The sequence below is a fragment of the Maylandia zebra genome, linkage group LG17, assembly GCF_041146795.1.
Source record: "Maylandia zebra isolate NMK-2024a linkage group LG17, Mzebra_GT3a, whole genome shotgun sequence".
Classification (NCBI taxonomy): Eukaryota; Metazoa; Chordata; class Actinopteri; order Cichliformes; family Cichlidae; genus Maylandia; species Maylandia zebra.
The window spans coordinates 1,722,888-1,867,066 of record NC_135183.1 but is presented as its reverse complement, the minus strand read 5'-3'; the positions used below and the strand labels follow the sequence as shown (position 1 = coordinate 1,867,066).

Genomic DNA, 144,179 nt, shown 5'->3' with positions numbered 1-144,179 from the left:
TTAAAAAGCAGAATACAAGCAGAATACACTGTGTATAATGCTTTCAGTACTCGAGTAGAAAAGCCACTGAAGGAGTATGGGACCTGGCACATGTGCTTGGACTGTGGTAGATCATCTTTCTCTGAGGCACATGAGAGAGTCAGGCATCGTCTGTCACTGGGAAGGTTAGAAGACCAGATCAGTGTTTCCTCACGTTACTGCAAATATTCCTCTGTCTCAGCTGATTCCTCTTTCCTGCTTGATTCTTTGTCTTCATCATAATTGAAATGGATGATGTGTAGTCCTCTGACACATCTTCTATTTCAGTTTCACATTCTGAAAATTCAAGAAACTTCAAGAAGCCCAGTCACTTTCTCTCCAAGCTCCTCAGACTACCATGTCCTGGATGCCTGAGAACCTACTTGAACATAGTTCAGATTCTTCATCACTTTTCTTCACTTCATAGCCTTCTTCCACTTCTGCAGGTGGCTGATGTGCTTTTTCAGAGAAAGGGTAGCATGTGCTCTAAATATTGACAATATTTTCTATATCTTCTAACCCTGGATCTTCCTGAACATTGATTCTCCCTCCTCATTATACTAGAGGACAATATGTGCTTTGTCCTACTGGTCATTGCTTTGCACAACATGGTAAAAAAAAGTATGCTCATCAAAGTATGCAAATCTCCAGTGCAATGGAGGCTTTTGAGGATACTTTCTGTGTATGTATTATTGTAGAGTCTACCTTACAATACGAAACACTTTGATGCGGCTGTTGTTGTGATTTGGCGCTGTATAAATAAAATTTCATTGAATATAGAGCACCTGCCTCCTCATTGTGCTGCCTGTTGTGGTTGTTATGACCAGTGCTTGACCCCACACATCAGTGATCCAAGATCAAAGATGTTTGAAAACAGTATGGTGTGAAAATACGGCTCTTTGCAACACTTTGTACTTTGGGGTCATTTTTGTCCACGAGGGCCAACAACGTTATAAAATTCAATAAAAACCACATAAATAAATTACTTGAAACTTATTCCAATCATTCATAGTATAGTAATGAATAACTTCTGTTATTTTCAGCCCATTTGATGAATAACAAATACATTTTTGATAGCAAAAGATTTCTTTAGAGGACAAAAATGACCCGTGGACAACACAAGGGCTAAAGAAGTCCAGACGCTTTTCTTTGCAAGCTCCTTTGACAACTGTGAGCTTTACAGTCCTGACACCGTGTGAATCTTAAAGTCATGCAGCACGGAGTCTGCAACTCTGTATCCCTTTGAAGATTTCTGTGATGGAAATTTGTTTTACCTTAGCGTATCGATCCTGTGTTCTGATAACAGTAAATATAAATATATGAGTTACAGATAGAAAGGATAGCATCATATATGTCTTATGTGGTTAAATGGAGTGGTCCCTATACAGCACCTTTCTACCTGATCACTGTTTTCTGTGCTAATCTAACATTCACACTCTCGCACTCATACCCGATGGACGCGTCAGAGAGCAGCTTGGGGGTTAATCTTGCCCAGAGATATTTGGCATGCACCACGGGAGCAGATGGGATCAAATCAAACCTTATTAGCAGATGAACTGTTCTAGAATTACTGTATTATTTTTGTAAAGTAATGCAGTGTTATAAAATGAGAATATCTATTAGTTAATGAAGTTAACAATAGTAGTTAATAACAGCTAATCATGCATAATTCTGATGTGTGAATGTCATTGTGACTGGTTGTCTGTAACTCTGTGTTAGCCCTGCGACAGGCCAGCGACCTGTCCAGGGTGTAAGACTAGTTTATGGTCACTCTCATCACACTGCTCTTCTCGTTTCCTAATTAATTATCAAGTCTTCTACCCATCTTTCTTTGACCTCATCCACCACTGAGGTCAAGTGGAAGCGGTTTGGAAAGTGATACAGAAGGCCCTTTCTGAACACATACACATACATATACAGTGGGGCAAAAAAGTATTTAGTCAGCCACCGATTGTGCAAGTTCCCCCACTTAAAATGATGACAGAGGTCAGTAATTTGCACCAGAGGTACACTTCAACTGTGAGAGACAGAATGTGAAAAAAAAATCCATGAATCCACATGGTAGGATTTGTAAAGAATTTATTGGTAAATCAGGGTGGAAAATAAGTATTTGGTCACCTCAAACAAGGAAAATCTCTGGCTCTCACAGACCTGTAACGTCTTCTGTAAGAAGCTTTTCTGTCCCCCACTCGTTACCTGTATGAATGGCACCTGTTTGAACTCATCATCTGTATAAAAGACACCTGTCCACAGCCTCAAACAGTCAGACTCCAAACTCCGCCATGGCCGAGACCAAAGAGCTTTCGAAGGACACCAGGAAAAGTATTGTAGACCTGCACCAGACTGGGAAGAGTGAATCTACAATAGGCAAGCAGCTTGGTGTGAAAAAATCAACTGTGGGAGCAATCATCAGAAAATGGAAGACATACAAGACCACTGATAATCTCCCTCGATCCGTGATTCATGGATTTTTTTTTCACATTCTGTCTCTCACAGTTGAAGTGTACCTCTGGTGCAAATTACTGACCTCTGTCATCATTTTAGGTGGGGGAACTTGCACAATCGGTGGCTGACTAAATACTTTTTTGCCCCACTGTATAAGTTTATATAAGTGTCATTCTTGGTTTCTGTGCATGTGTGCCATCACCTTTGGTGTACTCTCTCGCTGCCTGATTATGTAATCCAGGTTGTTGGTTATGTGTGTGTCTAGTCCACGAGCTAAATTCCAAGGCTTACAGATCCAGTGGTTATCTTCTCCCCTGAAAAATATAAGGCAACTTTTAATTATCCAGTTAATAATGATAATAACAATAATAAATACATAAAAGGAAACTTCAATTATTTCTTCATTGTAACACTGCCTGTTTATGGTCCACACTTGCATTCGTGGGTTGTTCCCTTTAAAATCTCTGCTGATGCCAAACAGCTTAAGCTGCTATTGACTTTTGCTTGCTGCTGTTTATTAAATTAATGATTGAAGTCTGAAGAAAGAAGAAATATAAAGTGTATTATTTTACAATTCAATTCCATTTTATTTATATAGCACCAAATCACAACAGCAGTCGCCTCAAGGCGCTTTACATTGTAAAGACCTTAAAACATTAATAAACATGTGGAAGAACCATACCAAGCCACAGACTGGATCTCTCCTGTTCACCAGGACGGTCACACACTGTTGTGGGATCCCACCCTTCAATCTGCATTTGTCACAACATGCCCAAGCAGACCCTGTAAGTGTTTAATGGGACGGAGGTCGGGACTGCAGGCAGGCCCTTCCATCCTCTAATCTCTGATAAAGATGACAACACAGGGTGGGGTTTAAGTTCAGTCCCAGACTGTGGCAGTAGGTCGATATCTCACCATCACACTGCCTCTACCAGAAGCTGTTACAGTATAGCCTGGATTATACTTGGTTGCTGGTGACCCACATGTACAGCTTCCAGTTCCCTTCTTTCAGCACTTCTCAAGCTTCTCGTGCTCCTTTTTCCTGATATTGCTGCCATTTGATAACAACTACGACCGTCTTCCTCTGCTTGTCCAGCATCACTATGTTAGCCATCACCACTTTGTCTGTATCTGGAAGTCCCACAGGATCTTAGCTCGGTCATTCTCAAGCACCCTAGGGGAGCGTGTCCCTTTTTGACCTCAGGACTTCCAGGCCATACTCAGCACAGATGTTTCTGTATACTATTCAGGGTGTCTGTGTGAAACACTGCGGTTAAGTTCTTCCTTCCTTTTATTATTCGTCATAAAAACTAGAGATGACTAGAAACAAACAAAATCAGAATCCCAACCTTTGTTGCTGGTAATGCTTGATGAACTGTGGCAGCTCTGTCTGTAGGTTGAAGGTCTGCGGTAACCAGTCGGGTCCTGGGCTGCCTTTCACCCTGCGAGCCACAGCAGCCAGGCAGTCCTTCACCGTGATGATGCTCTCACAGGGAAACTGGTTCAGCAACACATGAGGCCGCTCCACACTGAGTTTGCTGCCAAATCAAAACATGATACTTAACCTTTCAGACAGTCCAACAGCAACCTCACCTAACGCTGGTTCATAGCTGCTTTATCAAGTGTCAACATAACTTTGCTGATAGACTTAGAATAATCCGATGTTTGAGTTTGAGATTAACTCATGAACTCTGACTTCTTTTAACTTTCTGGTATTTATGAACTTAAATACCTCCCCAGCATGAAAACAGGTCACTTTTTAAAATTGTGTTGGAATCAATTAAAGCTGAGATTAGGATGTTTATGCAACAATGTAGCGCAGCCTAGCAACAAACATACAGAGTTTATTATTAATTATTTACTTATTAAGTCACACAAAAAAACATGTTCTTGGCATTCACACACAATAAAGCCTGTTTTCATAATTCCTGCCTGACAGTTGGTCAAGATCAGTGTTAGCTTTGAAATAAAGTCTAATAAAGTCTTTCTATTAGTCACTCAACACACACACACACCAACAGAATACACAAACTGTGAGTTAACATATAATAATATTATAACACAGCCAGGATCATACCTTTTGGACAACTGATCTCTATTATTGTTGGATCTTTACATTACAATATTAAGCACCTTAGGGCGCTATATAAATAAATCTGTTCACCACAAACATGAATCAAACAATCAAAATGTGACTGATGTGCAGACTTTCAGTGTTATTTTGAAGAGTTTAACAAACGTTCAGGTGTTTAGCCGTTTTGACACACAGTCATATTCGTTTTCAGAAGCTCAAAAATAAGTTGGCAAACTAAAATAACTTCAAACTGAAAAATATCTAAAATGCTTGAATGAAAACCCTTTGCAACGTGACCCATGGACATCACCAGTGTTGGGAAGGTTATTTTTAAAATGTATCCCACTACAGATTACAGATTACATGGCCCAACATTTATTTTGTAAGGTATTCCATTACGTTACTCAATGAGAGTAACGTATTCTGAATACTTTGGATTACTTAATATATTGTCATGCTACATGAATGTACTATTGCTGTGTGATTTATTACTATTAAAGAAGGTTACTCGCCAACCAGTACCAACTGTGATGGTTTTGTGTTCACTGAATACAACCTACTGACACAATGATCAGAAAAGCACTATACTTAGTGCATAAGAATTATGCACAATTCACTGAATTCTGTAGCCTAGTGTATAAGGCCCCAAGGACCTGTGTGCTGTGACTCTGCAGAAATAGGTGTTTCCTGGTTTCCTTGAGCACATGTTTTTTTAATCCAACAGCTACCATGTATGAAACAGTCACTTATGAAGAAATCATGTCTGTCTAGCTCCATAATGTCACCGAGTTATGAATGCAGCTTCGCTTGCTCACCTGTAGTCTTTGATGTGATTATAGCGCCAAATGATATCTGCCTCGTCCTCATCCTCTATCAGCTGGAACCGAGGGTGGCTAAGGTTGTTTGTTACTTGTGACATTTCAGAGTAAACCCTGGAAACAAATGAACAAAACAATAACAAAAAACTCTTTTTGTTGAGCTTTTTAATTAGCACTTAAAGTGGACATGAAACTCTTTATCTATAAACTGAGCGCTGCTCTCAAAAACAGACTGTCTGTGACGCTGGATTTAAGAAATTAGGGCTTAAAGTTTGAAAACATGTTTAGCGCCATCTTGTGTCAGTATATTATGTGACATCATGGGTTGGTTGGTTGCGATCAGTAGACTTGCATTAGTTTATGTTAGGTAATTGGTAACAAACCCAATAACTCAGGGAAAGCGAAGGGACGTAAACTAAAAATCAGTCTCTGGTGGCTCCTCGTTGTTTGGTTAGCTATACTGAAACGGGAAAATACACCTGCTAGCTGTAATGTTTGGATTTGTAAAGCACTTTGTAAATGAAGACTGTATGAAGGAAAGCCTGTTTGAGTCAGATGTCTGCGGAGTCAAAAACAGATTTTTCCTTGTATGTAGCGAGTGGCACAATCAGCTAACACGATTATATGTATTTTATGCAATAAAGGAATGTCTGTTCTCATCCAGACAGTTTACAACCTAACAGCTTAATACAGAGCTTCCCAAAGTGTGGGGCCGCCGCCTAGGGGGGGCGCAGGGCCATTGCAGGGGGCGGGCGCCGTATGAAAAGGGAAAAAAAACGCTTGGACACTGCTAGCACGCACTGGGCTGTTCAAATCACGGATGAACAGGATCCCACATTCTTGATTTTTAGTTCACAAACACTTGTTGTAATGACTAACTGCTCCTGACATTTTGGAGATGTTTGCTCTTTATACAGTAAAGTTACAGCTGGATACAAATAACATCAGGCTGATCCTGCCACGATTTGTTCCCCTGTCTAAATCACGGACGAACAGGATCCTACAGCTGTTTATGTTTTTGAACCCATTTTGCACAGAGAGGCGATTTTGAAAAAAGTATTGACAGCAATGTTAAATATTATTACACAGGAAAAAACAACTACACGTAAAATAATGGCACCGTGACGCCTCTGCCTTTGTAAATAGACAGTAACTGTTTGTGTATGTAAGCGTGTAAAGCCTGCAGACAGTCAGATTAACAGGATTTTGTCTCTATCTGCCATTCTGCAGTTCATCTCATGTAAACAATAACGTGGCCACAGCGTGATGTGGAAAAAGGCAAATATTTTATCGTCCACACTAAATGCAAAAAAGGAGTTTTAAAAAATCTCCATTCATGGTTTGGGAACCACTGGGTTATTACATGTGCATCACAACACAAACACAAACTGTTCTTCTTACCGAAGCACGAACCCTGTCACTATGTCCGCAGCAAAAATAGACTGATGTGTTCGATGGAGAGACGAAAAACCAAGAAGCTGTTTTTGGTTAACAGTCTGGTTTAAAATATAACATCCAGTCAGTCTCATTGTATACTCTTGTATATGTTTAATCGGCTTCATCTGATATATACGATCTCAAAGAGATTGATCTCTTCCAGCTTATCTTTACCCACAAGTGGAGGAAAAGGATTAAACATCCAGCCTTTTTATGGGGACGGTGACACAGAGCGCTAAAGTAGAGTTTACTTAGCAGTGACTTTGCTAATAGTTCAACATATTTAATTCTAATTCAAAGTATAATCAAGACCAGATCTAATCACCAGGATGAGTAAGAAAATCATGTTTGAGTAATGAACGCCTGACTTTTTCACCCAGATTCCCGAAGCATTCTTTTGACTACAGTGTGTCCTCGGCTCCCTCTGTGAATGAGAGCACAGCAGACTCTGTGTGTGTGTGTGTGTGTGTGTGTGTGTGTGTGTGTGTGTGTGTGTGTGTGTGTGTGTGTGTGTGAGAAAGGCACCAGAGTCCAATGTGACTGTGATTTTGAATAACAGAAGTGATGCTGTGACTGACAAACACAGCGTCATAAAGGGAAAAAGCAGGTTCAGTTCACATGAGACTGAGCTAATGAGAACTCATGTTGATGTAAAGCAACATATAAACTGAATGAGACATGATGAAGAGCGACAGCAGATATGAAGCGATTTGCTGTATAAAACCCTGAGCAGAAGTTATTTTGAGTTTCTTTAAATTCAGAAAAGTTTTTCTAGCTGTAGACGTAGCATGAAACAATGAATCCTGTACATGCACCTTAGATTTCAGTTGAGCACCAACTATGTATTCAGATACATTCCACCACACACTGAAATCTGGCCTCTATGTTGGTAGAGATTAAAATATTATCTATAGTCAGACAAACACTACACGGAGATCATCTCGACCTGCAAATTCCCAACAAAGTAAATGTGTTATCTTTAGTGAGGGAGAGAGTGGAGGCAGGCAGCGACCTTCCTGACACACATGAACAGGCGTGAACAAGCAACGTCTGAAGCTGTGGACCAGCTCAGTATTTCTCCTTCATATTCAGATATCCACTTTCTCTGTGTCACATTATCATTATTATATTATCCAAATACAGAAGTCTGCAGCAAGTCAGTGCCCAACTCAGAAAGGCCCTACAGGTAAATATAATAAAAAAGATTTCTGTAACAGTGACAAACTTACTTATAGACTTTGTCCTTCGGAACAGTGTAAGGCTGTATTTCCACGGGAAGCTGCTCCTTGTTTTCCCGAGCAATGTTCTGCAGACACAGAGACGACCCAACAATTAGGCTTCAGTTCAGCTCAGATATTGACTGTGGATACATCACATACAGTGGTGGGAAAAAGTGTTCCTGACTTCATATGTTTGTCAAACTTAAACGTTTCAGATCATCAAACAAATTTAAATCCAGGACAAAGATTTCACCTCCTTTAAAAATGCAGTTTTAAATGTTTCTTATTAAGGGGAAACCAGCTGGGCCCACTCATCTTTGCAGGATTGTTGTAATTCAGCCACACTGGAGGGTTTTTCAGGTCATGCCACAGCATCTCAAGATTCACGATTCAAGAACTTTATTGTCAACACAACAATATACACAGTATACAGCGTTTCACCCCTGGTGCATTTATATGAGTATAAATAATATATCTCCAAGAGATATAAAACTAGGATTTACACATAAATAATAACTTGCTAAATTTGGGTCAAATTAAGTGATAAAAAGGTACTATTACTAACTTTATCTATGTAATAAACACAGACAGGACAGAGACAATATGGAGTGGATTGTGCAGCAGGTACTGAATACAAGGTTGAAGTTATGAGTCAGGATATTTTAGACGAGAACGGACGAAGACGTGCAAGAGACAAAATGTGCAAATATATTTGAGATGTGTTCAGTAACTATGTGACTGAGTGTGCAAATAAGCAGATTGTTCCCAGGTCCAGTTTGTAGTGCATTTGTGGAAGTTTGTGTTGTGTTTGAGTCTTTTGGTGAGTACTGTAAGGTGTTTGTGTTTATCAGTCTGGTGGTAGTGAGTTGAGGGCTCTGACTGCTTGGGGGAAAAGCTCTTGCAGTGTCTGGTCGTTACAGTTTTGATGCTGCGAAAACTTCTGCCAGATGGGAGGAGGGAGAACGGTGCATGTGAGGGGTGGAGAGTGTCCTTCACTATGCTGTTCGCCCGTCGGATTCAGGTCAGGACTTTGACCGCGCCTCTAAAGTCTATATGTTGTTTTTCTTCAGCCACTCAGAGGTGGACTTGCTGGTGTATTTTGGGTTGTTGTCCTGTTGTAGAACTCAAGTGCGCATCAGCTCGAGGTCACAAAGAGCTGGCCGGATATTCTCCCTCAGGGTGTTTTGGTAGACGGCAGAATTCATGGTTCCATTTACCACAGCAAGTGCTGCAGGTTCTCAGGCAGCCACACAGACCATCACACTACCACCACCATATTTTACTGTTAGGAAGATGTTCTGGTTCTACTTAAATGTCTTCTTAATTCAACAGGTCTGCCAGTAATCAGGCCTGGGTGTATTTAATCAAACTGAACTCACCTTTCAAAAACACGTGGTTAATCACAGTTGGATCATAATTTAGGAAATGAGGAAGGGGTGACTGGACTGTGCCTTAGGTACCGAATGAAAATACTTTGTCGTATTTAAATCTCCTATTAGTGAAACTTATTTAACATTATTTACTACTTTGTGAACTGTTTGACTTTTTTTTTTATCAAGAATCCAAAAGACTGAATCTGAGTTTGAGATGAGAATAAAGTTTAATAGAATTCTTGAGGCTGATAAATTTATGTGGTACTCCTCACCTCAAAGAATGAGTCCGGGGGCTCAGCTGTGACGCTGCTGACCTCTTCTAGATCACTAGGTATCCATGGTAACAGGCGGCACTGCCGCACCAGAGGGTCTGGCTCTCCATATGTATAGTCACGGGTAACTTCATCTGTGGATAATAATGTAATAAAACATTATGTCATCCAATCATGTTGCATGTTTTAACAGGGAAACTCTATTTCAGGTATCTTGTATCCAAAGACAACCAGATGTATTCATTTTCTGAATTGTGACATGGTGATCGCTCCGTGTATGCTGTGTGCGCTTTCACCTCCTTCGTGCAGGTCCTGCAGAGGCCAGAGCACGGTGTAGGCTAACTGGCCCTGCACGTAGAAGAAAGGAGCCATGCTGCAGGTCGGTTGATCAGAGTGCCGCACCTGAGAGCCAAACTCATCCATGACGTACCACACGGGAACCTTGTCCTCTGGGGACTGCACAGGAAAACACGGGAGGAAGTGAGGCAGAGGAGGGTCAGGTTCTGGCTTTCGGGTCATTATTATCACAAACTCCCTTTTGTTCAAAGTGTGCGCAGCCCTCGTAAGGACAAGCGTTCAGCAGGTTTGTGTTACACATTAGCTGCTTTATACTGAAATAAGTTTCACATCATGGTTCCTATAGTAGCTCCACAATCATCTAATATACAGTATTAGGAGAATCATGTGTAGTACATATCTAAGTGATAAGAGCAGTGTTTTCTCACACACCCCCTGAGAGAGCTGATAAGTCTGGTTGTACTTCCACATGCGCTCCATCACCAGCTCCACCGTGTCAGGGTCGGGGACCTCACCATGGAAGTCCAGCCCCATAAGGGCCGCCATTCTGGGCAACAGGCCTGGGATCTGTTCCAGCTGCTGCCGGGCATGATCCACGCGGTACGTCCACGCGTGATCCACCAGGAAAACGCTGCAGGAATATGGAGACAATCTCACGCTAGATGTTCGTTTGGAAAATTACCTTTAAAGAGCTTTAAAATGCTGACGATTAATAAAATCTTAAAAATCTCTTTATTCACATAAAGAAAGCGCTGATGGAAAGTAGCAGCAGGAAATTTGCCCAGAAACGATGCAGTTAAATATTTCTGTGGCGGTGTAATATGACTAAGCTGCAGCTGCTCTCCCCCTGGATTCCTTCAAGCTGACACCCTGACCTGCAGGGCACTTTTATTAATCATTTGTAGTCTATGAAATATTACTGGATGAACCTTTAACCTTGTCACTAAAGCAATAGTTCATTTTAGCTCGGAAAATGAAATGTAGTTACAACCAAGGGTTAAAGGGATTTCCATGGTTTTCTTAAGAATTCCAGTTGTTAACGATGTTCTCTTCTCACTATTTTGTTATAATGTTAATGAATTTAAGGTTTTCTGTGTCATTTTGTTTATATAAATACAAAACAGTAAAGGACAGGGTCAGGATTTCAATGTTCACAGCAATAACACAACAAACAACTATCCAGTTATTCTTGTTCACCATGAGGTAAGACAACTGAATAATTTCAGCTATTCTGAACATCACCCCATCCACTTCCTCTAACTACCTGTTCAAGGATTAACAGTTTGGAAATATGAAGCAAAACAGTACTCAGCTCATATAAATATACCAGATACCTGGACTTTGGCACAGCTTTGGAGGAGCAGAATCAAAGCATCTCAAAATATCAAATATGAAAAAGTATGATGTAACATCCAAGAGGAGAGGAAAAGCAATTTTCTGTTAAATAATTTATCTTTTACTTTGTTGATTTGTTAGTTGGAGGCTGGAGATCATCATAGCTATGTCCTTATCACGGGCACGGCTATTATAGTTAACAAAAACTGAGCTAAAAAGTGAAACAAAATGTAAAAAAGTTTTAGTTTGAAATCAAATAAAAAAAAAAATACTGTTTTTGTTTATACACCACATCATTAGTTAATCATTCGTTATTATTGTCTGGTCCTCTTGCTCAATTGTCCCCTCCCATCAGACCAATTGGTCGCAGCAGATGGCCCCGCCCCTCCTTGAGCCGGGTCCTGCTGGAGGCTTCTTCCGGTTAAAAAGGAGTTTTTCCTTCCCGCTATTCCCAAAGGGTTTCTCAGGTTTTCTCTGTACTATTGGAGGGTCTTTAACTTTTAATATAAAAGGCCTGTATTTAAACACATTATATAAATACAACTAAAGTGCAGCCCGCACCTTTGACGTGCAGTCTGCAGTCGTATATAGTGACATAAATAAGACATTTAAACACTTAAATGTTAAGGTCGTAGCATTCCTTTCCTCTCCAAGGAGCACAAAGACAAACATGCAATCAGTGGAAGAAGAGTTATCGTTTGGCGCCCTCACCTGGTCGGCTCCGAGGCTTGCAGACCACTCTCCCGGGTTACAACCACTTTACATCTGATCTCATCTCCAGGATTGTCCTTCTTCTTCTCCTCTCCGTTTTCTTCATCTCCCTCCCCCTCATCTTCATCTTCTTGTTGGAACTGCATTATTCCGAAAACTTCCCCGGCATCATAAATCTACGGAAACAGACATGGCATGAAGGGGCCTGCTGGGAGAATGTCTTTTAATGTGTGCACGCCAAGGTGCTGCATCTCAGCGTGTATGAAATGTCAGCAGCAGCTTTTTCTGCAACAGTAAACAAACAGTTATTAGGACTGAACATGTGTTTCAGTGCTTCGTGATGTCAGAGCACACCTCGCTGGTGATCTTGTGGTGCAGGCTCCTCCAGTAGACCGGAGGGATAGCTGAAGCCTGGAGCGCTGCGCTGTGGAGAGCCACGAACACTCGGAACTCCTCGTCCTCCGCGCCATTCGGAACCGTGGGGTTTGTTGACATTACTGCACTGGAAGTGTATCTCACGTGGAGACGGCGTTAGTAAACCCGGAAGAAGGAGGAGTTTAACAGCTACACAGCTATGCATTGTGGGAGAGTTTTTCGACTATCTGAACTAAAACATACTTCACAAATTAAAAACCCATTAGGTCACTTTTAGAAAAAAGTAACTGGGTTAAAACGCAAAGTCTCACATGTCAGAACAAAAATAAATATGGTCTTTAAATTAAGTAAATACAACCTGAGATGGACAACAACATAATACATGTTGGTGTGTCATGTTAGTCATTATTTATTTAACAAAATGCAGAAGCAGAGTGTGAAAGACCGAGTCCAGCCCCTGGTTGTTTCTGTCATTTCGCTTTTCAGACTGTCTCTGCATGTTGGCTTAGCTGCTGTTCTATGATAGTGACTGTGTAAAATGTCATGATTATCTGAGGCTATATTTGAATAAGACCTGCTGAGGACCAGATGACTTCATTTACATCCCGATATGTAAAACCTTAGGGAGGTGTTATATGTCCTTAGTACCATGACTGTAAATGCTTACTGACACGGACAAAAATCACAGTTCGTGCCCATTAACACAAACACACTGACTGTTTGTTTTGCCCTAAGGCCCGGCTGTTATACATCTGTCTGTAGCTTCTGTTTTTATCAGCAGCGCTAAGTGGCAGAAGCTCAGGCTGGTACAGATGCTTTATATCGAATTTGGTTCAGTTTAAGTTTAATCAAACTTTTGGATAGCTAACCCTAACTAACCTAGACAAACACAACTAGTATCTGCTGGCTGGCTGTCATGAGGGGACCTCGACAGCAGACCTAATCACTGAAGTTGTGGACACATATATGTGACAGACACAGAGGTATCAGAGTACCTGTAGCGTGTCTGAAATGATCTGAGATGTTTGTTTTTCATTTGGCAAATACAGAATTTCTGTGTCACATTAAAACTTCTGTGTTCTTCTCTCTTTGTTGTCAGGTACAGGATAGATGGACAGTTTTGTCTAGCTGCAAACATCCCGCTGCAGCGCGACACCAACACACTTCATGAAATCCTCAGAGAAAGAAGCTATGAAGAAAAAGTGAGGACAGTCATTGAGGAAAGAAACTCTGAGAACAGTAAAGTTTATGTAGGCAACAACCTGGTTATAGCCAGGGTTTTAAAACCTAAACACGCAGAATATCAAGTTCTTCAAAAACTAGAACAATTGAGCCAAAACAGCGCTGGAAACTTCCTGCTCCTCTACTCTTATCTCTCCCCGTGTAGCACGTGTACAGACATATATGATAGCAATAACATCCTTAAACAGACTGACATGTACATTCACAAATGGGCAGACAGTGCCTTTGTGTTTACAAAAGTTTATGACAAATCAAATTCTGAAACTCAGTCTGAAGTTGATGTCAGCACACACACAACCATAGACAGAGGGAGTTGACAGAGTCACTTCTCGAGCTCGCGTGGTCAATGGGCAGCCTCAGCCTCGCTGTGATAAAACGAGTAATTCTGAGTTAGTGTCACAGCTGCTATACAGATGGCAGCTATTCTGAGTTTTGTATTAATAATAATAACAGGCAGGAAACCATAGACGGGAAAGGAGACAGAGTGAGAGCAGCAGAGTAGAAAGAAGATGGGGAAACAGGAGCAGCAGTGGGAGCAGGCCCAACAGAAAAAACATGGGTGGAGGCAGCAGCAGCAAGCGGAACATGTACAGGAGTCAGAGTGAGAGCAGCAGCAGAAACAGTAAAAAACACAAAGGTGGAGGCAGGAGCAGCAGGAAGAGAAGCAAACATAGTAGCAAGAGAAGGAGCAGAGGAGGAAGTACATGAGGAAGCAGGGGGAGGAGCAGCAGTAAAAACAGAGGTGGAGGCTGCAGGAGGAGCAGTAGCAGTAAAGGTTAGAGGAGTTAAAAACAAACCATCATCCCTGGAGACAAACTTCCTTCACACTTTTAAATGATTTTTTCCCAAACAGCATTTAAATTCTACTTAAAACAAAATATAAAAAATGTTCTGCCCTGTTTTTTCTGAATAAAGTCTTCAGCTTCAAACCTGCTCTGTGTCTGTCTCTGTTACACCGAACATCTGCAGGTTAGACTCGATTTACTGATGTCAGTCCCACGTCGAGATATTTATTGAGGCACTTACCGTTATTCTGTTTATGATCCAACAGTGCACAGTTGAATGAAAATACATTGCCAGGCAGGTATGTTGAAGTCCATTCTTTTGACATGGAATAAATAGCCATATAAATATATATATAAGAGCGCATCACAGAGACTTTATTATTCCCAGAGGAAAGATTAGTTGTCATAGCAGCAAATACACAACAAACATCAAGCACACACCAATGAGTTAAACTGCAGGAATGTCTTAAAGACATAAAGACCTGATGACCTCTAACTTTCTGCTTCTTAATTCAGATAAAACTGAGGTTATTGTACTCGGCCCTGAAAAGCTTAGAAATATGGTATCTAACCAGATTCTTACTCTGGATGGCATTACCTTGGCCTCCAGTAACACTGTGAGGAACCTTGGAGTCATTTTTGACTTCCATGCACATATTAAACAAATATGTAAGACTGCTTTCTTCCATTTGCGCAACATCTCTAAAGTTAGAAACATCCTGTCTCAGAGTGACGCTGAAAAACTAGTTCATGCATTTATTACTTCCAGGCTGGACGACTGTAATTCATTATTATCAGGATGTCCTAAAAACTCCCTGAAAAGCCTTCAGCTGATCCAAAATGCTGCAGCAAGAGTCCTGACAGGGACTAGAAAGAGAGAGCAGATTTCTCCTGTTTTGGCTTCCTGTTAAATCCAGAATTCAAAATCCTGCTCCTCACATACAAGGTCTTAAATAATCAGGCCCCATCTTATCTTAATGACCTTGTAGTACCATATCACCCTATCAGAGCACTTCGCTCTCGCTCTGCAGGCCTACTTGTTGTTCCTAGGGAATGTTTCTTGCTTCATGTGTGAGCGGTCCCTGGTCCGAATCCCAGATGAGTCTGTGTGGTGCTATAACAACTCTAGGAAGACATTAGATTAATTCTCCTTTTTTTTAGATTGTATAACTTTGATTTTTTCTTTCATTTGTTTAGATACCAACTGAAACCACAAAGCTCCAGTTTCACACCCCAAACTAACCAACTGTAATGCTTCTTTTCATCAGCACAATAGTTTTCAGTCTTCAATTTCACATTGGTCTACACTCCCCACATTCTGTTATGTCCTTATCCTCATTGCAAATCAGAGATTTGAATATAATCAATTCATTAATTAACAATTGAATTCCACGCTTGTGTTCATCCACAGCAGCTGGACAATAAAGTTTATTGTGACCCTGATACTGCAGCAGATCCTTCTGATCCATTTCCTGTTATCACTTCAAATAGAAATGAGGCTGCAGAAAAGCAGCTGCAGGGCTGCTGAAAATACTTTTCTGCACCAACTTTCAGCCAGCAAACGCTCAACTTCTCCCAGCATGCTGAGCTAATGATTAGTTGGTGTTTTTCTCCAAACACTCTCTCACTCTTCTCTCAACGTGTTCACAATAAACTGTGAACAGACACCGAGCAGAGCAGCAGAAGACCTCATTCAGGAGCTAAACTCAACATGAACTGAACTCACAGTAACGTTAGCTCGGTGCTTACCTTTAGATGAGCGCACAAACTGAGAGACACTCTACTGTGGCAACACCACCAGTTTATAAAGAACAAGAGATGACAAAGAGAAGTTTTTTTCCGGAAAGAGCAGCAAAACAAACTTAGTGAGGAGGAGGGAAACCTCTCAGACAAACCCAGACCCCTGCATAAAGTGCTGTTCAGACAAACTCATTTATATTTCAGGTTTTGCAGTGTGGCACACCACTACCAGGTGAGCCATCACACTTCCTCTTTATGCCACAGTACAGGAAGTGTCAGCTCGAAGAATTTTATTTACTTTAATTTTTTTAGTTCATCTATTTATTTTAAATCCAACAGTTAAAAATAAAGGGCCGAAAATTCACCCCGTTCCTTTTATTTACTGGAAGAGATCAAATCTGAGACTCTGTTGTGTTGAGCTACATGAAGACAAGAAGATTCAAACTTAATACAAAAAATCTGATATACATTACAATATTTGTAATTAAAGGATCAGTAGCTGCTGGCAAGGCTCTCCACTTGCTCCTTCAAAAGTTGTGTTGTGAAAACCTGAGTTGTTGTTGTTCATATCGGCAACAGGGTTGAATTCATAATTGCCGTTGCCTGGTAGCATCGACCAGCCAAACAACTGGGGTGAGGTGGGGAAGATCCATTGAGGTCCAACCGCAAAATTGCCCACAGCCTGATAATTTGCACCACTTCTGATTAAATTGATCTCCAGGTGCTGGGTGTACTGCTGCTTGAGTGGGGGCTGTCCCTCTCCCTGAAACTGAATCACAGACAGCACAGTCAGTAAAAGTACAATACAAAGTTCTTGTTTCAAATTCAACACATTTCAAATGAAATTAATGAATGAATTACCCAGATGTCTGAATCAAAGTTTAATAATAGGAGATACTTACATGAAATGGGACACCCTGATTGAGATGCTGAGGATGTGACCTCCTCCTAAACTTTCTCCTTCTGTTTTGAAACCAGGTTTTTACCCAAAGATGGAAGAAAATAGAAAACATCTAATCAGTTCACTGGAGACAAGATTGAACACAAATTCAATTTCTTATGTTCAGTAAGCTGAAAAACACTCACCCGTTTGTAGGTCAGTCCTGTCATCTCTTCCAAATATTTAATCTCTCTTGGCTCATGGTAATGCTTCAAATGAAACGGGTGGACAAGAATATTTAACTGTCTCTCTGTGAACACCACCTTTAGGTTTCTCTGGAGCAGTGCTGGGATCGTGCAGAGTGGCAGTGATGGGACAGCAAAAACCTGTTTCTGCTCTGACACAGAGCTGGAAACAGCCTCAGAAGTATCACTGGTTTTGTTGCTCAGCTCCTTTTAAAGAGCACTCTCCACCCGTGAGGCGAGTTCTTCCAAGGGAAGACTCCCTTCAAGGGAGACAGGGACATTTCTCCCATTGAAACTAGACCAACAAGCCAAACAGTTAATTGTGTCATTTTCCCAAAGTCACACATCAGAGTAAAAAAATGAAGAAGAGTGTATGAAAGATTGTTTTGAAAGCTCAGAAAGTCATCGGTTTCTGTGTTTGATTCTAGTTTTTATTCTAGGATTAATTCCACAGAGATTGTGCACAGTGTGATGTAAAAAAGTAGAAGCTAAAAGTAAAAATAGTATTTTATATTAAATTCTAGATTTAACAGGAATCCAGTGGAGAAAAGTCAATATAGGAGAAAAATGCTGTCTTTCTGTTTCCTGCCAGTTTTGCTCTGAAGCTAAACGCTTTCCGTGGAGTTTTTAGGACATCCTGATAGTAACAAATTACAGAAATCAACAGGGAGGCGGCAAAGTCTTAAACAACAAATGGGCTCATCTGGGATTTGAACATAAGAAACTCAAACTGAGGATCATCCCCAAAAACCAAGTCACAGGAAACAGCTCCTTTTTAAAATCTCACATTTCAGTGCAACAGTTTCCAACAATGGCAGCCGCTACTAAGTTTTCATATTACTCTAATTGATCTTTCTGCGTCACAAAATAAACTTTTAACATATTTTCAGAAAGTAGCCGTATGAACTTCAAATATCTATTTGGTTTATCAAGACATCGCATATTTGCAAAAGTGCTGTGACGTTTTCGGAGACGTCTGTTACCCAGTGCTTATCGTGATGTGCTCGCGCCGAACGTGGGTCTATACTTTCTGTTCTTTTGTTCATATTTAACAAAACAAAAATGCAGACATAAGTGTGCACATTAGTTTTGACTGGTAATGAAAATAGTTTTCTTTACAAATAACTCTCTCGCTGAACTAACAGCCAGTCCCTCGCTGCTCATATTGCCTTCATATTAAATCATTTTGTGCTTTTTAAAGATCTTATTTTAACATTGCACTTAAAGGAATCCAGGCACTCATCTTTCCGATCTCCGTAGACTAACAGGCTGTGGATGACTGAGAACAGACAAAGCTTATATCTTTTAGGCACTGCTGGGAGTTGAACCCAGGATCTCCTGTTTTCTAGTTTAACACTTACTAGACAGGCACTTTAACCAACTAAGCCACAGCGCCACATACACGCCACACAGATGAGTGACTGATGAACACTGAGAAAACCTCCACACATCAAACCAATTTGAGCTTACACAGAAACACATGAAAGGTAATCTTGTTTTTTTTATATTAATCACCAGAGGTTGTCGCATCAAAAGAGACGATGTCTGTCAAAGTCAGGGGTTAAAAGTGCGACGGTGTTTTTGTTTTGCTAACTCTCCACGACACTCTAAACTCCAGGCTCATCTACAGTCAGCCTCCTCCATTGCCCCTTGATGCCCACTCACACTAGTCAGCTTCTGGGTGGGAATCCTGCAGAGTTACTCTAGTTTTGCATTTTCATTTTCTTCATTTGTTTTTAATTTAGTTTAGTTTCACTTACGTTCTATTGTGAGTTTATGTATTTCAGTTTAGTTTAGAGAGCAAGAGAGTAATAATAACTAACTGAGGAAATAAAAGTAAAACCCTTCAAAGTGCTGCAGAGAAAGAAAAGATTTCACTCTTGTCAGTCTCCTTAAATGATAAAAACTGGACTTCACCACAGGCTCTAACTTGGCTGTCCAGTTTAAAATCACTGTCCAACTGAAAACCAAGGTCAGTAAGAACATCCAGGAGTCCCAAATCAGCAAGGACCACTAGTTCAAAACACCAACACCTCTGTTTTCTTATCATTAGAATTTAAGAAGTTTAAAGCCAACCAAGCTTTAATGTCATCTAGAGATGCCAAGCGAGGTTTTATGGAGATGCCATCCTTCTGCTTTAACAGTCATCAGTGGAACAATGAAAAGAGATCCCATGCCTTTTAAGGATGAAACCCTAAGGCAATATATACAGTAAAAAGAGCAGTGGCCGTAAAATTGACCCCTGTGGGACGCCACATGACAGAGAAGCAGACGATGATTTGGAACCGAGAAGCTGACAGAGAAAGTTCTATTTACCAAATAAGACTAAACCAATTAAGTGCAGTGCCACCAATACCCACTAGATCATCTACCGTAATCGAGATATTAGAATTTTGTCTTCTACTGTGTCAAAGGCAGCAGTCAGGTCAAGCAAGACCAGAACAACGTGGTTACCAGAATAAAAACCTTTAAGAATGCAGATTCTGTGCTATAAAGGGTTTTAAATCCTGATTGAAAAACCTCAAGGATGCCATTACATCTATAAAATATTTCAGTTGACACAAAACAATTTTCTCTAACACTTGGAAAGAAAATGCAGCTTGGAAATCGGTCTATAATTAGCTAAAACTGTGATCAAGGCCAGGTTTCTTAAGCAGTGGCTGCACTACTGCATGTTTGAAAATTGCAGGAACCGCACCAGAAGACAGACTGCTGTTAATAATGTCAAGGACAGACTGCCCTATACTAGGAAAACCTTCTTTTAAAAATTGTGGAGGGAAAGGATCCTGGGGGAACCTGCGGGGTTAATATGACACCCCGCATCCTCTGAAATGGAGAGAATCACAAGCTCAGACTGAGTAAAATCAGCAGTGCAAGGGACAGGGAGAGAGGGGTCGGGAGCTGTGATAAGAGGCCTGGCGGTGCCGACCTTTTCAATAAAAGGTGATCATCATGTCTGGCGATTACACCTGAGCAGAGACTTTGTTTGGTGAATGACACAGGTCAGAAATAATAGAAACAGAAACAAACTTGGGCGTGACAGATGAGCAACCACACACACCAGCGCCATCTTGTTACCAGTCAGGTGTGAGGAACAGTTGGACCAAAGGTTCATTCAAGACTTTTTATGTGAAGGGAAGGAGTTTAAACTGGATTTATCAGAAAATCAGTTCTGTTAGATCTGTTTCAGGATGGCTGAGTGGTCTAAGGTGCTGTGCTCAGGTCGCAGTCTCCCCTAGAGGTGTAGGTTTGAATCCCACTTCGAGCAGTTTCTGCTTGGTATGAGGACTCTGATGGGTTTAGATTTTATTATTTGTATTGGGAAATATTTAACCATATATGCTTAGAGGTATATAATTGAGTGTGTAGTGATAGGATGTGTGATCTTTAGCAGTCTGCAAAGGCTTTGTGTGCATTCCAGAGTGCTCTGGCATTCACACCCACACCCTGGGAGCATGGGAGAGGTCGTACCTTGTTTTATTGTTTTATGGTAGGATAAACGTAGCTATGTCAGTTTTAGGCTAAGTGCCTTTTGTTTAGATGAACTGCTGGACTTCCAGGCCAGCAGGTTTAGGGAAGTCTTTATGGGGTCACACTCTGACCATTAGAGAAGAGCCTGAGTTATGACCTTGGCTCGCTGTTTTTTCTGCTTCTAACAAAGGTGGGAGTGAAGCTCCCGTGCAATGTGCTCTGTTGTCTCTACTATCAGGAAAAATAAATAAATAAAAAAGGCCCTGACTCTCTGAACACAATATTCTCTTTATAACTCGGCAGTATGAAATGTCATGAAACAGTGTAACTCACTCACAGTAAGTCAGCAGTATAGGATAATACAAACCTATCCAATAAATCTCATGATTTTCACACTCTTTTAACTCAGAAGAATGATGCAAACTAAAACTACATACTGATTACACAAGAAGTATGATGTGGCCTACAGCAGTATCATGATTCACTCATTTTGATTACAGGTATAATGTAATATATAACAGCACAATAATCTCACAACTGCTACAAGCACATTTGCCTTTCTTAACATATGCAAGAGAAAGGCAGCTGTTAAGAAAATGCCCTTTTGGGTGAGAGAGGCCCACAGGCCCTGCATGCAAGCGTACTAACACACATACATGCACTGAAGAACAGCTTACACTATAGCACACACTATACATGCACCTATATCTCTCATTGGTGTTAGGGCAGGGATAGCTCAGTAGGTAGAGTGGTGGCCCCATGATCGGAAGGTCGGGGGTTCGGTACCCCTGAGCAAGGTACCGTCCCTACACACTGCTCCCCGGGCGCCCAGTGGCTGCCCACTGCTTCACTGAGTGAATGGGTTAAATGCAGAGAGGGATTTTCCCCACGGGGACCAATAAAGTACACTTTCTTTCTTTCTTTCTTCTAAAGCAGGGAAAAACTTAACAGAGTTTTGTTATCAAATGCTGAATCTCCAGCTTGCAGGACAACAGGTGAAACGTTTGTGAAAACAGAGAAGGATAAAATAAAGACACAGAGAGTCTGGTATGACCAAGCAATAATCAGACAATAGATTTAGTTGGTAATACAATACATTGTGACATGTTTTCTGTTTGATTGATGCAACACAAGTCATTTACTGTATGAAGGAAATTCTCTTTTGTGATAATATTTTGAACGTGCATTTCTGTTGACCTGTCAACTTAGCGCATTATGAGCTGATTAGCATGAGCAAATTAGTTGATACTAGATTTGGAAAAATGACTGGATTATAAAATAAGTGAATAAGATGTAACAGAGGGTTGAAATTAGTTTCTTATTTCTAGTGTGTGGAGAAAGGTTTTATCATGGCACACATCTGTTTACATGGGAGGAAACTCCTCATGTGCAAGCACTAGGTGCGGCAGTGGATAGGAAAAACTCCCTTTAAAGGAAGAAACCTATGACAGAACCAGGCTCTAGAGGGGGCAGTCAACTGTCAGGACTGGTTGGGGGGTGAGGGTGAAAAGAGAGAGAGGGGGGGGAGGGAGATGGGGCAGGTATTAGGAGTTAAAGGGAGACAGGGGAGGGAGAGGTGTCAGGAGAGAAAGGGAGAGGAGAGGTGAAAATTAAGATGGAACAGAGGTGGAGGAAGACGAGGTGACATTAGCAGTAGAAAAAGTGGAAAAAGTAGAAAAAGCAGGAGTGTCCTTCCTCCAGAAGAAGTGTAAGCGTTTTTTCCTCTTTCCCATGAGCTTTTCCACGAGCACTTTTTTCTCTAGGATGAGGGTTCTCAACTGATCGATTGTTTCTGAGTTCTCCTTCTCAAGTTTCTTGCATGTTTTCTCCACTTCTTCTAATTTGGCTTGTTTGTCTTCGAGCCTTTCTTTCATTTCTTTAGATGTTGCCTCCTGCATTAGCTTTGCCTCGTGCAGCTCTGTATAACTCTGTTGTAATTTGTCATGCGTGTCTTCTAACTGCTGACTTCTGCTCTCGATTTCCTGAAGTGTACACTGCAGGTCTTCGTTTATTTTCTCTAGTTGTTGCTTTAGCACCTGCATCTCAGTGTTTTTGCACTTCAAGTTGACTGAAAGTTCCTCAAGTTCTGTGTTTTTTCTCAGCATGTCATTGAGCTCACTCTGCATCTCTGAGCATTGGTTTTGCAGTTTTTCCTTTTCCCTTTCCAGTTGAGTTGTTTTGTAGTTCAATTTGTTATAAAGTTCTTGCAGGTTTTGGTTTTTCCTCTCAAAGTCCTGGAGAATTTGTTTGTCTTCTTTCTGCTTTATTTCCTGTTGTTCTTGGTCTTGAAGCAGCTCTTGATATTTGTGCAGTGTTTCATCAAGCTTTACCTGCAGCGCTCCGTATTTTTCCTGCACACCTTGGAGTTGGCACTGCATGTCTCTCTGGTTAATGTCCAGTTTTTCCTTCTCTTCAAGGATTTCTTTATTTTGTTGCAGAGCTTCATCAAGCTTTACCTGCAAGCCTTCGTTGTGTTTCTCGATGTTCTGAAGCTTGCAATCCAGATCTTTCTGTTTCATGTCTTGCCGTTCTTTCTCTTGAAGGAAGTCTTTATTTCTTTGCAGTGCTTTATCAAGCTTTATTTTCAGCGCTGTGTATTTTTCCTCCACGTCTTCAAGCTTGGAGTCCATTTGTTTCTGTTTAATTTCTTGTTGCTTTTGTTCTTGAAGCAACTCCTTACTTTTGTTCAGTGTTTTATCAAGCTTTACCTGAAGCGCTTTGCATTTTTCCTCCATGCCTTGTTGCGCTGCTTTATGTCCTGTTGATGTTTTTCTTGGAGGAGTTCTTTATTTTTTTGCAGAGCTTCATTAAGCTTGATTTGCAAGCCTTTGTTGTGTTTCTCCATGTCCTGAAGCTTGAAATCCATTTCGTTCTTTTTTATCTCCTGTAGCCTTTTTTCTTGAAGAAACTCTTCCTTTGTGTGCGGTCTTTCATCGAGCTTTACCTGCAGCGCTCTGTATTTCTCCTCCATGTCTTGGAGTTGGCACTGCGTGTCTCTCTGGTTTATTTTCAGGTGTTCTTTCTCTTCAAGGATTTCTTCATTTTGTTGCAGAGCTTCATCAAGCTTTACTTGCAGCTCCTGATTCTTTTTGTCCTTCAGCACTGGTTTTTCGAGTGCTTTATCAAGCTTTGCTTGGAGCTCAAAGTTTCTTCCCTGCATGTCTAGGAGTTCCATTTCTTTCACCTTCAGAATACCTTCCTTTTCTAGAAGCTGGCTGAATGATTTGTTTTGATCAGGAAGTTGAATTTTGTCTTCCTGGGCCCTGTTTCAGGAAGCCGGTTTAGTGCAAACTCTGAGTAAGTATACCCTGAGTTAACGAAAACTCTGGGTTTTCGGTTTCACAAAGCGAGTTTAGATTCATTCTGAGTGAGTTACTATGACGACACACTCCGTGAAGCTAACCTGCCCCCTAGCAGGTTTACTTCAACTAACCCTGACGTTCTCCGCCTCTTTGTCGGAAACCTGACTGCAGGAAGTGTCAGACATGGCGTGCTCCTTCCTTGAAGAGCCAGTAGATGTTGAAGCCCAAATTCTCCGCAGAGCTCTCCGCCGGGAGAGAGTGATCAGAGCGCGTTTGGACATTTTATCATTTCCTGATGATTTTCTGTGCGAACGTTACCGTTTCTCAGCACAATCTATAATTTATTTGGATAACATCCTCAGGCCATATATTACGCATGTGACACATCGCGGACATCCTCTCAGTTCTGTACATATTATTTGTATTGCACTTCGGTTTTTTGCAAACGGGAGCTTTCTGTATAATATTGGTGACGCTGAGCACGTTTCCAAGGCTACCGTCTGTCGGGCAGTCAGGAATGTTACAGTTGCACTGAAACGTCTCCTGTACTCGTTTGTGGTGTTCCCCGGTCATAGACCCACAAGATTTATCAAAGAGGGATGCCACAAAATTGCAGGTATCAGGATGACCAAAACTTAATTCATGATGTGGTGATACTTGAACTACTACTTAAATATTACATTTATTCTCACGGTTCCCAGGCGTGATTGGGGCTCGCACACAAGAATTTCACTCGCATGTGCTGTGCCAGTGTGCCTGCACATGTGATGTGACAATAAAAAGTGATTTGATTTGATTTGATTTGAAGATGGCACTCACATTCCAATCATTGCTCCTTCAGTAAATGAAGGAGACTATGTGAACAGGAAGTCTTTCCACAGCATTAATGTGCAGGTACATAGTTCCCTGTAGCATTTCAAACTAACAAATTATTTCATTATAGTAATGGATGCTAATTTGTGTTCTCTGCACTGTGAAGATCATATGTGATGCTGCCAACATTATCACAAATGTGGAAGCCAACTGCTCAGCCTCTGTGAGTGGTGGTGGTGGAGGACCCCCACCTGTTTTTCGGGCCTCCGCTTTTTTTCTGTTGGCTATAACGGGTCACATTTGAGCATACAGAGTAAGCAAATATGTACTTGTAATGTGCTCAGATAATTTCAATAAGTGCTTACAGACAGAAAATTAATGTAGCCTCTAACTGCAATTGATTTACATCGGACAAACAGACCAAGCACTATGGCTCATAATACAATTACACCTTACCTGTTTGGACTATATTTTTATATTTCATTTTTACTTGCTGCCAGGAACGTTTGGGGCCTGTTGGGTTGCACCTGCGCTCACATCACATCACAAAATAAAATGTATAAAATAACAAATAAAATAACATATGATAAAATAACGTGTTAAATGGGTGGAAATCCCTCGATCAATGTTTAAATTAACACTCATGCATTGACTGTGTCGGCTATGTTTTGCCATGCATGCTCCCTTTCTTTTGCAGCTGAGGCTGTGTTACTTTTTTTCCGCAAGATTTGCATGTTATCGGCATATGCTGCCATCAGAATTTCGGCCTCAAGCGCTGTAAAATACATTGACCGCGCCTTCTTTCCCTCCGTCTCCATGGTGACTCACTTAATCTGTGCTCCACTAATCAGGGCTTTATGTATCCTCGTGCGCGCGCTTAATTTGGGGTTAAAGCAACTCCGCGTTGACTGAACTAATTGTTATCAGCCTTTCTGAAACCGAATATTCCGAGTTGGACAGTTCGGGGTTACTCAACCCTGAGTATCGTTTTTCACTCTGAGTTTTCTAAACCGGCTTCCTGAAATAGGGCCCAGGGGCCCGTTCTTCGTACGTCGCTTACTACATCCAGGATCAAATGACACATCCAAGATCAAATCATCGCGCTAACCGTGAGCTCGCTAATCCGGTTCTCCGAACACACCTTCCGTTGACGATTAGTACAGCTGGACGCAGTAATGTGAGATCACTGGGTGTCGTAAAAGGGGCTACGCATCGATAGTAGAAACATTGATCGGCAACCCTCTGATTGGTCGGCGAAAATGTCGAAGGAGTGCGCTCGGCTCGGTATTTTTCGGCAGCAGAGCAAGAACTCCTGAGTGAGGGATTTCAGGAGTTTCAGAGTTTAATCAGAACGCAAGAGAACACTGCAAAGGCTGCAAAAGCAAGGAGAGAGGGCTGGCAGAAAGTTGCTGACAAATTAAACTCGTAAGTAATTTAATAATAATAATAATAATATATTGGATTTATATAGCGCTTTTCAAGGCACCCAAAGCGCTTTACAATGCCACTATTCATTCACTCTCACATTCACACACTGGTGGAGGCAGCTACGGTTGTAGCCACAGCTGCCCTGGGGCAGACTGACAGAAGCCAGGCTGCCATATCGCGCCATCGGCCCCTCTGGCCAACACCAGTAGGTGGTAGGGTAGATTTATCATATCACACTATATTATCCAATATTATATTACATTATATTATATTGTTATATTATATCCCCTTTCACATTAGAGCCACAACAGGACCCACTAGAACATGGGAACAAGTAAAAGTGAAATATAAGAATATTCTACAGAATGGTAATATTTATCACTTATATTGCTTTTCGTCTCTTGGAAAGAGACCCTGAAATAATCTGTTTGTTTGTTTATAACAGCAACCAAGAAAAGGGCAGAGCAATAAAAGACAGGTGGTGGTCCTGCACCCCCTCGTCAACAAGTTGGTTAAGTAAATAATATCCTCACGGGAAAATCGATATCTCTCTATGAGCACACTGTCGCGCTGAGCTAAAGGATCCTGTCTGTCCCGCAATATGTGCTGAATTCTGAGGACTCTCCTTATCAATCTTGCACCTTCCGCAATGGGTTGGTCGCGTATACGGACAGGATATGACTGCGACAGACTTCCCAAATCCACCTTCACTTTTATAGCCGTGGTCTCTCATCTTGATTACACGAAGTAATTTACAATTACTACTCTGAAATATGAATTACATCTGTAATAATCACATACATGTAATAGAATGTTAATAGTACATTTCCCTTTTTTAGGGAATGACCTGTATGTATCTGTGTGACATCAATAAAAGGATCAAGTGCTGCATTATCTTTAGTTACATTGATGTTATTTATTTATCGCTGTTGCTTTCGTATAAATGAAGCGGAAATACCTGAGTGGCTGCGATCTAATCCTGTTTACATAAAGTAAGCCTGCTCCCGAGCAGGTTTACGCTTACGGCTCTGTTGCTATGACAGCAAGTCCCGGATGAGCTTCGGGGAACCGACTGATCCAGGATCACGCGAAATCGTCAACAATCTAATCCGGCTAACCTACTTAGCGAGGTACGAAGAACGGGCCCCTGGTCACAAAGAGGAGAGCTGGGCTTTACTTTTTCTCTTTTTGTGGGTTTTCTCTGAGACATGTTTGAATCTGTAAACTGTCACTCTGAAAAGGATCCAAATGTTTTAAAAGATTTCTCTGGCAAACGTTTGAATGCTGCTAACATAAATGCTGCAAATAACGGACTAAAAGTCATTGCGTCTCACCCCTATTTAAGGGTTTTTTAAGATCAAAGGATCAAAGCACAAAGTGGTCGTGAGATTGTAAACGTGTCATAGTTGCCAGCAGATGGCAGCAGTTTAGTTTAATCATTCTTTTTAAATCATAATCAGGTTACCACAAATTGTTTTTGAATTTAGTAGTGTCAGTGTCAGTCGGTCAATAATTCGTAATGCACAGTCAGAAACATCAAGTTATTCTTAGTACTGCATACTTGCAATGAATAAGTTGTCCTAACAGTCGTCTTCAGTAAACGTTACTCAATTTTTTGGAGGTAATGAGTTTGCATAGTTTTTTTTAGAAATGGCAAAAATGTGGAGCTGAAAAAGTTACTCATGTGATGTGATGTGATTATAATGGTCCAGCTGGTGTGCAGCCATCATATTAGAGTTCACTTTCTTCAACTGATTTAATCAACTTTTTCTGTGATGGTGTCACATTTACAGTGGTTGCAACAATTGCACCTAAAAGGACCCTGAAAAACTGGTGCACAGCCTACAGAGTCTAATAAGTGTCACCACTGTAACCACTGCAGAAATGCAATACACTTACTTTCTAACAGGAATCTGCAATCAGACGTTCCTTAAACTAAATCCTAACTCTGTCACCGGGAAGATTAAAAGAACAAAAACATGTTTGTAATGTTTATTCACCTGAACCTCTAAAACAATCAGAAAAGCATCAAGACTTTGACCTTTCCATACGATGGAGTGACCTATGTAAAAAATTTAATAACAACAATAATAGTAATAACAATAACATTTTAAATAATAATATAATATAACTAGTACTACTACTAATAATAATGACAATAACAACAAACTTATAATAATAATAAGGTCAAAAATACCAGTAATAATAATAATAATAAAAATATAACCATATCAACATAAACAACAACATTACTTCTACTAATAATAAAGATAAACAAATATATTTATAACAATAATAATGATAATAGTAATAATAAAACTGTTATTTATTTATTTCTGCAGTGTTAAACTCACCTTACAAAAAAGCCATCTGTGCCACCAGGAAGCTTTCTTTGCTTTGTTCCTCTGAGTCTCAGCTGGAGGTGAGACTGGTGCAGCAGAGGTGGCTGGAGTCCCGAGGACCACATGTTGATCCATGAGATCCTTTCGTGGACTCGCACTGGAAACACAACGATAACAGAGAAGATCAGTCTGCTGTAATGCACTCAAACTGCACTCAGTGCCTTAAGAAAGTCATCTGAACCTCTGGCGCCGGTGCCCACCTCTCAATTTTAAATCCATGTAGACATTGAGGGTTCTCGAGAGGGGCCGCGCTAACACATGCTGCTCTCTAGCAGCAGCACCATGCTCTCCCGTGTTTTAAATGCACCTTAGAACAACACGCAGCAACACTACACATGAGCGAGAGGAGGGAGGTTTGGGGTCTTCACAGATCCCTGTTCTCTGCTGGCCATCGGGGCGGGGGGGCTGGAAGGAGGTGTTGGCCATCCGATTGGGATCTGGGATGCGGGGCCTCCCTGCTGCTGCGGAGCCTGGGGCGGTCTGCTTGCCTCCACCCCGGGGGAAAGGGTAACATCTCCTGGGTCTAGGTGCCGTTTCCCCCTCCAGGGGTGAGGGTACCTGGACCTGGGGTATAGAGTGTGTTTGGGGAGTGTGATTGTGTGTACAGTGTCCATGTAGGTCTATCCCTACGTTGGGTGAGTGCTGAGTATTTGTATATGTGTGCATGAGGGTGGGAATGCATGTTTGTGTCTGTGTGTGCCTGTTTGTCTGTGTCTATATGTCAGGTCGGGTCTTAGACTCCACCTCTCTGGGGACTCCCAGGCCTTCCAAGGCCTGTCTCCCCTCACCACACTCCCTGTCGGTAACTGATGCCCTCAGGGGTCGGTGCGTTGGTTGTTCTTGGTGTCCGGGGCTGGGCGCTCAGGTATGTACCAGCTCACTCCCGGTGACTACTTTGCGGGGCCTGGTGCCTGTTGCTCGGTCAGGCCTCTTCCGGGGTGCGGGGGGCCCTCGGGCCTCCGGCCTCTGGGCCTGTGGCTCGGTTCACTCTGGTACAGCTGGCTGCCGGCAGAGCCGGCGGGCACATCACTGCAGCCCCTTCTGGCTTCTGCTCCGTGGCTACTGGGTGACCCCTCATCTGGGGCTCTCCTCAGCTCTTCCCAGGAGGGTGGCATGGATGCCCCTCCTGTGGTCCTCCTTGGGCTCTCGCACTCTGGGGCCTCTGGATGTCTGTCAATACGGCAAGGCCGTGATGATTCATTTGGCAAAGTAAATCCATTGGGTCTCCTTGTTGGTCTTCAGACAACAATTCTGACGGCTAAAGAATCAAATGGGACAGGCAAAAAAAAAAAAGAAAGTCATCTGAACCGACTACATGAAGCTGTGGACTCCACAAAGGGAAGAAATCTACAACTCACACAGTGTTACGAAATAAATATATATTCTTAGTGCTTATTTTCTATTTATATTGTTTTATAGGGGCCAGTGTAGGAAAACGCCACTTTGAGTTATAAAGTGTATAAAAGGTCACAAGGAAAACGACTTAGAGTGCAGCAAAGGTCGATGCAAACACGCTTACAGACACAGATAACACGTAGATTCATTTCTAGGTCAGAGGTAAGACACGTTTTGCTTGAAAGTGCATTTTGTACCTGCATAGCAACAGTCTTGGTACAGGACGTGCTCATGATGTTCCAGAGATAAGGGTGAAGAGAATGAGCAACAGGAAACGCCTGGAGTGAAGACGGTGAGAACGGCTCTTTAAGTGTGTTAAAGGCTGTCAACAGTGTCGCTTACACACATAAATAATATTGAGACTAATCATATATAAATAATAGAGCTCTGAACATGATAGTCTGAACTAACTTTGAATAACTAAAAGAACAATAGATGAACATATTAGATTGAGGTGTCGCAGAGAGGTGTTTTCATTTTCTGTCCTTTACAGAAGAAGGAGCAAATTCCAGAACCACAGCAAAACCACGAAGGGGTTGTCGAGAATCCAGGAAGCACCAGACCGAACGGATCTGGCCAAGAAAGGGGCCCCCAAAAGAAGCATAGAGCGCAGAGAATCGCCCGTTCCAGAAAATTAGCTGTTTCAATTGTAAAGAAGGTCAAAAGCTTGTTAGACAGAGGTTATAGTGTGAACACAAAGTAATGAAGAGTAATGGGAAGAGTAGCTTTAGTAATGGTTTGTATGATTTGTATGTTGTGTCAATTGCCCAAACACAGTGGTAAGGCCGGATATGGTCTACCCGTTAAAGGGGGCAAAGGGACAATGAAGAGCACTGTAAGTTGTGTGCTTAGAAACCAGGAGTAATTTTTAAAGAGGAAACGGGTTAACTCTATAGAGACTGTTTCCACAGATTGACCAAAGTAATCTAGGACCTTTTACTAGGAAAAGCTAATTATATCTGTTTGGATTTGAGCAGTGAGGAAAGTCAGAAGTGGGTTTAAACTGTGATTCTGGGTAAAAAGGGGGTGTAGGAAGTAAGGTAGGACAGCTCACAGCCCGGCGTAGACGCGAGGTGCTGTGTTAGAGCTTGACTTATTTGTTAGATTTATTTGTTGTGGATACAAGTAATTACGCCACAATAATAAGGGAACATTGAAAATACACAACCCATTGAGGGGATGGATGACATATATGGTTGGGCAACTGAAAGGTTTCATTTTGTTTAGCAGGATTTCTTTTATTATACTTTAGCTATTATTCTCACATGCAAATAAACTTAATGGGATAAATCAGGAATTATGCCGTCTTTCTTAGGAAAGATGAAAAGGGTGGGGGGGGGGGGGACTGTTACGAAATAAATATATATTCTTAGTGCTTATTTTCTATTTATATTGTTTTATAGGGGCCAGTGTAGGAAAACGCCACTTTGAGTTATAAAGTGTGTAAAAGGTCACAGAGTACTGACAGGAAACTCTGCACACTTTGTGCAGAGAACAGGAAGCGGTGCAGACAGAAAAGTGAAACTAGGCAGAGTGCACTGCAGAGTTGTTTTGATTGAAACTATGTGTGACGTATGACTGATTATGTTATGCTCGTTTTGGCTTGTGATGCTTCAGACCTGTGGATGCTTGCTAGCGTCTGCAGCTCTCCTTTTCTGGGAATGTAGAATAAAGATGATTTTGTGAGCTTTGACCACACTGAGTCGGTGAAAGAATTTAAAAGAAGCGGATTTGATAACAGTAAAAACTGATTCAGCTCAAATATTCAGACAAATATTTACTTTCAAATGAGAAAACTGTTGTTGGGTCTAAACTCAGACCCCGCTGTATCCAGGATTTATTCCCGTGAAAGAAAAACAAGACAACAGCGATCGATCGTTTACTTGCAAGAGAGGCCTCGTCTGTGTCTAACAATGACCCCGACGATGGCCTCCTCCTGCTGCCTTTTATTGAGAAACAGTTCACACAAAACACATCACAGCAAAGCAACGCCCACATGGTTCTAAGACAAGGCATTGTATGTATATGTGTGAACTTCTGTATAATAATAATGGATTGGATTTATATAGCGCTTTTCAAGGCACCCAAAGCGCTTTACAATGCCACTATTCATTCACTCTCACATTCACACACTGGTGGAGGCAGCTACAGTTGTAGCCACAGCTGCCCTGGGGCAGACTGACAGAAGCGAGGCTGCCATATTGCGCCATCTGGCCAACACCAGCAGGCGGTAGGGTAAAGTGTCTTGCCCAAGGACACAACGACCAGGACAGAGAGCCCAGGAATCAAACCGGCGACCTTCCAGTTACAGATGCGCTTCCCAACCCCCAGCGCCACGGTCGCCCCAAGTAAGTAGGTAATTAAGAATGTGTGTGTGTGTGTGTGTGACCTCCTGCTGACCAAAGGGTCGTAAACGCAGGAAGCAACATCACAAGAAACAGATCTTCCAGATAGGATGTATCTGCAATAAAAGACTACAGCCCCCCCCCCCCCCCCCCCCCCCCCCCCCCCCCCAGAACCTCGAGAGGCTGGGGAGGGGGACATTCCTTTCATCACAGTGTTAAAACAATGTAGAGATGGTAAGCATAAAAATGACAACATTTAACAATTCACTCTAACAACTGTGCATGCATGTTTATGTGTGTATTTATAAATGTACACATAAAAATAATTTTCATCATAGTAAAAATGTGACACAGAGCAAAGATCTTACTTTTTCAGTGGGGCCTTCTCCTCTCCAACACCCACAGTAACCTCATTTATTATCTGATTCAAATAAATCAAAAAGCATGTGATTAAATAAGAACTGAAGAAGAAAAAACATGACATATCAGGCTGTCCCTCCCAACAAGGTCCGCGTCAGGTGTTGAGGAACCAGGGCACCCTGACGACAAGTGGGCTACTGGAACAAGAAGGCATCGGTGGGCAAGAGATGAAAACAGGGCGTTGTTGGAATGCTACTATGCAAGTAACCCTGGCGGAAGGGGTTACATGAATAGGATGAGGGACCTATGGATTCTTCGATACCCAACATCCACAATGACGGCGAAACAACTAGTAACTCAGTGTTCCAACATTCAGAAGAAGGGACTGCTCTCACAGCTAGAGATTGACGAGGTACAACATAAATGCTACGGCAAGGGGGAGCCAGGACGCCAGGTCAGGGGGGAGATATCATCACCCCCACCCGAGATTAGGTACATAGCCCCAAGTGCGATAGGAGAAGGATCGTTGAGTGCAAGAGGAACTGACCTGAAAAATAGGATCATGGCCAAGCTTGAAACCTGGACCCACCATAGCCGGTTACCAAGATTAAGTGAAGTACCCTCAGAAGGTCTGCTAGATGATGTTAATGCAGCACTACAGACAATACCTACAACCACGATTACCGACACTAACAAGCTGATCTACAATACGGCAGCAGTGATCAGTGAGATGCTTGGCTACAAGTTGAACAGCCACAAGGGGCAGTACCCTCCATGGAGAAGGAGGCTAGAGGGCAAGATCAAAGTAGCACGGAGGGAGGTTAGCCAACTATCGGAGTTGCAGAAAGGTGCGACAAATAAGGTGCCTAAGAAATACAGCAAGCTGTCCATACCTGAGGCCTTGGAAACTGCCAAGCAAAGACTCACAGCCTTGGCCAGCTGTTTGAGGAGGTACACCAGAGAGATAGAAGGCAGGAGAATAAACCAGCTGTTCTCCACAGAACCAGCAAAGGTGTACTCTCAGTGGCAAGGGAACAATAAGAGAACAGCACCACCAAAGCTGGAGACGGAGCAATACTGGAAGAGCATATGGGAGAAGGATGCAACCCATAACGGCAATGCTCAGTGGCTAGTGGATCTGAGGGCAGACCACAGCGACCTCCCTGAACAGGGTCCAGTAACCATCACAGTGGCAGATATCCAAGAAAGGGTCTCCAGTATGAAGAGTTGGACAGCACCAGGGCCCGACATGGTTCACGCCTACTGGCTAAAGAAGCTGACTGCACTCCACGAGCGTCTGGCAGCATAAATGAACCAGCTGCTAGTTAACGAGAGACACCCGGAATGGCTAACTAAAGGCCGGACGGTCCTGATCCCCAAGGACCCCAAGAAGGGACCGGTCCCCTCCAACTACCGACCAATAACCTGCCTCAGTACTACATGGAAGCTCCTGTCAGGCATCATATCGGCTAAGATGAACAGGCACATGGGTCAATACATGAGCGGGACACAGAAAGGAATTGGCAAGAATACCAGAGGCGCAAAACACCAGCTACTGGTAGACAGAACAGTCAGCCGAGACTGCAAGACCAGACTGACCAACCTGTGCACTGCCTGGATTGATTACAAGAAGGCCTATGACTCAATGCCCCACAGCTGGATACTGGAATGCTTTGAATTGTACAAGATCAACAGGACCCTAAGAGCCTTCATCAGGAACTCAATGGGGATGTGGCGGACAACACTAGAGGCCAACTCCAAGCCCATAGCACAAGTCACCATCAAGTGCGGATCTACCAAGGAGATGCTCTGTCCCCACTGCTGTTCTGCATAGGCCTGAACCCCCTCAGTGAGATCATTAACAAGACTGGCTACGGATACCAACTACGGAACGGAGCAGTTGTCAGCCACCTCCTGTACATGGATGACATCAAGCTGTATGCCAAGAGTGAACGAGACATCGATTCACTGATCCACACTACCAGGCTATACAGCAATGACATTGGAATGTCGTTCGGACTGGAGAAGTGTAGTCGAATGGTAACAAAGAGAGGGAAGGTAGTCAGAACTGAGGGGATTGAACTACCAGAATCAGAATCAGAATCAGAATACTTTATTGATCCCTGGGGGAAATTATTTTTTGTTACAGTGCTCCATTTTAAACCAACATTAAGACAAGACAGACAATACGCTAACTAAGAATAGTACAATATATACTTATATATACATACATACATACATAAGTCACTTATAAATAAATATTTGGAAAAGAAACATGTGTAGTTGTAGCAGCAAACAGTGTGTTAAGTGGATGCGTTGTACAGGGAGATGGCCACAGGCAGGAATGATTTCCTGTGTCGTTCAGTGGTGCTTTTCGGTAATCTCAGTCTCTCACTGAACGAGCTCCTGTGACTGACCAACATGTCATGGAGTGGGTGGGAGGTGTTATCCAACATTGTCTTTATCTTGGACAGCATCCGCCTCTCCGACACCACCTTGAGGGAGTCCAGCTCCATCCCCACAACATTGCTGGCCTTACGGATCAGTTTATTAAGTCTGTTGGCATCTGCGACCCTCAGCCTGCTCCCCCAGCATGCAACAGCATAGAGGATCGCACTGGCCACCACAGACTCATAGAAAATCCTCAGCATTTTCTGGCAGATGTTGAAGGACCTCAGTCGCCTCAAAAAATAGAGACGACTCTGGCCCTTCCTGTAAAGTGCTGTGGTGTTTTTAGCCCAGTCCAGTTTATTGTCAATGTGTACTCCAAGGTATTTATAGTCCTCCACAATGTCCACACTGACCCCCTGGATTGAAACAGGGGTCAAGTGTTTCCTGGTCTTCCTGAAGTCCACGATCAGTTCCTTGGTCTTTGCCACGTTGAGCTGCAGATGATTCTGCTCACACCACGTGACAAAGGAGTCGACCACAGCCCGGTACTCTGTCTCATCATCCCTGCTGATGCATCCAACCACCGCAGAGTCATCAGAAAACTTCTGAAGATGGCAGGTCTCTGTGCAGTGGCTGAAGTCTGTGGTGTAGAGGGTGAAGAGGAAGGGGGAGAGGACAGTCCCCTGTGGTGCCCCTGTGTTGCTGATCACCTTGTCAGACACACACTGTGGGAGACGTACATATTGTGGTCTTCCTGTCAGGTAATCAACAATCCAGGACACCAGAGAAGCATCCACCTGCATCGCTGCTAACTTATCACCCAGGAGGGTCGGCCTGATGGTGTTGAAAGCACTGGAAAAGTCAAAAAACATGACCCTCACAGTGCTCGCCGGCTGGTCCAGATGGGTGTAGACACGATTGAGCAGGTAGATGATGGCGTCCTCTGTTCCGAGACGAGGCTGATAAGCGAACTGAAGGGGATCCAGATGTGGTCTTACTATGGGTCGCAGCTGGTCCAGGATGAGCCTTTCCAGGGTCTTCATGATGTGGGAGGTCAGTGCCACGGGCCTGTAATCCTGGGGGCCACTGGGACGAGGCATCTTTGGTACAGGGACGAGGCATGATGTCTTCCACATCACCGGGACCCTCTGCAGACTCAGACTCAGCATAAACAGTTTATGAAAGACTCCACACAGCTGGGGGGCACAGGCCTTGAGGACAAGGGGACTCACTCCGTCTGGTCCAGCAGACTTGCCTGAGTGAAGTCTCCTCATTTGCATCTCAACCTGGTATTGAGTGAAGGTGATGGGTGGGGGAGGGGTGTCAGGAATCTCACAGGAGGCAACATGTGAAGAGAGAGGCTGGCACAGTGGTGTGGCTCTGGATTCCAGGCTGACTGCAGGTGAGGTTGTGGGGGTGGGAGCAGACACTGTGGTGTCGAATCTATTGAAAAACAGATTCAACTCGTCGGCTCTATTCTCACCTCCCTCAGCTCCCCTGCTGTTGGTTGGCCTGAATCCAGTGATGGTCTTCATGCCCCTCCACACCTCTCTCATGCTGTTCTGCTGGAGTTTCCACTCCAGCTTCCTCCTGTAATTGTCCTTAGCCTCTCTGATCTTGTCCTTTAGTAACACCTGGACCTTCCTCACCTCCTCTTTGTTGCCCCCTCTGAAAGCCCTCTTCTTGTTGTTGAGGAGGGCTTTGATGTCCTTAGTCACCCACGGCTTGTTATTTGGGTAACAATGAACAGTCTGAGCTGGAACAATGGAGTCGGTGCAGAAAGTTATGTAGTCTGTGATACACTCAGTAAGCCCATTGATGTCCTCGGCGTGAGGCTCACAGAGTGTTTCCCAGTCGGTCACCTCGAAACAGCCCTGTAGTTCTGCTATTGCCTCCTCTGACCACCTCCTAACAGTCCTGGTGGTCACAGGTTCCCTCCTCACAATTGGCACATAGCGGGGGGTGAGGTGAATCAGGTTATGATCTGACCTACCAAGTGGGGGGAGGGAGGAGGAGCTGTATGCATCCTTGACGTTAGCATACAGTAAGTCTAAAGTTTTCTCTCCCCTGGTGGGACAGTCCACATATTGTTTGAATGTTGGTAGTGTATTGTCCAGTGATACGTGGTTGAAGTCACCCGAGATCACAATAAAGGCACTCGGGTGCTGAGTCTGTAGCCGAGCTATGGCAGAGTGGATAGTGTCACATGCAGCTGTGGGGTTAGCAGAGGGGGGAACATAAACAGCCACCAAGATGACGTGAGAGAATTCCCTGGGTAAATAATACGGCCTGAGTCCAACAGCACACAGTTCAGTGTCCGGGCAACAAATCCTTTCTTTGATTGTTATGTTGGCAGGGTTACACCACCGGTTGTTAACTAAAACAGCAAGCCCACCTCCTTTACGCTTACCGCTAGCGATGCTGTCCCTGTCCGCCCGAACAGTGTGGAAGCCTTCCACGGAAGCATTCTCATCGGGAATGACCTGGTGCAGCCATGATTCGGTGAAACACATCAGGCTACACTCTCGGTATTCCCTCTGACTCCGTACCAGAAGGCAACATTGCAGACATAGAGGACAGTTACAAGTACCTGGGGATCCCACAGGCGAATGGGAACCATGAAGAGGCCGCTAGAAAGGCTGCAACCACCAAGTACCTGCAGAGGGTCAGGCAAGTCCTGAGGAATCAGCTGAATGGTAAGAACAAGATCCGGGCCATCAACACCTACGCCTTGCCCGTGATCAGGTACCCTGCTGGGGTAATAGGCTGGGCAAAGGAGGAGATAGAAGCCACTGACATAAAGACAAGAAAGATCCTTACCATGCATGGAGGGTTTCACCCCAAGTCCAGCACCCTGAGGCTGTACGCTAAGCGGAAGGAAGGGGGCCGGGGACTGGTGAGTGTCAGCACCACAGTCCAGGATGAGACAACGAACATCCAAGAATACATTGGGAAGATGGCCCCAACTGACCGAGTGCTCAGTGAATACCTCAGGCAGCAGAAACCCAAGAAAGAGGAGGGAGACGAGGAACCATCATGGAAGGACAGGCCCCTGCACGGTATGTACCACCGGCAGACAGAGGAGGTGGCTGATATCCAGAAATCCTACCAGTGGCTGGATAAAGCTGGACTGAAAGACAGCACAGAGGCACTAATCATGGCAGCACAAGAACAAGCTATGAGTACAAGATCCATAGAGGCTGGGGTCTATCACACCAGGCAAGACCCCAGGTGCAGGCTGTGTAAAGATGCTCCAGAGACAATCTAGCACATAACAGCAGGGTGCAAGATGCTAGCAGGCAAGGCATACATGGAACGCCATAACCAAGTGGCCGGCATAGTGTACAGGAACATCTGTGCCGAGTATAACCTGGAAGTCCCGAGGTCAAAATGGGAGATGCCCCCAAGGGTGGTGGAGAATGACCGAGCTAAGATCCTGTGGGACTTCCAGATACAGACGGACAAAATGGTGGTGGCTAACCAACCGGACATAGTGGTGGTAGACAAACAGAAGAAGACAGCCGTAGTGATCGATGTAGCGGTTCCAAATGACAGCAATATCAGGAAGAAGGAACATGAGAAGCTGGAGAAATACCAAGGGCTCAGAGAAGAGCTCGAGAGGATGTGGAGGGTGAAGGTAACGGTGGTCCCCGTGGTAATCGGAGCACTAGGTGCGGTGACTCCTAGGCTAGGTGAGTGGCTCCAGCAGATCCCGGGAATAACATCGGAGATCTCTGTCCAGAAGAGCGCAGTCCTGGGAACAGCTAAGATACTGCGCAGGACCCTCAAGCTCCCAGGCCTCTGGTAGAGGACCCGAGCTTGAAGGATAAAACCGCCCGCAGGGGCGTGCTGGGTGTTTTTATATATACATATATATATATATATTTGGATCTCATATCTTCTTATCAAATGTAGCTATTGTCAAATAAACTGAAATCTGGGACTTACCCAACACTAATATTTCATATATTACTTCAACTCACTAATTTAATTAAGGGGTTTGTTTCAAATTATTACGTAAAGTAAAAAACCACAATGCACATGTGCAAATAACAGTAGCCAGCTGCTGCCACAAGATGGCAGAAAACTAAAGGTTCGCAGAGCGATTTCTTTAGTTTGGGACATTTAATCAATGTGTATTATTACACTTGATTAAATGTCAGAGCAAATAGATGACGCACAAGAGAAGAATATATGAAAGATTGTATTGAAATGTCCTGGAGCTGTATGTGAGGCATTCAGGGAACATCGGTCATTTATATGGAGAGAAATCTGTCTCAAAAGTGTTACAAATGAATACAGTATGATCCACAAATATAAACTAAGATTTAACAAATATGTGCAGTGATTGATGTGCTCTCAGGCATGTGCTTCAATCCACAAACAAATACAAAACAATCTGACCAGACGTACAACTGTTTCACAAACTCTATAAAGCATTCACACTCCAATGGATGCATCAGAAAGCAATTTGGGATTACGATCTTGTCCAAGGATATTTGGCTTGCAGACTGGAGCAGCCAGGGATCAAACCAGAAAACTTTCTGATCAAAAGCTGACTTGTGCTAAATCCTGAACGGCAGCCAGCCCATTTTAGCCATCCAAGATTAAATGACACATTCTTTAATTACAGAGTTAGGGATTGTTACGTGGAACTCAAAAGAAATGTTGAACCCATCTCGTGTCCTGTGTCTTCTGAAGCTGTCTGTACTTTTACCTCCAAAGTTCATCAGCAAACAGTTTGCAGGCCTGTAATTATCAGGCTGTACCTAAGCGCTTGAATTCAACCTAAAAGCTGTGCTGTCATATAGAACAGCGCTCCCCAACCCCTGGGCCTTGGACCGGTACCAGTCCTGTCATTTGGTACCGGGCCGCAAAAGTTGAGGCTCAGGTGTGAAATGTATGGTTTTCTGGGTTTTTATCGGTTTTCAGCGTTATTTTGTTATTGTTTTTATCGTTAACTGGGTCCTGGGTCTTTTCACGTGTGTTATGAATAAATCTTCTTTTTTTCGGTACCGGTACTAGTTTTATTTTGTTGTATTTATCCACGACACCTTAAAGGCCGGTCCATGAAAATATTGTCGGGCATAAACCGGCCTGTGGCGCAAAAAAGGTTGGAGACCGCTGATATAGAACCAAGTACCCTCCGCGGAAATTATAGCTAATGTCACAATTGGATCTGATGAGACAGCTATGATTTCTGGACTCGAAGTAAATAATCCTGAATGAATTTATACAACATCAGTTTGTTTGTTTTGCTTTCATAACAAATAGTTTGAGCCATATACAAATACAGAAGTGACAAATGGAAACATATTTACAATCCAAAGTAGCGGTTTTCAGTAGCACAGTCTTTTATTTACAGTCTGCTTCTCCTGGTGGTAAACTTCTATCACATGTTTGGATTAAAACTTGGGCCTACATAGCTGCTGGTTCCAGCTTAAGCAATATTTTAAAAATACTAAATTCTTCATTGATTTGAGCTGTGGGGTTTGCTATACACTGGCAGAAAATTGTAGAGTAAATGGTGAAAACAAAGAAACCAAATCACAAGATCCTTGAATTCCATCTTTTTCATTAACAGAAACTCCAACAAATTTGTGGCCAACTGTTGATGTTTAGGATATGAAAAGTCCAGTCCAGCAGGTGGCGGTAATGCGCCTTAAAGCTTTAACCGCCAAACAAATCCAAAAGCCGAAGAAGAAGCCGAGTTCCCGCTTTATGGCGTTTTTCTCTCAGTTTATTGTCAAGACTGATTTAAAGGTAAGCACCGAGTCTAGTTAATGTAGAGATTAGCTCCTGAATGAGTCTTTCTGTTCTCTGTTCTCAGGTTTTGTAAATGGTAAAATGGTAAATGGCCTGTATTTATATAGCGCTTTTCTAGTCCCTAAGGACCCCAAAGCGCTTTACATATCCAGTCATCCACCCATTCACGCACACATTCACACACTGGTGATGGTAAGCTACATTGTAGCCACAGCCACCCTGGGGCGCACTGACAGAGGCGAGGCTGCCGGACACTGGCGCCACCGGGCCCTCTGACCACCACCAGTAGGCAACGGGTGAAGTGTCTTGCCCAAGGACACAACGACCGAGACTGTCCAAGCCGGGGTTCGAACCGGCAACCTTCCGATTACAAGGCAAACGTCCAACTCTTGAGCCACGATCGCCCACATCGTTGTAAACCAGTTGAAAAAAAATCTGACTAAATTGACTCAAGCTGCTTTAAACTAATTCACAGAAAGATATCAGAAAAAGGTTATGAAACACAGAGAAGAAAATAATTTTATTAGAAGAAAGCTTTTAAATGAGCTCACTGTAATCAGAGTTTATGTTATTTTATTAGTCTGTTACTAAGCGCTACTTAGCATCTCTGTGGCACCTGCACAGTTTATGAACGTGCTATCCAAGCTAGCTAGCTAGCGCCACCCTTCATCCATCACTTCAGGCTCCAAAAGACCCAACATGATGGCGGTAAAAGTGCTATAATGAAATCCATTTATGAGAAATGTAAAAATAAATGTATTCCAGGCTAAAACACAGCTGCCTTTGTCTTATCAGAGCAAAGTTGTTTGGCCCACAGGGCATGTGACTGTAAAAACTGGCCTCACTCTGAGAGGCCTGTTATTAATGAATTTGGAACAGGACATTAATTTGGAACAGGACATTAATCATTTTGAACTACAGAAAGATTTACCTCATCTTCAAAACCTTCTTGCTTTGTACAATTACAAAATTAGTTACGAAAAATCCTGCTTTGTGTCAACATTTCACATGTCAAAATCAATAAGTACAAAGCAGAGACTTCTGATCGTCTTACTACTGCTCTTATCTGGTAATGTGCAACCTAACCCAGGCCCTGAGCTGCAATGTAGCCAGACACCATCTGAATTTAAATCCTCACCTGGGCTGAAGATAGTTCATCTTAATGTGCGCAGTTTGTTACCCAAGATGGATATGATCAAGATCTGGGTTCAATCAACAGATGCAGATATTGTCCTCATTTCTGAAACTTGGTTGTCTAAATATATATCTGATGAACATGTTAGCATGGCTGGCTACAATATCTATCGCACCGATAGGTTTAAGAAAGGTGGTGGTGTTGCTGCTTATGTTAAGTCAAAATTTGATGCTACAATAGTTCTATCAGAATCAATTTGCAAACAATTGGAATTTTTGGCTCTGAATGTGAATGTTGCAAAGGGTCTTTGCATAACAGTTGCTTGTTGCTATTGACCCCCTTCTGCCTCCACAGAAGCTCTGCGTTCTTTAAACCTTTTGCTGTCCAGACTAAATTATGGGGAGCTTGTTCTAGCTGGTGACTTTAACTGGGATTGGCTCAAAACTGTTTCAGATGATTTTAAATCTTTTTGTGATTCTATCAGTCTTACCCAGCTGGTCAATTTACCCACTCGGCCGAATCTCAAAAGCCCCGAAAAGTCTACCTTGATTGACTTGATTTTGACAAATGTTCCTCATAAATTTTCATCTTTGGGTGTCTTTTGTAACGACTTAAGTGACCACTGTGTTGTTGCTGCTATTAGAAATACTAAAGTGGCCAAGTCACAACATCGTATTATTTTTAAAAGAACTCTTAAACATTTTAATGAGCAAGCATTTTATCATGATTTGTCAAATTATGACTGGAAGAAAATAGGATTGATCCCTGATGTAGAATTAGCGTGGGCATTCTTTAAGGATGGGTTTATGCAAATTGTGAATAAACATGCTCCATTAAGAAGATATAGGATAAAAGGTCGTGAAAACCCCTGGTTCTCCCAAGAGCTGGCAGATATCATTCATGAGCGTAATCTGGCTTGGGCCAAAGCGAGGAAAACAGGCTACCCCAGTGATTGGCTTCTTTTCAGACAACTAAGAAACAGATGTACTTCCTCTATTAAGAAAGCTAAAACAGAATATTATCTGTCTGTCACCACTGAGAACCTAAATAATCCACAGAAGTTCTGGAAAATCATTAAGTCTCTTTCAGTGAGTAAAAGCTCCCACGCTCTACCCACCTATGTTTTTAAGGATTCTGTTCCTGTTTATGATAGGAAGGAGATTATGAATTGTTTTAACAAGCACTTTATATCTTCTGGCTCTTTGTTTGACTCTCTGAACCCAGTCTCTGTAAAATCTGGCACAAACCTTCCGGTGTACACTGGTCAGCCATTTAACTTTGTTCCTTTCTCTGTGCAGGAGGTCTGTAAAGCTCTTAAACTGTTAGATCCTAGAAAATCTCCAGGGCCAGACTTACTAGATCCTTACTTCTTGAAACTGGCAGCTGATTTTGTAGCAGAGCCTCTCACAACACTTTTCAACCTCACACTGGACATGAATAAAATTCCCTCAGTATGGAAATCAGCTTTTGTTGTTCCTCTATTAAAAGGGGGCGACCCAGCAGTGTTAACTAATTACAGACCAATATCTAATCTATCTGTGCTGGCCAAAGTTCTTGAAGCTCTTGTGTGTGAGCAGTTAAAGGAGTTTTTGCACATCAATGCCATTTTATCTGAATATCAATCAGGCTTTAGGAAGAATCACAGTACTATCACAGCTGCAATTAGAGTGGTAAATGATATTACTATTGCACTTGATAAAAAACAACACTGTGCATCCCTTTTTATTGATTTGTCAAAAGCATTTGACACTGTTGATCATTGTATTTTAAAACTTAGACTCTTCCAGTCAGGACTCTGAGAGAGCAGTGGCATGGTTCTCAAACTACCTCAGTAACAGGACTCGGTGCAATAAATCTGACGGTCTATGTTCTGACTTTGTTACAGTGCACAGCGGAGTGCCACAGGGTTCTGTATTAGGTCCCCTTCTATTTATCATTTACGTAAACAATCTTAGTCTACATGTGCCAGATGCAAACTTGCACTTCTATGCTGATGATACAGTTATTTACAGCTGTGGTTCAACTCTTGTCCAAGCCATCGACTCCTTGCAGAAAGCCTTTTCTGCTGTCCAGCACTCATTACATCAGCTTAAACTTGTTCTCAACGCAGACAAAACAAAGCTCATGTTGTTTTCTAAATCAAGGAGACGAGCCCAAACAATCCCATCAGTAACCACTCTTGAAGGTAATAAAATAGAGTTGGTTCACACCTATAAATATCTGGGAATCTTAATTGATGACTCGCTTACCTTCAAACCACATGTAGAGAATCTTGTGAAAAACCTGAAGTTAAAACTGAGATTTTATTTTCAAAATAAGTTGTGTTTCTCTTTTAATACAAAGAAGCGGCTTGTTGCTGCAACATTCTTGCCTGTGCTGGATTATGGTGATATTCTATATATGAATGCTTCTGCTCAATGTCTTCGAATGGTTGATTCTGTGTATCATGCTTGTCTGAGGTTCATCACTAACTGTAAATTTCAGACTCACCACTGTGAGTTATACTCTCAGGTAGGATGGCCTGCTTTGGTAAGTCGGAGGAACTCTCATTTATACAGTTTTATATATAAGGCGATACTTGGGTTGCTGCCTTCTTATATATGTTCCCTGCTTGTAATGAAACATGCTGGTCGGTATTCTCTTCGTCCGCATGGTTACTTGTTGCTTTCTGTTCCATTTGCCCGAACTGAACTTGGTAAAAGAGCTTTTGTCCATTTAGCACCCTCGGCCTGGAACAAACTGCAGAAGGAATGGAAAATGACTGAATTCATTTCATTAAGTGATTTTAAATCTAAACTACGAATCCTTGAGGCCAAGTCCATAACATGCAACTGTTTCAATTAGATTGATTGTCATTTTAACTGACTTTTTATTTTATTTGAATTTTATTGAATTTTATTTTTATTTTATTTGTATTATTTCACTTATTGTTGCATGTGTGTTGTTGCTGCCTGTGTTTGAGTAATTTCTGTAACTGTGAGACATCTGCTGCTGTCTATCTTGGCCAGGTCTCCCTTGAAAAAGAGGTTTTTAATCTCAATGGGATCTTCCTGGTTAAATAAAGGTTAATAAATAAATAAATAATTAAAATCATTTCAAAGATGATTTGATAAATTCTGATCAGTATTCAGTAAATGAGCCTGATTAACTGTTAGCAAAATAATAATGATAGGCCAGAGATACCAGAGATGCATTTTTAAAACAAATACAACCTCGAACCCTAAGAGGGGATCTGTGTTCTAATTTTATCACATTTAAATGTACTGCAGATCTTTTAAAGCTCCAAACAAAACTGAAATGGAGGAACAAAGATATATAGAATAGAATAGTCTTTTATTGTCTTTGTACATTTCCAGCTAAATTGTGGGGGCTCCACACCAACTGTGCATGGAAAACAATATAAATAGTAAGACAGTAAGAATAAATAACATATAAGAGGAGTATATACAAAGAGGAGGAAGGCACACATTAGAGAACAGGTTGCAGAATTCTTGAAAGTAGTGCAATGGACTTGATACAAGTAGAGAATCGGAGTGTGACTGAGTGATGAGGGTTACTCAGATCATGGCTCAGATTTCTACACCCACTCAGATAGGATAATCTTCCACGGCACACCTGATCAGTTCTCACGGCACACGTATGTGTACTCGTTTATGCAGCTCCATCGATTGTTCTGTTTTCGTTCTTGGCCAGGGCCTTTTTTAAAGAGGAATTGCTCTCCTGGTACTGGTGTGCCATACTGCTGAATTTGGTATCAGTGCTCAAACCTTTTGTCTTTGTTTAAAACAAGTTGCCCACCCAGGGAAGCTAAAATTTGTTGTTTGTACTCTCAGATGAACATATGAGACACTTTGAGTCTTCAGTGCAGTGTGGAGCCTAACAAAGTTCTGTTTTGTGTCCCAGCTGATCAGCAGGAGGAGAAGAGTCTGACAGAGCAGCAGAGGAACATTTCAGCTACTTGGACTCAGCTCAGCCACTGCAGAGAAAACAATGAGTTCGACAAAGAAGGTGACAGATACTAGTGTTAAGAAATACTCCATTAAAAGCTAAAGTACTGATATATGTTTTATGCTAAACTAACTGAACCCTGTGCTGTATTAATGTAATGTAAAAAAGATGTATACAATGCATACATCTTAGACGGTGACGTGTGCCTCTAAACATCAAAACGAGCAGGGAAGAGGTTAAAGTGGGATTCAGCAGGATTCAACCCTAAAATCAGCTGTAGTGGCTCAGTGTGGGGAAAAGAATCACAGCTCACAATAATTTCTATTGAAAGCTCCAGTAGATTTTTTTAATGTACAGGCTGTGATCAGCTGACCTGTTGGTCTCTGTGAATTCATCCAGATGTCAGCAGATGTTTCATGAGTTGTCCTGGCTGATTTCCATTCTCTGCACTGACAGTACACTGTCTTTATATTAGACACTAAACTGTTGGTATGTGGGTGGAGCTCAGTGAATGAATGTCAGCATCATGAGCTTAAGTTCAAGTTAATCTCTGCTACACTTGATGTAACCTAACTCTGACATGAGCACCACAGTCTCTGTGCACCAGTCACACACTGTTCATTACTTTAAATCCATCACAGTACAGTAAACTTACCTGCTTATCCTGCACTAACCTGCAGAGGATTTTACTGCAGTCTTTACATCACATTGTGAGACAAACTGCACACAAACAGTTTGTGTGTTTGCTGATGTTTGTTGGGCTGATAGAATCGCTGCATTTGAAATTACCTGCCACATAAAAAATATTACTCCATTTATTCTCGCTTGTCTTCTGTATTGCTAGCTAGATGTTGAAATAACGCGACCGCGACTTATTAGCACCTGCAGGTAGGGCTGCTCGATATAACGATATATATCGGATGATGATATAAAAACGTCTATCGTTTCATTTTACACTATCGTTTGTTTCGTGGTGTCGCAAAATAAACTGTTTACAGCAATATTTGTTCATGGTTTTGATGGTCACTGTAGTGGCTATATTAAGTTCTTAAAGTTCTCTCTTTCTCTTATATTTTATATAACCACACTACGGACGGACAAGCGCCTGTTTTTATGCGTTGTCGTTAGCAACAACGACGGTAAAACCATCGCGTGTCCGCTTGTTTATGTTCCACATAAACCTTTCACAATAAAGCTCAAGATCTTGTTGAGACTTTTCAAAATAAACTGAATCACGTGAAAGATGCAGAATGTTTACGGATGAGAAGTAAAAAAGACGCCAGGTGCTAAAAAATAAACCTTAGACTCAAACGTTAGAACAGGCTTCTCCCCGCAGCACGCCGTGTAATAAATACTCACAAAGAAAACGGCGCCGTTACAACTTATGTCTAAAAATGTATCGTTTCATGTATCGGTTAAAACACTCGACTCCAGCTACACGACGCGCAGCTGGAAACACTTCACGCAAGTCAAGCTGCCCGAGATTCACAGAATTTACAGAAAAGGTTACATTTTTGTGATTTATATCGTTATCGGACGATAGATGTTTTATATCGGGAGATGAGATTTTGGTCATATCGCACAGCCCTACCTGCAGTCGTTCAGATTCTGTGCCAAAAAACACAAACGCTGGCCCATTTTAACCCCTGACTATGGCACACAGTTTTGCCTCTTTAATCTTTTATCGTTAGTACATGATCGGGATTGGATTTCATATGTTATTGTTTAGGCTCAAATCGATTAGATCTTTGATGCCCGCAGTGATGAAATAACTCCCCTCAAAAGAATTAAACCAAAAGTAACAGCCTGTTTTGAAAATATAAGGAGTAGAAAATACTGATTTTTTTTATATGTAGCGAGTAAAAGTAAAAAAAAAAACTCAGACTCTGACATCATCCTTCACTGAGTCAAGCTAGTAACTGTTACATTTGATTTATTATTACTGAATAAATTAGACAATTATAGAAATATATAATAGGAAACAGCAACAGGAAATATAAAAAAGTGCAGACCTGGTAAACATTTATTACTATTCTGAGTGTTAGCATTAATATTTGTGCACAAGTAGGAGAGATGGGCATGATTTTAGCTTGTTTGAACAATGATTAATTATCTTTAACACCAGGTTGGATGTAATGTGTTACTACTACCAGTAGGTGGGGATAAGAGACCTTTAAGGTGTTTGGTGCCACACTCCCCCTTCAGGTTTAAAACTAGTGTTAATGGAGGGAGTTTGAAGCCTCAGTTTGTTTAATGACTGCATTTCACTCACTGCCTCTGTTTGTATCTCTGTCACTGCAGGACCAACATGGACTGAGAAGTCAGCGCTCTCAGGAGGCCGACAAACCTCACAGAAGAAAGAGAGAGAAAAAAAACACCTGTGACGAGTGTGGGAAGGGTTTTACCTGAAAGTCTAAACTAAAACAACATCAGTTAATCCACACTGGAGAGAGACCGTTCAGCTGTGACTTGTGTGGAAAGTCGTTTTCCTGGAAGACTGCCCTAAAAACACACCAAGTCGTCCACAGTGGAGTTAAAGCTTACAGCTGTGATCAGTGCGGCAGAGCTTTTACTCGAAGTAGCAGCTTACAGGGGCATCTAGTTACCCATTCTGGAAATAAGGCATACAGCTGTGACATCTGTGGAAAAACCTTCAGCCGGCTATGGAGCCGAAATACACACCTACGCATTCACTCCAGAGAAGATGTGTACTGGTGTGATCAGTGTGGCAAATACTTTACAATAGACGCACAGTTACAACGCCACATGTTTACCCACACTGAGGAGAGACCTTATCAATGTGACCTGTGTGAGAAGACTTTTAAAACTCCACAGCACCTGAGACGACACCAGCAGATCCACACCAGAAAGAGACTCTACAAGTGCAGTTACTGTGAGGTATGTATTTTTGTTTTTATCTTGTAAGTTCAGTCTGACGGTTTGGAACAAGTCTGCTCATTAAATTGTGTTAGCATGTTAGCACTTCTACTGCACCCAAGAGTAGCTCTGAGCCATTATTCAGATTTTCATTTCATTTAAGTGTAAGTCAGATGTTACTGTAATATTAAAGAAGTATTACTGTAGTATTATGGTGGTAGTATTGTAGTTATTGTAGCCCAGTACACTGAGTGTGTTAATCGAAGCAGTAAAATTGGACGTCTGCAGAGATGCTCTTTATTTCAGGCGACGTTCAGGATACAAATGTTGAAGGACTAACTTACACTGTCTTTGTGTCCTTGTTTAGAAGCAGAGCGACACAGATGGATCCACTTCTCAACCCTGTCATCACTGTGGTGGTGGGAAAGACTTTCGTTGTGACATCTGTGGAAAAACTTTCAGTGAGCAAGCTGGCCTAAAAATACATCAACGTAGACACACTAGAGACAAACTGAAATACTGCAAAGAATGTGGGAGAAGCTTCCCCACATCAGGTGACTTAAAACCAGTGCTTTAAGTGGCCCAAAAGAGGTGCCGGTACTCTATTTTTTTCCGCCTCCCCTGAGGTAACAACAACTATATTGAATGGGTTTTATATACAACAGTCAACAGACAACCTTATACAAAATAATAAATCATTTTATTAGTTTGTGGATTTGCTTGAGCTAGAAAGAGCTACTGAACATAAATAAAATGTGCAAAAAGGTATTGAAATTTTTTTTTTAACAAAATGTACATAAAATAAATTATAAACTAATTTGTATTTTGCTCTCTCTCTTGAGTCCCTGCTGGTATCAGCAGCAGCACTTGTAAAGTGTACCTGCAGAGCTTGGTAGTTCTCCCATACTACTTTCACTGTTCTCTCACTTGAAGCAACCCAAACATAATAACCATAGAACAGTAGAACATAATCTTGAGTCTTGAAGATGGTTCATTTCTTTACCCCTGAAAAATATACAAAAGCAGATTCAGCAAAATACCATCACAGTACACCAAATGAAAAATGAGAAATACTGTACAAATCATTTTACCTAGAAAAGGCTCCAGCACGTTTTGGGCTCCACTTTCCTTTCACTTTGGGCTTCGCAGTTTGTGGATGCTGCACTTCTCCTCCCTAGTGCCAGCCATGTCTGCACATATGTTTGTGCGTTAAACTGATCCAAGGGTGGTCCGTTGCATTTCAGGAAAATCATATTTGAAAGCCTTTTGATGTCGAGAGAGTTTCTTTTATCTGTCAAAGTATCATTCATTGAGCTGAAAGCTCGCTCGCATTCACTTGTTGATACTGCAATGGTGTGGACAGCTGTAAGAAGCGGCTTCAGGGCTGCTGGTGTCTTGGAAGCTTTAAGGTCTTTATACTCCCTAAATCCTAGGACACTTTCCCTCTCCCCAACTCTGAATCTCTGACATAAACGTCTGACCGCTGCATCCCCATATTGAATATCTAGAGATGCAGGCCAGGAGTCAGACTGGAGGACCTTGATGTCTGAGAGGAGGTGACTATCTGTCTTTTCAGATGAGGTTTTACTGACATGCAAGGAAGTTGTTGGAGTCATCCTGCACTTAACATTTTCAGCCAGGCTATGGAAAAATTGGCCATGGTTGATTTTTATAACCCTCTGATTTTCATGCAGGCATACATTTCTGAAGATTTTCTCCCTTTCAGCTTCAATGGCAGTTTGTGTGTAGGGACCAGGTGTGGATACCATTGACTCAAACACCCAGATTTGTCGGTCCAGCTGCCTGTCGGCTTGATCCAAAGTCATGTCCCGTCTCTGGAGCATTCTTGAGAGGTCACTGAGTTCTGTGAGAGCGTCATACATGATGCCAAGATTGACCACAAAAGAAACAGTAGTGAGAACATCATTGAGTCCTTTGTATTTTGCTCTCTCTCTTGAGTCCCTGCTGCTATCAGCAGCAGCACTTGTAAAGTGTACCTGCAGAGCTTGGTAGTTCTCCCATACTGCTTTCACTGTTCTCTCACTTGAAGCAACCCAACGCACTGATAAAACACGGCCTATCACAAGGAGACGTTGTCCAACATTGTGAGCACTCTCAGTTAACTCCCTTTGGTTTTTTGGTGATGCATGGTAGAGGGAGTAAAGCTGATCTAAGAATATTTTAAAGTGGTTGATTCCTCCTACCTCCTTCAAAACATCACAAACTGCCAGTTCCAGTCTGTGATTGAGTCGCCTTGAGGCGACTTTTGTTGTGATTTGGCGCTATATAAATAAAATTGAATTGAATTGAATTGATTGGAACAATGCCAGACAAACAGGTAAGGGAATTTGGAACAAAGCTGCGCAGCAACTCCTGCTTTCCTCCCAAGCATCACTGAGGCTCCATCACAAGCAAATGCCAACAAATGTTCCTGTAGGTAGTGAGGGTCAAAGCCATTATTATGAAGACATCCTAACAGTGCTTCAGTGATGTCCTTTGCTGTGGTCCCCTGCAGCTCAATCAGTTCAAAAAGTATTGTGTCTGGATTTTCACTGGAAATAGCTGACCGCAGGCACACGACAAGCACAGACTTTCCACTTATTGTAGTGGATTCATCAATGAGCACACACAATTTTCTTTCATTCATCACTATGTCATTGACTACCTTCTTTTTCATTTCAGCTGCAATGTGATCCAGTATATTTGCACATGAGTTATTAGAGTGCAAAACTCTGCCCATCTTGACACCATTTAAGACTTGCAACTGGACATCTATTGGCATGTCTGTAAAGGGACGCCCATGCTTGCCAATCTTATAAGCTGTTCTAAACACATTGCAAGTTGAAGCGTAGTCAGCCTTTCTCATATCTTCAGTGTGTTTTTGCATTGTATTTTGTGTTGCCTTCTCTTTTATTTCAACTGCTTTCTTGTGATAAATTGAGTCTCTGTGCTCTTTTATTTTCTTTCGTAGTGAGTTTTGTTGTGCAGCCTTGTCCCTTCCAAAAGACGACATTAAGCACCCACTCCACTCCTGCGACACTCTCTGCCCTTGCTGCATGTCCACGCGAGCACAAACTTGACTACACACACTACAACCCAACTTTTGATTTCTGCTGATCAGCCACTTGTAATTTGTGGAGAAATACCGGACTTGTGCTTGGGACCAACATTCTGGCCACTCATGCTCGCTAACGCGGCTGTTGTCGTCGGTAGAAATGGTGTCATTCTCGTCGTCGCAAAAAGTGCCGTCGTCCGCGGCTGCGGCACTAGTGCAGCTTTCATTAGCTTGCGTCTGACCTGCAGCGATATCATTCTGGCTTGGTGGGGTGTCAGCCAGCGAGTCCTCTGATTCTGACCTTGTTCTTTTACTACTCAGAGTCTGAAGCCAGGAGAGCATATTAAGTGTTCATTGTTTTTGTATTTTAACCGAGCAGCTGTTTGCGCGTTTTACACACCCTCTCCGGACCACGTTGAGTTGTTGACATGACAACGGCAAAAGCGACGCATGCGCTTTTCACTTGTAAAACACATTGGTGTATGGGTAATGTAGTCTCTGCTCTCGGTGGGACGAATTAGGAAGCGTGCTTGTGAAGGGCGCTCTGTAAAGCGGCAGCGCAGCCAAACGATTATAACAGATGTGCAAATGAGAGTACCGGTACGCTAAAAGCACGTTCTGGGCGCATGGAGAGGTGGCGGTACTCTCAAGAGCTATATTTAGAAGTGGCGGTACTGAGTACCGGCGCGTACCGGCCCACTTAAAGCACTGCTTAAAACGACATGAACTGATTCACAGTGGGGTCAAAAAGCACCTCTGTGATCAGTGTGGGTCATCCTTCAACACGGCAAGTAACCTTAAAACACACAAACGAGTCCACACAGGAGAGAAACCATACAAGTGCAGACACTGTGAGAAAAGCTTCTCATGTTCAGGTAGTCGTAGCAAGCATGAACGTGCACACATGGAAGGAAACTACAGCTGTGAGCAGTGTGACAAGAGCTTCAGTAATCTCAGTTCATACTCTGCACACAAACGATCCCACGTTACTAATAAACTGTTTCACTGTTACCAATGTGCCAAAACATTCACTTCATTATCTGCTCTGTGCAAACATCAGCGCGATCACGCAGCGCTGAAATCGTTCCCATCACAGGACGACAGCGAATCTGAAGAGAGAGAAACATCCTCTTCTGGCGTCAGAGTCCAACTTAAAACCCTGGAGATCAGGCTCCACAGAGATGGGCTCTCCTTAACGTTCTAATGAGGCAATGAATCAAAATGTTCCTGTAGTTCCATGTTAATCTTTATAAATTGTTCTTCTGCAGTGTTTGTGTTCAGTGGTTACCTTTTTTTTCAGTGGTTGGATGAAAAATCAGTTTCCTGTTCTTTCTGTTTTTATTGAATGTATTTTATTAAATAAAGTTCTTAAATAAAGTTAAAAAACTGTTAAATAAAGAATTGTTTGAACGACAAAGATTTTGAGCCATGATGTCATTTCCTGTATTTCAGAGTAAAGACTGAAGTGACAAATGGAAACATGTTTACAGTCATGGAATAAACACCGATGGGTCATTTGTAGGAAGAACTATTGCTGACCTGACAGACTCGACCTTGTTCACAAAGAAAGAAAGGAACTGATGACATGTGTCAGCAGAGGCTTTCAGGGTTGTTTAGAGTAGAGCTGATAGTCTTAAAGAACACGGGGATTATGACAATTTAACACAATGATCTGAGAAAAACATCTGTTTCTCTCATTTTCACTGTATTCTGATCTAATTTCCAACATTCTTTTAATATTTCAAAAGAAACCTGCAAATTGTCTTTCTCCCACTTCCACTCTGCTCTCCTACACTGACGCCTGACTGCTCGGGTGGATTCATTTAACCAGGGCTGTGGAACACGTTTTGGGCGCCTGGTTTTTAATGGGTTCACAGTGTTCAGGGTCTGAGTACAGGTTTCCTGGAACTGCAAAAGCAGCTCATCTGGGGTGGGCCCAATAAGTAATCTCAGGGTCGGTAAAGATTTTCTTTATAAAAGTGGAGGAGAAGAGAGCAGCGGCGGAGTGGAGCACAAGCTTTAAACTCATGCACAAGAGAAACAGGTTTGTGATGAGAGAACACTGAATCCCCAATTTCCAAATATAAAACAGATAAACCATGTGATAACACCAGAGTGTGCTCCTGCTGGTGTGTAGGGCCTTCAACGGACTTTAAAGGTAAAATGACTGAATACATTTAAAAACTCTTGAGCAAGCAGACCATCAGGGCAACAGACATGAATATTAAAATCACCAACTATTATAATCTGATCCTTTTTAGGCACAAATTCAGCCAAAAAAACATGAAAAGTAATTTTAAAAAATCTTTAAATTACTGCACAAACAACTGGTTGAGAGCGTCCTAGTTCAAATATGCCACACAAAAAATGCTGGGTCAAATATGGACCGAGCCAACGTTGGGTTTTTTCAACTGAACAGGGTTTGGTTACTGGTTTGACCCAGCACACTGAGTTACGATAACTGTCCAGAAATTGTGTTAAATTGACCAAGCTGAGGTTACCAAAAATTGGGTCGAAACTTGAACCCATCACAAGGGTTATATTACAATTAACGTTTGGTTTAAAATGTCACAGCCAGGAGGGTCAGCAGGGCGCTGATCAGCTGTTTCTGCCTTTCTCTCTCTCTCTCGTTCTTTTTCTCGCTGAACCTCATTGCGGGTTCACGCCCTCAGCCCACGCCCCTCGGAGGAAGAAGGAGGGAATCTCCCTTTCAGATCATTTCATACACCTTTGTGAGCAACATTTCACGCTTCCATCAGAGCTAAATGAGCCCTCATTCATTTGATCATATTTGGTTCATGTCCTGGGATTCATGTATTCCTGGGATAGATGCTAGAGAACCTGGGCGCATGACTTTGGGTAACTTGGATCAAAAACAAAATAAATGTTCCCAACAGTTCATCAATCAGCCTATTATTGCTTCCCAAATCTGCTTTTTCAAAAACTCCCAAAGGCACTTTTAAGAACCACGTCAGTCTTTTTTAAATATGTACTTACTGCTGCCCTTATTTGTTCGTCTCTCTGTTTCTGCCTCTCTATTGGTCTCTCTCTCTCTCTGTGTGTGTGTGTGTGTGTGTGTGTGTGTGCGCGCTTATATCCAGGTGAAATGGAGTGGAGCATATCAGGATGGGGCTGGTTTGACACTAGGGGAGGAGGTGGAGCAGTGTCGTTCTGTCAAAGATTGCAATTACCACAAAACATTAGTCCAAAGCATGCGAGAAGGCCAAATCCTGCACTAGATTTGAAGTGTCTAACTATGATGAGAGAAAATGGTAACATTACGTTTCCTTTGTTTGCAGGACAGACATGCTAACTCTTATGGCCATGCACTGGAACCAACAAACGTTAGACAACCTGGCCACCTCCCTGACCCACCAATATCAGAAGGTCATGATATTGGTATTGTATTTTTAGATGATTACTCCTCTGTGTTCTAAATATTTGGAGTAAACATGTCTTTAATGCTTTGTTTTTTAATCCCAACTTTTTAATGTGGGCCACAAAAGCTGTTCTAAGCCAGCTTCAGTTGGCAGTGACTGACAGTCAACTGGATGACTGTGATGTAAAGGAGCGGGCAGAAGAGTTGAGCAAAAACAGGTTCAAAAATGTGATGCTGATTGCACAATGACTTTATGTTAAGTGCAACTATCTCATTTCTTCTAAGCAGCAACAACAAGCACACGTGAAGCACAAGCTTCAGCTGTCAACCTAAAATCACTTACGACTTCAGACGTTCTTTGCGAACTGATCTCTAACTTTGCTCTAAATGCATTTCAGTCTGTCAGCCTTAGAGCAAAGAGAAAGGCATTCGATATCATCATGGCTGTCACGGTCTGGCTGGCAGATCGTGGGGAGATGGGGAAATAGGACCCAAACGCTGGACTAAATGAAATGAACAGTGGGTTTATTTACAGTGAGGTAATGGTACACCACACATTGAATCTCCAAAAGTGCTCCCTCGACTCCCGTGACGTGTCTTCTCCCAAGTGCTGGTATCCCGTGCTCTCTGCCCCTGTGCCTTCACACACCCCGTGTGTCTTGCAGTCCTGTGTTCCGCTGTCCTCCTGGGGAAAAACACAGACACAGCCGTTATGGCACCAACTCCGGCAGGCATACACTTTAACAACACTAGAAACACTGACATGGAGTCTAACTCAACGATCCTGCGCCGGAGGAAGCTCCATCGCTCTGTTAAGTAGCTCCCCCGACGATCCTGATCAGAAGCAGGTGTGTGGTAAGCTAGGCGTGACCAGCAGTTGGCAGGGCCACACCCATCAGGCCTGCAGGTGGCTGTCCTTCATCCTTCATCCCAAAACCACTCCGCTAAACAGCCACCACAAAGCAACAAAAGAAAAACACAGTTCAACAGCCCAATCCCCCCGGTCCAGTGGCAGCAAACACATTTCTTGCGGCCGACCTGCAGGACGGCAAAACAAGCGGGACCCGCTGCGGGTTGGGCAGTGGCGGCAAAACAGTTCAGGTGGCCTACCTCTAACCCCTTGATGGAAACGCAGCAGCTCCGGCGGGCGGCCACGGGTCCGGCAGCCGCGGCGGAACGGTTCTGGTGGCCTGCCACGGGTCCGGTGGCGGCGGCGCTGCTCCTCCGGCGGTCTGCCACGGGTCCGGTGGCGGCGGAACGGTTCTGGTGGCCTGCCACGGGTCCGGTGGCCGCGGGTCCGGCAGCCACGGGTCCGGCAGCCGCGGCGGAACGGTTCTGGTGGCCTGCCACGGGTCCGATGGCAACGTCGCTGCTCCGGTGAGCAGCAGCGAGGCGTGGCACACGGTCTACGACACGCTGGTCGCTGACATGGACGCACTGGACGTGGATGGCGCGGAGGCCGCGCTAGACGTGGAGGTCCCTCAGGTTCGCTGACCTCCGGCTCCGGCTGAGCGGGTCCCTCCTCGGCTGGCAGCGAGAGCTCCTCCGGCTCGCTGAGCTCCTCCTCGGCTGGCAGCGAGAGCTCCTCCGGCTCGCTGAGCTCCTCCTCGGCTGGCAGCGAGAGCTCCTCCGGCTCGCTGAGCTCCTCCTCGGCTGGCAGCGAGAGCTCCTCCGGCTCGCTGAGCTCCTCCTCGGCTGGCAGCGAGAGCTCCTCCGGCTCGCTGAGCTCCTCCTCGGCTGGCAGCGAGAGCTCCTCCGGCTCGCTGAGCTCCTCCTCGGCTGGCCGTGCGGGCACTTCCGGCTGCGCTTCAGCCACAGACGGATGATCCGGAGGCGAAGATGGTGACGCGGCGCACGCAGGCGGGGAAGGTGAAGGTAGAGCCGGTGACGAAGATGGCTGAGGGGTGACTGCGTGCGGATGAGATGATGACGGCGCTACAACCGCAGATGGTGAAGCCGCCAGCGGCATGGAGACTGCTGAATGAGGCGACGCTAGTCGTACTGTAGGCCGGCTTGCAGCAGCGTCAGCGGTGTCACCATCCACTGAAAACAAAAAAGCAGATGGGGTGAGAAATGAAAAAGTGTCCGTATTACTCACCACAGCCGATTCTTGAGATGTCCGGGAGGGTGGCTGCGGTGAGGAACGCCGGCGGCGCGAACGTAGTTTCCGGGTAGACGTCGGGACCGGCGTATCAGGCTGAAGAACCCCAGGCTGGCCGAGTAGGGGGGCAGCCTGGATCGGAGAGTGGAGGTGAAGGGTGTTGAGCAGGAAATCCGCCACAATCGGAAAAAGATTGTCCAACACCCAGGGAAAACAAGTCAGTGTTTCCTGCAACCGCTTCTCCACAGCACAACGTAAACTCTCCGCGTGCGCTTCCAGCCACAGTTCACATAGGCGATTTACTTCGTCTGTCACCTCCCTCCTGCTGAGCTCCTGCTCGGGCAGAGCGAGCTCCTCCCTCTCGCTGAGCTCCGGCCCCCGCTCGCTGAGCTCCTGCTCGGGGAGAGCGAGCTCCTCCAGCATTAGCTCGCCGAGCTCCTCCGGCTCACTGAGCTCCACAGCTGGCGACGCGCCGAGCCGCTCCTCCGGCTGCGGAGCGGCTATAGACGGTTGGTGATCCGGAGGTGAAGAAGATGGTTGAGCGGGTGATGTGGATGGTGACCGGGATGAGACGGCAGGCGGTGAGGTAGATGTCACGGGGAATGATTCAGCAGGTGACGGCTGAATTACTAGCCGGGCGATAGGTTGTGGTACGGCTACAGGCTGGGCAGCTGGCTGTATAAACATAGCCCCAGAATAAACAGTTCTAGACGAAACGGTCCTAACTCCTGGGTCCGAAGGAACATCAGGAGCACAGTCTCTTGAACCAGGAGGAAAAAACTCGTTCTCAAAACTAACATTGTCATCCTCCCAAACAGGAGAAACACGAGCTCTAGGGTTCACGGAGCTGGCATTCACAGCCTTGGGGGAAACAGTCTGTTTATCCCTAGGCACGAAAGGTGAATGAAGGGAGACTCGGTCACTCACCCTAGGCGGTTGTTTGAGCCGAATCCCTGGCTCCTGCTGGAGCTGTGAGTGCTGGCTGCGTGTTCGCTGCCTCCCTGTTGAAGAGGGAGCGTCGCTGGCGGAATGTGACGAGGGCGGATTCTGAAGTGGCTGCTCCTGCTGTGATGTGGAAATGCTGGGTGAGTCAGGTGGCACGATGATAATTCCTAACATTTTGTAAAAAGCTTGTGCAGGTGTAAGCAGATTGCTGGCAGGCTCGTAGTAATCCTCCCGGGACCGGCTGGAGCGTTTTCTGCGAGACCGAGGCGTCCGCGGGGAGGAAACAGACGAGTGGGCCGACGGGTAGGCTGCCAGCGAGGAACGGCAGCACGGAGGCCCTCCAAGCACTAGTCGGGTCCCGTCAAAACGGGAGCTGCGCTTCCGCGGTGAGTCCGCTGGGTCCATAGTGGCAGGATCGTTCTGTCACGGTCTGGCTGGCAGATCGTGGGGAGATGGGGAAATAGGACCCAAACGCTGGACTAAATGAAATGAACAGTGGGTTTATTTACAGTGAGGTAATGGTACACCACACATTGAATCTCCAAAAGTGCTCCCTCGACTCCCGTGACGTGTCTTCTCCCAAGTGCTGGTATCCCGTGCTCTCTGCCCCTGTGCCTTCACACACCCCGTGTGTCTTGCAGTCCTGTGTTCCGCTGTCCTCCTGGGGAAAAACACAGACACAGCCGTTATGGCACCAACTCCGGCAGGCATACACTTTAACAACACTAGAAACACTGACATGGAGTCTAACTCAACGATCCTGCGCCGGAGGAAGCTCCATCGCTCTGTTAAGTAGCTCCCCCGACGATCCTGATCAGAAGCAGGTGTGTGGTAAGCTAGGCGTGACCAGCAGCTGGCAGGGCCACACCCATCAGGCCTGCAGGTGGCTGTCCTTCATCCTCCAGCCTCACACACATACACACACCAGCATTGAACACAAGAACACAGTGCAGCAAACATACATCCAATACACTAATAACAATAAAGGTCCACACTGTTCACGAACCCCGAGTCCCCGGAACCGGGTCCGTGACAATGGCAGTAAGAAGACTCGAGGAGGAAAAGAAGATTGTTGTTAGAGAGATGGACCATCACTGGAAATCTCTTTCAACTTATGATGATACCCTGAAAGAGCCGTCCTGCCAGTGACATATTTAAAAGTATGTATTTAAGTTATGCATACATACAAAATTTCAGTCAGTTCAACTGCACATAATAATCGATCAAAGTCCAAATGCCACCATCTCTATACACTAAAGACAATTAATGTATTGGTCATTAAATTATAGCATATTTCCATAAATTATGTGGTTTAACGTATTTGTCATGACATCCTAAATTTTATACTACATAATAATAATAATAATGGAAACTTTAAGTCTCAACATAAAAAAGTACTACAAGTTCACACATCTCAATGAACCTTAGATTTTTTTATTTTGACTTGCAGTAGCAGTACTCAGTATAATTACACCAGCCTTCATAGTTATAACTAAACAAAATACATGCTTCTAATGCCAACTTTATTTGAGAAAGTACAGGAAAGAGAGTGATGGGTTTATGGGCTCAGTTGCTGGTTTCAGATCATATTCATGGCAACATGACACTGACTATGTGAATTACAGCGTCCAGTACAGTCAAAGGGACCCGGTTAATGCAGTGATGCGAACCACTTTTCACATTTGACACTCACTTTTTACAGAATGTAGTGAAAAAACAAATGTTGTACAAAACATTAAAATCTTGAATTAAAACATTCAAGAATACAGAACTACTGTTGTAGGTAACAACATAAGATAAAGGTTTTTGCATAACACAATGCATTTAAACAAGTATAAATATGTGTCTAACATTTCTAACCAATCAAACTGCTTAAAATGAACACAGTCAGTTCACCTGTCAGTGAACAGCAAAGACCAATGTGGTATCTGGATGTGTGGATCTTTGGTTCCACATATTTTTGACACTTTTCTCCATAGACAGTACACAACTACAGTTTGCAGGCATTATATTTTACTTGTTTGTAGAAAAACAGTCAACACAACATCATGAAAAGACTTGCTCAGTGGCTGAAGGAGGTGGCACATCAGGCATGGCAAAGTGGGGGATGTAAAAAACCCTGAAATCTGCTGGCAGTTGGAGCGTTGGCAGACCGGACCGAGTTTCGATGCTTGAATCTTTTAGTCTTTATTTTTGGTCCCCACTATTTAAAACTGATTTTCCTCTCAGGCAAATTCGGTAGCTAACTTTTATAAACTACCCAGCGAGACTCTGTTGACATATTTGGCAGGTGTCGCAGACTATAGGTTAAACGGTTATCTGAAAGGTGGTAGTGCTGAGGGCTCAAGCTCGAGCAGATCTTTTCAAAACTACCAGGAGAGAATCTGCTGATATATTTGGCAGCTGTCGCATACTTCAGAAGAAGACACACTAAGTGGAGGCAACTCGTTTAGTGTACGAGTCAACGTTAACTAACAGTAACGTTATCATCACAAAACCGTCATCTCAAAGGTGGTAGCTGAGGGGTCGAGATGACAGAAAAGCTGGAACAGATTCTGTCACAGCCTGACATTGAAGTTATTCAGCAGGTATGATTAAAGTTAACGTTAGCATTACTTTGCCCGGCTACAAGGGAACTTTTTGACACGGCTGCTGTAAATACGCTAGCTGATGTTTGTTAAGTTTTGGTTAGCTAACTGTAATACCACTGGTACTGATATTTAACACACTGGGTTCTCATATTAGCCGTTTACTGCCTGAATAGTTGGTACCTTAAATAAAATTCAGGCTTCGGTTCAGAGTCAAACATTTAGTAAACAATTAAACAAATAAAAGTAAACTGCAATAAATTACAGGTAGTAATAAAATACACTACTAACTCTTTTACGCTACGTCCACACCTACACGGGTATTTATGAAAACGAGGCTGTTTCTATGTGTTTAGGCCTTTCGTCCACACATAAACAGCGTTTCGAATCACTGAAAATAGAGATTTTTTAAAACTCAGCTTTTGTGTTTACGTTTGGACGAGGAATACAGAGTTCGTCACGCAACGTCAAAGGTGTGTGCCTTTTTTCACGTCACGCTGTGCGCCAATTGTTGTTTACATGAGATGAATTTAATAATAATAATAATACATTTTATTTATGAGCGCCTTTCAAGTCACCCAAGGACACTTTACAATAGGATAAAACACATAGTAAAACAATGGCAGAATAAGAACAATAAAACAAAAGCACAAGACAAAATTAACAAACAGTGGATTCACAGTGAATATGCAGATTTGAACAGATGAGTTTTGAGTTGGGATTTAAACTGGGGGAGAACCAATATTTCTTATTTCTGAGGGCAGAGAGCTCCACAGCCTGGGAGCAGAGCAGCTGAAAGCTCTGCTTCCCATGGTGGTGAGGTGGAAGGAAGGTACAGCAAGCTGGATAGAAGAAGAAGATCGAAGTGAACGGGCAGAACAGGTTGTGGTTAACAGGTCAGAAAGGTAGAGAGGAGCGAGGTTAAGAATGGCCTTGAAGGTGAGCAGAAGAAGTTTGAATATTATCCGGAATTTCACAGGGAGCCAGTGAAGTTCCTGAAGAACAGCAGCAGAGTTCTGAACCAGTTGAAGCTTATGGAGGGATTTTTGGGGGAGACCATGCAGAAGAGAGTTGCAGCAGTCAATACGGGAGGTAACAAGACTGTGGACAAGAATGGACGTAGACTGGGTGGAAAGAGAAGGAAGCAATCTGTTAATGTTACGTAGATGGAAGTAGGCAGAACGGGTGAGATTATTGATGTGAGATTTATAGGAAAGCGAACTGTCTAGGATGACACCAAGGCTCTTAACCTGAGGAGAAGGGAAAACTGTGGAGTTATCGATGGTGAGTGAGAAAAGGTTCGCCTTCAAAAGGTTGGATTTGGTGCCAATAAGGAGGATCTCAGTTTTATCCTCATTGAGCTTTAGAAAATTAGAGGTAAACCAGGATTTTAACTCGGATAGACATTCTGTAAGGGAAGAAGGTGGGAGGGAGGAATCAGGTTTGCAAGAGAGATATAACTGGGTGTCATCAGCAAAACAGTGAAACTGAAGATCAATCAATCAATCAATCAATCAATCAATCTTTATTTATAAAGCACTTTTCATACAGAGAAAATGTAGCACAAAGTGCTTTACATAGTTAAAAGCAGCCCACCCCACCCTCCAACTCACTCCCCACACTCTCAATACACATATATCCCCCCACCCACACACACATACACACACGCGCACACTTAAAGAGTAAAAATTGGGCTGGGCTCGCATGAGCCAAGTGAGGAAACACTATAACAGGGAGCCGTCTGCACCGGGAGCCGGTCACAGACCGCAGCCTCCAGGCTGGGCACACAGCAGGAGGGAGGCAAAGGAGCCCCCCAACCAGGCTGAGAGGACCCCCAGAGACCCAGCAGCCACGGTCAATAACAGCCCCGGTGCAGAGAGCGCCCTCCGAGGAAACACTGGAGATATGACGCAATACAATATATATAGGGTAAAATGATAAAATAAATAAGAACAGGATACAATATAAATATAAATAGAATAAGAAGATTAAAAAACGAATAAGAATAAAATCAAACAAATATTAGGTAAATCCTAAATTAATAATAGAATAACAGGATAGAATAAATAAGCATAAAATAAATAAACGCTAAGTAAAAGCTAAATTAAAAAGGTGGGTCTTGAGCCTGTTCTTAAAAACATGTACGTTCTCTGCGGCCCTGAGCTCCTCCGGCAGGCTGTTCCACAGACGAGGACCATACCACTGAAAAGCTGCCTCTCCGTGAGTATGTGTCCTGACTTTAGGGACAATCAAAAGGCCAGTACCAGAGGACCTCAGGGTCCGCGAGGGTTCGTATGGTAAAAGCAGATCTGAGAGATAAGAAGGCCCAAGACCATTAAGACATTTAAAAACCAATAAAAGAACTTTAAAATCGATCCTGAAACACACGGGGAGCCAGTGCAGCGATTCTAAAACCGGTGTAATGTGGGCCCGCCCTCTGGTCTTCGTCAGCACACGAGCTGCCGAGTTTTGCAAGAGTTTGCGGAAAATGGTACCTAGAGGGAGGATGTATATTATCAAGAGAAGAGGGCCTAAAACTGAGCCTTGAGGTACACCAGAGGTGACGGGGAATAGACGAGAGCGGAATGATCTTAGTTGAATAAACTGGGAACGGTCGAGGAGATATGATTGAAACCAGGCGAGGGGTGTGTCAGAGATGCCGAGAGAGGAAAGTCTGCTTAGAAGGACAGAGTGAGAAATGGTGTTGAAGGCTGAGCTCAGATCTAAAAGGACGAGAATGGTGAGAAGACCAGAGTCAGCTCCGATTAGAAGATCGTTAGTGACTTTAAGTAGAGCAGTTTCTGTACTGTGACATGAGCGAAAACCAGATTGAAATCTCTCGTAGATGTTATTATTAACCAGGTGTACATGAAGTTGAGCTGCAGCCACTTTTTCGAGTATCTTAGAAATGAAGGGTAGATTGGAAATCCGACGGAGGTTGTTAAAATTTCTACAGTGGCGGATAGAGACAAAATACTGTCAAATATGGTCACCCTAATATTTCAGTTCAAAGTGGGTATAATGTTCCAGGACATAAAATCTATATGTAACTTTCTATCTCTGTTTAGAAACTTTTTCGACCCGGGGTAGTTTTGATACAGTGCAGACAATGCACTGCCTAATTCAGCATGCTGGTATCCTGTATTACCCTGGTGGTTGTCCTCGGTGGGATTCTCGTTGCACACTTTGTGCTGAGCTTGAACTTGAGCTTGAAACTGACCCATGGCTCCAAACACTCCCCTGCAAACATCCTCATGGGGAAACTGGGGAGAAAAGAAAGAGAGAATACCGCCCCCCCCCCCCCCCCCCCCCCCCCCCCCAAAAAAAAAGCATCAAAACTACAGCTTACTGGGTGGGGCTGCCAGACATACAGACATAACAGGTTCAACGACTGACCCTGACATTATGGCGGAACCAACAAGGTTTGACCCCTAAAACGGGACACTGTAATGCCAGTCCTCGAGGCCAAATAGTAAACTATTCCTGCTGTCCATTATTGCCTTGGTCAGTAGCAGGTATTCTGAGGTTAGAGGAAACACCAAAAAAGGTCTCTAGAGGGGGTTAAGGTCACAAACCTCTTGTTATGAAAAGACCAATGAACCACCATATCACTTCCATATCACAAAAGAACAAGTGTGTTAAACTAAGATATTTTTGTCAGAGCATTATCAACATATCCTTTGAAAAAGTAAAGTATTAATAAAATGCTACAGGCACAACACCTAGCAGGAAAACATTTATTTTAAGGAAAGGGTTTTTAATGTTTATTACACACATTGGGTTTTGGTGTGAGTACTTGGAAGAAGATGAACTACGTGTGTGCATGTATGTGAGCCTTACCCAGCCACATCATGGATATCTGTCTCTTTGTCATCTTCCAAAAAATCCTCTGTATTTTTTTCCTCATTGTTGTCGTCATCGTCATCACCGTCCAGCAGAACAAACGTCTTGTCTTCCTCAAGCTGTTTCTGAAAACAATAAAATAGGAGGTGGGAAATTAAAATACTCGTTTTAACTGGGAATATTTCAAACACAAGCGCTACAGCAATAATTTCTACCATGACGCCTTCACTGGACTTCAGGGCATACAGCATGACAGTTATTATGGCAGTGAGGTGAGGAGTGAGGCAGGTTTGAACATGGATACAGCAGCGTAGAGGCTGTACCTGAAAGAGGGGGCGACAGAGAGGTGAAGGACAACCAACAGGTCAGCTGAAGCTTTTCTGTACTACTATTTATGAAGACCACAACAACACAATACAGAGACTTGCAAAAGTATTCGGCCCCCTTGAACTTTCCCACATTTTGTCACATTACAGCCACAAACATGAATCAGTTTTATTGGAATTCCACATGAAAGACCAACACAAAGTGGTGCACACGTGAGAAGTGGAATGAAAATCATACATGATTCCAAACATTTGTTACAAATAAATAACTGAAAAGTGGGGTGTGCATAATTATTCAGCGCCCTTTGGTCTGAGTGCAGTCAGTTGCCCATAGACGTTGCCTGATGAGTGCTAATGACTAAATAGAGTGCACCTGTGTGTGATCTAATGTCAGTACAAATACAGCTGCTCTGTGACGCCTCAGAGGTTGTCTAAGAGAATATTGGGAGCAACAACACCATGAAGTCCAAAGAACACAGCAGACAGGTCAGGGATAAAGTTATTGAGAAATTTAAAGCAGGCTTAGGCTACAAAAAGATTTCCCAAGCCTTGAACATCCCACGGAGCACTGTTCAAGCAATCATTCAGAAATGGAAGGAGTATGGCACAACTGTAAACCTAAACTCACAGGCCGAACAAGGAGAGCGCTGATCAGAAACGCAGCCAAGAGGCCCATGGTGACTCTGGACGAGCTGCAGAGATCTACAGCTCAGGTGGGGGAATCTGTCCATTCCCCCACCTGAGCTGTGGGGGAATGGACAGAGGGGGGAATGCAACACAGAGCTGCTAATTAGCGCTTAGTAACAGACTAATAAAAAAACAGAAACTCTACAATTAGCTCATTTAAAAGCTTTCTTCTAATAATAAAATTGTTTCCTTCTCTGTGTTTCATTAGCTTTTGCTGATATCTTTCTGTCAATTACTTTAAAGCAGCTTGAGTCGATGTAGTCAGATGTTTTTTTTCCCAAAGGGTTCACAAAAAGCTTGAGAACCGACACCGAGGAGAGCAACAGAAAACCTCATTTAGGAGCTAAACTCTAGATTAACTAAACTCAGATTAAAGTTAGCTCACTGAATGTCTCTTCCCTTTTCTTACGTCCTTAACAAATGCCCTACCAACTTTTCAAAGAGGTTAGGAATTGGAGATCATAGGTACTTTTGGCATGCACTCCTGGTCTCCACCACTACTCCTCACCAGACTGTTATCCTGATGATCTGGTTGTAGCGCAGAGCTTTTACATACCTGATTTCTCAGTGTTGATTAGCTACGTATCTTTGTGGGAGGTTAGGTTGCACTGTGGCTAAGTTGGTTAAAGTGCCAGCCTAGAAAGCAATATAGTAAGCAGGAGGTCCTGGGCTCAAATCCCAGTAGTTCCTAAAAGATAGTAGATGCTGTCTGTCTGTTCTTAGTTGTCAGGTCATTGTACAGAAAAATGATGGGACTTCTTTAAGGGATAACTCCTGTTAGTGTTAAAAAAGCAGCCCTTTGCTTTTAGAACTGAAGAAGCCTCTTGGATGAGAGGTCTCATTGTTTCTTTTATTTGTTCACTCTGTATAATGAGAGCAGGTCATTTCTTCTCAGGTAGGACTGTAAGAATCAGAACACTATATTGCTCACCAAACTGGATGTAACAGAGCTTTTAACTGAGAATTCATTTGTTTGAATTATTTTTTTCTTGTATTTTGGAAACTTCTTCTCACATTTGACCCTAAATAAGGTGATCAGTGAACAGCAGCTGCCGGTAACATAGGTAAAACACTGATGAGACCTGGATCAATTGCTAACTAAACAAGGACTGCATAAATTTTCATAGAGTTAACTAAGGACCACATGGTCTCCTATGGAATTTGAAAGCAGGCCCCCTCTCACCCAAAGCCAGAATCAAATCCCTAAACCAAACTGACAGACCTGTTTCACCAAGACAGAAGCAGACTCCGGGTGGACAGGTGGAGCACTCTCAGCTCAGTTTTTATTCAATGAAAACTGCTTCAGCAGCAGTTTAATAATTTGTAATAGCTCCAATAATAATAATAACAACAACAAATTGCATTATTTCTGCAAATATTGGTTTTGAAACATCCTTAAAAAAGACAGAAAAGTTTTGCTTTAATGTTCCCAGTGTAAGCATTCACACTTTGATGTAATAGCCTCAAGAAGTGTTTCAAATTCATGGATATCAAAGGATTGAACAGTGAATGTTTAAGTTTATTTATAAGACCTTAAGTTCAAAATTACATCAAATCACACAAGACAAAGGAAAGAAAAAAACAACAACCAAACAAACCCCACACAGCTTAGTCAGTCCAAATCAAAAGTACAGGAGAAATGCAAGAGTCTGAAGAAGATCTTCTGTGTTCGTTAGACAGGGCAACAGAGAGTCCACAGAGTCCAGAAGAGTTTCTACAGCACTACAGGTGCATCAGCACAAAAACCCACAGACGCAAGAACAGTTTCTTCCCAAAGGCTATAACCACCCTGAACTCACACATGCACCGATAACACATTTCCCTCTATGAACCACCACTGTGCAATACCATATTCTATGTGCAATAACCCAACTGTATATACATAACACTATTTATTACATATTTACTTTTTTTTTAACACCAGTTTGTATATTTGTACATTTTATTTAATTTCTCTCTGTTAATACTGTTCATATGTATATAGTGCTGCAGAACTGCCAATGAGGTTAGGGAGCAGCCTAGCACTGCAATTATACTATCTAGCTTTACTCTTAAGCCATAAATCAGGTTATATATGTTAAACATATTTAACATATAATATAAGTTGTAATCTGGCATTTCATTGGCCCATCAAGCGTCCAATATCTCTGCTTCCATGTCCTTAACCAAGCATCTCTGCTGTGGTGCTGTAAGTGTACAACGTGTAGTAAACTGGCTGATTAGGTAATAATAATGATAATAAAAGTCACTATGAGCAGGGGGCTGATCCAGATGGGAGAAAGACTGTTTAACAAAATTCCTGATAAGTTCCTGATTTGTAAATGTTGAAATAAATGAGCAGAGGGGAGCATAAATTTGATTGCTGCTGAGCAAATGAAGCAAACAATTGTCGATGTAGACGTGCTTAATAGTGTGAAGACCTAAATCTGACCAATGCTTATACACGGGGTCCATCAAGCCAAGTGAAAGAGAAAGGTTTTAAGTTACGGGGGTAAAAAAATGATAGGTCTGGAAGGCACAGAGCATCCCTAACTTGCTTTAAGATCCTGACTGAGTGACCAAGGACAAAATCTTTACTCTGAAGTTTGGTAGGTACGGTAGGTTTAGAAAACAGAATAGCATCAAGCGATGTACTAAAAATGGATTCAGGTATGTGCGCCTCTATAAAAGGCCAGGAAGGACCGCATCCCTTCTGAACCGCAGGAACAGCTGAAGCATTATTCCAGAAAACCCACGTTCTGGCATTGCAAGCCCAATAACATTCCTGAAAACTGGGAGGCCTAATCCGCCCTCTGAGGTAAAGTGTAAAGTAAAGTGTGCGTGTTAGTCCCCATAGGGAAATAGTTCCTCTGCATTTAACCCATTCACCCAGTGAAGCAGTGGGCAGCCACCAGTGCAGCGCCCGGGGAGCAGTGTGTAGGGACGGTACCTTGCTCAGGGGTACCTCAGAGTAGCCGTTCAGTGGAGTCGAACCTCCGACCTTCCGATCATGGGGCCACCACTCTACCTACTGAGCTATCCCTGAGGTGGGTTTCTGTAACTGTGCCTTTACAATTCTACGTGGTTTATGTGCCCAGGTGAAAGGCATCTCAACTGAACAGTCTGCATGCATTAGCTAAATGTTAGTGTTTTATGTTCTATGATTATTTGTAAAAACAAACAAACAAAAACACATTACAGGCATTGTAGGACAAAAGTATTGTTTTCAGTCCTCGTGTATTTTTGATAGTGTATTTGTGAAAAACTAATATCAAATGTCAACTCTTAGCCTATATACAAGGGCAAATTATTGTTTTAGCTGTTTGCATTGCAGCCAATTGTACAACTGGGAATTTTGTACAATGGGATTCACAGGAAGTGGAACTGTGCTGGTAAATTGGCTTTGATATGATGCTGATAACAAAACAGTTCTGCTCACAGTCACCAGCACCATCACCAAAAATGATTTAAACCATCAAAATGAACAAAGATACAGTTTGCAGTGTCAACCCTTTTTATTCAAACAGACCAAACAGGGGCTATACCTTCACTCAGCTTCAAAAGGAAACATCGCACTCACAAAGCTTTTAGTGCTGGCAAGCATTTCCAACAAATCACATGTTGTTTAAATTATACACCGAATATCGAAGACAAAACCTTCAGAGAGTTTCAGTCAAAGATATCGTTAGATCAGAATCAGAGAGACTTTATTGATCCCAGAGGGATATCATACAGAGCTCAACACATTTATTAGACCTGTCATAAATTTGAGCCAGCGCAGGAACGTACAAATGTATTAAGCATCAATTCAAACAATAAAACATTTTTGTCTGTTAAGGAACAAAAGTGAATAACTGCAATTTTGCATTGTCAAAAAATTTGTTGACAAGTTTAGTATTTAACATTTTTTGGTTGTTTTTTTGAAAAAAAATATTAGTTTAAAAATTCATGGAAAAAACAAAAATGATACATCAGCATTAAAAACGATTGTTTCAGTTAAAGAGCTTGTGCATACGTGTGCGTTAACCATAGCAGAAATCTAAAAAGGATTTCGGTAATTAGTCGTTAATCTACCCGTTAGCTGTGGCACACACCTCACATTGGGTGGTGGTCTAATAAATTGTTAAGCACGTATGTGTTGTTGCTACTTCAACATCCTGTAGCCTCTTCCTTTTACAGACAGAGCAAGAGAAAACGTAATGTGACTTTGGTTGTTTTAAAATTAACATTTTGTATTTGTACAGTACAACATGGACTCTGGCTTCATTAGTCCAATACATGTGCTTTATATAACCTCAATATTCTGACCAGTCAGCTCCCTTCACACGTGTAGTTCAGTTGGTTCAGACCAAGAAAAAACATGACACACTGTTGCCTGGTAGCACTGGTCCCCACTGAGATATAATGAGAGATATACGACAGAAATGTCTGACACCATGATGGAAAGGCAACTTTAGCAGTGTGAGCTGTAGTTTTATTATTCCACATGGCAAAATACACATCCCTGTAAACATTTATTCATGTTGTAACCAAAGACTGTAGATAAAATCAACTGATTTTGATGTTTTTCTGCTTCCATGTAGAAAAACGGAGAAAAAAGAGAGACTGGAATGCGAGGAATGCTGCAACTACGAGTAGCAAGCTTAGTTAGCAGGCTGCATTCATGAACTGCAAAAGCGCTACATAAAGACACAGCTGCTCGTTAGTGATTAAAAGCACATCAATAATATTCTTGTATTTCACTCATCCAACCTCAGTCTGTGTCACACAAACATTAAAAATGCTTCAAAAGGCACAAAATCCAGGGGAAGGTTTGGAATCATCAGTTATCAGGTGAAGTTACTTTATCGTTTCACTATGTTTATGCCTACTTTACTTTCACAAAAATGAAACAAACTGCAATTGGTTCAGTTGACAGGTTTCAACATAAATCAAACCTATGGGATGGTCCAATGCAGAATTTGAACTCATAAAGTGGATAAAACAAAGGTGCCTGAGATTCCACCAAGGTTTATGTGTGGATCTAAACACCACGTATTCTTACATTTCTTTGCCAAACATGACTTTATCTGCCCCAAAGCATACTCACCCATCCCATCAGCAGTTATCCAGCTTTAAAAACTGAAAGAAGCAAAGCACCAGTTTAAAGTTAGAAAAAACGTCTCAGTTAAGTCTGGGAATATTACACTCCAGTGTTCAGGTCTTTGAATGATCCACCGCCTCCTGGCGTCATTTTCCCAGAATCATCCTAGAGGGAGAAAATCTTCGGGATATTTCCTCAGCCTCACATCTTGAGGAAACATTCCTTGGCATTGCTCCAAACCTGGATTCCCTGCAGTTAGGGAGCAGAAACAAAATCATCCAGTAAACTTGAGTGCCAGTTTTCCTTTCAACCTTAGCTAGCTGATGTGCGACGTACCTTCTTGCACATGCTGATCTGCATGACAGCGTAGTTGATGAGAGCTTCCCGTAGGTCTTTGTCTTTCTGCTCCTTGAAGCGCTGGATATCCACCCAGGCCTTTTCCACGTGCTCTCTGCAGTCAAAGATATATCATCTTTAAATCCGCGTCGATCTCGAAACATTTCCAACTGCTTTTACCCAAAACCTTCCCACACCAGGCAGCTTTCAACACTCACGCGCGCTCAATCGTTTTCTCCTTGACAGTCTCTTCACCCTCTGCTATCAGATCCTCCAGCAGCTTCAGCCTGGCCTCCCTCTGCTCAGGTGCTTCTTGTCCAAAAAGCTTGTTGGTCATGCCTTTGAAGGAGAATGTCCGCACGATCTGAGGAGGTGAAGGGGAGAAGGGACAACACTGAAAATTGCAGGTGTCTCCTAAAACTAGATCCTCCTCAAACTCGGAATCTTTAACATTTTAATCTTTGCTCAAGTGCAACTGAAGAGCGTCAGTATTTTCATGGATCAGGTTTCTGGCATGCAGTTTCCTATAAGCACGTCTTATCCTGCAGCTGATGGGTGTTCAGTTACTTGGAATGACAAGTTTCTATCAGAATGAATGTGTAAAAAGCAGAGATGGATGCTCAAAGCACAGTGACAAAGCTTTGGCTCTGTCCTCTACTGGGGAAATTATGGTTCAGCAAACTGGGAACCTACTGGGAGTCCACAGCTTCAGACTGGTCTGCTTGGATTTACCCAGGTATACAAACTCAGCGATAAACCTGAAGTTTCCAAGCTCTGCGCTTGGTCCAAAAGTTAAAGACATAACACAGTCCCAAAAGCTCACCATCTTGTTCTGCCTTTAATTCACAGATAGGTAAATCACACATCTGCAATGTGAAGGATTCCATATATGTTTCCTATGTAGCCGTGTGTAAGTGTTAACAGGCAAGGAAAAGGAATACATGTAGAACATGAGCAGTGTACCCCTGTAGCCAGCTCTTCACGCTGCTGCTTCTTCGAGATGAGATCCTGCGAGGCCATCTCCAGCTCAAACTGGGTCAGCTCATGTTTCCTGCACACTGCCCTGCCAGAGCGAAATACACAAGAATGCATCATGAACTACATGCTGCATGTTCAAACAGGAGCCTTTGGCATTGTAGAGGAACGAAAAAGAGGAGAGATACATAGACATATGTGACACATGCTACATCTGACTCTGAGATGCTCTTCAGCATCATGGAGAATCCATCACCACAGCCTACGCAGTAAAAGGCTCATTGGCCCACAGAGGAGAGCCTTTTTACCTGCGGTAGAGCTGGGCGATATATGTTTTTTTTCATTTCAGGCGATAACGATATCTATCACGATATCAGCCAAATAACTATATTTGTAAGATTTAAATGTGCCGTTGCTCACAAGTAAAATGTGAAATAATCAGCAGCTTGTTTTGATTTAAATATTTATTTCCCATAATAAGTTCAACAGGGTAGATGTACTTAAGGAACACGAGACTTTTTCAGATAAATAAAGGCAAATATTGCAAACTACACAAAAGGCAGCCGCTAAAGTGTTTAAGTTTCAAAATAGAACAAACGAAACAGACTAAACTGTCAATTCCACTTAGAAACAAAATATTAATTCTAAAAATAAATCTTAGTTTGTTTTACAGAAGAACAGACAAAACTAACTTTTGTCAACATCAAATAAACTGAGAACTAAAAGGAAATTCTCAATCTCTCCTTGTTGTATAGCTGAGCTTTTCAAACAGCTGTAACAGTGACTTCAGTCTGACAAAAGCCGAATGACGAATCAGCGCTTCCAGTCAGAGACTGAGCTGCACCAGTTTATTGTATTTCCAGACTTGCTTTCGGCACATTTACAGTGCACGCTGCTCTGTTTTTTGTCAGACTTGAAATAGCAGAAATACCTTCACACTACGGGACTTCTTTGGCTCTTCCGTTCGACAATCTCTCCGGCGTTGGAACCATCATCTGTTTTCTCTTCGGTAACCTTCGGTCACGCTCGGTTGATTTTTCTAGTCGGCGCACTCATTTCCTCCGTTACCCGGGCAGTACGGCGGCTGGCTGCTTCCCAAACAAATACACATGTGCGGCTTGGCACTTGTGCTGTACGTAACAAGTCACCTGACGTGACGCTGCGGCTGTGATTGGTTCGGCTCTGCGCTACTTAATTTGGATTGGCTGTTCTTTTTTCTTTTTAAGAGGACAAGAGCGGCGAGGTCTATCGCGACAGTTTAATTTTTCTGTCGAGAAAAAGTTATTTCGCAACACATATCGTTATCGTTATATCGCCCAGCTCCAACCTGTGGCTATTAGACTGTAAGACTCTGATTTTAAAACTCTACACGTGCACATCAACATGTTAGAATAGCATATATATAAAACATATCATTGTTTTGGCAGCACTCACTGGATTGACCGATCTTCAGAACAATAGGAAAGTAGCTGCCATCACCAGTGTGTGACTGTGTGTGTGAATGGGTGGATGACTGGTTGTGTAAAGCGCTTTGGGGTCCTTAGGGACTAGTAAAGCGCTATATAAATACAGGCCATTTACCATTTAAAGTCCAAGGAACTGAGTAAAAATCTAAGAAAGTAGGAAGGTTCCTCAACAACTGCTTATTCCAACATTGTCAGTTCAAAGATCTTCAAACCTGACTGAAATGTCCCGCTGCCCATGTGGACATGCCAGATGCCTCGTGGAGAAATGTTCTCTGGTTAAACAAGACAAAGACTGAGCTATTTGGCCACAATGACAGGAGGGATGTTTGGAGGAGCAAAGGTGAGGCTTTCAGACCTAAAACACTGGCAGCTGTAAAGAGCAGCGGTGTTAGCATCGTGCTGTGGAGCTGTGGTACTGGTACAAAGTAGACGGAATAACGAAGAAGGAACACCTTAGATTCTTCAACTTTATTACAGATCAACAGCTAAATCATTGCAACTTGTGCACAACTGGATACTCCAACAATGATTCCTAACAAATACTGAAACTGGCTTTGGAATGGGTAAAACAGGCTAACACGGAGCAGCTGCTGGAAAATCGCTCGGTGTCGCAGTTTGGTCTTACCTCAGAGCTTCGGCATAGAAAAGATATTCTTTCAGCTGGTCTGCATAGTGTTCCTCCTCCTCTAGGATGTCATCTATTGAAGCAGCATATCTGCAACCATGTGACAAAACACAAGATCTCACTTCAGCAGAAACACAGCTGGTGGTAACATCTGTAGCACTATGTGGTAAATCTATGTCAGGGAAACGTACGCATCCATATGATGACCCGCACTTTGCAGTCCATCTCCCATCTCTTTTTCAATGGCACTCCACTCACTGCAGTGAAGACATGGATGTGCACACATAAGTATAAACAGTACGCCACCCAGTGCAACATCTGACAACACAGCATCTTAAAAATGACGTTTTCTTTCCTTTTACTTAACACAAAACGGCACGTGAGCAGGGTTAGAAGAGTCTGTTACTCATAGATACATCGTTAGAGCCATTCATCTCTACACTGCAAACCGGCCCACACTATGTGTGACAGCGCAACAAAACCACGCTATCATCCAAAAACGCCTCTGCCACTCGGCTTCACACAGGAACAAAGAAGACAAAAACATACATAATGTGAACATGCGTTCTACATATACTCAAGTAAACATTGCCAGTAGATTGTTTAGTTAAAACCCCAAATTGGCTCCAGTTTGAGGATATAAGGACAGATGGTGCAGCTTGTGAAGCTAAAACTCAGGATTTGTATTAAAACCAACTGAGAGAATGAGAAATTAGGCAATGAAACTTGAACAAATTAACGATCAGTACATTTTTCTTAGCCTTGCAGACGCATAATAAACTTGTCAAACCTGAAGACTCGTCCATAGTTTCCATGAACTTTAAAAACACCGTACAGTCGGTCAGCAACCCTCTACAAGAGACACACAGAAGGATGTTTGTTAACCTTAATGTTCCTGAGGTTAAGGACGAACTTTCACTGTTATTTTTGAAGTTCAGTATAAGTGACTCATTGATTTTTAAGCAGCTGTAATCACAAGTTCACCTCATCATGTCTGAGGCTGGATGATGAAGATGTCACTGTTGTGTTTAGAACTGGCTTCAGATATTTCCAAGGGGCAAAAGATTCAGTGTGTGTGTGTGTGTGTGTGTGTGTGTGTGTGTGTGTGTGTGTGTGTGTGTGTGTGTGTGTGAGACAGGCAAAAGTGAGACTTACTGCTCGTGCTCGGAGCAGCTGAGATGTGTGAGACTGCAGCTCATCGCTGTAATGCTTCATCTCCATGAAGCATCTGAGTGATAAAAGAAGAGAGACACATTTACACAAGATTCATATTTTTATTTCGTTTGATCAGCTCCTTACGAAGAACAACATCGATGCAAATGACCACCAAGTGCCTAAAGGTCCTTCCGCACACAAAGTGGCGTGCACTGTGGGAACTGCTAGGTTGCACAAACATCCTAAAACGTATCTTGCAGCTGATGATCGGCCTGCACTACGTCGTGGTTTGAAGTCGCTCATGGTCTTGACATGCATCACATGCACACTGCTGTCATCCTGCATTTCTATTGCTCATGCGAGAGTATGTCATACCCTGCCGTTCGCTCCCTGGCCAGTGGACACTGTGCTTTGCTCAATGCAATGGGAAACAATTTTTGTGTTGCATTAGTCATAAAAATGAATGTTATTGTTTTTTATGTGAAAATCCCTTATTGGTTACTTAAAAATATCTCAGAAATCATCAAAGACTGGGCTTAAACATGCAGGAAGGTCCAAACTAGTGTGTGTCTGTGCACACCCACAGACACACACTAGTTTGCGTATCTGTGGACATTTAGTTTAGGCTTCTGGCTGAGTGGTGGCAGAGTCTGTCTTATTTCTGTGTTGATGCTTTAAATTAAATGTTTTTACAAAAAGAAAATAAGTCTCTTATTAAAACAGCAACTTACTTATCTGGATTTCTCACTCTGAAGGTGGCACTGAGAGCCCTGAGCCTGGAATCAGCCTGCAAAAGGAGTTCCAGGAGATATTTACACTTACTGAACACTGAGAATATCTGCACAACTGTTAGTACGAGTTCAGCAACAGATGCTCGCAAATGTCCAGTACCTTTGCCTGAAATCCTGTCTCGTACACCGCTTCTTTCCAGCCATGCTCCTGACACACACACACACACACACACACACACACACACACACACACACACACACACACACACACACACACACACACACACACACAGAAGAACAGGTTAGTTACACTTCAGGAGTTCATCTATAAAAGATCAGCTGAATTTGCCCAGATGCCGCACCATGTACCTCAGTGAGGAAGTAGCAGAGGATCTTGTCATTGCAGAGGACTGGATGAGAAGCCACACGAAGAAGAAAGTTCTCGAGTCCAACCCTGCGTCGCTCCACAAAGTCAGGGTCCATGTTGTCTGCAGACAGCTTGTGCCACACAAACTCTGCCTGTATACATGAAGACCAACCATTTTCACTCGACCTATTCACACATGCATTTGTTTTTGACACTAGGCTTCTGTTTACATATATAAAGAAACCCCCCTTATCTAAAGGATCACTCCATTCAAGTTGTAGCTCAGGCGGTAGAGCAGGTCCCCTACTGATCCAAAGGTTCGTGGTTCAATCCCTGCTCCTCCAGTCTTGGGCAAGATACTAACCAAGTTGCTCTCTGATGCATCCATCAGAGTGTGAATGTGGTTAAACCGCACTCAGTTTAGAGTCAGTGCTTGTGAGAATGGGTGTGACTGGGTGAATGTGGCATGTTGTATACAGCGCTTTGAGTACTCCGGGACAGTAGAAAATGGCTGTATAAGAATCAGTGCATTTACCATTCCATCCAAGTCAAGCACGTTAGCATTAGTTAACATTAACAAGCAAGAATGAAGTATTCTGGTGAGACATGCTTCATTAAATAAATTAGCACTAGCTACATCTAACTAATGCAGCTAGTGCTAATTCAGTAGCAGTTAGCTAGCTACTCTTAGCTTGTTTGACTGCTAACGTTATCGCTAGAAAAATCCTCTTTGATGCCACGTCACTGTTTGCTTTTCTGTCCTACTGTGGAATCTGCTTTGGAGTGTGGGTTGTGCTATTAAGTGGATGCTAGTCATTAGTGACATTAGTGATTAATGAGCAGGGCCAAGGCGGTCTGGAGGAAACATCACATCCTTCACAAAGAAATTACTCTACAACTTAATGTTGCATTTTGACCCATTTTAAAATTCAGCAATAAAAAGATTAATACATGACAAATCATTATATGTCAGTGTTATGATGGTATTAATCATGTGTCATGCATTGTATGAGTAATGACAAAGATTTTCAGCTCAATATTGACTAAGCCTTCAATTGCCAGAGTTAACTGGAAGTGCTTACACTTGTGTTGTCATATTAGATTATATATTTCTTAAAAGACACTTAACAAAGTCACACTGGACTCACCCTCTTCTCAGGCAGAGGAGGTACCACAATGTACGGATAGGTAACTATCAGGTAGTTCCGCAGCAGTTCAAACTCACTGTACCTCCTCCACAGGCAGTCGGGGGCTGGGTTATGGCCTTCAGCGACTGCATCCATTGGCCTTTAAAGAATGGACCACAGTAGAATTTTGTTCTGTTTTTGCTGAGCCAATAGATGCAATTCATGCAACATCACAAGAGGAATTACAGATAAAATATATACAGTGTGAAAACCTCACAGCTTAACCCACAGAACTTCCTTTCATACCAAAGAGGCTAACAGCATGCTGTGCTCACCTTGTTTCGATCAGGTACACAGTGAACGTCTCCTGCATGCTCACTGCATTTTTGCCGCTCCTCTTCTCGGCCTCAGCTACGCAGATCTCCATCCTGCGCATGAGGGTCGAGCCCTCTTCCACCATCTGAGTCGACACAACAAAAGAACACATGATTTGGCCCTGACACTTAAACCAAGAAACACAGAAGTCAGTGAGAAAAGCTGAGGTAACATTAGTCAGCGAAACAACAAAGCCTCAGACGGGTATGGTGTTTTATCCTTCAACACTTGATGTTCTTTACAATGACAAATATGAATGAGTTGATACCACTAAAATCTTTTGGTGTAAATTTAATTACGAAGAGTTGGTAGGAGCAGGAACCAAAAGCAAAGAGGAAGTGAGAGCTGGAGTTTTATTTTTTACACAGATATTGTCACATGTTCTGAATATGCATGACGTGCACCCCACCTATGCCAGCTGGGTTATGCTCCAGCCCTGAATTGGACAATTAATGAAGAAAATGGATGGATGACGGAGTGTATCCCTGACACAGGTAGACAAATTGATTCCATTAAGTTCCTTAAATGAAAGACAAAAACGTTTTAAACAGACTCCGTGACTCTCACATAGTAATTCGTGTTTGTTGACTCGTAGGGTGAACAACTACTCTGACTGTGCTGCATCCCAGGAACATGCACAACTCCAACCTTGTGTTTTCCTTCAGCTGTCTCTAAAACATGCGCAGCTCGATCATCCATCAGCTCCATGCTCCTCCCTACGCTAACAGCTGTTTATATGACGCACGCGATCCGCTTTTATAGCCAAATTAACATGGTAATATCCGCAAAATGAGTTAAACGCAAAAACATTACTGAGCACAGTGATATGCTGACGTGTATGGTCCTGCATGTGCTAGACTGTATGTAAGGAGCCTCTGCCCTGAGCTTTAGGTCAACGCTAAATGCCATGTAGCGTTGAATAACGCGCAATGACAAATAAGAACGAAACAAATGAGCAGGTCAACCGGGATAAAGAGAAGCTACGGTCTCACAGTGTTGTTCAAGCTGCCATCCGCTCCCGTTTGGTCTGAATCATCGTCAGTCCCCAGCGACTCTTCCCTTCCATCATCCGCCATCACCTTTCTCTCCGTGATGTTGATGTTGATCACGGCGCATGCGCAACACGTCCCTTCATCCTCGAACTCCCCCGTCCCGTGGTCGTTAGAGCCGTGCCAAGCAAAACGGGTATTTTCTGAGATTACACAGTCACATATTGATGGAAATACGAAATGTGTGTTCAGTCAGCGAATCGCGATTTTAAGGAAACACCAAGCTACAAGCTAGTTTTCATCTACATGAGTGGTGCTTAGGGAGAAGCAGGGGTGTGTCTGGAGTGAGAACTAGGGTGCCACTGACCCCTCCCACCATCACCACCAAACCTTAAATTAACACTTTGCAAAAGTGTTCTTGGGCCCTTTATGCCACTCCATTTCAAAAGTCCTGTAAACAGCTGTGGCTGCCGTCAGCAGCAGTTATGCAATTTGAGACAATTTTATGGTTCAAGTTACAATGAATAAGTGAAATACTTTATTGTTAATATATGTGTGTGATGTAATGTATGTTGTTGGCTGGAAATACATTTACAAGGGTTACAGAATGTTTCCGGGGTGGAACCAATGTTTAGTCTGTTGTTTGGGGTGACAATATTTTCAGTTACACGCCACACTCGGTAGAGCGCAGCATGCTTTTCGTCTCTCTCTGGTGGTGGTAGAAACATGTAGACGCATGCAACGGAGTGTTCGACTATGGGAAAGAGTGACACTACAAGAAGCGTTTCATTTAACCCCTGCAAGTTAATGCGGCCAATGAGGTATGCAATTTGTATATGTTGTGATAGAAAATAAGATGTTTGTTTGTGATAGAGCGAGCGAGTTTATGGTAACCACGTGTATATGTTAGCATTTTGTGAAGGTAAATTGTAAGCATTTGTGTTGTTTAATGATGTACCTTATTGTTTATTCTCTATGAGAACAATGTACGGCGGAAATTGATTATTTTATGTTGTTGTACAGTTCTCACGGCATCGTTACGGCATCTCTGGTGGCATCGTTGGTGGCGCCCGTGTGCAATAAATGCCAGTAAATCAAGAACGCCTTGTGTTCGTTTTTCAACTTGGAGGGAGTTACAGTGAGAACTCAATCTGCTCGGCATGAGGCGAGGAGACGAGTAGCGGTGTCGTCATCCACTGAGCAAGAAGAAATTCATCGCACGCTAGCATCAGACAGATAAGACTATGCATACGCCAGTTAACCTAAGCAGCAAACAGTTGAAGTTTACATGGACGATCCTTTAAGTGATGCATTTAAAACAAGTTAAATGTTAAGAAGTGGGTCAACTTCGACGACTGTTTAACAGAACACTGTAAGAACTGAAAGTAATCTGGTGCTCTGCATATCTCCTTTCTAAGTTCATGGTTCTGTCTAATAAGATTTTTTATAGGTGAAGTCATTTTACCTATTCGTGTTATTTGGATGCTAGAAGTGTTGTAGAATTAAGTGCTGCGTCGTATGTGTTGTTGGTTTAGGAACAAAGTTCACCATATTTATACGACTCAAGATGGTATTCATTCAGATGTTTTATTAAGGTTTAAGGTGTTGTAAAATCTTGAAGGTATTATCCATTCTTGATGTTTTGGACAAGTTCACCTAAAGACAAGGTTAAGCTTGTAGCTATTAATATTTCAGGCAATTGAGCTGGTCTGTTGTTAAACCGCATGTCTGTTAAAGGTATAGCTAGAATTTATTTTGTGCCAAGTAATAAGTAAACATCGCAGAATGGATCAAACAACTGAATATGAAACTAAGAACGGCGACTTACTTGAGGATAGTAGTGCCACAAATGTACAGCAGTCATGTGAAGAAGAGCCACGAAGAAGTCAAAGACCTCGAAAGCTTACTGAAAAGGCTCAGCAACTGCATGATGATAAGTCAAAAAAACTTCAGCATCGTTTCACTACAACTTATGATAAATGGAAAGCAAACGCCAAGCAAGCTAAGAAAATGATAAAGGGAGCCCCCTCTGTTGAGGTTGTGAAGGATTTGATGTGTAAGTTAAGTTGTGCATCAGCAGATGTGAAACACGCATATGAAGATTTGCGCAAATGTGCTTCCCCAGACAGTGAGATCCGTCGTAGGGCAGACACCTGTGACGCGGTATCCAAAATAATCTTGGACAATGCAACCACTTACCTTCAGAATAAAGATAACGAAGACGTTCAGATAGAGGATTTAGTCTGGCCTGAGTCTAGTTCAGTGTTTTCATCTTCAGCTTCTCAAGGCACAAGTAAGGGCTCTCAAAGAAGTCTAAGCTCTGCAAGCAGTTCCAGCATAAAGTCACAAAAGTCAAGCCTTTCCTCCATTAAGAGACAAGAGGCCGTAGCAGAGCTAGCTGCTACACAAGCTGCACTAAAGGTCCTGCAAGAGATAGAATGTGAGCAACAAGAACTTGAAAGTCTTGAAGAAGAAAATCGAAAGAAGATTGCATTACAAGAGGAAGAAAATGTGGCAAGAAAGAAAGCACTGGAAGAGAAACGCAGACAAATAGAGCGCTTACAGACTGTTAAGGAGCTAAGTGCGGCGAAGGCACGACTCCAAGTTTATGAACAAGACATAAGCTCGGATGAGGAAATAACAGAGTTACTTCATAACCACGCAGCTCAACAACATAGATCTCCAGGAGTTGTAAGGAGTCCACGTGAGCATCCCGTGATACACCAAGCAGATAGTATCACAGTCCTCGCTGAAGCAATAGCAGAGTCTATTAATGTAAGCCGTCTCCCAACACCTGAACCATCTATCTTCATGGGTGATCCACTAAGGTATAGCGATTGGAAGATGTCATTTCAAACCCTGATAGGCAGGAAAAACATTCCAGTAGGGGAAAGAGTCTATTACCTTCGTAAATATGTTGGCGGACCTGCAAAAAAGGCCATTGAAAGCTACTTCCTATTAGGAACGGATACAGCTTACAACTCAGCATGGGACATCCTGGAAGAAAGGTTTGGAAGTTCATTCGTGATAGCTAAAGCTTTCAAGGATAAGCTTACCGCATGGCCCAAAATTGGACCCAAAGACAGTGTTGAGCTGAGGGATTTTTCAGACTTCCTTAGAGGCTGCCAGGCTGCAATGTCCCAGATTAAGGGTCTGGAAGTATTGAACGACTGTGATGAAAATCAAAAACTTCTAACAAAACTGCCAGATTGGCTGGTGGCCAGTTGGAACAGGAAGGTGACCGAGGTAGAAGAAACTTGTAATGTGTTTCCTACTTTCAGTCAGTTCGTGGAATTCATCACAAAGGAAGCAAAAATAGCTTGCAACCCAGTGACTTCTCTTCATGCCCTGAAGTTTAATGATGGTGAAAAGGTAAAGATAACAAAGGCACGAAACATTGGTGCAAAGGTGCTTGCGAGCAACTCTGAAGAGAATGCAGAACGTAAGAAATGCACTTTTTGTGAAAGATGCAATCATGGCATACAGACATGCTGGAAGTTCAGGGAAAGACCAGTTGAGGAACGCGTTAAGTTTGTTCAGACAAGGAAGTTGTGCTTTGGATGTTTACAACCAGGACATCTCTCAAGGACCTGCAAAAGAAGGAGTCTTTGTGAGACATGTAAGGAAAAACACCCAACATGTTTACATGAAGACCGTGAAAGAGCAACCAGAAGAGAGAAAGGCAGTGATGAGCATGGGGAGAGTGTAAAAAACTCGAAATATGCTAAGTCAACGGAAGGAACAGAGAGCAAACATACTCCTGAACCATCAAATGAAGCCACGTCAAACAGAGTAGTGCAAGGTATGGACAGCATGTACTCCTCTACGGTTGTCCCAGTTTGGCTATCTACATCAAGTAACCCAGAGAATGAAATTCTTGTATATGCACTACTTGACAACCAAAGCGATACCACATTCATTATGCAAGATAAGGCAGAAGCTCTGGAAATGAAAGGGGAGGCTGTGCAGTTAAAACTCTCCACACTTTCATCCAGAAATACAATCATCCCGAGTCAAAGGTTAGTTGGACTGCAGGTGAGAGGTTTCTATTCATCAAAGAAGATTTCTCTCCCTGTAACCTATTCAAGAGAGTTCATCCCTGCCAATCTAAGTCACATTCCTACACCAAGAACGGCAAGAGCTTGGACACACCTAGAGCATCTTGCAGAGGAGATCGCTCCATTGATTGAGTGCGATGTAGGGCTTCTCATAGGATACAACTGTCCACAGGCTTTGCTGCCCCGAGAGGTCGTCCCAGGTAAAGACAATGAGCCATTTGCTCAAAGGACAGATCTTGGATGGAGCATAGTCGGTTGTGTTAGCCCATGTGTCGACTATGGTGATGCTATAGGAAGCAGTCACAAGATTGTCATGAAGTCAGTGAAACCTCACCTCCAGACATCTAAGAAGCTCACAAACGAAGTGAAATATATATGTCGAACCCAAGTCAAGGAGTTCATTTCACCGCCAGATGTGCTGAGGATGCTTGAGCCTGACTTCAGTGAGAGAAGAGTAGAGGATGCTAATCTATCTCAGGAAGACTTGCGTTTCCTAACCATCATGGAAGAAGGAATCAAAATCAAGGCGGATGGTCACTGTGAAATGCCGCTCCCCTTCAAGAAAGATCGACCAAATCTCCCAGACAATAAGACGTGTGCAGTCCATAGGCTTCGATGTTTGAAAGGAAGATTTGAAAAGAACAAACAATATCAAAGGGACTACACGACCTTTATGAGTGAAATCATAACAAATGGGGATGCAGAAAAGGTCCCAAGAGGAGAAATTAACAACAGTCCTGTGTGGTACATTCCTCATCACGGGGTGTATCACCCACACAAGCCAGGAAAAATACGGGTTGTATTCGACTGCTCAGCAAGATTTGAAGGCGTGTCACTAAATGATCACCTTCTTACCGGACCAGAATTAACGAACAGCCTGATAGGTGTTCTCTGTCGCTTTCGCAAGGGACAAGTTGCCATAATGTGCGATATCGAGCGTATGTTCCATCAGTTTCACGTCAAAGCAGAGGACCAGGACTGCTTGAGATTTCTCTGGTGGGACGATGGAAACTTCCAGGCTCAACCATCAGTCTATCGCATGCGAGTGCATCTATTTGGAGCTGCCTCTTCCCCTGGTTGTGCAAACTTTGGGTTGAAACATGTTGCTGCCCAAGGACATGGTCACTACAGTGAAACGACCATTCAGTTCATTGAACGAAACTTTTACGTGGACGATGGGCTCACAAGTGTCGCAACCAAGGATGAAGCCATTAAGTTAGTAAAGGAAGCAAGGCAACTCTGCAGTGCTGGCAAACTGCGAATTCACAAATTCATTTCTAACGATCATGAGGTACTTGCATCCATTCCAGAGAGTGAACGTGCAGATTCAGTACGAAACCGCAACTTGGTTCTTGGTGAGTCCCAAATTGAGAGAGCTCTGGGAATCAAATGGTGCATTGTTGCAGACCAGTTCCATTTCAGAGTGATTGTGGATGAACGCCCACTTTCTAGAAGAGGAGTCTTATCAACTGTGGCATCCATCTATGACCCTCTCGGCTTTGTGGCACCATTTGTTCTGGTTGGAAAGCAAATACTCCAACAGATGTGTCAAGACAAGGTTGGATGGGATGAACCACTGTCAGAAGAGCTCAAACCACGGTGGGAGTCTTGGCTATTGGATTTAAGGAACCTGGCTAATGAATTCTGGACCAGATGGAAAGGGGAATACTTGCTGAATCTTCAGCAGAGAGGAAAATGGTACAAGGCATGGAGAAATGCCAAGATCAACGACATTGTGGTGCTGATGGACAATAGTCTACCCAGAAATGAGTGGAAGTTGGCCAAGGTAACCAAGGTGTACCCTAGTGAGGATGGAATCATTAGGAAACTCGAGCTGCTAATCAGTGATGCGACATTGGATGACCAAGGAAAAAGAGTTAACAAGCCAGTGTATCTTGAAAGACCTATCCACAAAACAGTTACCCTACTTGAAGCTGAATAGTTCAGAATTCTTGTCTCTGTGATCTATGTGACTAAGGGACTGTATACACTTGCCTTTACAACGAGGTTCAGTTGAAAAATCATTAATGATTTGGTGGGAGTGTGGCTGCCGTCAGCAGCAGTTATGCAATTTGAGACAATTTTATGGTTCAAGTTACAATGAATAAGTGAAATACTTTATTGTTAATATATGTGTGTGATGTAATGTATGTTGTTGGCTGGAAATACATTTACAAGGGTTACAGAATGTTTCCGGGGTGGAACCAATGTTTAGTCTGTTGTTTGGGGTGACAATATTTTCAGTTACACGCCACACTCGGTAGAGCGCAGCATGCTTTTCGTCTCTCTCTGGTGGTGGTAGAAACATGTAGACGCATGCAACGGAGTGTTCGACTATGGGAAAGAGTGACACTACAAGAAGTGTTTCATTTAACCCCTGCAAGTTAATGCGGCCAATGAGGTATGCAATTTGTATATGTTGTGATAGAAAATAAGATGTTTGTTTGTGATAGAGCGAGCGAGTTTATGGTAACCACGTGTATATGTTAGCATTTTGTGAAGGTAAATTGTAAGCATTTGTGTTGTTTAATGATGTACCTTATTGTTTATTCTCTATGAGAACAATGTACGGCGGAAATTGATTATTTTATGTTGTTGTACAGTTCTCACGGCATCGTTACGGCATCTCTGGTGGCATCGTTGGTGGCGCCCGTGTGCAATAAATGCCAGTAAATCAAGAACGCCTTGTGTTCGTTTTTCAACTTGGAGGGAGTTACAACAGCCCTGGATACCTCCTGGATGTTTAGTAACATTAACAAAACTACTGACACAGCAGGGAAAATCAGCTGTGATACAATACTGACTCTGGAAACAAATGAATAATTTACATGGGAAGGGGTCTATAATTTGAGGAAAATGTGGAATCATTGCTCAATGAATCAACTGGTTGGGAGTCTGAAGTTTGATTTAATGAATAGTGGAGGTTCTACGTTCCATTTTTATAATATAAGGGTGAAATCTTCTGACAAGAATTCGTGGAGACTGCGTGGTCCTGAGAACTGAGACTTGGTGGACTCCTGGACTTATCCAGGGAGTTCCAAAAGGTTGATTCTGTTCATCTGGACGTAGCGTTTTCAGTGGGAAAAACATTGACTGAAGTATACACTTGGATGATTGACCAAACGTTCCTCCCACTGAAAACATCCAGATGAACAGAATCAACCTTTCTGGATTCACCTGGATGATTGAGCATGCATCAAGATATCCAGGGAGTTGCCTTATTACAAACTATTCCTTCCTGTATGTGTAACAGCTGACATGTAAGAAAACATTTCTGTCAGATCTTTAGTTGTTTGCGTGTTAATAAACATACTATCATTTTGCATGAATTCATGCATCACTCTGGGGTTGTCTGCAGTGCATGAAACTGAATTATAATTATTCATTGGGGCTACTAACTCACATGCAGATAGGAATCCAATGCAATGTATTTTATAGTAGCCTAAGAATTGAATCCGTGTCTGCACATGGTAATCAACTGGCTGTCAAATAAAACAAAGAAGTTACAGTCCAACAATAGTTTTCCATTTTCACACGTGCTCTAAATAAAGCATTTGATTGGCTTAGTAGGGCCACGTGGGAGGAGTTGCAAGGCAAGAGGTCTGTGTGGTTCCTGTGTACATACATTTATGGTAAAGGAAAAGGCTGCACAGATTAAAATAAGGTAATCAGAGTACAATACAACATGAACTATTTTTATTGTTTCCATTAGAGTCAGATATTAATCAGATTTGCTTTAGCGCATGTCATGTCACAAAGACAAACTTTGCCTTAATAATATTAGAAAACAAAAAATAAAAATAGTCAACAAACTCAGGAACATCAAGAAGTATTCTAAATCAAATAGGGCCTGGAGCTGAAAGGTGTTCTTCACCTGGAGAAAGAGGAGAGCAGGTTTTTTCATGCGCTGCATGAAGAATGAGGAGGTTTGTTTCAAAACTATATCAGCCATCCAGTCAAAATCACTGCACTTGTGCAGGAACTCTCCGTGTTCGACTTTATATATAGAACGTGCATATTTTTGTTGTTTTGTGATCATATTTTAGTCACACTTGCAGGTGTCTGCTCTACCATACACACTTGAATTATGGACTGCTCCTGAGATTGTAATCCTTCTGGGACTTTCTCCCGTTGTTGCGGATGACTTCTGAAGTTCTCTTGTGTCAGGATGAATCTTTGTGTTTCACAGCCTCATGTGCAAATGTGGCTGAGACCACATGTGGCTTTATGTTGTATAAAGTGCTTTGAGTACTCCAGGAGAGTAGAAAAGTGCCATATAAGAATCAGTCCATTTACCATTTACAGCAATGGAATCAATTGTTTAATCTTGAAATATCACAGTGTCTTAACACAAATTACATTTGCGGGAAACAAAACATTTCAATATTTCAAGGTCTGACCATGTAAATACCAGCAAATCTCTGGGAAATAGCACATTGAGTTGATATTTTATACTTAAAAGAAGGGAATTAAAACAAGCCTGTCTTCAAAGGTCATTGCACTGTTATCTTTTAATTTTGAACTTAATAATATAACAAATAAAAATTGTGACTGTGACATGTGCAAAAGTTTGGTCACCTTACAGAGGAAGAAGCTCAATAACCACATCTGATGGCGGTTATTGAGCTTCAGTGTTGGAACCATTAGCAAAGGTCTGCCGCTGGCTTTATGGCTCAAAATGATTTGAAAGTGAATAACATGACTTGTGCTGTTTGGTAGATACATCTCAATATTTAACATTACTTTTCCATTTCAAGTCAGTCACCCTGAAAGTTATACTTACAGTGAGCTGCAACTTAGATATAAAAGCCATTATTGTATGGCGGGCTTCAGGCAGCCGACTGTTACTTATTTAACACTGAATTATATGTTATGGGAGAGTTATTATCGCCTACAGAAGACAGTTTAATGGCATGTCTGAATACTGTGCCTGTGCAATGTCTAAAGTGTTAAAAGTTTGTAAAGTTTTGTGGTGTACTGGACCATGTCTTCATCCATGCTAAAACTGTGCGTTTGTCCTATAAAAATGGAACGTATTGGCTCCAGCACGGTACTGTGTCGGTGCTACAGAGCACTTTGCAGATGCAAACAACTTGACATTGCTGCTATAGTTTAAAAACATACATGTACTATTTAATAACTGGAACATGGGCCACTCTTGTTTGTGGTTCTGTTGGTCCTTTTGCTGGAATTACAGAGTTCATAGTGCACAAAGAAATTCTTTGTACTGCAGATTAAGGCTGTGGTCATTCCCTTTTCAGTTTACGCTTCCTTTCAGCCAATCAGCATTCAGCCTATGCACTGCATTATTGGCCAGAAGCAATGGGCTGATGTGACTTGTACTACTGATTGCATTCCCCTTTGCCTAGCTGGCCCAGGACCAGAACCAGCCTTTAACCTGAAAATGTCAGCTTCAGTGCATTTTCTCTAGCAGAAACATTTCAGGTTTCAGTGGCCGACTAGTAATTTGGGCATGGGTCATTACTACTGCACAAAACAGCTTTGGCTGCCTTCTTCTCTCCCTTGAACATATCTACAGACACCGCTGCCAAAACAGAACCACTAACATTCTCAGACACTCATCACATCCAGGTCATCATCAGCTTAGAAGAGTCGCCAAATAATAGGCAACCAGTCTCAGGAACAGCTTTTTACCCCAGACCCATCATCACACATAACTCTGCCCAATCATGTGAAATAGCCTCTCCTTATGCAGTAGAGATTTACTAATACAAGACAGCTGCAATGACGAAGAGTTAAAAGTTCCAATTAAGTGAACAACTTGGTTTTACTCAAAAATCCTGGAAAGGTCACCTGGATTAATGCTAAGGATTGTTGCACCAAGATTTGTAATATTAGAGCCTTTATATATAATAAATAGATTTCAGGTTTAAAAGGCAATAAGGAAGTGCCTTAAACTTGCATTCTCCTTAAAGGCCACCACAGACGGACCCCTGTAGTTGCAAAAAGTCTCTTTTTAGTAAAACAGCTTTCAGCTATGACCTAAAAAAAGACTCCTGATGACTTTGAGGTCTCACTCCCTAGTTTCACATTATACTGAATACAATCAGTCTCTCTGGAATTTGATCGCACTGAGAACCAAAGGACACCTTCACACGGTAGCCCCGCCTTCTTTGGTACCCGTTTTACTCTGTGGAGTATTAATTATTTAGAAAATTAAAATCATTATATACTGAAAAAAACTTTAAATTAGTGATTGGGACCACAAACCTTGGACATATCACTCAACGGTACAAGTCCATCAGCGTGGTGAAATGAAGAAGGAGTCAATATTTGAAGGGAAAGAAAGAAGCTGTCATTGAATGCACTGGGATGGTTCCTATGAATGCATATTTTAAACCTAAAAATATTTAGGGAAGTAGATAGATATCATACTGTGCTGCGCACCGATTTAGGTCATAAAACACATCACAGAAGTACAATACTCTTTGCACTGGATGGAGTGTTCAGAGTCAGTGTAAAAAACAGATACACACCAGTGAGTACTGGCTAAAATTTCTACCATCCATCGATCCATCCTTGTCTCAACAAGAGAGCTGACATTAGACCGTGTTTCTGTTAAAGTTCAGGTCCTGGAGCATCTGACTGTTGTGAACGTTCTATGGTTCATCTTGGATGCCAACAAAGAAGCAGACATCCTGTGGGGAGGAGGGATCGATGGCTGGATGGCTCTGATGAGACGCGGAGAAGGCAGATTTGGGGATTTCCCAGTAGTTGCTGTGGAGCTCGACAGAGGAAAGAGCAGGTGGGATATCTTTCTGACTGGGCCCGCACTCCGAAGATAGCGGTGGAACACTCAGGCATTTCCTCAGGCAGGGCTCACTGTACAAAAAGCAATGGAAACAAGATTCATGTATAGAAGTGAGAGGTGATCTGGACTCCACAATGAGAATAGTGAAAACAGAAAAAAATGAAGACAGATATTTTTCCAGCTTTCAGATTATTAGAAAGAGGACATGTCTGAAAGCGTCTGACGCTAAACCTCAAACGTTTGTTTGAAAATGACTCTGTATGCCATATTTTCTGTCACCTCATAGCGCTGGCTTGTTCTCCTTTCCAGGCCTGTCTGTAAACATCACCTGCCACCTCAAACAGCCAACGGACATCAGCGGGCACCTCTGGGATCCACTCTACAAACCTGGTCCAAAGCAAAGTGGTAATGGTCACGGATTTGACACCAGCTAATTTTAAGTTCAAAGCTCATTTGGTTAAAAGTGATATACCGTTATTGATGCGACCTCTGTCTTACCTCTGGGCCACTGAGTATGCTGACTGTACAGGAAGTGTGTATGGCATGAGCATGTAGGAGGCCACCCTTACTGGCAGCATCCCAGATACCCTGCCATACAGTCCGGATCTCTCTTGGCAGGCCTCACAGAACACTGACAGCCACATACAGAATAGGATGCAGTTCTTTAAACATTTTAAAGAAGAATGATTCAATCTGTGCTTATTCTGGGATGATACCTTACCTTTCTTGATTGAAGTAGGCAGACTAATGTGTTCATCCACCCCACAGTGCTGTTTACGAAGTAGTCGGAGCCTTCGGAGCACCCACTCCTTGGTTGTTTCAGTATTGTTGCAGCAGCTGATCGAGCTCTCTGGCAGGGAAGGGCCAGCAGTGGGACACTCCAGTGCAAGCAGGTCTGCAACCAAAAAACACCACATAGGTAACACAGTCCAAATGTCAAACTAGAGGCTGATATGAAAGTGTGTAAGTTGGAGAATGACCAAAGCAACCAAGGAATAGAGGACTCACTGTTCTCTTCAAGAAAGCGTAGAGCATCTTTATAACCGCTCTGACACATTTCAGCCAGCACCTGTGGACGGGAGGCAGAAAATATATCTAATAAAGCTGCAATTCATTCAAAATGGAAAAAAGTTAAATATTTACAATAAGACATTTTACTTCTTCATAAAAAATATCATCATAGATATATCAAGATCCACCCCCCACCAATTTGCATGTTCTCCCCATGTCTGCATGGGTTCTCTCCTAGTTCTCTAGCTTCTCCATCTCCGTGAAGTTAGTGGGGTTAGGTTAATTAGTGATTCTAAATTGGCCCTAAGTGTGAATGTAAGTGTGAAATGTTGTCTGCCTCTCTCTTATGTCATCTAGGATATGCTCCAGCCCCCCGGGACCATGAATAGGATAAGAAAAAGATGATGGATGGATTTGAAGGCATAAAAAAGCTAGGATGGTTCAACAAAGGGTGGAAAAGTAGGTGGTACTAAAATGAAGTAATTAGGTTGATCGACAGCAGGTCAGTAAGCGATTTGGTATAAAAAACAGGATGTTAGAGAAGCAGAGTTTAAGAACGCAAAGATGAGCAGAGGTTTACCAGTGTGCAAAAATGTTTCTACAAATTATGGTATACCAATCTGAGCACGCCCAAAAAGAACTAGTCCATGGGACAATTTCAAAATAGTGATCTTCAAGGTGAAATTCTGAAGGCTGACTATGTCATTATTTACAGCTCATAATGTTATCAGAAGATTCAGAAAACCTGGAGAAGTCTCTGTGTGCGAGGGACAAGGCCAGAACTGAATATTGGTTGCCCGTGATCTTTGGGCTCTCAGGTCGCACTGCATTAAAAACAGATATGGGTCGTCCATGTCTATGAGTCGACTCTGGAGGAGAAGTGTAGTCCTTACACAAAGTTCATGCAAAGAAAAATCCACATGTGAACATTGTGGACATTATTCCAGAAGCGGCACTGCCTTCATATAAGCATTTAAAATCTTCCTGCAGCATCTAATCATTGTTTGAAGTTCTGCTGTGAGTGTGTACATTTCATAGGCGAAGATTGACACTGTAAGTGCAATCAGATGTTTCTCTCTGGCTGGCCTCACGTCTTATTATTGCAGTTGTTGTCTTTGGTATACTTGCCAAAATCTCAGGATTTAATTTTTCACCTGATATGACTGAACCGAGGTAGCTGGAAGTCTTCACGGTTACCAGCCTCCACTGAATATTTGGTCTCACTTGCCTGGGTGTTGTTGGTCATGAACTTTGTCTTCTTGGACCTGAGCTCCATACCACAAGCTGCTCCATTAAGATATTCCACTAAGCAAGCAAGTTCATTTCATTCCCTGCATGTCTTTCCTCTGATGGGAACTGTGACTCATTGCTTTCTATTGGCATCTTCCATAACTGTCATACAGTACTGTGTCTGAATCTGTATAACTCCTAATTTATTTATATTTTGCTTCCAAGGAGTCAGACTTGAATTTTTTAACACTCTTGAGCAACAGTTCTGTGGGGTTTTGAAGGTCTTTAAAAGTTTTTCTTTGGACATTGGCTGCTTTTTCACTCACTTTCACTCAAGTCCTTGTACCTGAGTACCCGAACAGGTGTTTTTTCTTGTTTGCTAAGCCACTTGAACCTGAGCTGTGAGTCATTCAAGGATAAATAAGCACCTAACTCAAGGGATGAACCTGTGTTATGTTTATACTAGCAAAAAACGTAGAATCTCTGTCATAGATAACATCTTGAAAGGTGTCAAGTAGTACTTTTGTACCAATAAAGGTGATTCCAAAGAGCTATTAGCTGAAAACTTGGCATATCATGGCATGGTGTGCAGCGTGTCTTTGAGGAAAGTGGAAGACAAAAGAAGAAATGGCTGGCCTATCTGCAGCAGACACTTGGTACCTAAATGTCATGACCTTAAGAAGTAAACAAATCCTGCCAGAGGACCTGAGAATTGCATGTGGGCTTTCAGTTGATCCATCTATTGTTCACCAAAGCCTCGTCAGAAATTATCTCAGTGAAAGTCATTTCAAGGAAAGGAAATGGGGAAAAGAAATAAATTACATATCAAGTGAACTGAAAAGGAGTCTTGGAATGTTGGAAGCCAGGAGACATGTAAATATGAGTGTATACAGCAATCCGTAAAACACGGTCTGTCATGGTTTGACGCTGTATTTCAGCTACTGGCGTTGATGATCTTATCAAAAATGAAGGAGTCATGAAGGTGGTCACACCAAGACGTTGACTTTTAAGCTTGTTGGAATTGTAATACTGTAATATTGACACAATCTCCCTAAAAAGGTCAAATACTTCCTAATATACAGTTTAGCATTGTTAAAATTAAATATACATGCCTTTCATTGTTATGCTATTAAAGTGTTTTGGCAAGTGAAAGGTACAGAGTCGTGTCATTAGGTCTACTGTCAGTTTGTTTTATTGTGTAATAGCTTCAATACCAGCAAGCTGTGACATTGTTAGGAGATGCTCATTTCATTGGCTGGGATGGTCAGGCCACAGGAGACACATATTTGCCAAGCCTGTATGTTTGTATTAAGGACTCACTTTGTTCAGGCATGTAATGTGTGCACTTGTTTTTCAGGTGAAGTGATATAGTGATGTCATTCCAGGAAAAAACACACACATCCCCCAGACACAGATAAGTGAGCTCATTGACAAAATCATAGGACCCAGATAAGGTATGCATACACACACGAGAAGGGGGTGAGGCTATATAGCAATGATACAGCAAATAGATGTACTGCAACAAGGTCAAAGGTCACCTTATCTTAGAGGTTAACTGACAGTCATCACAGTGGCAGGAAATAACAAAAGGAAACTTGGCTTCAGTTTGAATAATAACAATTACATTAAAAAGGCACTTAAAGGCCTAAAACCAAATCTGAGAATTTTGGGGAATTTCTGTTCAGGGGATATTCATTTAACAGATGTTTTAAGATTTAGGTTAATGTTGCATTCAGCACCATAGGACCTCTGTGGCACAGACATCAGGAAAATCAACTGTACATAGTGTTCACTTGAGGCACTTAGAACAACTACTGTAATAAAAATGAAAGATAGTGTACAACACCACTTTGACTTCTCCTGCAGAGCAGCCACTGTGACAACAGTTAGTAGGTAAATGTTACAATATACAAGCACAGAGAGTCACTACATTTGAGATATATGACAAATATTTAAAGATTCTCTTAGGTAATGCAAAAAAGCACAAAATCCGACAATAGGTAGTCTGAGGTAGCGCTGAGCTTCTAATGACTTTGCACCATATTTTGTTGCAGATATAGAGTTATAAGGTGGACTTGCATTATTTCTGTCTAGTTGTTGTAGATTTTTCTCATTGTTTATCTGAAGCTTAACAGCGTTACATTGACGCTGTCTATTAACCGTCAGCAGAGCTAATCAAATTAGCTGCCTAGCTCCCACAGTAATTTTGTCAGTTTACTATCAACCATAGCTGCTAGCTGTTACCTTAAACATAACTTCACAGGCAGCTAATTCTGCTGTTTTTTGCGTGTTAAACAGCTAACTTTAATGTTTCATGGGGTCACGTCTTGAAACATGATTTCCTTAGGGATTATTAAAGTATTCTGATTCTGAAATTCCTCATAAAGTGGTGTTCACATTAAAAGCACTGACATAGAGTTTGGTGTCTTAAACCTGCGTTCCATATAAAAGCCACCATATGGTGACAGCTGTGGTTGTGTTCACGTCTCTAAACATTTTTGGTCATACTGAATATAAATATTTAGTACATTTTGAAAATATGATTCAATTTATCTGTTGCACAAAGCCAGCTGGTTAAAAACTTACTGGTTAACAAAGGGCTAACACTAGTCAGCAGCCAATGAGCATGCGGTCTCAGAGTAAGCCCCACCCCCTTCTCGTCACAGCTTTTTTTGCAACAAATGGCAGCAAAGCTCATCTCAGTGCTTCAAAGCAGGACTTTTGAAACCGGTGGTTGAGTCAGAGCAGCTCCTGTATGCCTACCTGCAGGGAAGCTGTTAGCTGGAAGAGCCAAAGGCTGCGCTGTTGGTAACGATACTGTCGCAAATGAGTCATTTTTAGTATTGATTCGTGTCTGCGTATCAATGTTTTCACATAGTTATAGTTCATTTACTCTGAATTACTCTGAATTAGCTGACGGGTTTGTAAACATGTAGCTTTTTCCTGTGCTTTGGTTCGTTTTCACACAGAAAAATCAAGTGAACTCCAAGCAAACCAAAATGCGACACTTCAGCCTGCTCAGTGGCCAGATGCTTCTGGGGCGGGAGCAACAAAGGTAAATACAGGAAGAAGGTGTTGTGCTCTAGGCTACTAGAAAACACAGAGAAAGTGGTTTACACTGGGTCCGAGGCTCAACCACCAGTGCTCCCAATGTCTCTTCCATCACACTGCACAGCTATGTTTGGTTTGAGGCCATGGCAGAGGTGTGTGGTGCAGGTTTTACCCTGCTGCTGGGAGATGCTCAAACAGCACTTGAGTGGTGCTTAGTTTGCTGGCAGTGTCTCAGAGCTGCTTTACACACGCTTTCCAGGCTTTGGCGACTCCATCAAATAGGGCTGCTCAATTAATCGAATTTTAATCACGATTACGATCTGGGCTTTCAACGATCATTAAAAATGACTGAGCCGATTATTAGCCCCTCCCTCATTTATCCGCGACACCTTAAAGGCCGGTCCGTGAAAATATTGTCGGGCATAAACCGGTCCGTGGCGCAAAAAAGGTTGGAGACCGCTGATTAAGAGGACCCGAGGGAAGCTCGGAAAGCTAAGCAGAAGTTATTTGGAGAGTGACTGCCGTTGGTTGAAAAGAGAGTTTAAAAAAAAAAAACTTCAGTGGTGTTGCACACTATTTTATATTATTTTTTAAAGTCATTGTTAACCCTTTAAAGCCGGTCAGAGCAGCACGCTCCGTTTTGTGTAACTATTTTTAAATCCCTGTAGAACCCGAACCGTGTAAGCTAGCGCAATAATTTGTTTTGCATATGAAACCGGAGGAGTTGTACTTACATCTGATGCCATCAGCTTGTCCTCGGTCACAGTTTCGTTCCACATATAGCTTTGCAAAAACTGCATAAAAAGCTCTTGCAGGAACAAAAACATAATATTCCAGAAACAGGCTTTGCCGTTACTATCAGCTGGTCGTAACACTTCCCACAGTGAAATGATGCACCTGCTGTTTTCTTTGCAAATTTGCATCATAGGATTGTTTTTTGTTTTTCCTGCAGTATATAAAAATTGCTGTATCTCCAAAATAAAACTATGAAGACACTCAAAGTAAATTTCCCGTGGTGGGAAACTATTTTTTGCAACTTTATTGTATTTAAAGTTTTGAGGGATAAACCTCTTAAATTTCTCCAAGTAGAAATATATGTAAACAAAACAAAAGCGATTTTCAATTTTTTTTGTAGTTTATTGCACTTTTTTGCAATTTATGTAATTACTATGGACTTAATGCATACATATTATTAAAATATGGGCTATAACAGTTGTATTGATGTATAGCAACTTGAAATGCTCCCACAAATGGCACTACAGCATGTAAAAAAAATAATATAAGCTCTGGTGGACTTGGTTCTATAGTAGGTCTTAAAGGGTTAAATAAATATCGTCAAATAATCGTGATCTCAATTTCAGTGAAAATAATCGTGATTATCATTTTTGCCATAATCGAGCAGCCCTACCATCAAAGACCGCCGCTTCTGAGGTTCTTGTCTGGTGACAAAGGATTGACCCTTTGCCTACGCACAGATGCTTTTACTACTATTGTTAATCCTTGTAAAGGTGAAAGAATGATTGATTTACTGTTTTGTTATTTTAGATTTTCAACTTTAAAAGATGAAAATCTTAAGTAGGGGTCTCCTTCCTTCTATTCTCTACTTAAAAACATGTGACAGAAGCGACTATCAGTGAGAGTGCAAGATACTGCTGATTGACATATGGCCTGGTAGTAAATACATTACATGGCCTACGCAACCAAAGCCTGGAATGTCTGCAAGAAACTGACCATCAGCTTCAGTGCAATGCACAACGAGTACATCGCCTCCAGTGTGCTAATGCTGCACAGGTACCTACCTTGGGTTCTGGTGGAAAGAGAGCCCTGCTGAGGCGGTACATGTTGCCCATGTTCATCTGGATGCTGGTGTTAGTGAAACGCAGCTCATGAAAGCTGGTGGACTTATCCCGTGGACAGATGTCACTTTCGCCAGAGAAAGGAGATATGGTGATGGTGTTCTTCAGCTCTGACTGAGGCAGGTTATCACTGATCCCACCGTCTACATAACGCTGAACACACACAGACAGTTACCAATATACCTGGAATAAACACATCACTTTTGGTTGTCATTTATAGAACAGGCCACAATGAAGCACAAGGAAACTATTCATTTCTGCTATACCCTGATACCTGGGCCATGCACAAACTACAAACTTTTTTGGTATGCACATTTTGATCCACCATCTAATTTTTCCTGTGGCTGCTCTCACCTACCATCACACAGGACACTTACAATATTAAAACCCAGGCTTCACATTTCACACAATTTTAAAGACTTTACCCAGTTTTTATGTAATGAAAAATTCTGATTACATTTCATTCTCTCAACCAATGGGATACGAAAGCAGGGTTTTCTCATTTAAAGCGCTTAAAAGCGTGACGGAAAGTAGGTCAGTAAGGGAACAGTTGACTGTGCACACAGAGTAAAAACATGATGTTCTTTTTAAATGAATCTTTGCTACACGAGTGTATTTAATTAACTTAAATATGCTATAATTACTATTTTGTTACAATTTTGTTATAATTTCCTTAATAGTAATAGCTAAAGGTTTTAAAGGTTTTAGCACTTTTTATTTGTTTCTTTAGTATTTGGAGACATCCGACTGGAGTCAGATCTGTGGCAGAACAACGTTCCCAAACATTTCAGGCAAAGTGAAAAAAAAGAACTTTATTAGAAAACTACACCTGATGTTAGACATCTGTCTGCATGTGCATACACAACCAGCCGTGGAACACACAGTTCAGTGAAATCGCACATTAGCTTACTGAGCTGTACTCCCTTTTCTGTGTTCACACTGAACTTCAGCACCAAGTTTCAGACAACAACGTCTACGCAGGGTGAAAAGAAACCAGGTGTCCTGTTTTGTTGTTTGGATGGAGTTTACAAATCTTTGACTGTACCAACTGCATTTGATTTTACACATTATAAATGCCTATATTCATTTACAACACTGAATTTTATTTTTTTAAGTTGGACCCTGATTTTTGTCACTGTGTTTATCTTTGATTACAAAGCTTTTAGATTTTGTTATCACACTGACATGTCAGCTGCTTCAATTGTAAATGAGAATTTAAATAAATTTTAACTGACACAATTTATTTGAGGATTTTTAATATTATTTGTTTTTTCTGTTTTCTTTAAGACTTTCATTCCCTTTTGTAAATCAAAGTACATTCTTGTTATTATTAATCCACCATGTCTGCTAAACATGGCATTTCTATAACATCAGTGTTTGTTGTTGGACTCTTTTCATTTTTAATAAATGAAACATGTATGAACTGTAAGTGTAACTGAAAATTGACATTCTCTGATAGTGGGAATCTGATTATCACTAAACTACAAAAATGTGGAGTAACTCAGCCCTGCTGTCATTTTTACGACACCAATATCAACTGAACTTCAGTATAACTCAGTATAACAACAGTCAAGTTTCTTTTTAGTTTCTCTTCTGAATGACATTTGTAGGTGCAGATTTAAAAAGTTCAGAACAGGCATTTTACTGTGAACGTAACACTTACAGTCATTTAGATATCTCACTCTAAATTAACACACTGTACGTTGTAAGTCCCAGCAAAGCCTGTGCTTCCTCAGACAAGTGAAGAGCCGAAAGGGAAAAGTCCAAGTAAGTCCCTGAAAGTGTGATATCATTCAAGGTTACTAGACGCTGACTCCAAAGGAGTCTGACTCTAAACTCTGCCATTCATAAAGCACTGACTTTTCTCAATACATGTTACGTCAGCACATTCGGCTAAGTCAGTGAAAATCACTCCTGAATACATTTCATTCTTTTGAAAATATTAATCATCTGTTTATTAAATCAGAGGCTTCAGAATGTAAGTCAACAAACCAACAGCTTCTACATTCATTTCTCTATATGGTCGTATTAATTATGTGATTAGTGTTACCATAGCTGTAATTTGCCAGATATCTCCATTATTTTTAGCATAATCCAGTCAACACACTTAATGTTTGTGTATTTGTTAGGCAATTTCAAGGAAATGGGGTTGAATTCTAGAAGATGTTACATTTCTTGATTTGTTATCAGGTTTATTATTTTTATCTGCTGTGACTATGATGAACTCCACTTTTGTGATTTTGCTATTATATTATTCTATAACTGGATCTAAATCCAGTCATGAGTGTCTCAATTATAATTGTGGTAATAGGAGAGTTGAGCTGATTACTGAATGAGATTGCTGCCAAAGTCCAAGAGCTGCTGATAAGTCACAGTAAAGCAAACAGCTATATGCTGGGACCTGCAGCTTCTTTATCACTGCTCAGATTGACTACTACACAAAGCCATCCCACAGTCTTTACTCTGTATATTAAATGTGTATTTTCCTTCTTCATGTTTAATGCTTAAAAGAAGCTAAAATCAAATGTGATTATACAAGACGAGCCACGTCTCAATAACATTTTTTACACTCTTTTGCATCCACTCAGCGCTTTTCAACTTTGCTTATTGCTACATTTTTTCTTCACTGCTCAAGCTTCCTTCTTCTTTTTCTGTTCTTTTTAGTCACATGTGTGCGTCTGCTTCCCCAAAGCAGAAACACGCATACATACATGTAAAGAAGCAAACCTACCATTCCTCTGAAGCACGGAGGAATCAGTCCACAGTAGATGGGGATGAAACAGCTGCAGATGAGCGCCTGTGGATAGAGCACAAGGTTAAACTACAGAACACCCATTCCCTGTTATGTGGAATATACCCACCACCTCTTTGTCCTCACCTCAATGAGCTCCTCTTTGGAGTCAAACTCTGACACGAGCACATTCTCCCCATCACTCACTCTGGTCAGAGAGATGCACAGTTGCTTTGAGGCCAGGGTGTGTGCGTCAGAGGGCAGGTTGCGATTCAGGCCAGACCTTAACACCTTAATCAGGTTGAAAGTTGGATGCAGGGGGCCCAGGTTTCTCTTTCTGGCCTCCTTAGCCACCTCAATCACATCTTTACAGCATTTAGCTGGGAATGAAAACACACTAATTAAACCTGTATCAGTATTGTCTGACGCTATCGATGATAACCTGGGCGTCAGTCTAGGTTTACAGATGAGATCGGTCTGTAATGATTGCTTCATCATGAGAAAGAAAGTGAAAGGGTGCCTCTGACTCAAGCACAGTCATGTTGTGGTATGAGCCAGTCCCATTTGAACACAACCTATACATATATATACATGTATATCAATGAAAGACATTCTCTGCCTGCTCTGTATAAGCCTTGCACATATATGAATTGCTGTCTTAAGTTTATAGTACTACTGGTCTCAAGTTACTGACAAGTAATATGTAACCTTGAACAGAAATTAGCTACTAGACTATTACACTCTTAATTGTGCTTAAGGGGCGATGGTGGCTCAAGAGTTGGGAGTCCGTCTTGTAATCGGAAGGTTGCCGGTTCGAGCCCCGGCTCGGACAGTCTCGGTCGTTGTGTCCTTGGGCGAGACACTTCACCTACCGCCTACTGGTGTTGGCCAGAGAGGCCGACGGTGCGATATGTCAGCCTCGCCTCTGTCAGTCTGCCCCAGGGCAGCTGTGGCTACAACTGTAGCTGCCTCCACCAGTGTGTGAATGAATAGTGGAATTGTAAAGCGCTATGAGGGTCTTGAAAAGCGCTATATAAATGCAGTCCATTATTACAAGTGAATTTACAGTACATTTAATGTGGAACATGTGGAACTGCCCCAATGATCCGGTTTAATAGCTTTACACTCTAAAAGGTTATATATTTATTTATTTATTTTTATCTTGGGGGCTTCATGTGATTGTTTTGTTTTGATGTTTTCTCTCCCTTTTTTAGGGTTTCTACTGTTTCCTACTGTAGAAATCTGAAAGGTTCCTTAGATATAAACGTTTATTATTACTTTATTTCATATATCTGCATGCTAACATGTAAATGGTTTTAACTATAAGTAGCTTATGTTTTAAACAACGTTTCGTATATACAAATATTTCATAGTATATTTACAATGTATACAACTTTCTACTAACTTTAAGGTTCGTGTTGTTTATGAAATCGACCTAAATCGCTCTTGTCAAGTGCAACTTTCTTTACGCCTGCTAACTCTACAGACGCCTGCTATCTACACAAGCTGAACCCATATTTATACATATCCCCAGCAGGCTATCAGATCATATTCGGTAATGAATATGATTTTAAGTGTACATTATTATTCAGGCTACCGAGCCCCAGCATTGTATCTTACCTATGGGTGCCTTGCTGGCGAGCATCGAGGCGGTCAGCGCACCGGCCGAAGCCCCATACAGCTTAGTTGCCTCTTTGATAAGGTACGGAGCTTTCTCCAGCAGGCAGCTGGCTACTCCGATATGGTAAATGCCCAGGAACCCGCAACCAGCGAAGGACAGGTTCCAGCCACGGCTTAAGTCGAACATAGCGGGGCATTCCCTCGCTGGGGTATTCTGACAGGTAACGAAGACTGAGCAGGACACCAAGCTGTCAAGCCTGTCACCGCCGCGCGGCCAGAAGGAACGCACGCAACAAGTCAACAACCAGCTATAAAAACAAACTGTGGTGCGTTCAATGACTGTCAGAAAAAGCGTTACGAAACAACGCAACTATGTCCCACTTATCGATTTATTTGTATTATAAGTACATATACATATGTGCATTTCTACTGTCACTGTTTATTAAAAAGGCGTATTTTAACAAAGAGTCATCAACTCGATCATTTTATTCTACTTAAATGACATGTCAAAGCAATATAAAATATGATGTCGTAAGTAATTTGAAAGTCTTCCTATTACCGAGTTAGTACAAAGGCAGCACGGGTTACTGAGGCTTGTCACATGAGCCAATCCATCCAATCAGTAGAAAGGTTTGACTCCGAGACGTCACAACACCTAAAAAAGGTGACAACAAAGTATAAGTTAAAAAAGACAATGGGCAACATTAACAGTATATGAAAGTTCTTGCTTTAAAATCATTTCACTGTGTTTTAGGCTTCGTTTTTATTGATAAAATGTTTTTGAAGATAAATCCACAATGGTAACATAACATGAAAAGATATAGAACTAAAAGATTGCAATGTCTTATCTGTTCTTTGCGGGAATAAAACTGACAGATGAAGTGTGAATGCATGTTTCACAAAGGGCTAGACATTTCTTTTTTGACTTTATTTTCCAAAAAATTTTTTAATTTATTTTTTATTTTTATTTTTTAAGAAATGTAAGAAAATTTCAAACTAAAATGCCACGTTTAAATAATTTAGTAGTTTCTAGAAATCACTTTACCAGCAGTAACACCTTTCAGTCTTATTATGTAAGACTCCACAGGCTTTGCACACCTGCATCTAAGCAGTTAATCCTATTCTTCCTGATAGATCCAATCAAGCTCTGCCATATTAGATGGAAATTATCTATAACCTGCTATCATCAGGTCCTATTTAACCACACAGATTGAATAACTTTATCATGCAATAACTCGAGAAGTGTTCTGGTTGTTTGCTTTAGGTCGTTGTCTTGCTGAGAGGGGTGCTAGTGCACCAGTCTCAGGTCACTGCGCTGTGGAGCAGGTTTTCTTTTTTGTGTTTGGCTCCATGCAATCTGTACCCGAAGTCATGCTGTATCAACACAACATGCAGTCATCATCACCAGCCTCATAGCCCAATAGTTCTCTTTTGTCTGTGGAACGAGTTTGCTTCTGCAGGGCGCGCGCATCCTCGAGCCTGCTGAGTGGTCCTGATGCTGGTTCTCATGCACGCGTATTACATCACTTCTCTGTTGCGCCATTGGCTGAGGGTCAACTCCTCCGCCCTCCGCCGCGAGCCACAGCATCCCGACGCAAAGCAGCGCTGTTTCAAGCAACCTCATCACGGTCATCATCTTCTTACCTTTAAATACATCAAACCACACGTACACAAAGCTGTTCACGTGGGTGTGCGCGTTTTCTTTTTCCTGCACTGGCGGCTCGTTTCGACGATGGCCGAGAGCGAGGCAGATACGCCGAGCACGCCGATTGAGTTTGAGAGCAAATACTTCGAGTTTGATGGAGTGCGGCTGCCGCCCTTCTGCAGGGGAAAGATGGAGGAAATCGCCAACTTCTCCCTTAGAAGTAGCGACATATGGATTGTGACGTACCCAAAGTCAGGTAAAGGAGCCACCACACCACCCTGTGCACGAGTGTCTTCGTGCCTTCGCATTTCTTGCTGCTCGCTACTGCAGCAGTTTCTGCAGGCCTCTCTTGTTATTATCAAAGTTTAACAACACGAATAAAACACGAATGCACAGGTAGCCCGTATCTAGTATCAGTCACAGGGTTCATTTTGCGTAGCACGCAGGTATCACGGTATCGTGAGAGTTGCAAATCCGTTCACTTTATTGCAGTGGGTGGATGACGATATCTGTTTATGATGCTTGTGCAGTAGAACTACTTTTTATAGGCCTCTATCAAGCATGTACACGTAGCATCAGCAACCCGTACTTCATAATCAAATATCAGCAAATAAATGAGTCAGACTGATTAGCTCGATTAATGGCTGGCTGAAACACCTCACTCGCATGAGCACTTCTAGAAGTTGGTGTTTACATCTATCCTCAGAGTGTCTTTGCGCAGCGCTGCTGCATGCGTCGTGCCCTGCTGTGCGCTGGGTGGGTCCGGTCATGTGACAGGTGGTGGGCAGCTGGAGCAGTGCTTGCAGAAGGCCAGAAGGAGTTTGAATATTCAGAGTTTAGTTGCATTTCTATGTAGCACAGCAGAGGAAAGCAACCCAAAGGACGGGGTGGCGACCATCGGGGATGTTTTGAAAGTTTTTGGCACAGGGTGGTTGACGGGGCCCAAAGGAATCAGAATATCTGATCATAAAAGCATTTGCCAATGAAGCAGAACCTTTGAGGAAAAATCGAATTTTACTTATTATTAAAAAGGTTTTATAAGCAAAATATAGTTATACTACTATACACTATATACTATACTATACTATACTATACTATACTATACTATATACTTTGGGATCATAACTGTTGCTTTATTACAGCTTCATTAAAGTGTGTGTGAAACATCACATTTTAATGTTGTTGTCCATAAGACTTACTTACATAAAGATAATTAGCTTTAGCTGTAATAATATAGTCCATTATAAAATAGAACAATGTAATAATGTACGATTAACGGTACTCTAGACCAATGACATATTAAAAGGGGTGGTTTTCATTTAGTTTTGCCTCTTTAACCACCCTATACTCACCTACAGTGTACATCTGGATAGATGCATGCATAGAAGAGCATTACAGATAGCTGTAAGCCACAGAGGCACTTGAGAGGAGCACATGTCTTCTCAGATCTTGCCACTGCACTATTTTGTTCAATGTCAAACATTTTTTGATCCAGTGTGCTGTCAAGACAAGAAACACTGGTATTGCACACATTTCTTAAAAAAAACAAAACAAAACAGTCACAGGAACACTTCAGAAGAACTCTACAAATTCAGCACAGCATCATTAAATTAGTTTATTTGTTAGTGCCTATTATACAGTGATAATGACTCAGAAGTTACAAATACACCCAACAACCCAACACACTCACTTAGAACTGAAGCACAGACTCAGAAATCTCCAGAGAACACTGGTGTGATTTCAAAGTAGTGATTTTTCCCCCTGGATTAGAGCCAGTGACATTTGATAAGGTCACCAGAGCTAAAATTATGTTTATTTATGTTTGAGCAGAACTTGGTGTCCTTGGCACGCAGCTGGTCTCCTGAGGTTCTCTGCAATATTCTGCAAATATTCATTTTAACCAGTTACAACTTTGTGCATCCAAGCAATCTTTGTTTTTAAGCTTAAACAAGCTTTATATATCTGTAGTCTTTTGGTGCATAGGAGAAAGAAAGCACATGTCAGGCCACATGGCTGGGATGCTGCAGAGCTATGATGCCATTGGCTTACATGTGATCATCTTAGCCAATAGGATTAGCAGCACTCCATAAACCAAAGGGAGGGCGTGAGCGATATGATATTACTTAGGTCTGTTTCATATGTCATACTGTATACTTGCACATCCTTGAAGTTAGTGGAAACAGGAGGTCTGGCTCCACAAACATATTGAACTTTTATCAGGGATTTTGTTTCCCCTTTTTAAACCACAGCTGTCTTTAAGCCATGACTGTTCATTTTCCTTAAAACATGCGTTAGGTAACTTTAGGCAAAAATTCTAAACACATGGTCAAAGGAATTAGAAAGACTGGAAAACAGCAGAGTTTGAAAGAGGTGAGCTGGGAGAGTCTGCAATGTGCTCCTGAGTATCCTGCAGCTTTATGCTCCATCCATTTAGAAACTCTATGTCAGTTTGTGCTACACTGATTTGGTCTTTCTTTATTTAATCTGTCTCTAGCATTTCCATCAGCTTTATGGGAATCCAGTATCAAAGTCTCATATTAAACATATGATGAGTGAAATTTCCAAACATAATATCCATATGCTAACCATATGTTCCATATGTTCACTTATAATCAAGTGAAGAATTTGAAATAAAGATAAGGACTTTAATTCTTTACTAGGAAGGAGGTATGAAATATGCATTGTGATGTATTTAAATTAAAAACCTGCTACTGATCTGGATCAAAATTTAACAAAAATGCATCCAGAAAAAAGAAACAGATATAATATCAAACATAATATAACACAAACTCAGCACAATGCTTCTTGGCAGTAAATCATATATAATTGGAGAGCCTGTTTATTTCCCTCAAAATCGTGCAACATTTGCAAGGAAAATGCAAAGTTGAGTACGTGAGTTGCACCTATGAAAAGCTTGTCAAATCTTCTCTGGCAATGACAAACAGTTTATTCTGCTTTTGACTCTTGTTTTAAGCTTCTGGTACCCCAGGTACAGACAATAAGGTGCCCGATAGGCGCCTGTGAGCATGAAGTATTTGCTCCAAGCAGTTTCTAATGTTTCAGTCACAGCAGCTATGTGACTGAAACATTAAGCACTTGTACAATTAGGCTGCTTACATGCTCAACCTTTAAACACATTGTACTAGAAACATAAACTGGTAACCCGTCCTGGTTACCAGTTATCACAGCATGACAGAATGACATCATATTGAATGAGGATCCAGTTTGAAAATGAACTCATTGCCATTGCTGCTGGTGCAATCCGGACACATGATGGGCTCCAGTTTTCATCTTTCACCAAGACTTACTGTTTCAGTTAACAAAATCAGTTTATATTATTTTATATTGTTTAATGTGTCATGATCTGCATTCAAGCTTAGGTTGCTTAGGCTGATTTATACACTCCGTGCAGGCAAATTAATGCTTTCCATAAAAATGAGTTCTTTATGATTTTTTTGCAGAATCTCTAGGATTTTTGATAAATTATTTTCATTCTTTGTTGCTAAATTAGATGAAAAAAGTGATTCTTTTGTACTTACAGAAAAAAGAGATTTTCAAAATGACCCCAAACTGTTGTGCAATTGAATACGTGTAAAAATCATCCATCATTTGAATCTCAGAGTTATTATGAGAACAGTGTTCTCTGTTAATCTTTGTATCACAGGCTCCTAGAGGTTTTTTAAACTTTTAGTTGTAAGCCGCAAATGATTTTTTTCATCTATCAAATACAACTGAACCCTTTAAGGAGTGAAACACACTACATAACTGCTGCTAATGGGATATAAAAATGTTCTTTTAGAACGAGAAAGCTTTTACTGAAAAACTTTCTTATGCAATTTATTCGGTTTCAAAGCCAGTATGTGGCTAACTTCACTTTATTTTTCTCTAAGTGAGAGTAGTCAGTCTTATTCATATCACTCTGTAATGTAGAACACTGGTAAGCCTTTAAGTTATTAAGAAACAAGCTGGGATGAATTGATTGCATCGTGTTAAAATGCTGACTTTTTCCATTGCTTAACAGAGAGGCGTCCTTCAAGTTTCACATGGTGTGATCTGCATCTGTGAGCCAAACTGCCCATAAATCTTTGGACTGGCAACAAATAAGACATTAATAATGTGAGAATGGTAATGTTTTGTAACTAGCGATTAAATGGTTACAATGTAATTGATTAGGGTGACTGAAAAAGTGGAAACGGTAAATAATTTCTTCCAAGATGTCTTTTAGTGACGCACACACTTTTACATGTGACTCATTGAGTTCCCATGGACGAATTAAGGCCTCAAAGACTGTTTGGGTGTTCTGTGCTGCAGTACAATAGTTCAGTGGTTAGTTTGTATTAATCCAAGCTCATCAGCTGTGGATCCAGCAACTTTCACTGTTTCATGCTGAAGTTTGACTTTTGTCATTGTCCCCTGATTGTCTTTTCTGTCATTGCAGGCACCAGTCTACTTCAGGAAGTTGTGTATCTAGTGAGTCAGGGAGCAGACCCTGATGAGATTGGCCTTATGAACATTGATGAACAGCTGCCTGTTTTAGAATACCCACAACCTGGGCTGGACATCATACAGGTAGAGTGAGTCACTGACATCACAGTAGCAGACACTCAGCACCATAACCAATTTAGAACTGAGGCAGCAGGTGAGATTAAATTATTCGATCTGGTAAAACAATGCAAAATCTAGCCTGCTAACTTAGCCTTCCACTGTAGCCATGTTAATGGGTAACTGGTTCAAGACTTACTGTCATAAGTCTTGCTTATAAATGCAGATAATTTAGAAAATTTAATAAAAAGCAAAGTCATCAAAAGTTTGAATATTACATTTCCCACTTTTACCTCCCAGATATACTGTTTATTTGCATTAACTGAGCTGAGACTACAAATGGAAACTTGAAAGTTAAAAATCTTGTCCCCTGGATATAGATTCCTCACAGGCATATATCTGTTTATTCCTATAGATTTAGGAATGAATAATTGTGTGGATTACATTATGACAACATTAAAACGAACTAACTGCTGATTTAGATCAGCCCATTCTCACTCCTGAAGCGTAAAATCCTGACGATTTGTCACGTCCCACGGCGTTCCTGAGGAACGCGAAAGGCGACCTTCGGCATTCTTAAGGTACGCGCCGGGTTATGGGTGAAATACAGTAGAATGACGGTCCCACGGTAAAAGACGTTCCAGCCACGTATTCCAGCTCTAACCATAACCTTACCCCTAACCTTAACCAGCACTGTAATGACGTGAAATAGTGTTTTCCAAAGCGATTTGAGGAAAATGAACGAACATGTGTGGATGGATTCCAAATGGTTCTCACATTTCCTCATTTTTCCGATCTCGTCATTTGTTCACACTGCAGGTCTTGATGCTCAATTCCAATGTTTTGATCAAATCCGATTTTTTTGTCTGCTTGTTCACACTACAATTAAAATGTGACAGCAAACGCGCTCTAGTGTGAACGCTCAAAGCAGCCGCATGCGCAAAAGAAGACGTCACACACAACGTGCTCTGTTTAGACCCAGACCAAACAGCATTGTTTGACTGATGTTGTTTCGGACTTTACGTTTCCCAATTTTGCTTTAAGTTAAAGTTATTTTGTTATTTACATATGGCCTAATAATGATCCTTATTGCTGTTTTAGAGGAGCGGTGTTGTAAAGTATTCAATTCAATTCAATTCAATTTTATTTATATAGCGCCAAATCACAACAAAAGTCGCCTCAAGGCACTTCATAGATACAGAGAAAAACCCAACAATCATATCACCCCTATGATCAAGCACTTTGGCGACAGTGGGAAGGAAAAACTCCCTTTTAACAGGAAGAAACCTCCGGCAGAACCAGGCTCAGGGAGGGGCGGGGCCATCTGCTGTGATTGGTTGGGGTGAGAGAAGGAAGACAGGATAAAGACATGCTGTGGAAGAGAGACAGAGGTTAATAACAGATATGATTCAATGCAGAGAGGTCTGTTAACACATAGTGAGTGAGAAAGGTGACTGGAAAGGAAAAACTCAATGCATCATGGGAATCCCCCGGCAGCCTACGTCTATTGCAGCATAACTAAGGGAGGATTCAGGGTCACCTGGTCCAGCCCTAACTATATGCTTTAGCAAAAAGGAAAGTTTGAAGCCTAATCTTGAAAGTAGAGATAGTGTCTGTCTCCCGAATCCAAACTGGAAGCTGGTTCCACAGAAGAGGGGCCTGAAAACTGAAGGCTCTGCCTCCCATTCTACTTTTAAATACTCTAGGAACAACAAGTAGGCCTGCAGAGCGAGAGCGAAGTGCTCTAATAGGGTGATATGGTACTACAAGGTCATTAAGATAAGATGGGGCCTGATTATTTAAGACCTTGTATGTGAGGAGCAGGATTTTGAATTCTGGATTTAACAGGAAGCCAAAACAGGAGAAATCTGCTCTCTCTTTCTAGTCCCTGTCAGGACTCTTGCTGCAGCATTTTGGATCAGCTGAAGACTGAAGAATGTTTTTGGTCATAGCGCCCTGCTCTACTCGGGAGTGAGAACGTGTTGTTTAGATCTATAACATAAGGAGATGCTGGTAGTGGTCTCTATGTTTGACCAGCACCATCAAACTGATGCTAATGCTGCAGTAAGGTTATTGTCTATCAGGCTGCTCTTTGGTTTGTTTTTGTTTCACCACCAGTAACAATGACCTCATCTGGTGTTATTAAGATTTTTATTGGGGGAACTTTTGTAGGACCTCTTCCAGGGTCGTAAAATGTTATATGAGACACTCTATTGGCTAAAACTCAAACACTTCAGTCGTGTCAAAGCTGCAGATTTCTTGGACAAATGTCCAGAGTTGCACAAGTTTTCTGTAGGACATGATGGGAAAAGTTCAGTGCAGATTCACTGTGTTTGTCTTTCACAGGAGCTGTCGTCACCTCGTTTGATCAAAAGCCATCTTCCCTATCGATTCCTCCCTACAGCCATGCACAATGGAGAAGCTAAGGTTAGTTCTCTAAGAGGCTGAGTTCATCAAATCAACAAGTAAACAGGGAGATTCAGCAGTCATTATTATTTCACTAAAACACAGAGGTAATATATCAACCTAGTATCACGGCAAAAAGTCAAATAGACCGCTTTGCCTCATGTACATGCACGCAGGAGCTGCAGTAAAACATCAGATGGAGATATTCCATTTCAAGCCAACATGAAAATAATCACGGGAAAGTGTTCAGACATTATTAACACTCTTACATGTAGATACATTTTAGCTGCCTAGCTTTATCGTTTCTGGCATTTGAGCACCCTGAAATGTACGCCACACGTCTTTTGCTCAATGCAGACTTTAAATATATTATCTCCCACTGCTGGTAATCCAACTTCTGTCCACGGTGGACCAGCGTGTCTGTTACACGCCTTGCTGTGATACTGGGTTAAATCTATACTTCCTGTTTACAGCGAGTACTGTTGCCCTCTTCCAGGTGATCTACATGGCTCGAAACCCTAAGGATTTGGTGGTATCCTACTACCAGTTTCACCGCTCTCTCAGGACCATGAGCTACCGGGGAACCTTCCAGGAATTCTGCCGGCGCTTCATGAATGATAAACGTGAGTATACAGATTAATAGAAGATTTGGACATTTCATGTAATCCACTCCATAGAAGCCCTGTCCTGTTTTGTCGAGTCCCTGTATCTCACTGATTGATACTTTTCCTTTATAGTGGGATATGGTTCCTGGTTTGAACATGTTCAGGAATTTTGGGAACACCGTATGGATTCTAATGTCCTTTTCTTGAAATACGAAGACATGTACAAGGTAATATCACAACTGTTTTGTGGGCCCTTTTAGCATCTTATTGCTAGTTCATGGAAACTTACACCCAGCTGTCTGCCCCTGACAGATGACTTTACTGAATTTTGTGTGCAACGTAGGCAGTAAATTAGGGGGAAATTGCTCCTATGGAGCCTGGATTTTCTGAGCAGGCATTCTGGCCTTGAACATACCCATATGGAAAAGAAATAGTAAAAACTTACATGATTTACTCATGAAAGTGGCCACTTTCTCATTACTTTCATATATTGTTTTTAGGAAGTGTCCAAAACATACAAGTTTCATTATATAATTTTTCAAGGGATCTTATATCTGTTTTCACTCTTGTATGCTTTTCATACAAGTTTCACACAAGACAGATACAAACTTTATAAGATTTATATATATCTTTTCCATATGGGTAGTTTTTGCCCTCTTAGTATACTAAACTATAGTTTGACTAAGGAACTCAATAGGATAAAAATCAAGAAGCATTGAATATTTCCAACTAAATCAAAAATCTATTTTAATAGAAATGTGTTTATATAATATGTTTTTGATATTTCACATTAATTTGTTATCTATTTGACATTTATGCTCTTTTTTATGCTCTATGGGCGTTAAACTTACCAGCCTGTATCAACGCATAAGGGCATAGATAACATCAGAGGTTCAAGGCACCAGCTACTGATTGATAAAACAGTACGTCAGGACTCTAAGATCAGGCAGACCAATCTTAGAAGACACACAGGATAGCTGCAAGTACCAAGTATCCAAATACATTTCTACCGTTCATCAGGCACCCAGCTGGAGTAGTAATCTGAACGAGTTCAATGTCACTGATGTCACAATATGAAAACTTTTCACGATGCATGGAGGCTCAACCTTCAGCACACCGAGGGTATACGGGCAACAGAAAGAGGGGGAGGGAGGATTAATGCGTGTCAAATCCAGGAGGAAACAAGCAGAATCATGCATTAGCGTTATTTTAACAACAAAACATTTTCTCTGTGTTTGTTTGTTACATTTGCTTTCATAGATTTTTCTTCCTCTCCTCTTCAGGATCTGGGGACATTAGTGGAACAACTGGCACGTTTTCTGGGTGTCTCCTGTGACAAGGCTCAGCTGGAAGGCATGGTGGAGAGCTGCAACCAGCTCATTGAGCAGTGCTGCAACTCAGAGGCACTGTCCATGTGCAGAGGTGAGTGGGAGAGGAAAGCTCAGTTATTTTGTTCTGGGCACAGACAGCATAAAACATGCACATACCGACTGAGACATCAGCCATTGGTTTAGGACTCTACACTCTGAGTAGAGGGAGCAGTGCTAATTTAAGAGCTAACACTAGTTAGCTATATTCACAAGTTGTCTCCATAAACTGTATGGGTGCAACAAAAACCCCCCACATATAGTTACAGACTAATAAAGCAATTGAATGCACCCACCAAAACTGCAACACAATCTTCACACAGAAAGCCATAATTAGTCAAATCATGCAAACACAGTGAAGACACCCATCTTAGCAGACGCCCATCAGAACCAGCTACAGACACTCATTAATCAAGGCCACTAACTCAAATATCCAGGTGGATGTAATTCAGGTAAGGCTCTTATAAAGAGGGGATCTTATCTATCGGCAAGTAAAGGGAACTGCAGTTTTTGTGATTTCTATGTTCATTTTACAGCTCTGGAGGTTGTTCATTGAGTCTTCTGAATAGGCAGTTTAACTGTATGTATGGTGATTACCTGCATAGATCTGATGCAATATGTTAGTTGATTAATCAGGAGAAAATCAAATGTGTCTGATGTTATATTTTTATCTATTATTTGTATTATTTTGAACTATTTTCCAAGTGTGGCTAAGGGTAACACATAAATACCAATATAAAAACAGGACATGCTAGTTTACAAAATCCAAACACAGAGCAGGCAGCTGTAATATGTCACCGCTAGTGGTGGCTGTGTAACATCTTAGAACAGGGGTCCACAGACTGTAGGCCAGAAGTGACCCACCAAAGGGTCCATTCCACCCCCACTGATATCGCTGTGAGTATGCAGAGGAATAGAGTGCAGGAATATCAGACTGTTGGTGCTGCTGCTCTGAGTTTGTGCATCTAAACCTAAAGCAATGCCTCCCGTTGTTTACATTATGTCTGTGTGTAGTATGAAGAGTAAAATATTACTGGAAAAATGAATGAACACAGAAGAACAAATTCAAACAAATGCTGCAAACAAGAAAGAGTACCAGGAAAACACAAATCTTACAGGACATTGCCCACTTTATATTTCCATGAATAAGTGCAAAAAAAGGAGTTTCTGGTAGAAGATTGGGTAAGCTCATCGTGGTAGGATTGCCAAATGCCCGAAGCAGTGGAGGAGAATCGAATTTTATGTGTTGCTCACGTCAGTGAAAAGTCAATTATATAGCAGCTTCTCTTTCAAAATCACTGCCCTTTCATGCTACTTAATGCTACTAAAGAAAGTAGCAGCTGGGTCAGATCTTTTTGGTCCTTTGCTCTGAGCTGTTTGCTGAGAGTTGTTAGTTTCTTACAGTGCTTACCTCCTTGTTAACTCTTGTGGTGATACTACAATATTGTGTAGTTCGATTTCTGTATGCTCCATGTAGGTGTATTCAAACCTTTTTGTTTATAGCAGTTTCATTGTTTTTCATTCTGTTCCCATTAAGAGATTAGCTGTTCCCATTAGCTGATAGAGGTCAGGATGCAAATAATCGAAGCTAATCATATTTGGGGTCAAATTCAATACAAGCTAGTGCAGACAAACTCAGACAACAACTAAATCACTAACTATAACTCTCGACTGCTGCAAAGGAAATGTGTAGCATTGCAGATTACACATTTCCTAAAGTCAACCACACCATAAATTATTTAATGTACACTGAGCTTATAGACAACATTTTTTAAGGGGAGATAACTACATTGATTTGTGTTGGTTAGTTATTAATGTCCCTGGAGACGATAGTTATGTTGCAAGAGTTTGTGTATGCAGACCAGTCTCAGGTCACTGACCTGTAGTAAACAGAGCAAATTTACCTAATACTAATAATATCTCACAGCTGGACTAATAATCTGATACAAGCTAAATACATCCACGTCTAAGTTGTTCCTTATGTGAACTATGGTAAATGGTAAATGGCCTGTATTTATATAGCGCTTCACTAGTCCCTAAGGACCTCAAAGCGCTTTACATATCCAGTCATCCACCCATTCACACACAGGTGATGGCAGCTACATTGTAGCCACAGCCACCCTGGGGCGCACTGACAGAGGCATTACAATGAGATTAGGACTTTATGAAGAGAAACACCTTTCTGTTTCAGGAGTTTAGATCATCACGCAGTGTCATAGTCAATACTTTACACTGCAGGTTAGCACAAGGCTACTTAACGTTAGCTTCTTAGTAATTCAGTCACTCAGAGCTCTTGGTACACAATACTACTTTAACTCATGTAGTCAATGATTTATATCAGCAGTCTCCAAACTTTTTTGCGCCACGGACCGGTTTATGCCCGACAATATTTTCACGGACCGGCCTTTAAGGTGTCGCGGAAAAATACAACAAAATAAAACCAGTACCGGTACCGAAAAAAAGAAGATTTATTGATAACACACGTGAAAAGACCCAGGAAAACCGAGTTAACGATAAAAACGATAACAAAATAACGCTGAAAACCGATAAAAACCCTGAAAACTATACATTTCACACCTGAGCCTCAACTCTCGCGGCCCGGTACCAAACAACTCACGGACCGATACCGGTCCGAGGCCCGGGGGTTGGGGACCGCTGATTTATAACACATATGACTCGGGACTTGACAGTAGGTCTTCACATAGCAAGGGGCAGGTGTTAGACACAGTTTAGGATAAACCCTGCACTCCACCTGAGCCTCAACTCTCGCGGCCCGGTACCAAACGACTCCTAAACTCCTAAACTCTGTGTCTAACACCTGCCCCTTGCTATGTGAAGACCTACTGTCAAGAAGAACTTTACACTTCTATGGGTGCAGCTTTGGAAATGCTGTTCACAAACACATAGCTGACTCTGTACTTCTTTGGACAAACCCTGAAAGCAGGTTTTTGATGTCATAAGAAAATTGTTGTTAAATGTGACCCTTGTTATCACAATGAGAGCTCTGATCACTCGCTTCATCTTTATTAACTTTACTGTATGAAACTCTCTTAAACTGACAACTGAAGTTATTAAGCTAACTGTGAATTTATTATTTAAAATGGGCTGATCGCTCCATCAGGTCTACACCTCTGATCAGTAAATGTTAACATACATGCTGCATGAGTTGAGAGGTGAATACTATGTTTAACTATGTTTAATTATTTATATACTGAGTTTTAAACGAGTGAATGTTAAATTGTTTGATTAATGCAAAGACAAGTTCTGTGAAAAATATATAAATTTGTGAAAAACCTTTTGACTGGAAGGATTATGAGCTTGGTTTATTAACGTGCCAATGTTAAGATAGTTAATTTACAGGTTTGGTGTTTTCTCAATATGACCAAATATTAAGAATATGGTTTCAAAGAGAAACACACACTGAGCCTGCTAACAATGCTTATACTGGCATTTAAATTTATACAACTTTCATCAATAGATGTTTCTGGTTTGCCTCACACACTACATAGTTTCATGGTCACATAGCAGCTAGTTAGTGTGTGCTTGTGGGTCAGTCAGTGCCTCCTATGACAGTTATAGGTGATAGCTACCAAGGCTCTGTGACAATCAATCACAGCAACTGTAACAAATTGCAGCTGGTAGGGAGATTCTCATTTTTTAATCAGCGGGTCGATGTAGTCACCAACCGATCTCCGGGTCTGTGTGACTGGGACCTAAGAATTTAACGCTTAACTTTATCAAAATGATCGCAGAAGAAAACAAGATGATGTGATTCAACTGTAGGAATGACGATGGTTCGAATACAGAACCAAGTTATAGTTAAATTAGTTATGGCGTTAATTTAAATAGTTTTGGTTAAATTAAAAATGAGTTGTGCCAAGGTTACCTGCATGACATTTCATATTGCATGACTATGTGATTGAATATTTTTGGATTATTACATAATGCATTCTGATGAAAACATTATAGCACCAGTGTGTCTGACTCTGCACTGCAGACTGTAGTTTAACACTGGAGTGTTGTGCAGGATGTGACTGCGTTTGTTTTGATTGAACCTTTCATGAGTTCCATGTACAGTCATATGAAAAAGAAAACTGTCAAATGATGATTTATTATCTATCAGAACTATTTTAGCAGCAGTAACTTGAAGTGTCCCCTGTTTTCTGTGTGACCTCCAGTCCCTTCAGTAGTTGAGGAAATCTGGCATACTCCTTCATGTCATTGTTCAGTTCACTGAGGTTGGAGGAACTGTGTTTATGCATATCTATCTTAAGGTACTTCCACAATCGAGTTGAGCTCTGGACTTTGACTGGGCTATTGCAAGACCTTGACTCTTTTCTGTTCCAATCATTTTCATGTTGCATGACCCAGTTTTGGCCACGCTCTAGCTGTCGACCTTACATTTGACTCTAGAGTACTTTGGTATACAGAAGTCTACACGGTGACTGCAACAAGTCCAGGTCCTGTAGCTGCAAAACAAACCCACTCATCACCTCTCCACTGCTATGCTTGAAGGATTTCCACTTGGTCTCTTCTGTCCAAAGGACGTTGTTCCAGATCTGTTGTCCTTTGTTTCAGAGAAAGCTTTGCAAATGCGGTCAAGTTCATTTTAGAGAGAATAGGCTTTTTCCAAACAAGCCATACTTGATCTGTCATTTTGTAATTGTGCTTTCTGAAGCTACTTAATTCCTACAGAAACAGTAAGGGTGCGCATAGTTTTTCACATGAGTGTACATGTGTTTTACATTTGTTTCCTTATTTGTTATCATTTTGGTTTATGTGTATATTTAGTTTTTTATGTTCACTTACAGTTTCTGTCATCTGTTTTTGTTCTATGTTTTTCCATCTGTTTTTTTTCCTTTTAGTCTAAGGAAGTCTGGTGTTTGATCTGCTATAGGTTAGAGAGCTGACAGTCAGTCACATACACACTGCAACTGGTGAGTCACTGCCGTGCCGGGCTGCATTCAGTCTGTAGCAGAAATACGCTCAATAAGTTTTGGTGTTTTGAGCACAAATAAAGACGGTGCTTATTAAAATCCTTACTACGCTCCATTTCCCTGCAGGTCGTGTTGGTCTGTGGAAAGATATCTTCACCGTGTCTATGAATGAAAAGTTTGATGCGGTATACAGACAGAAGATGGGGAAGTCCGACTTGACCTTTGACTTCTGCCTGTGAGGAACGCCTGACCATCTCTCCGTATCGCCTCCCGACTCACTTATCTATGCTAGCTCATTTCCTGTCGAAACCCAAACTCCTACATCTTCCCTCAGTCAATCTGAAGTTCAATAGTTCAACCTAACAGTGAGCTCTCACTAAAAGACTTTTCACATATGCAATCCCATGTCAGCAGAAATCAGAAGTCACACTGTTGTGGAGATTACCGAATTTTTTAAATCAATAGTTAAACCAAATCTCCCTCAGCCCCTACCTCCACTGCTGTGTGTGTTTATAGTATATATCGACTAGATTAGGGTCAGCCACTGAACTGAAGTCTTGGTGGGTGGATTCATAACAGGAATTTAACCTGTATGCAGATATTTGTGATGAAAAACGTTGGAAATGAACGGGGAAAGTTGTTATAGCTGTCCTCAAACATGCTAACGACAACACTAACGATGTTGAGTCGGCACTAGTTGAAGGAAAAAAACGATACTTTGAACCACCAACTGTTTGGCAGCATTATGGACACGACCTCGAGCTGTTGTCAAAGAGTTGTATGTTTACCATAAGTCCAGAATATTCAGGAGCCACAGTCATTTATCGCTGTGGCCATTTGACAAACTTAAGCTCTGTTTTGGTCTCCGCTAAAATAACGATGAAAAATATCAGGTAGACGAATAGTGCTCGCCATCAACTTGTAGGTAAGACTGTGTGAGGACAGTCGATAGGCGCAGCAGCAGCGTATTTCTGGAAATGGGTTAGAAAAAACCAAAACGATGAGCTGCAATGCTAAAAACGTCTTCATCGGGTTGTCGCTATGAGCCACAACTTTGAGATTACACAAAATGTTTTGACCAGTTTTTACTGTAAACACATTTACCACGCAGTCTGCCAGATCTTGTATTTGTGGTCTATATAAAATACCTTTATTTAAACAGGGAAGGCTTTGAGAGCAGGCTCTCTTTTACAAGGACCCCCTGGTTATGACACACATGAAAAACATTTACTTTGACTCATTACATAAAAATAATATAAAGAAACCTCTTGAATTATGTATAAAATCATAACAGATAGAAACTGAATAAAACAAAAATAATATTGCATCAGAAAGAAGCAAGTATGATGCAAATATCCATAATCGATTTATTGCAGCAATTTCCTACATTGGTATTATTGTGATAAATTTAAAGGACTAAACAGTCTTGGTACCAAGTATAGTGTGAAGTTGAAATATAAGCAAGAAGACACATCCAATATTCCCATGAAGTTTGCCAATAAGAGCTCTGTAAATAAATAAAGTCCAGTGTTGTTCTCGTCTCACTGCCAGCAGCTGCTACCTTGCTTTCTTATATAAAGCATTGTAATGTTTTCTAAATCTGCTCCCAGATTTGAAACTGAGGGTGGACTGAGGCCGAGTCAGGGGAAAGCATATCGATGATTTCAACACGATTCAAAACAAATAAATCGTTTGCTTTCTGCGTCACTGGGAATACAAGCCTTAATTTATAGAACAATGTCAGCTTTTCTGTGAAAGACATCTTTATTCCACTAATATAATTTGAAAGCATAACTTGTCATTAAGGCAGAAATCTGGGTATTTACAGCAGGTGTCCTGGTAAAAGTAGTAAAACTCACTACAGTGTAACTATTAACCATCCTCCTGATGTCAGCAAACATTTGGTGCGAGTTCAACAATTATTTTTAGATTAATTAACGTTTAAAACTGCTTGGTGATTAGAGGGCTCTGCTCTGCATCAGCTACAGATATTTGGACACGTCTGATGTGAGTGTGTATGAGATGTGGAGAGGGACAACTGTCTTGTTAATCCTCAAACATGTCACCCGAGTACATCAGGGCCCCGTCAAATTCATTGACTGTGTCTAGATCCACACAGTAGTGGTCGGGTCAGGTCTGGAAACATTGACATAAATGGATATTTATGCCATCAAATTCATCTAAAACGGCTTTTGTCACATAAAAGAATTGCAATACTGGATTTAAAGAAGAAGTTACGTTATCTGCAGTTTACCAGCATTTAGCTGAAAGTAATGGAATGTCGCCCTCTGGCGGTCTAAATGGGGAGCTGCACTCACTTGCACATGTCGTGTTTTGGAGGCAGTTTTGGGCATCATAATTGATGTTGGGTCACCTGGGCGGTAAAACCTGATGACAGAGCTGACACACCAGAGCTGAGCTGAAGCATAAGGATCATTTGGAGTGCATTATTTCTTTTTAAATTACTTTTAAGCTTTGACAAAAATCGGTGTTGGGGACACAGATCTGTTGGACTCATCGGAAATTCCTACTGCTAATCCCACGCATTTGATCTTATGCGTGGGGCCAGTTGTTGCGACATACTCACAAAATTTAACCAGTTTTTTTTCTCTACAAAGAAGGGAACACAAAGGGAATCAAGCCTGTACCACCACAGTGGACAGTAAAATGTTTTTTTCTCAGAAATGTCAGGTTGAAGAGGGGTGGGCAGAATATTAACCCATAACCAGCATTAACTGTGTTCTGCTACTCAGTGTAGGGCAACAACAGCACCACTGTCTAACTGGAGTCAGACTGGAATCAACCTGAGCATCACTTCCAAACAGTATAGCACCTTCTACTCCTTCTCATCCTCTGTTGCTGCAGTAGTTCATGCAGACTAGTCCCTGCGCTCTACCTGACACATGTGAATGTCTTTATTGTGTGGATGTACACTACAACCTCAGCACAACTCTGCACATTCGTTTTTTCATTGTTCTTATTTCCTACTGTAACACTGTTTACAACCATTGGCAAGGCTTTAGCAAGTCCAACTCCACCTATCCTTTTATTTGGGGTTTTTATACATGCCTGTCTCTGTTTCAGGACATCCTTTTATTGTATTTGACATGCTTTGCTTTGCTGGTTTATTAATAAAGTAATGTCTTCATGTGATATCCGATGGATGGAGAGTCTTTCTTTTAATTGCTATAATGCAATTTATTAAAAAAAGTTTAGTTTTAAAATACTGTTACTGGACAAATGGGGAATGAGAATCATTTACTCAGTTGTTTGCTCAGAAATCTTTGCTCTGAAAAAAGAGGCTGGCCACAGACATCTGGAAAGCACTGGGCTTCAGCACGTGAGGCACATTATTCCTAATGACTGCATTGAGCCTTTTAGGTTCTAAACGGACATTTTTCTATATTTTAAGGTCAGCTGGTAAAATGTTTAAACATGCTTGTTAGATTAAATGGTGATTGGAAATTGGCAACAGGTAAAAGTGATAAATTACGGTACATTGCTACTTACAAGTAACTGTCAAGTAAATATCACATATATGGAGGTTACATCAGCCATCGTGATACTGCTGTTCAACTCTTCGCCAGTGTAAAGCTGGTATAAAGGTGAAAGACCATCAGCAGGTTAAGCTGACTCTTTCCAAAAGCAAGTCCCACAACTCAGCAACACATTATTGAAATTTTCATTTCTGTGGTGAACAGGACATAAAAACTGCATGTACAAAAATATTCTTGGCTCAAAATCATTTGCCCCTGTTAAAGTTATGCTTCTACCACCATCTTTGATGTTGCAGATCTCACTGCTGGATGCCACATGGCTTACATGAAACCCATGAAATCGTAAAACAAAACAGAACAATTACAATTGTTTTTATACAGCACCAAATAACAACAACAATCGCCTGATGGCACTTTATATGGTAAGTTAAAGACACTACAATATTACAGAAAACCTCCAAACCAGATGATCCCCTTTGAGCAGGCACTTGGTGACAGTGGGAAAGAAAAACTCCTTTTTAACAGGAAGAAACCTCCAGCAGAGCAAGGTTAGGAGACATCTGCTGCAACCAGCTGAGTGTGTGGCAAGCAATACAGGACAAAAGACACTGGCTGTGGAGGAGAGCAAGACATTAATAATAACCAACGATTATTAATGAAAAAAGGTCAGTGACGAAGAAACACACAGTGCATCGTGGGAAGCCTCCAGAGTCATAGGGTCACCAAAATCCAGCCTTAAAATAATCAAAATTGCAAATCAGAAAGTTAAAATCAGCCTTACAAGAATATTTTGACCTCTTTAAAACAATATCAGCTGGGTCTTCAGATTGTGACTTTTTGTGGATTATTAGATTTTCTTGAAATGTGAAATATACTTATTAAATGTGCATATATTATTATTTCGTTAAATTAAATAATATCATTAATATAACATCAAGATATGGCTCACAAAGATGGGTCTTTAAAGTTGGACTGTCTTGTGTGACATCCTCCAGAAGATGGCAGTAGAAGCTTTTTAAAGCATCTGAAAGGGAGCTGACATTGATAAATGAGGCTGAGTGGCTGTGTGGCCGGTCAGGCAACAAGTCAGTCTAACAGACGGTATTTGTTTCACCTCTGTTGCATTAGCTGGCACTAGTTCTTCCTCTGCTACAGCCCACTGGCTTACTTTGTGCTATGTTTTATTTCCTGTTTTCCTCAGCAGCCTGCAGATGTTTACTAAAAATAAAGGTATAAAAAAACCTTTGGACTATAAAAGAGGTTGCTAATATTTTGGGTGGTGTGTATGTGGTTTTAAGTCATTACTCTGCATCCACAAGGCCTAATGAGAATACGAGGCCTTGTATCAGGATGTTTCTCCTCTCTGGCATTGATCAATCGAGCGTGTGCGTCTCTGTTGGTGTATTTGGCATCTGTGCGTGGTGGAGTAATTCCCGTTCTCCCTTCATCTTCATCAGTGTGCGCCATGCCTCTGTCACTCTGCTTCGCCACTGTAATCGTCTCCACTGTTCTTCTTTGTTCCGTCTCAGCGCTCACGCCTGACAGTTTGACTGCCTGTCTTTCCCACACAGATTTCTTCCTATAATATCAGCTCTTTGTGTCCCCCCGCCACCTCCCTAACACATACACAATCACACACACTAGCACAAACCCAACCTCACATTCCTCCATCTCCTACCCATCTCCCAACTCACTGTCTTATTCATTAAAAACACTTTGTGGGTGAATGCATGTGTGTGCTTTCAGGAGAGTTGGGGAAAGTTTACTTTAAAGGACTATCACTGGAGCAGCAGCTGTTGTTGCTGGTGACATTTTGATGTGGAAGTCGCTTTGTGCTTGAGGGAGCGACATACCACAAGCAGCTCCACAACCCAGTCGAACGACTGCTTCTTTTAAAATCAACATTGAGAACTAGGGTGAGAGCTTTGCTGTTAAATATGGATCAATTTTTAAATGTGTCCTGGTGTTTGTGCTTGTGGAAGAGATGCTTTTTGGATAATTAGAGCTCGTATAGAATGAGGAAGGGTTAGTGAAGAAAAAAAAGAACGAAAAAAGACCCCATAAAATATTTTATAATTTTGACTCAATGGCCCTCATTTTTTTATTTTTTGTTTCCAAGGAGACAGACTTCATTCAAATTAAAGTGGTCTTGGGCAACTGGCCTTCCTGAGACTATTTAAAGGTTTTATTTGGACATTGGTTGCGTTTTCATTCATTTTCAGTCCAGTCCTTGTATCTGACCCATTTATTTTCTCTTCCAAAACCGACTGTCTATAATAAATAAATAAATAAATAGCAGGACCCAATAGATGCGTCCGTTCAAAAGCATGAAGCATCTACTATCTTCCGTCGCCTCTTCAGAAATGGTGTCAATGGGTGACTGACAAGAAGCAATTCTTAGGAAAGGGAAACTGAAAAGAGAGGAAGAAGAAAAGGTAAATGACAGCGGGATGCCAACATACACACGACTAACACTGAAAATCCGTAGTAGTGGGTCTGATGGAGCGATGAATGCAAATTTTACACTTTTGGTTCAAATCATCATCAATACCTGTGGAGGAGGTGAGAGGAGGGGGGTACAAAGTGAGTGTCTACAGTCATCTGTAAACCATGGTTTGAGGCTGCAGTTCAGCCAGCGGTCTTGGGGATTTTCCCAAAATGGATGGAAGTATGAACATACGGCACTGCATGGTGAATCCACTGCAACTATGTTTGCATGTGTCAGGAAATTATTACACCTATTTCCTATTTTCCATCATACAGTTTTTGCCCGTTGCCTGAACACATTTTGCAAAACTTTGCTCATTGTGCCAAAACCCTAAACACAAGTAAACATGACACAACACTGGGAAATATACCATTCACATCTGCACCAAATTGAAACTCTACTCCCAAAACCTAAACTCTGCTATCAAAACCTAACATTCCTTTGTCAAAATGTAACTCTGTTGACAAAATGACACATACTTGCATCATATGCAAACACTTACAGAGCAGGAGGAACACACTAGTCTACTTTATATAAAGCACTGCAGTCCTTGATTTCCATTGTTTATTCAGAAGGCATATTTTCAGGAGACACATTTGCAAACAACCAAAAAAGCAAATAGACCTACTCAATATTGTACATTGCAGTACCATGAATTCAGATAAAGCAAAAAAAACCAAAACAAAAAAACCCCCATAATACAGTAATAGAAAAAACACTATACTGTAAACAAAAAATCATGACAATTGTGCATACGTGGGCTCATGGATCCCGCCGTCTGTTGGGGTCTGGCCACAGGACCTCATCAACATCGCAAGCAATGTCTTCTCTCGCTGGGCACCGGGGAAAATATCCTCTTCCATGTCGAAACCATCCATGGATTGCTGTCACCTGAATGTCGCCGCAGGCCTGTTCCATTGCCTGCAGAAGAGGCATGCAGGCATGTAGTTGGCGGTCATATACACGCCATCTCCAAGCCGAAAAAAATTCCTCTATAGGGTTTAAAAATGGTGAGTAAGGGGGCAAGTATACCACTTCAAGTTGACTTTGGTTGGAGAACCAGGCCTGGACCAGAGCAGCCCAATGGAAACTGACATTATCCCATATCACCACAAACCTGGGCTGATCTGCTCTGTTCTGTACAACTATATCATGGAGAGCATCTAGAAATGTGAGTATGTGTTGGCTATTGTATGGACCTAGTATTGCATGATGGTGCAGAAGCCCTCGAAGGCATATGGCGGCACATAATGTGATGTTTCCCCCGCGCTGCCCTGGGACGTGCACAATTGCCCTTTGGCCAATTACATTACGACCCCGTCGTCTTGTTTTCCTCAGGTCGAATCCAGCTTCATCAATGAAAATGTATTCATGAGGCTGTGCAGCTCCATCCATGGCCAAGATTCTCTGAAAAAAAGGGGAACATATCACTGTACTACAGTGCTACACATGCAGCACCCTCACCCCATCACACAGGTACCTGTGTAGCTCTCAGAATGGATCCATGTGGTACTGATATGGTACATATTCAGCTGCTACTGGACTTCACCAATACTCTATTGTAAATGTAAGGGACAGTTACACGTACCCGTACATATTCAGCTCGAAGTCCTTTGACCCCGTCACTGTTCCTCTCGAATGGGACTCTGTAGAGCTGCTTCATGGTGATGCTGTGTTTACCCAAGATGCGTCTGATGGTGGTGATGCTCACATGGTTTATGTTGCTGAACACTCGCCTGTCTGCAAGTATTTTCCGTCGTAGCTGGTGGAGACGGATGGCATTGTCTGCCCTCACTAGGTCCACAACAGCAAGTTCCTGCCGTTGTGTGAACAGGCGTTGGCGTCCTCCCCCAGAAGGTCTTCGAGTCATTCTAGAGAAATACAACCACATATTGTCATCGGTTTGCTTATTTTTCTTACAGTACTTCACTGTATATACTGTATCATCCACTGTACAACACTGTACTTCAATATAAGTAATCATGCTATGTTTCACAGAAACTACCACTTTGGCTGCAAAAGGAACATTAGCACCCTGCAATACCCTGTACACTTGATATGGTAACTGTAGAACAGTACTATGAAAACCATCTGAGTAGAGTAGAAGGCAGTGAGATGAAGACAAACCTGTTTTCTAGTCGGAATTTTCTTATTACAGATGCCACTGTGAAGCGGCTTAGATGTGGGTGGACTCTCTGCCCAGCTTCCCTCATAGTCAGGCCGTGGTTGATGACATGGTCCACCAAAGTTGCTCTTATATCATCAGAAATATGGGTCCGTGCATGGCCTCTTCAACCTCCTCCTCCTCTTCCTCTTGCTCTCCCTCCATCCATGCTTGCAAAGTTCTTGAATTGGCTAAACTGAGGGCTTTTTGTGGTTGGCTAATTGGTGTTCAGTTTTGCAAGTAAGTACCTTCAGGTGTATATTTGAGTGGTTGCAATTACCCGATGTGTTTTGTATTTTGGATACATGTGTTTTCCAAATGGCACCCTGAAATTTCATTTTTGAACGAAGTGTCTTATGTATGAAATAGAGTGTAGTATGCAGGACCATGTGTGTTGCATAAAGGAGTAAGTGTGTTGCATAATTGCAACCAGAGTGCAAAGCAGCACTTTTGTTTAAGGTATGGGTACATGTGTTTGGGGTATGGTAACAAAAGCTTCAAGTTGTGTTACTTTAGTCTAAGCATGGGTTTATAGTGTTCAAGCAACGAGCAAAAACTGTAATATAAAGAAATAAGGAGTGGCTCAAGACTTTTGTACAGGACTAGGATGTTAGGATGCTACAGTTTAAAAACAATTGTAATCCCACATTTTCAGCCATGATTTTCAAGACATTGGAGAATCGGTTCCAGAATTATACTGTAAATCTAGATTTGTAAGGATTATTTGTGTTTGTGTTTTTCTTTTTTGTTGCTTTACTTTAAATGAATAATGGTTGAGATCTCTTTCCATGCTAATTCGTTTCAATAACGATTCTATATCCGGTCTTTAAATCTGACGTCATTACCCGTGTCTGGGCCCAAACTCTGCTGCAGGTCCGTAAGTCAAGCGATCACTGCGGCATCACTAAGAGTTAAAAACTGTCTAAATTCTTTCATCTGTAATAAAATGATCAGCGTTGCTGCTTTACCAGGTGTAACAATTAAGTTTAACATCCAGGCATCCATGAAAACAGAATTTATTAAACTTAACGGAGTTAGAAGTTAGCAGGAAGTTAGCTCGCTAGTTTCCATCTAAATATAATATAGCATGTCCTGACTGAGGGATTTCTGAAACAAATTCAAACGTACAGCTCTGCTATCACTTCCAACATAAATGAAGACCGAAAACTAAACAGCAGTGACGTTTGTAGGGTTACTGAGGTTTGGCTAGCTGGTATATGATCGCTAGCGACACAGCTATGTTAGCATAATATAAACAGTGAAGCTGCAGGATGAACGCTAACTTTTTTCACCTCGATAAAAGTTAACGTGAGGGTTCCCGATGGTTAGGGACAAATGTAATCACATGGCAGGATGCTGTAAACGGACCAAACGTCAGCCAGGAGAACAACTGAGATAATCCATCCACAATACGAGGTTAGTGATTCATATACTGCTGCATGGGCTGGGCTGGAGGGGGCTTAAAAACTGAGCTTTAAAATGAACAGTGGTAATAAAAATCGAGAGAGGCTGACAGTGATCACTGACTGGTTTTAGGGGCTTTTTGAGAATAAATAAAACAACATACAAAGCATTAAAACATGTTAAAAACACAAAAGCCTTATTAAACACAGGGTAGTTTGGGCCCGGAAGCAGGATCCATCACGCCATCACTTAAAGACCAGATTTTATGTGCATGATCAGCAATGCACAAAACCAAGAATAATACGCTGGTTTTATTTAAGAATAATTGTTTTTAAACAGCTAGGGCAACATGGACCTTTAATAAAGAGAGACAAAATCCATCCATTTTCTGCTGCCCATCCAGGACCAGGTGTGTGCAGCAGTTTGAGCAGAGATGCAGAAACCTTCTTCTCCCCAGTTACCTCCTCCAGTTCTCTTTCCTGCCACTTCACAGACAGCAGTGAACTCCTCCAGTATGAACTGAGAACTGTACAGGGACCAAATGGGCCAGTCACCTCATACTGCTGAAGCATTTCTCACAGGATCCCCTGAGGGATGTGGTTGAATGCTTCTACACGTCTACAAAACATATGTGGGCAAACTCCCGTGCACCTCGAGAGGATAAAGAGCCAGGACCAAAAAGAATATTGTTCCTTCTGAGTCCGAGGTTTGACTAACGGATGGACTCTCCTCTCAAGCACCTTGGCTTAGATTTTCCTAGTGTGGCTAAGTAGTGTGATTCCCCTAAACTTGAAGCAAACTCTCTTCCTCAAGATGGCAACCACCACCCCAGTCTACAAAAGCAGCTTCCAACATCTCCACGTGATTTTTCAGATATGTGTCACCAGCACAACCCTGCAACATCCAGGGGTTTAAGGAACTCTGGGCAAATCTCATTCACACCAGGGGCCATGCCATCAAGGAGCTGTTTAACTGTATCAGTGGGATTGAGGATCCTGGAGGTTTTCAGACTATATCATCAGTTGAAGTCAGCAATACCACACCTGAACTATACACTGTGTATATGTTCCTGTCACCTGACAGTGTCTTAAAACCCATTGAAGGCTGACTGAAAGTCGTATTCCATGACCTCACCTAACTCCTCCCACATTGTGGTTTCAGCCAGAGCCACAGACACTGTGCACTTATGAACCACCTAACAGTCTGTTTGTTAGCGATAAAGTAGAACACCACTTAGGTTCAGATTAGGTAGGGTGTTCTTTCAGTTTCTCAGTAGGACAGCAGAGTGGGTTACCTTCCAGGATCACATCCAGATATTCCGAGAAGGCTGGGTACTCTTCAGTCTGAGACGTAAGAAGTCACTTGGCAGAATGACGAAATGTTTCTCCCATTGAAAGTACTACATCCAGATGAAGAGAATCAACTCTTTGGGATTTACCTAGATCAGGGGTCGGCAACCTTTCTGATGATGAGTGCCATCTAAAATTTCCTCAGAAGTCAGTGTGCCATATGATTGCATTAGCAATAAATTTAATAACTCTCTATATTTACAGTTACACACTATATAGAACAACTTCATTGAGGGTACCTAGACCCGGTTTGTAGAGTACGCTTCGGGAATGTGATCGTGTGTACAGCGTCTCTTTATGTCTGTCTCCACGTTGGGTGAGTGTTGAGTAAGTGTATATGAGAGCATGAGGGGGGGGAATGGATGTTTGTATATGTGTGTGCCTGTATGTCTGTGTCTATATGTCAGGTTGGGTGTCAGGCGCCACCTCTCTGGGGACATCTCAGGCCCTCCAAGGTTTGGAGGCCTATCTCCACCCACCACCACTTCCCCTGCCAGTGGTGGACTCCCTCAGGTGTCGGTGCGTTGGTGGTTCTTTGTGTCTGGGGGTGGGCGTCCGGGTACACACCGGCTCACTCCTTGGCGGCCGCTTATCGGGGCTTGGAGCCTGGGGCTCGCTCGGGCCACTTCGGAGGTGGGGATTCCCTTGGCCTCTCGGCCTGGGGCTCGGTCACTCAGGCGCAGCTGGCTGCCGGCGGAGCTCACGGGCGCGTCACTGCAACTCCCTCTGGCTTCTGCTCCACGGCTGCTGAGTGAGCCCTCATCTGGGACTCTCCTCAGCTCTTTCTGGGATAGTGGCGCGGCTGCCCCTCTGTTGGTCTTCCTTGGTCTCTTGTGTTCTGGGGGCCTCTGGATGTCTGGAGTTTTGATCTCCTCCATACCTGCTTCATGCCCTGGAGGACGGGGCTGTGGCTCCCCACACCCTCTAGCAGATCGTTACATGGAGAAACCTTTGGAATGCAAGCATGCTGATCCACACAGGTATGCACACCGGTGTACACACGGGTGTTCACAGACGCGGACTACAGCTTTCTTGGCTGCTGCCTCAAAGCACATTGTGCGCTGTCTATCTTTCGTGCTGCACAATATCGTTTATTATTTAGTATCTACTGTTATCTACTGCTAGCTAGTTTATTGTGATGGTGCTGTTTTTTTTATTATGTTGCTCTTTGTTGTTTGCTTTCTCTTCTGTTTTTTTTCTCCATACAGGTGACCCAGGTGTTTTTCTTTCTTTCTTCCCCCCCTTCTCACCGTCTCTTCTCCCCTTTGGTTTTCTTTCTCTCCCTCTCTTTCTTTCATTCTTTCTCCCTGTCCTATCCCCCAGTCATGTCTGTCCCATTTGTAGCAACTGAAAATAAAATAAATTCATAATTATAATAAAGGTCAATCAAATGGACCAATATGGCAAGGCCATGATGTTCCACTTGGTAAAATAAATCCGCTTGGCATCTTTCTTGGCCTTAAGACAACAATTCTGATGGCTAAAGATCCAAACGGGACACAAAAAAAAAAGAAAAAAAAAAAGAAAAAAAAAGAACAACTTCATAGAATTATATTTGTTCGCAGATGTCGGCAGCTATCAGCGAATAGTTATCAGCTATTTGGAAACAAAAAAAAAAGACTTTTTAATCCATAACAGCAAATGAACTGTACAACAGAAAATACAAATGCTATTTGTGGTCTCCTCACAACAATGATAAGAAAAATAAACTGAGCCAATATAGCATGTTTGTTGATACAGAGACACACATGTTACTGTGATCTCTGGTCTCCACTCAGACACACAGGTCTCCGAGTGTCCAGCATTCAGGACACTGAGGACTCATGTGAGAGAAAATCTGCTCACACAGACATGTAGAGCCAAGTACTGTCAATAAGGCCTCTACAATGTTCTGAAGACAGTTAAACTTGTCAGGTAGTGATGTCCAGCAGGTGAACATGCAGCTCCATGAACACGCACAGCTGTGGATTCCAGCTGCATCTGTAGTTCTGCAAACTTTGACCCCACAGAGTCGAGCTTTTCAGTTCAATCAGCTGCATTTCAATGTTGCATTAACTGGCATTAACTCAGCCAGTTAATGCGAGACAAATCCAGCTGCTCATTAAAGCTTTCTGGTTTGATCAGAAATGAAAACATTGTGGCCCCCCCACACCCTCTAGCAGATTATTACATGAAGGAACCTTTTAAAAAAACAAAAAACAAGCGCGTCCATGCTCACAGGTGTACACACGGGTGATCACAGCCACAAACTACACCCTTTTTGGCTCCTACCTCAAAGCACACTGTGTTCTGTTGATCTTATGTGCTGCACAATAATGTTTAACATTTAGTATTTACTGTCATATTCCCATATATCATTGTGATGCTGTTTATTCTATTACTCTTGTTCTCTTCTGCTTGCTTTCTTTTTTCTTTCTCAGCAGGTGATCCAGGTGATTGATATATGCATTTTTTTTTCTGCTCATTCTGTTGGTTTTTGTCTTTTGCCCTTCTCCCCCGTCCCTCTTCTCAGCTGTTTCTCTTTCCCTCTTTCTTTCTCCCCTTCTTTCCCCCAGTCAAGTCTGTCCCGTATTCAGTAAGTGAAAATAAAATAAACAATAAAAGGTGAATCAAATGGACCATTACGGCAAGGCTGGGATGGTCAGTTTGGTAAAGTAAATCCGTTGGGCATCTTTCTTTGCCTTTAGACAACAATTCTGATGGCAAAAGAGCCAAACGGGACAGGCAAAAAAAAAAAAAGAAAAAAAGAAAAAAAAAAAAAAAGAAATAAAGAACATGTTAACTTAAAAAAAAAAAAAAAAAAAAAGAAAAAAAGAAATGAAAACATTGGTCCAAACGCCTGAAAGTCCCGAAAACGCATAGTGAATTCTGTCTCGAGTCTACGGATGTATCCGAGTATTTCCACGGTGCTGATGCTGTGCTGAGCAGAAAGCTCCTGAAGCATTTGAAGTGTCGGAATGTGGAAATTTCAACATCTCTTGAAAAAACTGCCAGCTAGCAACGTCCCTCTCACCAGTAGGCTAAGTTATTTTTAGCCAATTACAAGTTGAATCTGGTAGTTGGGGTTGTTAGCTATGATACCATCATTAAGAAGCGACACAACTAATGTGTCTATGTGAGCTAATTTGCGATGTGCACCGCTGGCCCAGCCATTTATTTTTTAATGCACCTTCTCAGATTAATTCACTGCGTGTCGTGCTCAGGGCTGGACTGGGACACAAAATCGTTTTAATTAGAGACCGGCCCACCAGGTATTAAAGCCATAAAGCCTTTGAATGAAAGCAAATGCTGCTGTGACAGTGATGTACAGTCTTGTTGGTATATGTATGATTTCTATACATTTTACATCAGATAAAAACTTTGGTTGTAAGCTTCAGATAATTATTTAATAACAGCGAGACATTTTAAATGAGAATAAGAAAGTATTTCTGTGTGCCCCCCTCTCCCTGTTAATGCCCTACCTGCCCCCCTGGCAACACTTTTCTAGACCCGCCCCTGCACAGTTACCACCTGTCAGCTACTTAGAAAAGGATCCTGGTGTTATTTGTCTCTCAGAAACAGTTCATAACTTCAACTCATCCATGTCACCTAAAAGGTAAACCTGTTTCTCCATCACCTGTTCAGCTCTGATGATCCAGTAAGGACATCTCCTGGTTTCATCTTCATGTTTCCCTCTCACCACATATCCAAACCATATCATGACCAGCAGCTTTACAGCTGTGGCTCCAGCAAACATCAGCTGATACTAGAAATTAATATTAAATAAATTCTAACAACAGCTGATCAAGCTTAAACGTGCTGCTGTTGTTTTTTAGCGCGACATCCGCTGGTTTCCTCTTTCTGGCGCAAACTGGGAGATAAACAAACGAGAGAGACGATCAGCTGATCATTGATCAGTTTCATGATTGAAGTAGCAACAGGAGAGGGAGGGGAGAGAATGAGAGGAGAAGAGGCAGCTGTGCAGCAAAGACACAGAATAACTCCAGTTTTGTGTCTTTTTTTCATTCTAGCTGAAGTCCGGGACAAACTGTGTTTCTTTTCAGCTCTTATCAGTAACATCATAGCACCACCCAGCTGTATAGAAACTCCGTCATGCTAGCTCACGCAGTACGAGTTATTGTAACTGACGGTAAAAAGTCAGCACAACGAAAATAAACTCCAGCTAAACTTGGTTCATATCTGACCCAGATAGACTGCAGGTCATAACTTCTTACCTGAAGTTCAGTTCACCTGACACTCGGACTGGCGGCCGCCTCGGGTCTCTCCTCCTCCTGCCTCCCCTTTCTCTCATCCACCTGCTGGCCTTTGTGGAAGCTCCGCCATAGCCACCACCAAACAACTGAGTTATTTTTACACACCGGCCAGCATCTGGCCAATCCACCACCTTTCATTGTTTATGCTGTTAAAAATAAATAAATAATAATAATACGTTATGGTAGTGGGTCAAATTGATCATAAACTAGTGACTCTGTTAAATGTTTACAGGCCGCCAGATAATGATCAGGAATTTATTAAGAAACTATTTAATCTGATCGCGGAACACACCAAGGGAACCCTCATCTGTGGTGGGGATTGGAATATACAACTACAGCCCCACTTAGATTCTAACAACAAAACTAAAAGGACGACTCGGGAGACCAAGACAGTTAGAAGGCTTCTTGTAGAAGGAAATATGATAGACGTTTGGAGGGAGCTACATCCCAAGGAAAGAGCCTATACGTTTTTCTCATACCCCCATAAAGTACACTCCAGGTTGGATTATTTTTTTATGTTTAATACTGATAGACATAGAATTCTTAGATGTAACCTAGGAGTAAAAGATGTATCAGACCATGCAGGTGTTTACTTGTCTATACATTTGGAGACCTAAATAAAGCAGAATAGCTGGAAGCTGAATACGAGTTTGTTAAATGATACCAAGTGTATACAATTTGTAAGAAATGAATATAAAAACTACTGTGAACAAAATGATAATCAAGAGGTGTCCCCAAGTGTTACATGGGATGCATCCAAAGCGGTAATGAGAGGAAAATTGATCATGTGGCCCTCGTACAAAAAGAAAGAGAAACAAAGGCAAATTAATGAGTTACTACTTACATTAATAAAGAATTTAGAGACTAAACACGCCACTCTTGAAGACTCTCAAACATTGGAAGAGATAAATTTAACAAAACGTAAATTAAATGATATATATGACAGACAAGAAGAGCTAAAAGCCAGATTTGTTAAGCAAAAGTATTATGATTACGGCCCTAGGGCAAAGAAACTATTAGCCTGGAGAATTAAAAAAACAACAAGAAGAACGAGGAATTTACAGTATAAAAGATGATGAGACACAAAAAATGTGTTACACTGCTAAAGAAATACAAAACTCATTTGAAAACTATTATAAAAACTTATATTCAGAGACACAAAAGGCTGACCCTCTAAACATTCAGAAATTTTTGCACTCTCTGGATTTACCTAATATTGGACGGGAACAAAACAAAAGACTAATGCAACAAATTACGACAACAAAAACAAATAAGATGCCGGGTATGGACGGATTTACATCAGAATATTATAAAACCTTTAGAGAGTTATTATCACCACTAATATTAAAATGTTTTAACTACGTGTTGGAGGGAGGGGAGTCACCAGCATCCTGGAGACAGGCAATCATTTCAGTAATTCCAAAGGTGGGCAAGGACAAAAGGGAATGCAGTTCATATCGACCAATTTCAATTCTGAATATGGATTATAGATTATAGATCACCTCAATATAGATTATAGATCACCTCAATAATAGCAGAAAGGCTTAAAAATACTATACCAGAAATTATTGACGAAGATCAGACAGGATTTCTCAAAAACAGACAGATACAGGACAGTATAAGACGTGCCTTACATTTAATGGATTATATGAATAAATCCCAAACGGAAAAAAATAAAATAAATAAATAAATAAATAATTGGCCCAAAAACCCGAAAAATCACCATCGGCCAGTCCAGCTATGGTCGTGCCATCAGTTAAGGAGGAGGTTATTGGCCTTACACCATGACGTCAGCTGCTCCACCTCGTCTCTGTACGTAGACTCGTCTCCCTTGGAAATGAGCCCCACCACTGTGGTGTCATCTGCAAATTTCACAAAGATGTTGCTGTGGTGGCGAGGAGTGCAGTCGTGTGTGTAGAGAGAGTAGAGCAGTGGACTGAGCACACAGCCCTGGGGTGAGCCAGTGCTGAGACTCAGGGCTGAGGATGTGTGATGGCCAACTCTGACTCTCTGTCTACGGCCCGAGAGGAAGCTGTTGATCCACATGCAGGTGCTGTCTGGAAGCCCCAGGTCTTGTAGCTTGGCCACCAGTTTGTGTGGAAGGATGGTGTTAAAAGCTGAGCAGTAATCCACGAAGAGCATCCGCACATAGCTACCATGCTCTTCCAGGTGAGTTAATGCAGCATGGAGTGCTGTGGCTACAGCGTCTTCCGTGGATTGGTTTGCTCTGTAGGCAAACTGGTGTGGATCCAGGCTGCGGGGCAGGGCTGCTGTGATGTGTCTGTGGACCAGCTTCTCAAAGCATTTCATTACCACTGGGGTGAGTGCCACCGGTCTGTAGTCATTCAGGCCGGTGATGTGGGGCTTCTTAGGCAAGGGGACTATGGTGGAGGACTTCAGGCAGAGTGGGACAGTCGCCTGTGCGAGGGATTTGTTGAAGATCCTGGTGAAGATCCCAGCCAGCTGTTCTGCACAATCCCTCAATATTCGACCTGGCACACCATCAGGACCTGCCGCCTTCCTCGGGTTAACAGCCTGCAGCATGCGCCTCACCTCGTGCTCTTCCAGGGTGAGGGTGGTGCTGCTATGGGTGTCGTGTTGCTGCTGTGGCTCCAATACCTCCGGTACCCTGGTCTCAAAGCGGGCGAAGAAGATATTCAGCTCCTCTGCCAGCTCCAGGTCACCGTCCGCAGCTCCGAGATTGATCTTATAGTTGGTTAGGTGCTGGATGCCTTGCCACACCTGCCGGCTGGTATTACTCTTCAGATGGTCCTCAATCCTCCTCCTATAGTCCCCCTTTGCCTCTCTGATGCCTCTCTTCAGGTTGGATCGGGCTGTGGTGTAGTAATCCCTGTTGCCAGACCTGAACGCAATGTTCCTCTCCTTCAGCAGCTGCCTGACCTCCCGGGTCATCCAGGGCTTTTGGTTGGGATAAGCCCGGATCCGTTTGACTGCTGTAACAGTGTCTATGCAGTGTTTTATATAGCAGAGGACACCGTCTGTGAACATTTCCAAGTCCTGATGTTCAAAGATATCCCAGTTAGTCCTGTCAAAACAGTCCTGCAGCTGCTGAGAGGCACCCTCTGGCCATATGGTAATATTCTTTGTGATGGTAAGAGCAGTTTTCTTGAGGGGGGCATATGCAGGGATTAGAAACAGTGACAAGTGGTCAGACTGACCCAGATGTGGCAAAGGTCTGGCCCTGTAGCCCATTTTGATGTTGGAATAAACTTTGTCCAGAATCTTGTCACCCCTAGTGGCACACTTGACGTGCTGGTGGAATTTGGGGATTGCTCTTTTTAAGTCTGCGTGATTGAAGTCCCCTGCTACGATATGTACAGCGTCAGGGTAGGTGCTCTGTTTATTATTGATGTTTGTATGCAGGAGTGCGATCGCCGAGTTAGCATTAGCATCTGGTGGTATGTAAACAGCTGTTATTATGACAACGGTGAACTCCCTAGGTAGGTAGATGGGCCTGCATTTAACAGTCAGATATTCAATGTCCGGTGAACAGTGACGGTCTATTATCACTGTGTTGGTACACCAGCTGTTGTTCACATACATACAGAGCCCCCCTCCTTTGCGCTTACCGGAGTCCACTGTTCGGTCATGTCGCTGTGTGGTATAGCCTGCTAGCTCAATAGCAGAGTCTGGAATGGATTGATGTAGCCAGGATTCAGTGATAAGAAGGATGCATGAGTCTGTGATGAAGTTATTCGCTGCTATTTGCAACCTCAATTCGTCCAACTTGTTTGCGAGGGATCTGGCATTTGTGATGAATAGGCTGGGGAGCGGTGGTTTGAGTGGCTGCCTCCGTAGCCTGGCTAGCGCGCCGGCCCTGCAGCCTCGTCTCTCTCGACGCCGCCTGCGCCTCCACCCCGAAGGGATAACAATCCATGGGGAGCCCGGACTCCTCGCTATTTCCACCGGTATCTTGTGTAAGCGGACAAATTTGCTAGTCACGCTCTCGCGGTAACTTACTCCAATCTTGAGGAGATCATGTCGGCTATAGATGTTATTCGCTTGGCTGGTAGAACACAAAAACAAACATAAGGCGTACAAAATTATCCAAACATAGCATCGATCGGTAGAACACTGAGCTGCTGCAACTACGTGCGCCGCCATCATTATGGATTAATTAATTAAGATTATTTGGATCGTCTATCCTCAGAGGAAAAACGAAGATATGAATTTTGGGGACTTGTGATCCATCCCCAGCAGCTTCATCCCTGAATGTGACGATGTTTCTCCTGGAGCTCCACTTTGGTGACTTCTAGGTGTATCTTGTAGAGAATCACTAACCTTATACTGCTGCCAGGATAGAAGCTTTCAAAGTACAGACAGCTACATGTATTTTTGATCTGGATGGGTAAATAACGCTGCCGTGTGAGAGGTGAAGAGCAAGATGTTTTTTATCGTTAAAGCAAAGGTAAACAGTAGATAGCTATCTTATCTATGTTTTTTAATACTTGGGCGGTGTAGGGCCACAAAAGTTCCTGAAGTATTAATGATCATAATAATGTTGTGTCATGAGAGTAAAGTTGACTTTCCCAGTGTCAGGGAAATCATTCCTACAATTTAAATGAGACACCCCTGAAAGCTGGGGTTGCTGTGGAGAAGCAATCGGTGCAATTTAGCCTGCAAGGCAGCAATAGGAGAGGTATGTTCACATGTTGGTGCCATACTCTACGCCCATCTGACAGCTACCAAAAAAAAACTTTGATTTGTGCATCCTATAGCACAGAGAAACGAAGATGTTGAAGGGATGGCTGGAGGACAAAGGACTACAGTGCTGTTTTGGCCTGCCCGATGCCTGTGGCTCTGATATCACATGAAAACTGTGGTAGGTGACAGTCTCTTCAAACTCCATTACACATGGTGTGTGTGTGTCTATGTGTTACATGGCTCCTGATAGCAGTGATAATTGGACAGTGTGGTACTTATAATAAGATTCAATGCCAGGAACACCACTGGGGACCGCTGTACTGGATTACACCACGGAAGGATGTAGGGCAGGACAGTAGGGACTGTACTTTGATTATGAGCCACCAGAATAGGTATATATATATAAATATATATGTGTGTGTGTGTGTGTGTGTGTGTGCTTTTGTGTGATCGACTGAATGTAGAGCATGTGTGTTTTCCTTGTTCTCTCTTTTGTCTGTCTGTGACACCTCTGTGAGTGTGTGTGAGAGAGCAAAATAAAGCACAAGGTCAGAACAGAAGTAGCAGTACTGCATTCCTCAGGTGTGTCCTGCTGGAGAGGACAACACCCAGTAAAATCCCAGAACAGCTTGTCCTGAAAAGTATTGCTCCCCCTGCCTAATGCACATCTCCACATCATCATGCATGTCTTCCAGTCTCCAGGGAGATGCCATTAACACGTGCTATTATCACAGGCCACTGTTGGAGTGTTTAAAAGTTTGGAGTGGGATGATTTTCGATGCTTTGCCTTTATCCTCTTTTGGTTTTTAATCATCATCAGTCACTCAGTTGTGTTGTTGTCTGTATATGGCTTGGATTGTTTACACGTCTTTGTGGTTGCTATTGTTGGTGTGTGTGAAGAATGGTGTGAGGATGAACTTTGCATTCAGTTTCTGAAGAGTTTCGGGCACGCTCCTGCTGTCCGGCATCATCAGCAGCAGCAGAGTGAGTTTTGCAGAGCATGTCTGTAAAGCGTACTTGTTAAACAAAGAAATGTCGTGCTGCGCTAGAGCTTTGAGGTGCTTGAAGGTGGCTGCTGGATACACTTCAACTCTGTATGTTTCATTCAGACATAGTCAACAGAACTCTTTTGTAACGGTGCGGGCGAGCTGCTGGTAAATTTCCACTGAGTTCCAAGTTCTCCGGTGTCCGCACCTGAGACTCTTAGCAACTCACCTGTCCAGCTCACCTGAAGCTAATCTGGGGCTAATCTACTGTAGTGATGTGTCGGTCGCGAACGAAATGGCTCTTAGTTCACGGACCCGGCTCTGGGGACTCGGGGAACAGAGCAGGAGGGAGAGAGGGAGAAAGAGAGTGAGGGACAACAACGTCACATTAGAAAGGTATAGTAATCATCCACAACTATTTTCAGCTGCAGATGATAAAAGATTCAGAAAGTTTATTCATGCAGGCCCATATGACAGAGAATATGCATCTTCTTTTAGTTTTCATATTTTTATTTATATTTAATTGTGTTGTGGTTTGCAGCATTTTGTGTTGTTTCATTTTAAATTTGTTTAAAAGGAAAAAGCTAAAAATTTAAATAGTTAAAAGTTGAACTGTGAATAGTTGGTTTTTGTATTATATCATTTATTTATTGCATTTTATGTGGAGTGAATAAATAAAAGTATATTTACGGTGGTCCCCAGAGACAAAGCACGTACAAACTCCAAAACACGTACAAACCCCGAAGCACGTAAAAACTCCAAAACACGTACAAACTCAGACGCACATACAAAACACAACAGAAGTGCTCCAGGATGCTAGGCCCAGTGTTGAGCTTTTGTTACCTAGTGGCTACACAAGCCAGGAAGTACCAACGACCAGATTTGGTGTGTGGTAGTAACAGGTAAATGAACATTTTTTTTAAATCATTTGAATATATATTACAGCTTTCCCTGCTTCCTATAGAACAGATGCTGAAGTTCCGGGAGTGTCATTATAGCCTAAATATAGAGTCCATTCTTTTTTAAAATATTTAATAAAGTCTTCATCTTTAAGCAGTGATGTATTAAATCTCCACTTTTTACTTGGCGTAGTATTATTCTTGTGCATTAGTGTTAAAGATACAGGAGCATGATCGCTGACAGCTATCCGGTCGTTAAGTCTGACGTCACTAGCCTAAACTGGGCCTAAACTCCGCTGCAGGTCCATATATCAAACGATCACTATGGCAATACTGAGAGTTGAAAAACTGTCTAAAGTCTTTCATCTTTAATAAAATGATCAGGGTTCTGCTCTACCAGGTGTAACAATTGAGTTTAACATCCAGGCATCCATGAAAACGGAATTTATGACATTTAACGGAGTTAGAAGTTAGCAGGGAGTTAGCTCGCTAGCTTCTATCTAAATACAACATAGCATGTCCTGACTGCGGGGTTTTGGAAACAAATCGGGGCGATCGTGGCTCAAAAGTTGGGAGGTTGCCTTGTAATCGGAAGGTTGCCGGTTCAAGCCCCGGCTCCGACAGTCTCGGTCGTTGTGTCCTTGGGCAAGACACTTCACCCGTTGCCTACTGGTGGTGGTCAGAGGGCCCGGTGGCGCCAGTGTCCGGCAGCCTCGCCCCCACGTATAAGATTAAAAACAAACAAAAGACCAAGGATAAACAAGGATTAGATCTACCTAACTTTCAGCACTACTTCTTAGCCAACAGGGCTTCAATTTATCTCAGGATGGCTAAAACATACCCTCTTAGATGAACCTTGGCTAGATGTAGAACAAGCACTTTGCAATAATCTAGAGATTTCAGATCTACCATTTATCAGCTCAAACATCCAACGACACGAATGCTTCAAAAGCATCAGCATCAGCTCTGCTCTGAAAGCATGGTGGGAGTCTTCATTAATCCCATGCAAACGTACACCTATTTGGAACAACCCTGACATATTACAAAACAATAATATGATAAACTTTCCAGATTGGAGTGGTCAAGGAATCAAATATTTAGAACATATACTAGAAGGAACAGAATTTATTTCATTTGACAGACTAGTTACACAATATAAGAATATCAACAAATTAAATCCATAGTAAAAAAGAAATTTAAACCAGGTCAAGTTGAACTACAAACACCACCAAGTGTGGTACAATTTCTTACTCTTAAAACCCCAAAATTACTTTCCAAAATTTACAGAATGCTTTCTAAAATGGATGAATCAATATCACTTCCTATTGCAAAATGGGAAGCGGATTTATCAGTTAACTTAGACCTAAACTTCTGGTCTCAGATTTGCTTAAAAACCTTTCATTTAATTAGAAATCCCAGTCTTCAATTAATTCAATACAAAATATTACATAGAGTGCATTATACAGATCATCGGATGTTCAAGAGCTTTACGTCTACCAACAACTGCTCACACTGCCAAACCAATTCACCGGACAATTATATCCACGCTCTTTGGTTCTGTCCACCAGTTCAGAAGTTTTGGTGCGAGATATGTGAAGACTTATCAAAGTGTCTGAAATGTAACATTCCAACTTCCCCCTTAGTGTGTTTACTGGGCAGCTTAGATAATGTCACTTCAGAAAAGAATATCGCCCATATGGTTTTCACTGCCCTATGCATAGCCAAGAAAACAGTCCTCATGAACTGGAAAAATAAAAATAATCTTAATTCTAACCAATATAGAAATTATCTATTAGATTACATTAGTCTTGATACAGCCTCTGCCACCACATCAGATCAATTGCTCTGGGCTCCTTTGATCAGCTCCACCCGTAGGCACCCCCCTTGCAGAGTATGGGGGTGCCTACTGGGGTCAGCGGGGGAGTTGGCCCCAGGGAGGGGTCACTTGCCCCTCCCTTCCTTCCCTCCCCATCTCCAGCTGCCCCCCTCTTCCCGCTCCACCACAATCACCCACACATGCAAGGCCTTGGGGTAAAGGTGTGTCACCAGGGTGCAGAGGAGGCTACCCCCCCCCCCCCCCCCCCCCGTCCCCTTCTGGCTGCCTCTGCCTCAATTTTATCCCACAACTTAGACATTCACATTACTCACACTCTCATTACACATACATATAGGACCTTGGGGGTGGGCATGCCACACGGAATCCAAAAGGCCATCAGGGTGTATACCTCACCCCTGACGTCGTTGCCCACCTCTCAATTTTAAATACACGTAGACATTGAGGGCTAGCAGGAGGGGCTATGCGCTTACCTGCTGCTCTCTGGCAGGTAGCTCCATGCCCTCCTGGGTTTTAAATGCACCTTAGAACACACATGCATCAACACTACATATGAGCGGGCGGAGGGAGGTTTGGAGTCTTCACTCACCCCCATTCTCTGCGACCTGCTGGAGCGGGGGGGCTAGGAGGAGGAGTTGGCCGTCCGATTGGGGTCTGGAATGTGAGGCCTCCCTGCTGCTGCAGAGTCGGGGCGGTCTGCTTCTCTCCACCGCAGGGAGAGAAGTAGGTAACACTACCTAGGTCTTGGTGCAGTTTCCCCTTTCAGGGGCAAGGGTACCTAGACCTGGGGCTCAGAGTACGCTTGGGGAGTGTGATTGTGTGTACAGCGTCTCTTTATGTCTGTCTTCACGTTGGGTGAGTGCTGAGTAATTGCATATGAGAGCATGAGGGTGGGAATGGATGTTTGTATCTGTGTGTGCCTGTATGTCTGTGTCCATATGTCAGGTTGGGCATCAGACGTCACCTCTCTAGGGACATCTCAGGCCCTCCAAGGTATGAAGGCCTAACTCCCCCCACCACTTCCCCTGCCAGTGACATCGGTGCGTTGGTGGTTCTTTGTGTCCGGGAATGGGCGTCCAGGTACACACCGGCTCACTCCTGGTGGCTGCTTGTCGGGGCCTGGAGCCTGGGGCTTGCTTGAGCCACTTCGGGAGTGGGGATTCCCTCCGCCTGGGGCTCGGTCACTCAGGCACAGCTGGCTACCGGCGGAGCTCACGGGCACGTCACTGCAACCCCCCCTGGCTTCTGCTCCGCGGCTGCTGAGTGACCCCTCATCTGGGACTCTCCTCAGCTCTTTCTGGGATAGTGGCGCGGCTGCCCCTCTGTTGGTCTTCCTTGGTCTCTTGTGTTCTGGGGGCCTCTGGATGTCTGGAGTCTTGATCTCCTCCATACCTGCTTCTTGCCCTGGAGGACGGGGCTGTGGCACCCCACACCCTCTAGCAGATTATTACATGAAGGAACCTTTTAAATACAAGCGCGCTCATGCTTACAGGTGTACACACGGGTGCTCACACACACAAACTACACCCTTTTTGGCTCCTACCTCAAAGCACACTTGTGCGCTGTCGATCTTACGTGCTGCACAATAATGTTTAACCCTTTAAGACCTACCATAGAACCAAGTCCGCCAGAGCTTATATTATATTTTTACATGCTGTAGTGCCATTTTTGGGAGCATTTCAAGTTGCTATACATCAATATAACTGTTATAGCCCATATTTTAATAATATGTATGCATTAAGTCCATAGTAACTACATTGATTGCAAAAAAGTGCAATAAACTACAAAAAAATTGAAAATCGTTTTTGGGTTTTTTTACATATATTTCTACTTGGAGAAATTTAAGAGGTTTATCCCTCAAAACTTTAAATACAAAAAAGTTGCAAAAAATAGTTTACAACAACAGGAAATTTATTTTGAGTGTCTTCATAGTTTTATTTTTGAGATACAGCAATTTTTATATACTGCAGGAAAAACGAAAAACAATCCTATGATGCAAATTTGCAAAGAAAAAAATAGCATGTGCATCAAAATAAACTATTTCCAGCAGTGCAGTTCGAGTTCTAAGCATCCCAGAAACTATTCAGAAAAGTATAGAGTCAAACATACACCAGTATAGTACAGTACAGTATAGGCTTTTAAGGCCTACAAGTAAAAAACTACATTTTCCGCGAAAATGACGTCACTTCCGATTTCGGGCAGGAAATGGCGGGCGTGCGATCGTTCGTTTTGACGTCTTTTTCAATGTGGGAAGTGTTACGAACAGCTGATCGGAAAGTGTGTTTCTGGAATATTATGTTTTAATTTCCTGCAAACGCTTTTTATGCAGTTTTTGCAAAGCTTTATGTGGAAGTAAACCGTGACCTAGGACAAGCTGATAGCATAAGATGTAAGTACAACTCCTCCGGTTTCATATGCAAAAACAATTATTGCGCTAGCTTACGCGGTTCCGGTTCTACAGGGATTTAAAAATAGTTATGCAAAACGGAGCGTGCTGCTCTGACCAGCTTTAAAGGGTTAATATTTAGTATATACTGTTATATTCCCATAGATCATCATGATGTTGTTTATTATGTTGCTCTTTTTTTTCTTCTGCTTGTTTCCTCTTTTTTCTTTCTCAACAGGTGATCCAGGTGATTGATATTTGTATTTTTTGTCTGCTTATTTTGTTGGTTTTTGTTTTTTGCCCTTTATCCCCGTTCCTCTTCCCCGCTGTTTTTCTTTCCATCTTTCTTTCTCCCCTTTCTTTTCCCCAGTCAAGTCTGTCCCGTATTTAGCAAGTGAAAATATAATAAAATAAACAATAAAAGGTGAATCAAATAGACCATTACGGCAAGGCTGGGATGGTCCATTTGGTAAAGTAAATCCGTTGGACATCTTTCTTCACCTTTAGACAATAATTCTGATGGCAAAAGAGCCAAATGGGACAGGCAAAAAAAAGACAAGGACAACATGACTATTTTAATGATGACAACACCGCTAACTTGAACTACCCAAGAGACTGGTTGTTACAATATGTTACCCGAATTGTCATTTCTCTCAACTATGTTTTGCACAGACCTGACTGCTAAATCACAGTAAGCAAATTTAAATGTTATGCAGTGTTCAAAAACACTGCATCCGACTTCTTTTACTAAGATGATGGGTTTTGTTGTCACGGCAACACGTCAAAGACGTCACCTAAACAGGTAAGGACCCTTCGGAGGAATGGGAAGCGTCTCTGTTTTCGAGAAAGTTGCCATAAATAAAATTGGATATTGAGATGACTGTTAAATGAACAAACAACAAGCCACCAGGGAATCCCTCTCTGCAGTGTACAGTTTTGGTGACTCTGATCTGTGTCAAAATTGTTTGTCAAGTACTTTAATAAGAGCGTGTGCCTGTGTGAATGTCTGTGCACGGCCATTCTCTGATGGCTCCTCTCGGAGGAGCAGCTGGTCCTGATAATGAGTGATGTGCACACATGATGAAATATTAGTCACAGCTGTTTACCTTGTGTGCAATTCAATTAAGATCACCCCAACACACATTCTTAAGGCGGGCGATCGTGGCTGAAGAGTTCGGAGTTCGCCTTGTAATCGGAAGGTTGCCGGTTCGAGCCCCGGCTTGGACAGTCTTGTGTCCTTGCACCTTGGGCAAGACACTTCACCTGTTGCCTGGTGGTGGTCAGAGGGCCCGGTGGCGCCAGTGTCTGGCAACCTCGCCTCTGTCAGTGCGCCCCAGGGTGGCTGCGGCTACAATGTAGCTTGCCATCACCGGTGTGTGAATGGGTGGGTG

At 42.2% G+C, this 144,179-nt stretch overlaps 4 protein-coding genes, 1 long non-coding RNA gene and 1 other non-coding gene across 8 annotated transcripts in view; 1 reads left to right on the top strand and 5 right to left on the bottom strand.

Annotated features, from left to right (window-relative positions):
* The window catches only part of ttll12 (tubulin tyrosine ligase-like family, member 12), an 18,476-nt gene extending 5,926 nt beyond the window's left edge, over window positions 1-12,550 (bottom strand). Inside the window, exons 1-9 of the mRNA XM_004570878.5 lie at window positions 12,355-12,550; window positions 12,001-12,176; window positions 10,387-10,585; window positions 9,954-10,113; window positions 9,658-9,791; window positions 8,022-8,098; window positions 5,353-5,469; window positions 3,813-4,001; window positions 2,666-2,777 (exon numbers count right to left, since the gene is read on the bottom strand). Coding sequence (XP_004570935.1) covers window positions 2,666-2,777; window positions 3,813-4,001; window positions 5,353-5,469; window positions 8,022-8,098; window positions 9,658-9,791; window positions 9,954-10,113; window positions 10,387-10,585; window positions 12,001-12,176; window positions 12,355-12,495 — 1,305 coding nt within the window. The 5' untranslated portion in view covers window positions 12,496-12,550. The remainder of the gene's footprint in view (window positions 1-2,665; window positions 2,778-3,812; window positions 4,002-5,352; window positions 5,470-8,021; window positions 8,099-9,657; window positions 9,792-9,953; window positions 10,114-10,386; window positions 10,586-12,000; window positions 12,177-12,354) is intronic.
* Window positions 12,551-18,574: 6,024 nt separating this feature from the next.
* Window positions 18,575-18,663, bottom strand: trnat-agu (transfer RNA threonine (anticodon AGU)). The gene is given in 2 exon segments: window positions 18,575-18,610; window positions 18,626-18,663. It is a non-coding gene; the product is annotated as a tRNA-Thr (tRNA).
* Window positions 18,664-59,798: 41,135 nt separating this feature from the next.
* LOC143413280 (uncharacterized) lies at window positions 59,799-64,202 on the bottom strand. Its single transcript, XR_013093911.1, has 2 exons — window positions 64,117-64,202; window positions 59,799-62,092 (listed from the first exon to the last, which is right to left on the bottom strand). It is a non-coding gene; the product is annotated as an uncharacterized LOC143413280 (long non-coding RNA).
* A 119-nt stretch (window positions 64,203-64,321) lies between these two features.
* Window positions 64,322-79,279, bottom strand: LOC101487241 (sorting nexin-4). 2 transcript variants are annotated; one of them, XM_004570876.3, is made up of 14 exons: window positions 79,036-79,266; window positions 78,004-78,128; window positions 77,690-77,828; window positions 76,544-76,693; window positions 76,335-76,382; window positions 76,175-76,230; window positions 75,444-75,516; window positions 75,079-75,140; window positions 74,480-74,545; window positions 74,289-74,378; window positions 72,186-72,285; window positions 71,441-71,586; window positions 71,223-71,337; window positions 69,300-71,135 (listed from the first exon to the last, which is right to left on the bottom strand). In XM_004570876.3, the coding sequence occupies exons 1-14, from the start codon at window positions 79,117-79,119 to the stop codon at window positions 71,088-71,090; spliced, it is 1,302 nt and encodes a 433-aa protein (XP_004570933.1). In that variant the 5' UTR covers window positions 79,120-79,266; the 3' UTR covers window positions 69,300-71,087. The 2 variants fall into 2 exon arrangements, with proteins under 2 accessions (XP_004570934.2, XP_004570933.1); XM_004570877.4 differs by lacking the exons at window positions 69,300-71,135; window positions 71,223-71,337; window positions 71,441-71,586; window positions 72,186-72,285 and adding an exon at window positions 64,322-64,936 and having other exon boundaries at window positions 79,036-79,279.
* Window positions 79,280-87,377: 8,098 nt separating this feature from the next.
* On the bottom strand, window positions 87,378-101,664 carry pnpla3 (patatin-like phospholipase domain containing 3). Its single transcript, XM_004570875.4, has 9 exons — window positions 101,362-101,664; window positions 99,889-100,121; window positions 99,742-99,807; window positions 96,954-97,163; window positions 90,871-90,931; window positions 90,584-90,757; window positions 90,361-90,493; window positions 90,142-90,249; window positions 87,378-89,933 (listed from the first exon to the last, which is right to left on the bottom strand). Exons 1-9 carry the CDS (start codon window positions 101,546-101,548, stop codon window positions 89,711-89,713), a joined length of 1,395 nt encoding a protein of 464 aa, XP_004570932.1. The 5' UTR covers window positions 101,549-101,664; the 3' UTR covers window positions 87,378-89,710.
* A 1,283-nt stretch (window positions 101,665-102,947) lies between these two features.
* Window positions 102,948-120,016, top strand: sult4a1 (sulfotransferase family 4A, member 1). 2 transcript variants are annotated; one of them, XR_001168007.4, is made up of 8 exons: window positions 102,948-103,262; window positions 107,445-107,575; window positions 109,895-109,975; window positions 110,451-110,577; window positions 110,692-110,786; window positions 111,843-111,981; window positions 116,792-116,863; window positions 116,990-117,077. XR_001168007.4 is itself a non-coding variant. In XM_004570873.2 (7 exons), the coding sequence occupies exons 1-7, from the start codon at window positions 103,094-103,096 to the stop codon at window positions 117,100-117,102; spliced, it is 855 nt and encodes a 284-aa protein (XP_004570930.1). In that variant the 5' UTR covers window positions 102,948-103,093; the 3' UTR covers window positions 117,103-120,016. The 2 variants fall into 2 exon arrangements, 1 of the variants encoding a protein (XP_004570930.1); XM_004570873.2 differs by lacking the exon at window positions 116,792-116,863 and having other exon boundaries at window positions 116,990-120,016.
* The last annotated feature ends 24,163 nt before the right edge of the window (window positions 120,017-144,179 follow it).

What these genes read in the sequence shown, in the direction of transcription:
- LOC101487241 (XM_004570876.3), bottom strand. Translation starts at nt 79,119, where the DNA reads ATGGCGGATGATGGAAGGGAAGAGTCGCTGGGGACTGACGATGATTCA. An exon ending in AGAGTGAGAAATCCAGATAA is followed by an intron (nt 75,517 to 76,174) that starts GTAAGTTGCTGT and finishes TTTATCACTCAG; the next exon opens with ATGCTTCATGGAGATGAAGC. An exon ending in GTGAAGAGCTGGCTACAGGG is followed by an intron (nt 71,587 to 72,185) that starts GTACACTGCTCA and finishes TCACCTCCTCAG; the next exon opens with ATCGTGCGGACATTCTCCTT.
- pnpla3 (XM_004570875.4), bottom strand. Translation starts at nt 101,548, where the DNA reads ATGTTCGACTTAAGCCGTGGCTGGAACCTGTCCTTCGCTGGTTGCGGG. An exon ending in GCCTACTTCAATCAAGAAAG is followed by an intron (nt 90,494 to 90,583) that starts GTAAGGTATCAT and finishes TGTGGCTGTCAG; the next exon opens with TGTTCTGTGAGGCCTGCCAA. An exon ending in GCATACTCAGTGGCCCAGAG is followed by an intron (nt 90,250 to 90,360) that starts GTAAGACAGAGG and finishes GCTTTGGACCAG; the next exon opens with GTTTGTAGAGTGGATCCCAG.
- sult4a1 (XM_004570873.2), top strand. Translation starts at nt 103,094, where the DNA reads ATGGCCGAGAGCGAGGCAGATACGCCGAGCACGCCGATTGAGTTTGAG. An exon ending in TGTGACGTACCCAAAGTCAG is followed by an intron (nt 103,263 to 107,444) that starts GTAAAGGAGCCA and finishes CTGTCATTGCAG; the next exon opens with GCACCAGTCTACTTCAGGAA. An exon ending in GCGCTTCATGAATGATAAAC is followed by an intron (nt 110,578 to 110,691) that starts GTGAGTATACAG and finishes TTTCCTTTATAG; the next exon opens with TGGGATATGGTTCCTGGTTT.